Source organism: Haliotis cracherodii, unplaced genomic scaffold, assembly GCF_022045235.1.
Source record: "Haliotis cracherodii isolate W230 unplaced genomic scaffold, xgHalCrac1.p SCAF_10, whole genome shotgun sequence".
Taxonomy (NCBI): Eukaryota; Metazoa; Mollusca; class Gastropoda; order Lepetellida; family Haliotidae; genus Haliotis; species Haliotis cracherodii.
The window spans coordinates 7,354,179-7,498,357 of NW_027266265.1; the positions used below are offsets into that span (position 1 = coordinate 7,354,179).

The 144,179-nt window shown below is 40.3% G+C and overlaps 5 protein-coding genes across 13 annotated transcripts in view; 1 reads left to right on the plus strand and 4 right to left on the minus strand.

Annotated features, from left to right (window-relative positions):
• Window positions 1–20,975: 20,975 nt before the first annotated feature.
• On the minus strand, window positions 20,976–24,704 carry LOC139445952 (coactosin-like protein). Its single transcript, XM_071227202.1, has 4 exons — window positions 24,616–24,704; window positions 24,142–24,224; window positions 22,370–22,506; window positions 20,976–21,077 (listed from the first exon to the last, which is right to left on the minus strand). Exons 1-4 carry the CDS (start codon window positions 24,702–24,704, stop codon window positions 20,976–20,978), a joined length of 411 nt encoding a protein of 136 aa, XP_071083303.1.
• A 10,676-nt stretch (window positions 24,705–35,380) lies between these two features.
• Window positions 35,381–67,506, minus strand: LOC139454013 (deoxynucleoside triphosphate triphosphohydrolase SAMHD1-like). Its single transcript, XM_071235487.1, has 16 exons — window positions 67,196–67,506; window positions 66,563–66,629; window positions 64,112–64,202; window positions 62,257–62,417; window positions 60,524–60,639; window positions 58,599–58,666; window positions 55,690–55,839; window positions 54,791–54,838; window positions 52,941–53,105; window positions 52,126–52,217; window positions 51,074–51,130; window positions 50,647–50,845; window positions 47,861–47,959; window positions 46,284–46,388; window positions 40,903–41,043; window positions 35,381–40,197 (listed from the first exon to the last, which is right to left on the minus strand). The coding sequence occupies exons 1-16, from the start codon at window positions 67,389–67,391 to the stop codon at window positions 40,051–40,053; spliced, it is 1,902 nt and encodes a 633-aa protein (XP_071091588.1). The 5' UTR covers window positions 67,392–67,506; the 3' UTR covers window positions 35,381–40,050.
• A 10,936-nt stretch (window positions 67,507–78,442) lies between these two features.
• On the plus strand, window positions 78,443–84,099 carry LOC139445962 (uncharacterized). The gene is made up of 3 exons (XM_071227214.1): window positions 78,443–78,605; window positions 82,412–83,259; window positions 83,377–84,099. Exons 1-3 carry the CDS (start codon window positions 78,443–78,445, stop codon window positions 84,097–84,099), a joined length of 1,734 nt encoding a protein of 577 aa, XP_071083315.1.
• Window positions 84,100–90,302: 6,203 nt separating this feature from the next.
• Window positions 90,303–129,426, minus strand: LOC139454014 (b(0,+)-type amino acid transporter 1-like). 9 transcript variants are annotated; one of them, XM_071235492.1, is made up of 13 exons: window positions 129,206–129,426; window positions 109,801–109,949; window positions 109,596–109,697; window positions 107,327–107,590; window positions 106,776–106,901; window positions 106,113–106,212; window positions 105,563–105,607; window positions 95,285–95,408; window positions 94,747–94,850; window positions 93,878–93,974; window positions 92,811–92,960; window positions 91,219–91,387; window positions 90,303–90,504 (listed from the first exon to the last, which is right to left on the minus strand). In XM_071235492.1, exons 2-13 carry the CDS (start codon window positions 109,898–109,900, stop codon window positions 90,434–90,436), a joined length of 1,452 nt encoding a protein of 483 aa, XP_071091593.1. In that variant the 5' UTR covers window positions 109,901–109,949; window positions 129,206–129,426; the 3' UTR covers window positions 90,303–90,433. The 9 variants fall into 9 exon arrangements, with proteins under 9 accessions (XP_071091593.1, XP_071091589.1, XP_071091592.1 ...); XM_071235488.1 differs by lacking the exon at window positions 129,206–129,426 and adding an exon at window positions 128,978–129,174; XM_071235491.1 differs by lacking the exon at window positions 129,206–129,426 and adding an exon at window positions 119,678–119,747.
• Window positions 129,427–135,054: 5,628 nt separating this feature from the next.
• Window positions 135,055–144,179, minus strand: part of LOC139454016 (b(0,+)-type amino acid transporter 1-like) — a 38,930-nt gene continuing 29,805 nt past the window's right edge. Inside the window, exons 11-13 of the mRNA XM_071235498.1 lie at window positions 141,066–141,215; window positions 139,774–139,942; window positions 135,055–137,299 (exon numbers count right to left, since the gene is read on the minus strand). Coding sequence (XP_071091599.1) covers window positions 137,232–137,299; window positions 139,774–139,942; window positions 141,066–141,215 — 387 coding nt within the window. The 3' untranslated portion in view covers window positions 135,055–137,231. The remainder of the gene's footprint in view (window positions 137,300–139,773; window positions 139,943–141,065; window positions 141,216–144,179) is intronic.

The window sequence follows — 144,179 nt, forward strand, 5'->3', positions numbered from 1 at the left end:
TTTAACAAACTAGGGTTATAACGAACTAAATTTAGTGGTCCCTTTGAGTTCGTTATAACCGTAGTTTACTGTAGTTAGTAACCATAATACAATAACCCATGTAAATTACATATTCTTAAATACACCGCCTGGGAGGAAAGGAAACTCACATACCCAGTTTGTAGATCCCGATCACTCGACTTCTATCGCCAGTTGTAACACCAAAGTGAATACGTCAGGTGTGAATTACAAACAAACTGAAACTTGAAAAATTTCTTCATAGAATCAAACACAATTTAGAAATTACACTGTTCAATTCATTCTTACCTTGCCAGCAAAAGTTTCCCTTTTCAACATGACTGCCTTGCTAACTATGCGTTCGCTGAGGCCATTGTGATATTGCTATTGATCAACCTGAACCATGAACAACTTGAAAAAGATTTAAGCAAGTTTTGAAAGGATGTACATAATATTACACTGACACCTTTCGCATTTGCCGGATAGTTTCCAACAACTTTAGGAGACAAATGTCAAATCAAAACCCACTACACAGCTTGTGCATAATTATTACTAGCCGGTATACATATTCTATGTGTCATTCGAGCTGCATGTATCAGACGTCGCACGAAGGAACGGTATTTTCCAAAAGTATTAATGCTTGGTAATGAAGGTTTAATCTGAGTAACTTCTTTTTGTGACATTTACAAGTTGGAATGAAGAAGAGGGGAGATAGTTCCATGGATATGCAACTTCTTTTTTACAATGACTGCGACGTAGATACCAACACAGTTATCAAGCAAGTGATGTGATGTCTCAGTCACTGTTGTAAATAAGTTGTATATCTCTCTTGTGTAATCTGAGGTTCATATGACAAAGCTTGAAATATACGTATAATTTGACCGCCAAGGATACACACATTTAAACGGGTCTCAAATTAAACCACAATTCAAGAAGCAATGCACATAAATTACGAAAGGGATGCACGGGTGGCCCAGTCGTCTAAGGCGCCGCGATTCGCTGTGCAGAGTTGCGTCACTTGGCCACGCCAGAAACCTATGAATGTGGGTTCGAATTCCGGTTCGCCCCGATTGTTTCTAGGTTTGTCAGCACCATACCCGTGCTCGTTGGTTTCACCGAAGTGGTTAACGTCTGAGACCTGCATCACTTGGGGCTTTCCTTCCACATTAAGCTGACACGCCGCGATATAACTGGATTACTGTTAAAAGCGGCGTTATACCAAACTCACTCACTCACTCAAAAATTACGAAAGTGTGTAAATAAGATAATTCGCTTCATGTTTTTGTTATACAGTGTACAGTGTGCAGTAATTCTTTTGTCATAGTTGTTTTTTAAAGGGAATTCATAGCCATACATTATCTCCTGGGGCGACAAGGTTATCGTGAACGAAGCAATAGTGAGTGAGTGAGTATGGTTTTACGCCGCTTTTAGCAATATTCCAGCAATATCACGGCGGGGGACACCAGAAATGGGCTTCACACATTGTACCCATGTCGGGAATCGAACCCGGGTCATCGGCGTGACGAGCGAACGCTTTAACCACTAGGCTACCCGACCGCCCCGAAGCAAGAGTGAGTGAGTGAGTGAGTGAGTGAGCTGTGTTGTACGCAAGTTCGTATTTCAGTTATATCAGCTTCATGAGGGAGGAAAGCACAAGTGATACATGTCTCAGATGTTTACCACTTAGGTGAAACCAGCGAGCACGGGTATGGTGCTGACAAACCTAGAATCATAATCTGGGCGAACCGGGATTCGAAGCCACGGTCATAGGTTTCTGGTGAGCCCAAGGGACGCAGCTCTGCACAGCGAATCACGGCGCCTTAGATGACTGGGCTCGTGTCGCCCCTCCCCGAAAGTCGTCCGTTGACGTCTTAATGTAGATAAGTGTAATGCATTTCCTTTTTTTTTCAATTTGATTTACGTTAAAATTTAATTTCCTGTCGCATGTAGATATTATTATCTTATATTCTTGCTTCCCTCATCAGAGAAAAACAACCTTTTTCCAAATTCTTCAATATAACTGCGGAAGGTCCGTGGTGCCATCCCCTGTCGCGTTCTATCAAAATAAGTTAATATATGGTACTTGTTACACAGCCTGGCGTCCGGCTTTTAGGGGATAAAACAAGCAGTAGTCTGCTCAAAGTCAGTATAACCACAGGGACTCGAAGATAGCGTGTATAGCATAATGTATTCGTATAGAAAAAAAACACACCCCTCTATATACATATAGACAAGGAGTGGCACCCGCCACCTTGGTCCTTATTCAAGATTTCGCACTCGGTTCGAATCACAGCTCGATATCGCATGAAATATTAATGTCACTTATTTCAACCTATTGGCACTTGCTAAACAAACCATAGACTACACAATCGTGTTCATCTAATACCTACTATTTATTTTAAAACAACCATCAAGTGTCACCTGTCAGCTTCGCCGCTGAGTTAAACAAGAAGAAGGTGGCCGGAAATCACGGCGCCACACGGGCTTAAACTCAGCAAACGTTTCGTCCCGCATATCTCGTTCGCCTTCATCGAGGATTTTGTTCAAAGTAAATCCAAGAGCGCGGGTAGTTGAACAATGGATTCAAACGTCACAGAGAGGGGTTCATCAATAACCTTTAAAGTGCTTATATTGTGATTTTACTCCCACTAACAATGACCAGTTTGCCAGGTTACCTTGACATGTACCGTTATATGATGGGTCTCATCCCATTTTTATGGGCGTTATATGAATGAATTGGCTTCAGACAGAGGGACTAATATTCAGTGCTCCAAATGTGTAAGCCATATATTTAATTTCCTTTACTTTAGTGTTTTGGGGGATACTACGGTATTCTATGAGTAAATATGATTATACAATATACCATATAAATATAACGTATAATGAAACAATCATGAATACAAAAAGAATTTTGTATTGTTATTTTAATAAACCACGGCCATGCACAATCCATTAATAAACAAACATTCAGTTTCAAATGTTATGGTAAGTTTGCAATTAAAATTATGTAACTGTATATGCTTATGAATTATTTGAAAAACACGTCAGTCTGTTGCAGACTGGTGTATAATATATATCTATGTATAATTATTTGAAAAACACGTCAGTCTGTTGCAGACCTATGCTATTTGTCTATATGATAATTATTCTTTTTCCAGCATCGTGCGATCGTTTCCCACATGCATGTCGACTGATCCTATCAATGTGAATTGAATAAAATATAAATGAACAAGTCTAATTTTTTTTTTCTCTGAGATATCAGTTTCTATGTGTCTGAGTGGGGTTAGTTGATGGAAGTTGAGGGACGTCCAGACCGAGGGTCATCATCAGGGCATGTTCCCCGAGCCTTAAACATACATGTAGCTGCCTAACATTTAACAGTGGAACAGCTAGGGCACTTTCCCCATACACTTGTGAGTGAGCGAGTGAGAATTGCTTTTAGCAATATTTCAGCAATATCACGGTGGCGGACACCAGAAATGGGCTTCACACATTGTACCCATGTGAGGAATCGAACCCAGGTCTTCGGCGTGACGAGCGAATGCTTTTACCACTAGGCCACCTAACCACCCACACACACTTGTGACATGCGGTTAGGAATTTCTTGGTGAGTACTTTTCTCTGAAGTCAAAAACTTGACGACTGCTCTCTACTCGTTCTTTTCCATTTTTGTGTCCATTTGGACCCCTATCACGTTAAACTGGCAGTCACTTATATACAAACGGCCTCAACAGACCAAATACACTTGCAATGAACTACTCAATCAATGTACTTCATTGACTAGTTCACTTTGGTATGGCCGATAATTGAACGTTGGTGAGGCTTAGAAACTTTTGACCAGCACTCGTAGTTCACTTGGTTTGTATACAATTGTGACGGACACAAGTTGACGCACATGAGGATTAATAGCCATGCCCCCCCCCCCCCCCCACCACCACCCTTGATGAAAGCTAAGATTGGACTTAATCACGTGTGACAAAAAGTAATCTAGACATATGTACATCTTCTTTGTCGAATCGCATTATTTAATTCAATTCTTTTTTTTCTGTATTGGCGGCCAGTGGCCCATATACAAAAAATAATAAAATATAGTATAACAGCAATGAGATCAGGTAGGAACATGTTTAGGGTATTCATATATACTGTAATGAGAGATCAGGTTGCTGCACGTATAGGATAGTAATAATCCTTATATGCTGATTGCTTTCACGGAAGACAGCACTTTGTACTTAATGACCATTTTCAAATACCCTGTTTAGACAGGTATTGTTGCCTACATTTAGGGCTTTAACACTGATCAGGAAACATTTATCCCATTTATTGTAGTGAGTGAGCGAGTATGGTTTTACGGCGCTTTTAGAAATATTCCAGCAATATCACGGCGGGGGACACCAGAAGTTGACTTCACGCATTGTACCCATGTCGGGATTCGAACCCGGGTCTTCGGCTTTAACCACTAGGCTACCCGACCGCCCCTCATATATTGTAGACCTGTTTAAATGACATTTGCTTCTGCAGAGAATATGAAATTCTTATCTGGTAATCTTGAAGATATTGTTCTGGATCCAATGATAGTGGCACTTGCAGCTGCGCCACCATCATTGGATCCATCTGTAAACATAGATTAATAAGTGTCACAGATTGTATTCTCGTTGTTGAATTAGTTCGTTGGTATCTGATTTCTTCAGGTTTGTTAGTGGTAGCTCTATCCCAGGCATTACAATTTGCCAACGGGACGATGGAAAAAGTTGAGTGGGAGTTATATCTTGAAGTTTGATATTAGAAGCAGAAATGGACGATTTTATTCTGATTCCGAGTGGTGGAACAAGAAATGATTCCTTCTTGTAAATATCTTCGCAGAGAAGATAAAAAGCTAGATTTGACTTAGTAGAATATTATTTGGTGATGTCTGGTATGGATACTTTCAGACGGTGTTGTTTCAGGGATGGCTCATCCGCCTCCACGTACAGAATATGAATAGGAAAAGTCCCAAAGGTTCCAATGCAAAGCATCAGACCTTCATGATGAATAGGAGCCACGGGTGGCCCAGTGGTCTAAGGCGCCGCGATTCGCTGTGCAGAGTTGCGTCCATTGGGCACGCAAGAAACCTATGATTGTGGGTTCGAATCCCGGTTCGCCCCGATAATGTTTCTAGGTTTGTCAGCACCATACCCGTGCTCGTGGGTTTCACCGAAGTGGTAAACATCTCAGACCTGCATCACTTCGGGCTTTCCTTCCACATTAAGCTCACACGCCGCGATATACTGGAATACTGTTAAAAGCGGCGTTAAACCCAACTCACTCACTCATGATGAATAGTATCTAGTTTTTGTAAATAACTTTTACATGCTCCACCACAGACAATGGAGCGTAATCAAATTTACAGCAGATCAGTGACCTGTACAAGTGCAAGAGGATTGCCTGATCCCCTCCCTACTTTGAATAAGAAACGATCTTCAACTGATCAAGAGCCTTCAGGTATTTGGCTTTGAGGTATTCAAAATGCGGTAAGAAGGTAAAACGGCTATCACAGATAAGTCCAAAGAACTTGCGGCAGAAATGTGTACAACTGGTTTTTGATTCAGAAAGTCTAAACCTGTTTTGAACCTCTTGTGAACTTCATTCAGTCAGATTTGTAACTACCTCTCTGTTCCATGCATATTTTTACCACAACAAGTGGTATTACAATCATCCACGAAAAGTGATCCAATTACATAATCACTTAAAACCTTTGACAGACTATTGATGTTGATATTGAATAAGGTGAAAATACAATACTGCCCTATTGGACACCCTGATCCTGATTATAGTGGTCAGACAGGGTGGAACCCACCAGGCTTGAAATTGTTTGTCTGTTAAAAACTGTGATAGAAAAAGAGGTAAACGACCCCTAAAGCCAAAATCATGTGAATCCGTGAAAAAGCCATGCTTCCAGGTAGTATCTTAGGCTTTCTCAAAGTCGAATATTTTTTACACTAAGTGTTGTTTGATGACAAAAGCATTTTCACAAAGGATTCTTATCGTACTAAATGATCAATAGTACTTCTATTTTTACGGAAACAACATTGAATATATGTAATAAGATTAATGGTTTCCAAATAACAAACTTGTCTATTATTCACCATTCGTTCCATGGCGGTACTTTGTGGAATCTGGATGATCCTTGCCAGGTTTTGGTATGGGGACTACAATGGCATTTGCCACTAGGAGGAAAATTCCCTGATGTCCATATGTGGACAAATATATTTAAAGACTAAAGATAATGATTCAGGCAAATGCTTCAATACATCACCTGATGCAGTATTATGAGCTTTCTCAAGACCGGTATATATAGCTCATACAATGAAAATACTTCATTATAATCTTCATCGTTATTAGATGCAAACGTTACTTTTTTTCCCCTGTTGTTTCTGATATCTTTGAAACACAGGGACATTATGATGAAGAATTTTTGGCAAGAGTGTCACCAAGATTATTTGCGATGTCAGATTTAACTGTCTGTCACCATCTTTACGTTGTTGTATAGAAGAGTTTGAACCTTTGCCTTTAATATTGTTACCAAGTTCCACACATTATATATGGGAGTGCGTGAATTAATTGTGGAGACATACAATGTAGTTCCTCCATGACTGCCGCTTATTTTGCTGAGCACGTCGTGCCTTGGCACTAGTAATTTTAACATTATTCAGGTTATGAACTGTAGGTTTCCGCTTTCTTTTCTACACTTTCTTGATTGACTGCATTTATTGTCAAACCATGGTTTACGAATATGAGGATTTGTAGAGGACTTGGGAATTGTTTGATCAGCAATTTCATTTAGATGGGATCTGGTACATTTTTGAAATTGTCACGTCTTTTAAGCACAAAATATTTCATACAAGACCCATTGGCCTCGTAAAATTCAACCGTGAAGAAGGTGGATCATCGTCCGGTTTTACAGCTTCTAGGACAGTAGACCTGCAACAAAGGTCATTATGCACAGACCATTCAAATTATTTGTAAACATCTGAATCTGTGAGGGACAGATCAAGGACAGATTAAGTTCCAGTGGCAGGGTGTAAATACACATAAATTATCATCAGAAATAAAATCTTCAATGACTTTCCCCTTATTGTCGGTTCTTGTACTTCCCTATAGAGGGCTATGCCCATGTACATCAGCCATGATGTTGCAGAGCTTAGGAAGCTGATATATAGATTCTGAAGGTCAGACTGTCAAAGAGCAGATGGAGGTGGGATATACAGAGAGCACAAAGTAAACAGCTAACGGGGATAGGTTATTTTCGTGTTCCTTTTTAACACTATTTTGCAGAAGTTGAGACTTATTGGTTAAATAAAAAAAAAAATTAAAAACATCCTGCCAATTTCGCCTACGAGACACGTCCATTTTAAAAACATAATTGCATAAGTATAATATACAAGCAACTTTCAACAAAAGGATCCATTAAAAACTGCATAAATCATACATTCCCTACCCAAGCATACAGACAACATAAACCATACATGATATACACACAACAGATAAACAATAGGGCAACACATGTGTTATTTTTCAATGCTTCAGCTGGGATTTGATCAATACCAGGGGACTTACCAAGCTTAGTACGGTTAATAACGTTACCTACCTCCTCTCGTGTTACGGGAGCATTCAGACTGCTAACGTCATATTGCTGTGGCTGTGCTATTTACATCATATAAACTATTTTCATAAAATAATTCATCAAACGAGTCAGTAGGATCTGCATTAAACAATGAGCAATGATCAGTTTTCAATTTCTCCAGAACAACTTTTCTATCCGTAGCAACAAACTAATTTAGAGTTACCTCCCAGAGTATTGAGCCACGCCTATCGTTTGCAATACCGAGTTTACCAATATATTTCCAAAACTCGCGGGAATCCTTATGCTGGTACTTATCCATCAGCCGCTGTTGTTCCTGCAACTTAAATAACCGTTTTGATTTTCTCAACAGCTTATCAAAGGATTTCCTTTCATTATGATGCTTATGTTTCAACGATTTCTTTAGAACAGGAGATCTGCATTTTAACCACTTACGCTCACAGTCTTTAACAATATTCCACAATGACTGTAGTTCGTCATTCCAGTATGGTTTATAATGATTTACCTCTTGTGGTTGTTTTTTTTGTCTTTTAAGGTACCAACCTTATTATCTAGTTCAGTATATAAACATGTCAAAAATTCATTATAAGCAGCATTTATGTCATTTTGGGAAGAAAGATGAAACTCGATATTCGTAATAGTATTATTAATACTTGTCAGGGCATCTTCGCTTGTAAAAAAGTCATTGGAGAAATTCTTCCAATTATATCATTTAAAAGCAGGTGGTGAATTATGTGAATGAGTTTCGTTTGTATCATCACGGTTATAAAGAATCGAAAAATCACACAATAAGATAGAGTGGTCCGGAATAACATCAGGGGCATCATTTCCATTCACACAAGATGACATTTTCAAGACATCGAAATTAGAAAAACGATATAAATCTTCATGTGCCGTAACCATATAATCAACGACGGAACACCCATAACTGTGTCCAGTCTACCGCGGGGGTTGATGCAGTGTCAGTGTCGCATGGTTTTGTGATAGATGTGCAAATATTCGTTGTATATCGTATATTTTTGTTACTAACTATCCCTATTTGCCTTTTTACTATTTATTCATTCATTTTTAGATAACAATAACTGAATTCATAATCAAATAATTACTATTTATTCATTATGTGATATCAATAATTCATTTATGGATACTAAAGAATGAATTTATATCACAAATTAAGTAAATCGGTTTTTAGATATCAATAACTAAATTAATTATCACATAATTACTATTTATTCATTATGTGATATCAATAATTCATTTATGGATACCAAAGAAAGAATTTATATCACAAATTGGATTTGAGTTTTATCATGAAATGTTTATTAATATAGCAAATCAGTATTTAGATATCAATAACTGAATTTATTATCAAATAATTACTATTTATTCATTATGTGATATCAATAATTCATTTATGGATACCAAAGAAAGAATTTATATCACAAATTGGATTGGATTTTTATCATGAAATGTTTATATATATAGCAAATCAGTATTTAGACAAGCCCGTGAAAAAAACACTCAATGTTTACCTCTCCTGACGGCCATAATGCAACGGCCTTCTTATACACAACCCCGCGCTCACGTCTACAGGTCTCTTACTGTGGTATGCTAATTAGTAGAACCCTCTCCCCAAAGTGTATCCTCCATGATATAACCTACTCTCATTAATTAAATGCTGCCCTTTCCCAGCGTCACGGCTATGGAGCTGAGACAAAGAGACCCAATCATCATAAAGCAATTATAGTCCAATAAAAACAATGCTCCGCCAAACCTCATAAACATGATCACTGAAAGTCGAACTAATATCAAATCACAAAAAAACATTTGAATAGCAATAACATTTAACAGGATCATGTTTTCTCATAACACCATCGCAAAACATCATGTAGAAGCCACAATGGTACTCATATCACATCTAACAATGAGACATCAGCAAGTACATATAATAAAATGTGTATCAACATTTTTCGTCAGGAAATAAAAAAAATATCTCCTTGTTACCACCTCCAAGTTCAGCTAAACACGGGTCCTCCTTTGGTCAGAAGTTTGTTCCCCCTGTAATGAGTGCACACGAGTGTTACACGCGTGGCGGACGGGTTCCACACGAGTGACCAAAGGGGTGCACACGGGTTGCGTAACGCGTTGCCCATGCGTGTAAGGGGAATGAACTTCTAGGCAGTAGTGTAGGTGCAATAATCTTGGACGCGACGTTAAACCCCATTTCACCTCACCTCACCTCACCTCACCTCACCTCACCTCAACTCACCAGCTTTACCTTTTCCAAAAGAAATGGCGAATATGTAGCTAGAGTACGCTCACCCTTAGCTTCCATGACAAAGAACCGAGGCCAAGTATCCCTTTCGGAATGCAATAACCTTGTCACAGTTTCATCATCATATGAATCAAGTTCAGAATCCGATTCGGATAGTTGCCGTTGGTTTTTTTTGTTTGAATTTAAGAAAACATCATTTGGCCAAGACTAAATATATTACTTCAACATTTTGACAAATTTGTGTAAGACAAAGGGGTTTGGCATGGCCAGCCGATTGATCAGACCGGGCCTATCCTACCAACCAGCCAAGGCAAAGTAAGGGCCAAAGTGGTTTGTTGGTCTGAGGAACACTATTGCCGGTTCCGGTGTCCTCTCCCTCCAGACTCCCTTCCTCTGCCGACACAGGGACGAAACCCGTCGCAAATAGCTTGCCAAATTCGGTCGCCTTTTACGATCAGCATTGGAGTGCTGGGAACACACTCTACCCCGGGTTCCCTCGGGGCCATGAAGAAAGAACAACCAAAACTAACCCTGTGGAAATTGTCGTGATAATAAGTACATATGTTCAAGTTACACAACCATGTTGATAGCCATGTTACATTCATTGTTTCGTATCTGACAATCGTGTCAAATAGTATAAGCAATACTAAAATAGCAATTCTACCGTTAAGATATTGCACAATGAAATGGGGAAAAAAACGTCAGTACATTTGGTTTGTTCATACCTGTGTCTCTGTAACAGGTCCGTCCAGCAAAGTCGTGATCGCAAAGCTGTTACAGCTACTCTCACTTCTGCTAATACCAGTAAACTGTTCAGTATATAAATATACATAATGAGTTAATTAGGAGATAAACCAACTGTGTTTTCAATTTAGAGCTAGGTTACCTGTAGATTTAACCGCACTAAATTGAATTTGAAACCGAACACGCAGCCATTCTACCATGACCGGTTTAAGTTGGAACTCTTTGATGTGCAACGTTTTTGTTGAGTGAGCAGGACACTCCATATATGAGTAGATGGGTTCACTTTCCCATAGGGGTGGAAGGCTCCTTATAATAGCAACTTAAAACAATAACAGAAGACAAAAATATATAAGAATGCTTTAATTCATTCAAATTACCACATCTTATGTTTACATTTCAAATACTATCTCATTGAAAAAGATCACTGAGAACTTCTAACAAAATTTCAATACACCCATTCACTCTACAGTCATAATGCACTTGATCAAGCACTACTCCCGGAAGTAGTTATTTATAGTAACATGGCAGTTGGAGAGTTGGTACGGATTATTGTTCACGCTGATACCCTGGAGAATACCCGAGTATTGCCGCTTTTGGCTGGAGGAGGTCTGCGTTGTAAGACATCAACGACTGCTGATTTTTGTGACCTGTTAATTTTACAATTTCGCGCACGTCAACACCGGCATGCGAGAGGAGAGTGGCAGTTGTGGCTCTGACGCAGTGTTTCGTATACACCTTGCTCAATCTGGATAGTGTGGAAATTACTTTCATCATCTGAGTGATTGTGTTGTGACCAAGGGGTTTTGTTGTGTACCATGTACCATCGGTTTCATGTTTCTTGGATTTAGTTTGGAACTGTATTTTTTGAAAGCTGCTAACAGACATGATTTGGTCCCTGTTGCATAAATTCGTAGTTTTCCCCGCACTTTATCCTGCAACCCCCTGGGATGGGTTTTTTGTAGCCTGTGAATGGGACATGGTTATATATTCTACCCCTACATCATCTGTTTCAACTGCTAAGCGATGGGCAGACAACTTCCTCTGGTTTTCACAACCCCTTCGGCCGAAACCTAGGATGAGGTCAAACCATACTTCTTGCTGAAGACTCTCAGGATTGTCTACTGACTGAAAATCGCGAATCTTGGACAAATCCCCTGGGGATATGGCATCGTGGTGCGTAGCATTATCTAGGCCAAGTTTTTAAAGTTTACGCAATATGCCAAGAAACACGTTATTCGCAGTGAAATTCATTATCCCGCAATATGTTGATGTTCCGATCATGTGGAGGGGCGCGAATATGACGGTAAATTGCCTACGAAGGATGACTTGGAATAATATTTGCCATCCGCATTGCAAATCTCTCAAAAGTTGTCCCAAAGCAAGTTTATCTTGTGTTCCAAAAGAATATGAGCAGAAATGAATTTTACCGAAGACCAGAAATTGAAGGATTAGAAAACATTGACAAACTTTTTTTGTCATGTAACTGTCATGATATCAGCAGACCATATCAGGTGTCTCATAGACACCCCAGGGAGTGCAGAGTCTATTGCAAGACAGAAACGTCAGTAACGTGTGTATGATCCATGGACATTGACCACAGCTTCAACCCTACGCTATTTAGGATATTCTTTTATAAATTGGTAGTGCTTATTTCTAACTGAGATTTTTAGTGGCTGTACCCTTGAGGGGGGTTGAAGTAGCGTAAAATTATTGTCCCCCTAAGAGGGTATGTAAGTCCCTAATCATTCGAAGTATTTGTATGCATGCCAGAATTTTAAAGAGTAGTATTTTCGTCATTTTAACTTCAGGCTTAACTGGTTTACAATCACCAGTGACTGAAGGGATGATATAAATCCTGCCGGGGTCCATGCAGGAAGCAAAGGCACTGTAAGTCCCCATGGTCCCTGGTATGGTGATCTCCCTTTAGTTACTGACGATCTCAAGCCCATTTTTATATTGTGATGTCAACTCAATCTTTCTTCTTTTAAATGTGCCTCGACTAGTTTTAAATCTAATCTGTGATATGCTAGTTATCGTACTGTCCTTCGATGACAGGTTTTTATACAGTTTAAATATATGCATTATTTATGACCAACTTCTCGTCACGATATGGCTGCAATATTGCCGATGTGACGTTAAATGTTAACTCACTCACTCACTCACTCACTCACTCAACCCTACGCCTCATACTCATTACAAGTCGTTGAATGCTTCTCTGAGGCAAACGGATCCATTCTTCATGAAGTGCGGCTTCAAGTCCAGCGAGTTTTTGAACTGGGGGATCATGATGTCTGATTTTCCGGACAAGAATGTCCCACAGATGCTCAATCCGATTAAGATCCGGACTACAGGCCGGCCAATGAAGAGTTGCAATAGCTTCTTGACGCAAATAAGCCAAAACTGCCCGAGATCTGTGTGGTCTAGCATTGTCGTCCATGTAAACAGGTCTTGTCTGAAGAGGATGGTTGTAAAAATGAGGGACTACCACTAGACGAAGAACGGCATCTTGGTATTGTTGGCCATTCAGGTTTCCACGAATTGTCACCCGCGAAAGTTTGCAGCCGAAGGAAACACAACCCCATATCTACGTTGCCTCCAAACACGTATTCGGCCATCAACAGTTCGTAGCAGCATTCGGCACTCGTCAGACCAATGGATCCTTCTCCAGTTGGTCAAGTTCCATCGATTACGGGCACGACACCATATCAGACGATTCCGCATGTGCCTCTCAGTCAGTTGAGGACGTTTTACTGGTCTTCTGGCGTTATAACCAGCCGCTCTGGGGCGACGCCTTACGGTCATCGTCGAGAGTTTATGATTGGTAATCCACTGCAGTCTTAAATCTGTTGAAGTGGTAAATGGATTTCGTCTGACTGTCCTGAAAAGACGTCTATCCTCTCTGTTAGAGGTCTTTCTTGGCCTACCATACCTATGCCTGACATTGACATCATTGGTTTGACCATGTTTGACAATCAAACGAGTGATAACACAGTGATGACGACCCATTTGTCTTGCAATGGCCCTGCATGACATGCCAGCATTTTTCATGCCTATCACTTGCCATCTTTCAGCGTTCGTTAACTTTCTCCTCACCATGGCTGATTATCAACCTCTATTGGAAGGGGAATCTCACACAGGAGCAAAATGCAACCACGGGTCTGAAACTTGATTTTCACTATTTATAGGGTAGGGGAACTGCAGCAACACGTAAAGTACGCTTTCCTTGTGGTATCTGGACAAGTTTGGGTTCATGAAACTATGGAAGCCTAATTCAGTCATACATCATCATATTTCGCATTTCTGATTCCCACACGTGAAATCAAGAGACTATGAATATGGTGGCGCTTAACTTTTGTGCATGTGTATATATTACGATGTTGTTGGTACTTTAAGAGGTGTGTCTGGTATGTTCAGGGTTTTTTTTAAACCCTTTCATCAGTTTTGATGTAAATTTGTTATTGAAAATATTTATTACCCAGTTTGTGGCCCTTAGAGTGCTTTTTTGCTCTTACGTCTAGGAATATGTTGTCAAGATCAGACTGCAACATGTGCGAAATGTTTCGTCGCTGTCTTGTCAACACCACTAGGCCTCGCGACCTGAGCATCTGTTGTAAATAATTCACATAAAAAATGTGTATGTCTAGCATACCGATTTTATTTCACAGCATCTTCCCCAAACTGTACTTAAATGTCTTTTTATTTTGACAAATTAAATATTACCCAGATCCAGACTGATTTTGTCCGAGGTACTTCGGTTCAGGTACTTCTTCATTAGGGGGCGCCCGGCGGCAAGTTTTTGCCTTTCAGGCGGCGTGTCCTTCACGTTTGTCAATACAGACAATGCTATCTTTCACAATTTCATCTTAAATCCTTTTTGGAGGGGAATGTGTTTACATAATAATATGATAGCTTGAGCAGCAGACGACAAATGTAGTTTACGTGTTTGTTCAACTGATATTTTCAAAACATATTTCTGAAGATGTTTGTGTAATTATAGTTACCAGAATTGTCCAGATTGGAGAGTATAATGTCAAAATCATCGTCACTCCATTAATTTGCAGGGTCGCGATAGACTTTAGCAAAACTTCCTATATCAAAAGATCCCACTGATACAGAATTCGTGAGCTTCGCCATCTTTATGGGCAAGCACAAAGTGCACATGCAAATCCTTACGCGGTAAAGAGGCCGTTAAACCATCTCTTTCAATCAGAGGTTTTTGTGTGATTAAATAGCCTCTAATTGACCAATCAGAATCAAGTATTTTCCAAATTCATGGTAGAATTATTCATATCAGAATACTTTGCGGATTGACACAGCGTGCGTTTATACCGTCAAACTTAAAAATATATCGAATTAAATTATTATCAATGCATACACCATAACTAAAAACTAATCACAAAAAACTATAGACAACGTTATGTAAACAGTGACAACGTTCAACATAATACAGCAACTCGGGTTCCAACCACACTATTATCAATCAAACAGGAATGGGTAGTCCGTGGATAGTGGGCGTATCCTATTGTTACATGTCAAAGAAGGTAATGAGATTATCATGCATAGAAGTGGCGTAGCTACACAATTCTTTCATATCAAGAGTTAATATATGTATTGTTTATTCCTATCACTTTTTTTCTGGACATATAATTCATTTATTTCTTATTGGTTTTCTGTACTCTGCTGTCTTGTCATTTGTATGTAGTTTAAGATAGCGACATTAATTTTAGGAATGTTAGATGGACAAATCCAACATAGTACCAAACACTTCAGAATAAATGTTTGTGTGTGCGTGCGTGCGTGCGTGCGTGCGTGCGTGCGTGCGTGTGTGTGCGTGTGTGTGCGTGTGTATGTGTAAAGAAACGGAACTGCAGCCGTACACACTCAATGGTAACGAAGACAATGATGAAGTATTTCATCAATGAATGTATTTACAGTAACGGTATCCGGTGTTAGTGAAACTGGACATAATTAAGAACTGACTGTGTATTCTTTTCGGTTCATTGAGGTATGAATCGAAAAACCGATGTGCAAACGGTGTGAATTCGACAGTCAATCCTTATAATTAATTTCGACAACATGTTTTATCTACAATAGATTGATTAAAAACAATTCTATAAATCAAAGCAGACAAAAATGACGAGACCGATAAACATTCTTGGCGTGTGTAGGAATACATACTGTGTGTGTGACATGAATAAGGTGATTGTTTAATTTAAGCGTTCCGGTCGTAATGCCCCACAAGGCTTCTGAACAGTAGCGGAATGATACATCTGCTGGTCATCTGTAAGTAAATGGGCGTCTAGGTACCACAGGACATCGAAAATTGCGGAAACAATCCTAACTCCAACACAAGGAACCTGCAAATATGTACAATCGAGCGTAGCAATTTGAACACCTTATTCACAATCCATTTTTCCCGGTTGGCGGTCGTCTGAAAGTTTTAAAGATAAATCAATGATCTATAAAACAAAACAAGATCACGTGAATACACTTACGAAATTAAAAAAGTCACATTAAAACTACGACATTGAACATTAGCACACCACTGTCTGACTCTCCGAATCCAGACCTATGAAGATTTTCTCATGAATCAAGCACACACGATAAGAAGACTTATGTTATACATCACTTGTGTTTGATGGGGTAAACGAGTGAGGGCTGATATATGAAAGAAAGATAAGGAAGACAGAGGATTTGATAATCAATGACGAGACAGGCATCACCAGAAAACATTTACACTGGGCATAGGAGAAAAGTCAATCTGACCAATCTACTTTTAATAGAAAGAAAACTAAAGCTCCTAGATTACTCAAATGTGAGGAAGCAATGTTTGAGTAAAAGTACTAAAGTAGATGCAGTTTCAGTAAAACGTATGTAAGTTACAAAGAAAGGTTGATTAATTACATTATATGATTGGGAAATTTCTCTTGGCATTCCCATGTCTGTCAAAACACCGTTTCCACATTCTCGGATAGAATTTCAGAAACCTTTACACTACTGACAATGCTGTTTTCTTTGAATCCTGCTAATGACATCTCCAACAGTTCCATCATTCGATACCCCGTGAAATTACCTCGAATCTTTTGTTCTATCGACGAAAAACAACCACATCTTGGCCGCCGTCATGGTTTGCAGTCATGGCTCGCTAGAACAGGAAATGACACAAGGGAGGTTACTCGAATGTCTTGACGCGAAGTATTTTGACGGGAAATCCTGAGATTTAACAACGGAGATAAAGGGATCTTGCCGGGTATTTTGATGTACAGTGGAATCTATAAAAGGTTCAGCGGGAAAAGACTTTAATTAATTCAATAATGCTGTAAATGCAGAAAAAGGGATTTGTTTTCCTTAGACCACAAGTCTGCCTAGAAGTGACAGGATGAATATGTCCTTCTTCAAAAACTGCAGACGAGGCAGTAAGACAAGCCCGGTGGAGCTCTGGTCGGCCAACGTATGTGTGAAGCATTTGGGACATTAACACTATGGGAGGTACTCTGTGTCACGAGCTGTCGTGGGCTGTGAAAAGAAAAGAATAAAACCAGCAACAATAAGCTCAATACTCTACAAGACCCTACTTTACTGCTGCAATAATCATTAGAAATAAACTTTGATTTAATACATTAATTAATGCCACATAATAGTTGATGTATTCTGATATATATATCACTTGATTCTGATATTATAGTTAGAATGACATGTAGATGTTGGATCAATTCTTTTAACGCAGATATATATAGATTGTACCCTGAATAGATCCTAATAATTTGTAAAAGGCTAATTTACTTTTAAGACTGAGAGTCTACTTATTATTTTCGTTTCCCATTTACGAAGCGTCTGAAGACAATATTTGCCAGAGATAGATGAGTGTTCAAATGCACCATTCATCAATACATTACGCAAGACTGTTTCATGGAGCAAAGAAGTTATCTTTCTTTGAACAATTAATCAGTTGTTTCAGTGTGCATATTTTGCTTCGATAGTTATTCAATATTTATTGCACGTTAGTGATTATAGGTCGAATTACTCTGTGTTCATACAAAGGACGAACAGAACACGACACATCCAGGTGATCCATCAAGACCATTTCGCGTAATCCGTTCATGTGAGTTTTCCGTGAAAACCTTTACATTCTACCTGTTCACAAACCCGGTATCATCACTAACTGATAGTGGTCTATAAACACACGCTTAAGATATGGTCGGAATCTTACAAAAATGTCTTAAGATTTTGGAAATGGTCATGTGGATAGTTTTTTTGTCACTGAACAGGAGGCTTACCAAATGAGTTGTATTTCCTTTACACAAACGAATAATGTGTTGCATACATTATTTGTAATCGTTGATGTCATATTTCAGATCATTTAAGACATGGTGATACTTTGAAATATTGTCTTTGAAATCTGTAGCACCTGAAAGATACAATTGAGGTATGTACAATGTGAGTGTATCCATATTTTAAGGTGAACTCGGGTGTTAAAATGACAGTTCATTGCACCAAAACACTGTGGCATCAACACACTCTGTCGTTGTTTAGCCAAATGTTAAAACTCATTAAGGGCGGAATCAGCTCAGATATTTGAATGTTATTTGAGTTGTGTCCTTTCACCATGCCAGTGTCCGCCAAACGCTTGCAGGTTCGTCCAGGCTGTCGGAGGCTTGTCAACAACAGAACCAGGCTCATTATGACGGGTACCACCAGTGGGGCAGGATATGCGAACACCTGGTGTCATCACTATTTGATAGTGATTCATAAACACATGGTCCTGATAAAATTGTGAATACAGTACTGCTCAAAACAACCTTACATACACAAGTCACTCTCAGATAGAAACAACCCCGCACCAGCTATATGACGAAATCTCTAAATAACCGGGCCTGGACGAGACAATCCAGTTGTTGATATCATGAGTATATGTCAACAAGGACAGCGAACCCTACCACCGGATTCTGTTAGTCGCCTCTTACCAGACGGAAGGGTTTCTGTAGACCACAAACCCGGATCTTCACGGAGGCGGAAAATAAGAACAATGTGGGCTAAGAATGAATTAATGAAAAAGCGAATGTATTTATTTAATCCAAATACATCAGAAGATACATCAACAAATGTTACATTGAAATAGAAGTAAACAGTGAATGGTTATATACAGAGGCTATTCTGCTTGGGTGAATAATAATATTTTTTAATAATAATTTCTAAGCGGTGCTATATTTTACACGTATACAGTGAGAGTAATAATTCTAATATGTCAGTGTATTTTCATTACAGTGAACATAATACTGTGACGGTACTATTGCCCTACAAGCTTTTAAGAGTTACCCGACCAACCCCACACCTGCAAATTATCTCCCCTTTATCGTTAGTTTCTTGCCCGTCTACATGCTGTTTACTTCCTTTTGACGTTATCCACATTGACAAGACAACATAATGACAGATGGTCATTTATGGAGTTGATATCGCTTCTTGTCGTTTGTTATTCTCTTGAAAACGTTTCATTATAAACTGCGAAAATGTCTCATATAACTTGTAAATCGAGACTGTTCGTTTCTCAAAGCGCCACGTTTGGTATGTGACCAGTGTGTATCGATACCAGAGAACTACTTTTTAAGTCGCAATTACAGGGGAGGTGAACCGTCCCTGCGTGTTAAGTAGGGAGAATTTACCTTTCAAAGATTGTAATTTTCCGGTACACAACTACATAATTAAAATAAAAAAATAAATAGGATATTGCACGTGTCTCTTGAAATATCATGTGTGTCTCATCTCGTGACAGGGAAAACGAATTTTTAAGAACGCCTTTCATTAAACAATCCTAGAGAATGTAAATAGTTGCGTAAAGAGTGGAAGATCAAACGTTATTGTTTGTAATCTTAACACCTTTGTTCTGGTCTGAGATTGTGAATCTTTGTGATTAACTCCACTTATATATTCTCGGTATTTAATTAGTACTTTTTCTTGATTGATGTCAGAATAGGCGTGAGTAGAAAAGTATTTGTGGTATTTCCTTTGGCCCCTGGAGTGTATCGCCCCTTATATCTATTCGTTTGAAGTTTAGAAATCCCAAATAAAGATGAATGGGTCTATTTTGCTGATTTCATAGATAGTCAACGAACGATAGTCTGTGAATAAAGGTTCAGAGTTACAAATAAAATTTATCCACAACACGGTATTGCAATAAGGATGACTTCCACTCTCCCTATATGACAATCAATGGGCGTGCAGATCCACATCTTGATGTCACAACTTTTGAGGTACAATTAAGCATGTTCTTTCTACGAGGATTTCAAAGAGCGTCATACAACTTTTGCTCAGTTCCTCTCGGCGCTTCAAGGGAGTATCTCCCGGAAGGGTGGCTGTGCCTATATAAATACGAAATGAGGTCGATTCGAGGCCTTGAACGACCTAGTTTTCATCCGTGCATGAAGCAGGTTTCAAACGTTACACAACCATGGAAAGCGAGTATGGCGTTGAAAGACACCGATGACAAATAGCCAGAAAACTATGACCCCAAATGACGACGAGGTGAATCTGACGGGAAAATCGTCAAACCTTCCTAGATCTGTATTTAACCATGTTCTTCCATTACCTGTGAATACACTTGGCCGCTGTGTGGTGTAACATTATGTTTGATTGATTGTTTTGTTTGTTGTTTAACGCCGAATCCAGCTATATGACGGCGGTCTGTAAATAATCACCAGAAATGGGCTTCACACATTGTACCCATGTCGGGAATCGAACCCGGGTCTTCGGCGTGACGCGCGAACGCTTTAACCACTAGGCTACCCGACCGCCTCTGGATGGACAACAAAATCGAGACATCAGTTCGCATATTGTCACAGAACAAGGTGAGGTGAGGTGAAATGGGGTTTAACGTCGCGTCCAAGATTATTGCACTTATATAGCGACGTGCATGCACGTGTATGTGTGTGTGTGGCTGCTTGTACTAGTCCGGACTGATGCTAGCTCACTGAGATACCATGTCGCAGTTTAACATGAATACCCCACTCAGACACAGTATACTGACTCCGAGCCGACCAGTCCTTGTTTTAGCCCCTTAATGCCGAGCGCCAGACAGGGTAACAACAAGTACAATCTTTTAACGTCTTTTTGTATGACGCGGCCCGGGATCGAACCCTGGACCTTCCGCTCTCCGGGCGGACGCTCTACCACAAGACCACGGAGGCGGTCTGTCACAGAACAAACACACATGACATCAAATATTGAAAACACACATGAAGTATCCATGATTTATTTCTAAATGCTACGTACATGCTTTTGGCTTGTTTTATTAGATATAGTAGGAATCAAGAGAACCCTTTTCTCAGAAACCCACGTGTATTGGATTTAATGGACTCCTGCAACTCCCTTGGCTTTGTCCACGAGTTTAGTGATGCGGTCTAGATCGACGTCAGCTAATTTGCTGGTGACAAACTGGTACACAAACGTCTGAAAACAAATAAGCAAACATATGGGACAGTGAGTCATCGAGGTTGTCTGGTTTGGTATTCAGCGACTTGCCATGCTTTTTCTTCCTTATAACTAGGAAGCCATGTCAGATAAGGAACAATTCCTAAAGTATTGAGGCACGCGCCCACGCACGCACGCACACTCACAAACACACACTAAAATTACATTCTGAAAGAGCTGACATTCTCAAAGATATTTTCATTGAAATACAAATACAGTACGATGCACAATTGTAATCAGAATATAGGTGAGATGAGGTGAAATGGGGTTTTACGTCGCGTCCATGATTATTTCACTTACATAGCGGTCTGCATGTGTGTATGTAGCTGTTTGTACTAGTACTGCTAGCTAGCCCACTGAGATACCACGCCGCAGTTTCACATGAATACCCCACTCAGACACAGTATACTTAATCCGAGCCGACCAGTCCTTATTTTAGCCCCTTAATGCCGAGCGCCAGACAGGGTAACAACAAGTACCATCATTTAACGGCCGGGGATCGAACCCCGGACCCGTCGCTCTCCGGGCGGACGCTCTACCAATAGACCACGGAGGCGGTCTAATCAGAATATACCAAATTGTTGAGTAACACCGACATCTTGTAAGGAAGGGTTTTGAACTGAAATGTTTAATGGATTTAATCTTGTAATATCTAGAATGTTTAAAAATGCATAATCTATTCCAAACTGCAAATAGTACGATTTGAAGTAGTTCTTGTGTATTCGCCCGGACCAAATATTTACTTCGTCTTAAAATTCGCGTTACTAGTGTGAGGTAACATTGGGCTTAACGTCACATTTAAAAATGATAATAAAAAGGTCATTCATGTTGCGACGCGAATGCACGTGACTGTGCACATCACCTCAGTGAGTTAGTATGCAGTAAAACATGGATACCCCACTCAGACACAATATTCTGAATCCGAACCGACCAGTGCTTGTTTTATCCCCTAAGGGACCGACCATTATGTTTCAGATTGTTGAAAAAAAAGAAATTGTCTGCCACAACAACAAAAGTTAGGCTCATAGTTTAATTAACAAAATATCTGCTTTCTAGTCTTCATACAAAATCCCAGAATATCAAATGGTCGGCCCCTAAAGCAAAATGCCAGATAACAACTACTATCAACAACAAGTACAATCTTTTAACGTCTTTTGGAATGACGCGGCCCGTTCATGAATCCATCCACCTTCCGTCCTCCGGGCATAACCGCGTTAATAAAGTACGAGCTAACGAGGGTTCACTGGGACTAATTTCTGTAGAACACATGCCTTTAATATGGCCAGAACAAACGGTGTTGCTGTAGTCACGGCTAACTTGTCTGTTGCAGATGACTTTTCCCCAAGCCACACCATGAGGATGTACACGCCGAATTCAAGGCGATAGTAAGCAAATGCTACCTCGTCATCTGCAAAGGAAACAAATGCCTTCATTGATGATGTCTGCATTCCGAAATCGCATACTAAACATGACTTGAAATCGATGTTTGTTTGTTTGTTTGTTTGTTGTTTAACGCCGCAATATACCAGCTATATGATGGCGGCCTGTAAATAATCGAATCTTAGCATTAATCCAAGAATTTGAGATACCAAGTCAAAGAGCCTGACCACCCGATCCCGTTAGTCGCCTCTTACGACAAGCATAATTGCCTTTTACGGCAAGCATGAAGGCTGAAGACCTATTCTACCTTCAGGGGAATCCTGATCAGCTAAAGCCATGGTTTTCAATGGAGTGTCCAGCACCATCACAAGGCTATGGGATCGGTTTCAATAGCATGGATCAACACGTGATCGGCCAAGGTCGGGACGACCAAGGGTAACCACCCCCGCCCAAGATCGTTACATCCGACTGCGCCACCTACGGAAAGCACGGCCACAGCCACCTTATCCGCCATCCAAATACCCGGACTGCGCAAAATCTCCGACCAGACCGTACGAAACCGTTTAAGGGCAGCTGGTCTACGAGCAAGATGCCCTGTTCGATGCGTCATATTGAGTCGACACCATCGTCAACAACTTCTGCATTGGTGTCATCAACACAGGGTATGGCCTCAACTGCGATGGAGAGATGTCTGGATCAGCGACGAATCAAGATTTCTCCTCCGTCGAGGGGATGGAAGAGCACGGGTCTACAGACGTCGGAGAGAACGTTACGTCGGAAACTGCGTACAGGAAGTGGACAGGTATGGTGGGGGTAGCAATATGATGTGGGCGGTTATCTCTTATCATGGCAGGACAGGTTTGGTCCATATATGGGCAATCTTACGGCTCAACGATACATCAACGAAATTCTCCTACCACACGTCCTCCCAGTTGCAGCCAACGGCAACGGTGTATTCCTGCAGGACAACGCCCGACAGCATACAGCCTGTCTACACACCAACACAATCTTGATTCCCCCCCCCCGGCCCTCAAGATCCCCGAATTTGAACCCGATTTGGATGAATTGGATAGTCGGCTACGCCGACGTCAACGTCAACAACAACTCCAGACGTTGCAGCAGTTGACTTTTGCGTTGCAGGCCGAGTGGGCTACCATTCCCCAGGATGTGATTCGCATACTCGTCTCTTCCATCCGCAGGAGATGTCAGGCCGCTTTTGATTCCAACGGGGGACTTACGCGTTATTGATGGTAGCTGAACTTCACCTTTGACTTTTCCTATGCACCGATAACTGTGATGATGACAATCACCAAGTGATCTCTCCACAACAATTTTGCTCAATACCTTGTTCGATTCCTCGTATAAATGAACTTTCCTACCTCACACAAATCTGGCTTTGCGTTTCCTTTATTTGGAAGAGTATGGACGTAACATTCTACATCAGGCAAATATAATGATGTGATCAACTCCGTTTCACTACAGTGTCAATATTAACAAATAAACATACACTCAACATATATAACGTGGATCGTCAAGGAGTTAAAGCGTTCGAACCCGGTTAGAACCCCCAAATTATGCAATGTATGAAGCCGTTCTTTGGTGCCAGTGTAGTAAACGCAACGATATACTCTCTCATTCAACTAAAATAAAAAATAGATCTTACCTGAAAATTGAGCTACAAATGTTTTAAAATCTTTCCCCGTTGAACTGGTTTTGACTTTACCCTTGTCGAACTTGAACACAGCCCTGTAAGTCAACCAGAAACATATGTGGTCTGATTTAATATATATTTTTAAATAATTTTTTTCTTGTTTATGAGCCGTGATATTGATATTAACTTATAATATTTACAATATTAACATTCCGTTCTATTACACCAAATATACTTGTCATTTTAATCAAATAATTGCTTTATTCTGGCCGATCACACGTACAGATACTGCACACTTGAAAAGGGTGACATCAAATTGTTTCGAATTGTGTTAAGAAAAGGTTGAGTCAGTTTTCATAACATGTTTTATATATATGCAACACCAACGCCAGACAATAACCAGTCTCGATTATCTAACGAGATGGATCACTGAAAATCAGTGATGGCACCAAGTGTTTGCGAAAAGGGTAAGTATGACGTCCATACCAATTCACATCACTCTCCAAGGCTGTTATTCTGTCATGCGTCGCCTTGACATCCTCGGTATCCACGGAACTAGGAACCACGTTGCCCATTATTGAGAAATTCGCCTTATTTGCCCTTTATATGAACAAAAACAGAAATAACAGCTGTGTAGGTAATTCTAGCATATGTGAGCATAATACATCATATCACCTATTTGGCATCATTTACGTCACATTTGTAAAAAGCAATACTATTGTTCTTTGTCCATGTGCACGTGGTGATCCTTGTTTTCGAGCACATAGCACAAGTGTATAGAAATATTCTATAGTCGCTATCACAAAAAGAATATTACAACATCTATAATATATTTATTGGGAACAAGCTAAAAGAAATGACATGTTTTATCAATTAATTAAAGCATTTAGCACGGATATTATGAAACAAAATCATGTATGTCATATCCAAAAGTAACATAAGTATGAAAACTTAATGACCGAAATTTCCTTTTTTCACGCGCAATGCCAATGACAAACCTCCAGCTACTTCAAACCATTAATGTATCCTGTAGTATCAACACTTACGGTGGCCCATAAGGGACACGGAGTCTGTTTTTCAATATTTTGATATTTCACTTGCTGAAAAACGAAACGAAAATGTCAAAAACTAAAATGAAAATGTCAAAGACCCAAAACGAAAATGTCAAAAAACTAAAATGAAAATACAGAAAACTATTTCCACCGCGGTGATAATATTTACACCGCGCTGATAATATTTCCACCGAGGTGATAATATTTACACCGCGGTGGAAATAGTTTTCTGTGTATTCATTTTAGTTTTTGACATTTTCGTTTTGTGTTTTTGACATTTTCATTTTAGTTTTTGACCTTTTCGTTTTGCTTTTTGACATTTCCATTTTAGTTTTTGACATTTTCAATTCACATTTCAGCGACTCAAAAGCTACTTAAAAGTACATTTTCTATGTTTTCGGATGTTTTTATACATGATTTATCAGATGTTTGTATGGCAGATTGTGTTAATTTGGAAAAGGTTAAGACAAAAGTAAGTTAAACATCAAAATATTGAAAAACAGACTCCATGTCCCTTATGGGCCACCGTAAACACTAGATTCTACGTTTGCTGGTAATATAACAAACCGAATTATTCCAGTTAAGTTTGTTAAACTGCCTCAAAGCAGCATATGCTCTCTGCTAAAAGTGTTCCAATCAAAAGACGCGTGATTACCTTGCTGAATGATTTATTTCCCATTAGAGGTTTAACGGGATGTTTGCTTCATGGGGCTGGGAATGAATGTATCTCTATGTACAATGTAATTATGATGTATAAATGATAAACAACAACCAGAATCGTGTTGGGTTATTTGATGTGAGACTTTTACCATCTATTCATTAATCCGTATTTGCCTCGTCGATTAAATGTGGTTCAGTTGATATTTATATATTAAAAAAACATGGTGATGAACCTTCTGTGTATCAGCGTCATCAGTTCACTACTATCGTTGGCAGAAAACGTGCTGGAATAATTAAACTACAAGAAATATACACGGCAAGCAGATAATCGTTCATGGCAAGCAGGTAATAGTTCATAGCCAGTGGGTAATAGTTTATGACAAAGTGGGTAATAGTTCATAGCCAGTGGGTAATAGTTCATAGCCAGTGGGTAATAGGTTATGACAAAGTGGGTAATAGTTCATAGCCAGTGGGTAATATTTCATAGCAAGTGGGTAATAGTTCATAGCAAGTGGGTAATAGTTCATAGCCAGTGGATAATAGTTCATAGCTAGTGGGTAATAGTTTATGACAAAGTGGGTAATAGTTCATAGCAAGTGGGTAATAGTTCATAGCCAGTGGGTAATAGTTTATGACTAAATGGGTAATCGTTCATAGCAAGTGGGTAATAGTTTATGACAAAGTGGGTAATATTTCATAGCCAGTGGGTAATAGTTTATGACAAAGTGGGTAATAGTTCATAGCCAGTGGGTAATAGTTTATGACAAAGTGGGTAATAGTTCATAGCCAGTGGGTAATAGTTCATAGCAAGTGGGTAATAGTTCATAGCCAGTGGATAATAGTTCATAGCTAGTGGGTAATAGTTTATGACAAAGTGGGTAATAGTTCAAAGCAAGTGGGTAATAGTTCATAGCCAGTGGGTAATAGTTTATGACTAAATGGGTAATCGTTCATAGCCAGTGGGTAATAGTTTATGACAAAGTGGGTAATAGTTCATAGCCAGTGGGTAATAGTTTATGACAAAGTGGGTAATAGTTCATAGCCAGTGGGTAATAGTTTATGGCGACGTCGGTGATAGTTCATAGCCAGTGGGTAATAGTTTATGACAAAGTGGGTAATAGTTCATAGCCAGTGGGTAATAGTTTATGACAAAGTGGGTAATAGTTCATAGCCAGTGGGTAATAGATCATGGCAAGTTGGTAATAGTTTATGACTAAATGGGTAATAGTTCATAGCCAGTGGGTAAAAGTTTATGACAAAGTGGGTAATAGTTCATAGCCAGTGGGTAATAGTTCATGGCAAGTGGGTAATAGTTCATAGCCAGTGGGTAATAGTTCATAGCCAGTGGGTAATAGTTTATGGCAAATGAGTAATAGTTCAAAGCAAGTGGGTAACAGTTCATAGCACGTGGGTAATAGTTTATGGCAAGTGAGAAATTGTTTATGGCAAGTGGATAATAGTTCATAGCAAGTGGGTAATAGTTCATAACAAGTGGGTAATAGTTCATAGCAAGTGGGTAATAGTTTATGGCAAGTGAGCAATAGTTTATGGCAAGTGGGTAATAGTTCATGGCAAGTGGGTAACAGTTTATGGCAAGTGGGTACCCCCACTCAGACACAGTCTACTGACTCAGAGCCGACCAGTCCTTGCTTTAGCCCCTTAATGCCGAGGGCCAGACAGGGTAACAACAAGTACCATATTTTAACCTCTTTTGGTAAGACGCGGCCGGGGATCAACCCCGGACATTTCGCCTTCCGGGCGGACGCTCTACCACTAGACCACGGAGGCAGTCAAACAGGTTATAGTTCATGACAAGCAGTTATTAGTTCATGGCAAGCAGGTATTAGTTCATGACAAGCAGGTAATAGTTCGTAGTCAATTTCAAACTGTATCATGAAGACAAGAAAGTTAGACAATAACTTCATTATATTTTTTACTGATGTTTCGTTGGAATTTCACCTTTACCCGGTGAACGAAGTATAAAGACGTAGCCATGAAACGCCTTTACAAACAATAAATAAGTTATTATCCACAAAACGTGACATGTTTTTGTGTTCTTCCAACGTCTGAATGCCTATTAAAGACTTGGTCAACATATAACAACGATACTTAGGCCAAAACCTCGAGGTGAGGAACATTCTATGTTAACAGATTAGAAAACAGTTAAGTAAAACAGTAATATCAAAACTTTAGAAGATAATACATGTACGCTCATACAAACTTTGAATACCGTCCCAGTCAGGTTGAACCAGATACGTTATATGGTTACTCTGCCAAAGCGTCTGTTGGGCAACTGAAGTGAACAGAGTTGGGAGGCAGTCAAGCTTTATAACATTTCATACAAGTTCCTGGCTCCTGAATTTACCACAAAGGCGTGTCCCGTTATGTCAACGTATGTTTTAGTGTGCATAAATATCATTTAAACGTCAAAGTCGTAGTCAGGTATAGCATTGTCTGTACTAAAATATAAAATTAGAATACCAAACACATTTTGTATGTATAAATCATGTTCTGCCTGTCTGTTGTAAACAAGGTAGGAACCAATGATGACTGAACAAGCTATATTTCTGACTGTTGTCCATTGTGTTTGCTCTAGGAGTACTCGTATGTTTGGCGAGTGTTTGATTCAAGTAACTAACTACAATGGGGTCTTGTTGCAGTGTTAAACATTCGACGGTAAGATAAAATATACTTCTCAAGAAAGTTAAGGGTCAAGGGATTTGTAGTTGTCCTACGTCTACCAGAACGGGGTCGATTTTTAACAGAATTGGTCATTTGGTAACGTTGCCATAACATGCCAATGACACACTAACATTTAGTCTCAAAGCCACATTTCTGTACGTAAGGTCATATTGAAGACGCAATGTAGCCCTACCCCGATTCCGAATGACAATCTTGCAAAGGTCCGAGGTCAGTCTTTAAGTAACGAGCACATATTGGCCGATTCATCACATAATGCAAGTGAAAATATGCCTAACTTAGCACATCATGTGCTTCGTCCCTTGCAATTAACTTATTGACATCTGATTTTGAGTTTGTGTTGTTTCGTCACTAGTTGTGGTACCAGTCGACCAGTTGAGTTTTTTTATACATAGATATTTCCCCCACTTGAGTTTTATCACAATTATATTTGTTCCTGGGTAGGATACATTTTCTGACGAAACTCATCCTTTGATCTTAAATGTGTTTCGAGTAGTATAAGGTTCCACATAATGTATTTTAGAAATCTGGGTTAAATTTGTGGCTTGGATTTGGCAACAATTCGACATACTCTATATCTGGTGATATATATTTTCTGAAACAATTAAAATGTAGCAGTTGTATAGATTTAAATTGTGACAATTCATATAAAAGGACGATTTTGAGTCAACTTGTTTTTTAAATATAAGAGTTAATGATATTTAAGGCTAATGTATATATAACTTCTTTCGTTTGAGGGACGAATTAGAGCGAAATTATTTTTCCCTAACGTCGGAAAGCACAACAAAGGGAGGTAATCTGTTTCGTAATGGGTATATAAGTAAAGGCGGGAAACTTCATTCTCAGGTGCGGTGCAGTCGGGCTGGCTATATTAAACATGTTTAGTTATGTATGATGCCGATTGGAGTACACGTCGGTTGAATCTATATTTTTTATTATTTATGTGTGTAGTACCTGCGGCTGTCGATGTGATGATCAGGATGTTATGCGTTGCTTGCAAGTTGTGCTGGCGAGCCATGATAATACGTCGTGAGATGGATCGGTATCAATAGTTGAAATCTCGAACACTCCAGTTGTGCGAGTATGGATTTGGGATATACTCTGATGAGTATACGCTGACGAGCCATTAGAATACGTGATAAGGCGTCGATGCCTGTGTATAGGTATACGTTGGAAATATGAAGCATCGAATCTATATTCATGTAAATTACGGTTGGTTGATGGTCATGATGCTGGTGATGTTCCTAATGCGGACGATGTTGATGATAATGTGAATACTTGTTAAAGAATAAACTGCGGTCAGTCAGTGCACCAAACAAGATCCCAATATGTTGTAGTTGTGTATTTTGTTGTGTTAAGGGGAAGAAGGAGGGGAAACAACGTTATGCATTAAGGCATATTTAAAGTGAGAAAGTATCAGGTTAAAATGAGGTGCAGGTAATTCTAGAGCCACCAGGCACCGCGATGTACGAGCTCTGCAGGGGTTAATTGGGCGTTTTGTGCCAACAATTATGCTTACAGGGCCCATTTTAGGGATTTCTACATTACCCTTAATAACCTCTGCACCTCCACAACAGACTCAAAGCAAAATATTTAGGATATACGACTGGTGGATGAAACATTCTGAGTCTAATCTTTGATGGACTGCGTTCAAGGAGTTGGTTGCAAATAATCTTTCAACACCATTCCCTCCGAGGTACACACGGTTCTGGCAATGATTCTGGAGAACCTGAATCCCACTGGTGTTGAAGATTTCCACCTGATAGTGTAAAAAGAACTGTAACTCTGACGGTACCAAATCTGTTAAATATGGAGAATGATCAGTTCGTTCAAATCTCCAGTCATGCATTGCGACCATGGTGAGAACAAACTTGTGCACAGGTGTATTGTCCTGGTCGATCAACACACCTTTAGTGAGTGTTCCACGACATTTAGCCTTGATATTCTCACGCAGTTGCCTAATCAGATTAGCATGATATTGGTCATTAATGGTCTGACCTTTCGGTAGGTGATCCACCAGTCGGATTCCTTTGGAATTCCGGAAACCCACATTACACGGAGGCAGTGCACAGGTGTTGGGGCCTTCAAGCTAGACTACTGAACAACACTTATGAAACAACACAAGCAAACACTAAAATAGTTTATTGCTTAAAATGTGATGCAAAACACCAAATGATTCAAATAAAAACTTCAAAATGGAAACAAGATATGTAAAGATTTTTATAAGAAGAATCAGTAAGCCCGGCGTATCTGAAGTCTTACAAGAGGTATAAATACTAAGCAACGATTTGCCATGCCAAACATTAAATTTATAGACTACATAGACTGATCATATTATCCTCTCATAAACTCAAGTGGAGACAAGAAATGTCAATATTGTTTGTTTGTTGTTGGGCTTTTCACCAACAGTAAGCTGACTAATCAACTCCCGTGATGACATCCTTTAAACACGTTGGAGGCTGGGCGTAAATGTGTGTTTGTGTTTAATGCTGCACACAGCAATATTCTAGCTTTATGACGGCCGTCTGGACCAAACATTCCAGTAATTAATATTGTCGAACAACGATCCACAGGGTAATGTGACAGGCAATCAACCAAGTCACTGAATCAAACCACAAGATCCATAAGTCGCCTAACCCCTTACAATTCACTTCAATTATCAGGTGGCCTTCATCAACAGCTGTGTGTAATCATAACACACATCGGCAATGATATTAGCTCAGCTATAAACATATACATGTACACATACACACACACACACACACGGACACACGCGCACACACACACGGACACACACGGACACACGCGCACACACACACGAACTGTTACCCACTTGCTATGAACTATTACCCACTTGCTATGAACTATTACCCACTTGTCATAAACTATTACTCACTTGCTATGAACTATTACCCACTTGTTATGAACTATTACCCACTTGCTATGAACTATTACCCACTTGCCATGAACTATTACCCACTTGCCATTAACTATTACCCACTTTTATCAACGAGTGTTGATATATTTGATATCAAAAGACACGATGCTGAGAATCTATATATCAACAACATATATGCTTTCAATATCTTCAACAGATTTCACATAAGATTGGATTTCGGAGAACCACATCAGCTAAAACTAAGATCAACAAAATTGGCACATTGACATTAAAATCTGGGAGTCAAGTAAATTACTAAATCAGTTATCACAAAAAGAAATATCAAAACAATTTGATTAACATTTTAAAAATAGGCAATATTTTAAAGATATTTTAATCATCACCTTGGTATCAGAATATTGATATAAATGTAACTGAAATTAAATTGCCTGAGCAGAATTGATAGGGCCATTTAATACAACTGGAACTTATTGTTTCAATTAAGGATTGACTGTGTATTTTTTTCGGTTCATTGAGGTATGAATCGAAAAACCGATGTGCAAACTGTATGAATCCGCGTAGCGGATTCTTACAAAAGTTTTCACATCGGTTTTTCGATTCATACCTCAATAAACCGAAAAAAATATAGTCAATGCTTATAATTAAATTCGACAACGTTAAACATGTTTTATCTACAATAGTTTAACCCAAAACAGTTGCATATATCAAAACAGACAAAAATGACGACATTGATAAACAATCCAGGTGTAGGAATATATACAGTGGCGTGACATGAATCAGGTGATCGTTTAATTTATGCACATAACTTGACACGCCTACACAGGCAGTAGCCAATCAACGGAGAGTGGAATTAAAACAATGTTCAGTAGAAATATGTGGACCGACAGAAGGCGGCTGTTTCAAATAACATGGTCATTTACTGCCTGATTCAAACATTACTTCCCTGATTACGGTAAAACACAGTTGGAGAAATGCTAGTTAGAAATGAAACCCGAAGACATGAAAGTTGAACCGAGACGAGCGGGAAAAAAACAGGCGAGAGAGCCTGCACGTTTGCTGTTCTATTTTCGGCCTTCGGTTTCAAAGGGTTGTTTGGAAAATGAATATGCATGGAGTCGCTAAATGTTCTGTGCACGACGATACACGTGAGCAGAAAGGGAATTCCCTCGACTGTAATATTGGGATTCCGCGACATTCTGCAGTAATAAAAGTAGTGCGCCGCAGTAGGCGTGGCTTAATTTTTTACATTCATTGGGAAATGAATGCAATAACACGTGACCAATTCAGCTAATCAGAATGCAGGAATTTCCATGAACACAACGAAAATTTAATTATAAAACAGATGAAACAGATAGAATGCAACTTCACACTGAATGTAAAGTTTGAACATTTCAGTGCCTAAAGACAGCTCCTCAATCCCCAACTGAAATTGAATCGTTCAGTGCTTTTACATACAAAGATTATGCCTACTTACAACAGTACTTTTCAATTTCAGTCTTAGAATAGTGTATAATTTACTCAGAAAATTAATCTAAATAAAAACCATTGATGTATTTCAAAACAAAGAAATTGAGAAATAAAGTTTTTAAAATATAAATAAGGAATAAAAATTACATAAACCCAACTGAAACAGGATAGATGTGTAAAAAAACATTTAAAAAACATGGACAAGAAAATTATTTTTAAAAAACGCTAAAAATATGAAGTGGATGTCAAGCCATCACACTTACATAATACTCTAACTTCCATAACGCCATGACATGTAAACATTATTTTTATTTTGTGTAAAACCTAAAAGAACATCACTACAAAATAATCAAACAAAACAGGTACAAGAAAATGCATCAGATTTGATTGTTGGTTATGCATGAGTGTAATGTGTTTTGTTAAATCAGCAAGCTTACAGAAAACTGTCAGCTGTGGTACATGGTTATATTAGTATTCAACCTGTGCACAAACTACCGAGTACAGTTCAGACTATACATAGGCCCTGTCATCCCTGCTGATCTACACACCTAACACATAATTGTATAGTGAATAATTGGTGACAATGGTCCTGAACATATACTGCTCAACTTTTGATAGGGAGAATCAGGCATGTCATTCTATTTAAATATACACTTGACATATTATGAGAATCAGTTTTGTGCATCACGGAAAGACAGAATTTTCCCTATCAAAAGTGAAGTAGTCAATTGTTTCTAGATAAATGCAAATTTTTTGTGCGCTGCCCGGTTACACCTCCTGGTTACACCTCCTGGCGGGAATCAATACATCACTTATAAGGATATGACGTAAACGGTGACGTCATCCACGTTAGCTTTCTGATTAACACGCATCTCCGCTTGGATAGCCGCCCGCTCCAGACGTGTTTTGCCCTGTCTCATTTTAGCAACTAAAAACCACATCCTCCCAAGCCTCCTCCTCTCTATCTCTCTAGTTATGTTCCTTTTTTTTTTTTTCTTAGTCATTTGCGTGTATGTGTCGATTCCCCCACCTTTGTGGCTTATTCATACAATTTCGGATTGGCGAATTGTAACAGTTAGGCATTTATATATACCTTGTAATAAATTTGTCTGCCTTTTGTGCGGGCCTAAACAACAATTTTCATTGTCTGTAATTTTTGCCACAAATGAACTGGACGTTCTCAGGTCTAAGGGACATAGGACAGACACTGGATACAAGAGTAGAACATACCTAGAAGGCACTGCTGCAGAGATCAGACACATTGAACATAACACAAACAAGGTCAAGAAAAAACTATGCTTCCTATTCCGAAATAGGTCAGGTAGCACTGGTTAAGGTTTTCTTTGTGTGCTTTTTGTCCCTTGTAAAATCAGTAACTTGTAATATGTCAGAAATGTGTTTTTTGTTCGTCATTAAACACTGTACCACAGTGATTGATATTGTGAGCAACAATCCATGCCCTCATGGAGCAATGACATGCAATTTTAAGCAAGTCACTGAACCATAACCAGGTTACTGGGGACCAATTCTAACTCGGAATCCCCAGCGGTTGCTTTCAAATGAAGATAATGCATGGTTAATAGTGAAGTTCAACAAATTTACACTTGTAGCATAAACCATGGACAATACTGGGATGGTGGTAAAAGCTATTGAGCAACTCAAGAAAAATGGTTTAGGGTCATGGACTCTAGATTGTCAGTGGTGAAACACACATATATTCTTTGGGCTTAAGTGCTGGTCAATAAAAGAGACTGATGCGGTATACTACTCAAAGAAGTTAAAGAACCCCCGATTCTTTCATTGTACTATAGTTGATCTGTCATGGCATGTTAAGACATGCATTAGGCACAATGTCATGGCATGACAGATTAACTATCATAATATGAAAGAATCAGGGTTCTTTAACTTTTTTTGAGTAGTATATAAAATATGATCACACAATGCCATTTAGAAAGTGGTCAAATGCAACACGTTATATTTGGGATAACAGTTTCTCTGTAAAGTACAGATTCTCATATTTTTTGGGTGGGTTGAGTCCCATCCGGGATTCAAACCCACACTGCCAGAGTGAGGCACCTAATCGCCAGCACACAAAGTCAGCGATCTAACCCACTCAGCCACTGAGGCCTCCACACAAATGCAAGTCCGACAACTGGTAGTCTAGATCACATACTTTGTGTACCCTTCCGACAAGTGTAAATTGGCACAGCTCCCATGTCCGAAAGCTGACTCAGCCCAAAAAAGTACGAGAATCTGTACTCTAATATAATACTGGTCAGATCGGAACTACTGTCAGATTTTACATAGCAATAATTGTCACATCATTGGTACATCATGAATGACTGGGATAACCTCTGCAGCTTAATTTCCACATGTCCTGAGAAAAAGCATTTAATGATTATATATATATATATATATATATATATATATATATATATATATATATATATATATATATATATGTATATATGCAGGAGACACCTTTAATATGTTCATAATATTGCTGAAACATATTTCTAAAAAATTGCATGTCTCAATAAGGTTACAAGAATGGAATACAACAGTAGCATAAACAAAATAAGCAACACAAAATATGTACCAGGTAAAATCAGTAAAAATTCAAACATCTGCTCCAGGTCTATCAACCAAACTAATATGATCAAAGTTATACTGCCGGGCAAAAGAAAGTACACACATGAAAATTGGATTTGACAAACAAAAGTACAAACTTTATCAATATGTTCCTCGGCTGAAATCAGTCGCCCTAACACTGCAAACTTTAGGTCTAAAACACTATGATACCCATATCAAATACATCACCATTGAATAATCATTTCTTGTTTGTTTTGTTTTAGCCACCATCAAACATGGATGTGTACTTAAACCGTTTAGCCTCTTTCACTTAGAATGAAGTCCATTATAAGTATATATGTTATCAAACTGAAGCTGATGTGTATGGCAATATACTGCAATAACACCTAGCTTCATCCAAAGTCAATACTCCACGGGTATTAGTACACTATATTCCTCATTCACCCCCATTATGTATGGCAGCTATGCATAATAATAGTAACACATATATATTTGTATACAGGTAATAAAATAGTACACACACAAATCAAATGAGCCCTTCTCCACTCATGAACTTTATGCCTGCCATTGATGCAATGAGTAGATGTCTACAAGCCGAGTGAGTGAGTGAGTGAGTGAGTGAGTGAGTGAGTTGGGTTTAACGCCGCTTTTAACAGTATTCCAGTTATATCACAGCGTGTCAGCTTAATGTGTGAGGAAAGCCTGAAGTCATGCAGGTCTCAGATGTTTACCACTTCGGTGAAACCCATGAGCACAGGTATGGTGCTGATAAACCTAGAAACATAATAAGGGAACAAGCCAATTGCACATGCTGCATGAGAAATATTTCCGATGAATCTTATCGCCCACTGATCTGTTCACTCACTTGTCTCCCTCTTGCTGGAATCGGTCTGTGAAGCTACACTGCAAAGCTGCCATTTGTGTTCTCGCATGATGGAGGAACGTACAAACCTTACTGACGATGAGCTTCAACACATGATGACACATTCAGTGGTCGGAGAGGATACAACCAGCCATTTGCACCATGTATATTCCATAGTCATGGAAGCCTATCAATGACCCTGTACGACAATGAGCATGACAAAGACACTGAAATACTCTTGATATGTGCGAGTAGTGGTTTACACTGTCTACACATCATTACAGTCAAGCTGGAAACACACTGCTGATCTTATCAGTTACAAAATTAAAAGAACCAGGGTCACTCATAATTAAACTAAATTTGTGTAGAAAAATGAAATCCCATATTTCGTTACTTTTTTCTTATATGGTGTGACTGACACTGGTTAACCAACATCTATTATGACAAAAAAACATGTACATGAAAATGATACTCAATAACTAGACCCTTACAATGTTCACAAAATCACATTGGAGACACAAACAAAATGTAATGTAACAATATTCGATTTACACATTTCATCAAGTGACAGGAAGCCAAGGCCCCTGTATTGAGGGTACACAATCCATCAATTAGCACAGTCTACTGCCAGGTAAATACGACAAAAAGAAACTTGAAGTCCAAGATGTGTCTGGTACTGGAATTCTCAGTGACAACAGCAGTAGAAGCCAGCTAATAAGAAGCAGTTGTCAGGGATTGTGATAATACAAATATCAGATACAGTTACTGTTTTTTGGTTTGTTTTTTGTAGTTTAATGCAGCACTCAGCAATATTCCAGTCATATGACGGCTGTCTGTAAATAATCAATGCTGGACCAGACAATCCACTGATTGACATCATTCGATCCACGTAATTGGGATCAAAGACATGCATCAACCAAGTCAGCGAGCCTGACTACACAATCCCATTAATTGCCTCTTTCGAAAAGCATAGTCGCCTTATACGGCAAGCATGGGTTGCTGAAGAGCTATTCTACCCTGGATCTTCACAGGTCTACTATTATGTGGGCACAGAGGGTGATGGTACAAGTTCATTCAGATTTTGACGCCACTCATAGTAGTGTGGTATATGTGGAAACAACTGCCAGATCTAGCTCAATACGGTGTTGAGAGCCTTTTCAATTTGGGTAATAGTTTAACCTCTTTAGTGAAAGCCATTAACATGGGTATGGTGCTGACAAACCTAGAAACATAATCAAGGCAACTCCCCAATCAGCAGTTCCTGGTATGACTATGGGGTGCAACTCTCCACAGTAATCTGCAGTGCCTTAGGTTACTGGGCCACCCGTGCCCTCACCTCAATCAGAGCCAGGGTGGAATACAGTCACAAGAACAACAAACACAATGAGACAGTATCACATATAACTGTCTCCAAACCAAGATTAACCAACACAAAGGTGTGTCCACTAATAACTTAACCCTTGCAACAACAGAAGTAATAAATAGCAACAGTAACAGGATGGCTTAAAAGAGTGGATGAAACCACTGTATACAATAACAAGCACATGTAAAACACATGGGTGTGGAGAACAGTCCAACCTACAGGAGACAGTGGAAGGCAGTAAGCTGGGACTACATGGCCATGAGCTTATATTCAATGCTGTAAACATTCGCAAATACAGGAAAGTACATCGTCAAGCACTCTGAAAGCCCTGTGCGTGCAAACATGTGGAGTATTTCTAATAAAATATATCTTTAGAATATGTTCTTGTCCAAGAGGTAAAAGAATATATAAGATGGACACATATTCTTTATCATTGTCTAAGCACCACAACACTTCAAATAAGCACCACACAAGGGATAAGTAAAAAAAATCAATATTTTTTAAATGACCGTGCCTTAATGATGTCTGCTGGTATGAATTTTACTGCAGAACTCAAACTGTGAAGAATGGGACTGCTTTAGAGACAAAATTATTTCATACTACATGTATCATCTACATGAAGCAGTTCTGCTAGGAATCTAAAGTCAGATCTTGGCTTTATATATTAAACAAAAAGTGAATTAAACCCATATTGCGAAAGTTAATGGAAGCAACGCTGCAATGTTCATTAAACAATGACGTCACTGTATTGTTATTCTGTTGCATGATGTTAAAGGACTGTATCATTGCTGTATAGTGCTATCTGTGGATGTCTCTGCACATTAGAAACTGAGGGACAATCTAATTGTGCATCTACATTTGTGCACCAACAAGTAGACATTATAATGGGCTCTAAGAGAAAAACGTTTCATCTTTATGTGGTTAAAACAGTTAAATCCATTATAAATGATAGGTTTATACAAGCCTTATAAAGGTGAGGAAATAATATGCTCCTGAAGTAAAGTTTGAATTTGGCGAAGCAGTTAACAAACTGTGCGTGGTGCAATGGAATGCAGTGGCCAAACCTTTTCATTTTAGATTTAAAAATACCAACTCATAAAATATTATAAGCAGTTGTGTACAATCAACCTGGGAAAGGGCCTCCCTACATGAATGTATTCCTTGATGAGTAAAATACTGGAATACAATATTTGACAACCGTTGGACTACCAGTAAGGGCATATACACGCCATAATGAACTTTGACTCTATTTCACATTTATTTACGTACGTTACTCCTACTATTACACTACCTGGCCATACAGGCATTCATTGTGTGTCTATATATTCAAATATATTATTTTTCTCCAAGATTTCATTCAATTTCTTTGCATTAATTTCTGATCGGCAAATCACATCAACTCACTGTGAACTCGCCTTGAAACGAACATTAGACGTTAGAGATTCAAAGTCATTCTATCAATTTTCTTTTCAGTTATGATATTGGCCATGACATGAAGTGTTTTTTAAAATAAATCACCAATAGATCGGGGAGAAAATGTGTAAACAGCTGGTCGCCATTTCCAGCTTATTTTATGACACTAATTCACATGCAGTGGCCAAACCTTTTCATTTTAGATTTAAAAATACCAACTCATAAAATATTATATACTCTTCAAACAGACCATCAGACATGCTTAATCCATATTAAACTTCGCAACAATGTAACCCCACCCTGCAATGTGACGGACCACTACATTAATAGTCAGGTCACATGCATTTTGTTATCATCGTAGTCACTAATCCAGATTTAACAGCCATTGAGACCATCTGATCATCTTTCAGATAACCTGGTCCACCGATCATAGACTGAGGAGTAAAATAGGAAAGGATTATCCTACAATTGTTGAAATGTCTTTAGAGATCAATAGTTTTCTTCATCCCTAGGGAGGGTCAGGTGTGGAAAATTGACTGAGAAAATTAAGATGAAAAAAAATATTGTATATTTTTAATCATAAATATTATGCTGTGGTTTAGATGCCAATGAAATATTGGACTATTACTCAAGATATGTCCTCTTTGATCAGGCTTCTTTTTCAAGACTTGGATCATTCGCTAAGCACACTAGGCCTTTGACTATTCACTGCTTGTGGTTAAAGTTTAAAGTGCAAATTCCATAATTTGACAGTATTTGTGTTCTTAGGTAAAATTTAGTGAAGGACCTATGGCCATGATTTTATTTTTAAAAATAATCTATTCCATGCCTGGTATTATGAACAATGCTATACTAAAGTAGAACATAACACTTATGTTGAGAACTATTTCTGAAACTTAGGACACTGAGCACCCTAGAATGACAATTTCTGCTTGAATTTGCCAGCACTATGAGGTGTTTCCTGTCTCCCTCCATCTGGGTGGCGACTGTCTGGAGGGGTGGAGACAGCCTCCTGGGAGGCACCACGCTTCACAACTGGAGTCAACTCCCATCCAAAATGCTGCAACAAACAAGAGAGAGCTGGCTGTGGACTGCACAGTGGACAGTATTTCATTTATATCACTATGACTTTTAGGTCTTATCATTAATATTAATTAATTAGATGTGTTGTAGGCATTTTCCACTTTGCACCAAAATCAAGGTGCTGACAGAAGAAAGATAATAATTGTGGTGAACCTGCAATCAAAACCTACATCCTGGCTAAGTAAGGGGAGGCAACTCCACACAGCAGCAGCTGCAGTGCCTTAGTTTTTCTGTCCAACTGTGTACCCCGAGAGGAAATAGCGTCCAATAGATATGAACCAGTGTGGCTTAATTGGAATCAAAAGCTGCTGGAAAATCATTATTCAGAAAGTATTAGGCACCAACAGTGCAATTGCTCTAATATATTTTTGACTGTTTGTCACCACAATTGGCAATATTCCAGCTATATACTGCAGGCACTCTGTCAAACATTGAGTCTGGGCCAGGCAAGCCATCATGAATATTATGAGCAATGATCAATGATGCTGGGGCACAATGACATGCAATCAACTAAGTCACTAAGCCTGACCACCTGATCCATTGTCGCATTTTACAACAAGCATAAGTTGCTGGAGACCTATTCTAACTCGGAATTCCAAAGGGATGAGTAGATTGGAAACTGACCAATCAATGAAGTCAACAAGGAAGGCAGCTCCAGCACCTTGAAACAGTATGGGTATACCTTAGGGGTCTCCATGTTGTGTTTAGAGCACCAGTTTTCAAAGCACCGAGCAGCAATCCCAAGTTTGGCCTTCTGCTGTGGATCCTTACAATAAACCAATATCATCTGCTCAGCAAATTTCTCCGGAAGCATGTGTGAGACCTACAACAGAAAATTACAACAATTCAGCACTTACTTAGGCTTAAAAAAATAAAAGAATTGGTTCTCTGACAATGGCTTTTGAAAATATAGTGTGGCAGGCGCCCCTTTTGTTCATTTAGGTTGTTTGAAACTAGTATGTAACCAAATAAGCAGTTGTGTACAATCAACCTGGGAAAGGGCCTCCCTACATGAATGTATTCCTTGATGAGTAAAATACTGGAATACAATATCTGACTACCCTTGGACTACCAGTAAGGGCATATACATGCCATAATGAGCTTTGACTCTATTTCACAATGCGAAAACGTTATCATGAGCATACAACATCAGAAGAAGCATGTCAACAAATCTGTACTGAAGTACGTACGTTACTCCTACTATTACACAATCTGGCCATACAGGCGTTCATTGTGTATCTTTATATTCCAATATATTACTTTTCTCCAAGATTTCATTCAATTTCGTTTGCATTAATTTCTGATCGGCAAATCACATCAACTCACTGTGTACTCGCCTTGAAACGAACATGAGACGTAAGAGATTCAAAGTCATCCTATCAATTTTCTTTTCATTTATGATATTGGCCATGACATGAAGTGTTTTTTAAAATAAATCACCAATAGATCGGGGAGAAAATGTGTAAACAGCTGGTCTCCATTTCCAGCTTATTTTATGACACTAATTCACATGTAATCTTATTTCCTGTGTATGAAACATTGTCCGCCATACAGTACACAAATACCATTGAATTTGTAAATCATCATATCCAGTGATATTTTATGAAAAAGTTCAAAAGGCAAAACAAGCACACAACTATTGCCACCATGACCATAACATATAACACGAGATGCGCAGTACATCAGTGCGCCAAGCTCCTCACAGCTATATCCCGTTCGCAGAGCTCTCTAATACTATCACTGCCACCAGTCAAAACTCCCCACAATGATAGATGACCACAACCCTGCTTGGAGTTGAACTCGCCGTTTTGACAGTTATGTTTACAAACAAGTGACGACTGTCATGACGCCAAATACACTTACCCCTGCTTAATTACTTTCTTTGTTTGTCTATTTGAATTTCTTTCTATTTCATTAAAACTATCATGTAATTGATATAGTAAGAATGTAAGGGAGAAGTTGGGGGATTTTCCGTTAGTCTGCGATCTTGAACCAATCTGATTATACAAACAACAAAGTAAATTTATCTGGAAAACATGGTCAGTCGTAAACCTATTCAAAATGAACTATGATGGCATTCCCAAAGACATAAACAAACATATGAACGCTACTACATTAGGGGTTAGAGGGCAAATTTCAAGATTCTTGTAATGGCCGCACCCACACTGGTGGCAGCAATGTTACCGAGAGTGTAACGAAGGTGGGAAGGAGCTTAACCAGTCCGCATGTAAAGGGAAGTAACTGCACGCTATATTGGATCGTTTTGTTTTTAAGTATTGTAGCATTTCACTGCCAGTGATGTGTGTGTTCAAGATGCAGAATATTTAAGGATTTTTATTTTTTTTAAATGGAAATAAAAATGAAACGTGTGGCAGACTTTGTGATGATGCGGCAGTGCCTGAGAACAAAGAATTTTTTTTTTTTTAGCCTCAAAAATTTTAGAGAATGATTCATATACACTTGAAACCTGTTAATATTAATTTCAATGGTCCAGAAAAAAGCTCTTTCTCATCCGGATTAACATATTATCCCTATTACTAACACAGTACTCCCTGTGGTATTAAAGATGCCCATCTACAGTATCACAGACGCCTACCTACAGTATCACAGACGCCTACCTACAGTATCACAGATGCCCATCTACAGTATCACAGATGCCTACCTACAGTATCACAGACGCCTACCTACAGTATCACAGATGCCCATCTACAGTATCACAGACGCCTACCTACAGTATCACAGATGCCTACCTACAGTAACACAGACGCCTATCTACAGTATCACAGATGCCTACCTACAGTATCACAGACGCCTACCTACAGTATCACAGATGCCCATCTACAGTATCACAGACGCCTACCTACAGTATCACAGACGCCTACCTACAGTATCACAGACGCCTATCTACAGTATCACAGATGCCCATCTACAGTATCACAGATGCCCATCTACAGTATCACAGACGCCTACCTACAGTATCACAGATGCCCATCTACAGTATCACAGACGCCTACCTACAGTATCACAGACGCCCATCTACAGTATCACAGATGCCCATCTACAGTATCACAGATGCCCATCTACAGTATCACAGACGCCTACCTACAGTATCACAGACGCCCATCTACAGTATCACAGATGCCCATCTACAGTATCACAGATGCCCATCTACAGTATCACAGACGCCTACCTACAGTATCACAGACGCCCATCTACAGTATCACAGATGCCCATCTACAGTATCACAGACGCCCATCTACAGTATCACAGATGCCCATCTACAGTATCACAGACGCCTACCTACAGTATCACAGACGCCCATCTACAGTATCACAGATGCCCATCTACAGTATCACAGACGCCTACCTACAGTATCATAGATGCCCATCTACAGTATCACAGACGCCCACCTACAGTATCACAGACGCCTACCTACAGTATCACAGACGCCTACCTACAGTATCACAGATGCCTACCTACAGTATCACAGATGCCTACCTACAGTAACACAGACGCCTACCTACAGTATCACAGATGCCCATCTACAGTATCATAGATGCCCATCTACAGTATCACAGACGCCCACCTACAGTATCACAGACGCCTATCTACAGTATCACAGACGCCTACCTACAGTATCACAGATGCCTACCTACAGTATCACAGATGCCTACCTACAGTAACACAGACGCCTACCTACAGTATCACAGATGCCTACCTACAGTATCACAGATGCCTACCTACAGTAACACAGACGCCTACCTACAGTATCACAGATGCCTACCTACAGTATCACAGATGCCTACCTACAGTAACACAGACGCCTACCTACAGTATCATAGATGCCCATCTACAGTATCACAGACGCCCACCTACAGTATCACAGACGCCTACCTACAGTATCACAGACGCCTACCTACAGTATCACAGATGCCTACCTACAGTATCACAGATGCCTACCTACAGTAACACAGACGTCTACCTACAGTATCACAGACGCCCATCTACAGTATCACAGATGCCTACCTACAGTATCACAGACGCCTACCTACAGTATCACAGACGCCTACCTACAGTATCACAGATGCCTACCTACAGTATCAAAGATGCCTACCTACAGTAACACAGATGCCTACCTACAGTATCACAGACGCCCATCTACAGTATCACAGATGCCTACCTACAGTAACACAGATGCCTACCTACAGTATCACAGATGCCTACCTACAGTATCACAGACGCCTACCTACAGTATCACAGATGCCTACCTACAGTATCACAGATGCCTACCTACAGTAACACAGATGCCTACCTACAGTATCACAGATGCCCACCTACAGTATCACAGACGCCTACCTACAGTATCACAGACGCCTACCTACAGTATCACAGATGCCTACCTACAGTATCACAGATGCCTACCTACAGTAACACAGACGCCTACCTACAGTATCACAGATGCCTACCTACAGTATCACAGATGCCTACCTACAGTAACACAGACGCCTACCTACAGTATCACAGACGCCCATCTACAGTATCACAGATGCCTACCTACAGTATCACAGATGCCCATCTACAGTATCACAGACGCCTACCTACAGTATCACAGACGCCCATCTACAGTATCACAGATGCCCATCTACAGTATCACAGACGCCTACCTACAGTATCACAGATGCCCATCTACAGTATCACAGATGCCCATCTACAGTATCACAGACGCCTACCTACAGTATCACAGACGCCTACCTACAGTATCACAGATGCCCATCTACAGTATCACAGATGCCTACCTACAGTATCAAAGATGCCAACATACAGTACTAGAGGTCAGTGTTCGAAATAGACATCGGTCCGTAGGCCCGAGATTGACAGATTTGTTCTCGGGCTGATAGTTTTAAATTTCAGCAGGCCCCTACAGCCTGCAGTTTATTTTAAGCTGTAAACATGGTAAATGAATCATAACACTGAGATTGCTTGGTGAAACAGAGTCCAGCTTCAGAGTACTCCGCTCGTTAACTCTTTCAACACCGCAGGCCGGTGTACCAGTAGTACCAATAGTATATAATTTCATAAGCCTACCTGTCATATCATTCATTTATTATCACTTTTCACAGTCAGACAATACCTATTTCATTTTAATTTATCATATTTTATCAACAGATATGTACTATTTCCCACAATGTTATTGAAAAAACAATAATCTGGGACACATGCTTCGACAACGGGTCCATATTGAATTAAATAAAAGTAAAGTAGGATTAGACCTGACAAATGGTGTATGACATGTAGCAGCAAAGATGTTTTACAAGCTGATAACTTCCTGATAAATGTAGGCTTCATCTATCACCACAGAGTCTCTGAGAACTCAGTGTGATAGCAGTAAAAGCTTCTGGTTGACCGGTTGCGTTTTGTAATTTATATTGCAATAGTATGTTTCCTTGCTTCAGCTAAAATATTTGGGCCTACAGTTTTTCCACTGGGCCTACAGTAATTCTACTGGGCCTACAGTAATTCCACTGGGCCTACAGTTTTTCCACGGGGCCTACAGTGTTTCCACTGGGCCTACAGTTTTTCCACTGGGCCTACAGTAATTCTACTGGGCCTACAGTTTTTCCACTGGATCTACAGTAATTCTACTGGGTCTACACTACAGTAATTCCACTGGGCCTACAGTTTTTCCACTGGGCCTACAGTGTTTCCACTGGGCCTACAGTTTTTCCACTGGGCCTACAGTAATTCCACTGGGCCTACAGTTTTTCCACTGGGCCTACAGTGTTTCCACTAGGCCTACAGTTTTTCTACTGGGTCTACAGTATTTCCACTGGGCCTACAGTAATTCCACTGGGCCTACAGTTTTTCTACTGGGCCTACAGTTTTTCCATTGGGTCTACAGTTTTTCCACTGGGCCTACAGTTTTTCTACTGGGACTCTGCTGAGTTTCAGACACTGCTACAGGTGCCTACCTACCTATAGTGTTACACATGCCCACCTCCAGTACAGTACATGTAGAGTATCACCAGTGAGTGTGTGTGTCAAATATCAGCCCAGTCATCCTACCTGAGTCTTCCTGACCTCCACAGCCGTGTTTGGGTCATACTTGTTATAGAAGCGGACATTTTCTATTGGATTCTTGTCCTTCATGCCATAATCCAGATACACCAGCTGAAATATATGTAGCAACAATGTACAGCACCCAAGTCATGCATCATAATGGTAAACAGGCATCTACCGGCACCTATCTATTTCCCAAGGATCCTAAGGAATAAGTTTGCAAGTTCTGTTTGTTTGTTTGTGTGTTTGTTTGTTTGTTGTAAACACCACACTCAGTAATATTCCAGCCATATGACAGCGGTCTGTAAGGGGTGGTAGTTGTAGTTGTGGTAGTAGAGGGTGGTAGTTGTAGTTGTGGTAGTAGGAGGTGGTAGTTGTAGTTGTGGTAGTAGAGGGTGGTAGTTGTAGTTGTGGTAGTAGAGGGTGGTAGTTGTAGTTGTGGTAGTAGAGGGTGGTAGTTGTAGTTGTGGTAGTAGAGGGTGGTAGTTGTAGTTGTGGTAGTAGAGGGTGGTAGTTGTAGTTGTGGTAGTAGAGGGTGGTAGTTGTAGTTGTGGTAGTAGGAGGTGGTAGTTGTAGTTGTGGTAGTAGCAGGTGGTAGTTGTAGTTTGTGTGTTTGTTGTTCAACGCCACACTCAACAATATTCCAACTATGTGACAGCGGTCTGTCTGGGGAGTGGTAGTTCAGGTAGTAGGGGGTGGTTGTAGTTGTGGTAGTAGGAGGTGGCATTTGTAGTTGTGGTAGTTGAGGGTCGAAGTTGTAGATGTAGTTTGTCTGTTGTTTAACGCCGCACTCAGCAATATTTCAGCTATATGACGACAGTCTGTAAATAATGATCCACGGAATTGAGATCAATGACATGCATCAACCAAGTCAGCAAGTCTGACAACCTGATCCTGTTAGTCGCCTATTACAACAAGCATAGTCGCCTTATACGGCAAGCACTGGTTGCTATTCTACAATGGGTCTTCACAGGTCTTTTCACTGTGAACATATTATCTACAGGCTGACAACCTGTGGCACATGCACATAACACTGCTCATGATCAGGAGGCCTTCGTTAATACACTTTCTGAGTTGAAACAAGACTTTGATCAAGTAATCATCTTAAATTTGGTCCAAACTATGATTGCATTTTTTCTTATCAGAATGGAAATGTCAATGATTCAAATAACCACATGTTTTGCATACAATAGGACACACATTGCACATATTGTTTGTGTCCATTATCAATTCTAATATGTGTACACATGGTATAATATCCAATTTTCAGGGGCAGTTGGGTAGCCTAGAGGTTAAAGCGTTCGCTTGTCACGCCGATGACCCATGTTTGATTCCCATTGGGTACAATGTGTGAAGCCCATTTCTGGTGTCCCCAGCCGTGATATTGCTCGAATATTGCTAAAAGCGGCGTAAAACCATACTCACTCACTCAGTCCAATTTTCAGTGTCTGGTAAAACCCTGGACCACCATCTGTAGTATGTATTATCAAGGAGGTTTTTGGGGACATTTTTACAGTTGTAATAGTATTGTTATATCTCAGTCAGGTGAACTAATACATTGAAAAAAAATGATGACTACATACATGCACGACGATGTCCTCAAATTCAAGGGCGACCTCAGACTCCTTGTCGTCCTCTGTCATACTCTCAATCAGCTGACTCTTAATTAATGGGATGTCTTCCTGGAAATCAGAAAAAGTCATCCTATACAGCCTCCAAGTAACAGAGGTCAAGTGATAGTACATACCGCATTCGACGTAAAAAGCACCCAGGGCGCTCTCAAAATTAGAAATAGGGGGCTCTTATTAGAATATTATTTTGGTGAAAGAAACAGAGTTGAAAGATAAATTTTGTGGTTTATGCTGACAGCCTGAAGTGTTTATGTACGACAGATATAGTTTTCCAGAATTTAATTGCCCATAATTAAGGGTGCATATAAGACACGAGTGTGTATTATTCGTGAATAAATAAGTCTTGTGTACATTGATCAATCGGAAGGGTTGCTAATTGGGATTGTTCACTAGCCAATATATTGGCAAATATCGCCGTGGTTGCTTATTAGAGCGGGGCGCTTATTTCGTCGAATTCGGTAATAGCCACAAAAAGTACTCCAAAAACAAAGAGAAGATCCACTCTTACACAAGCATAACAGGAGGTGTCCAGGGAACCCCCTCCGGACCTGTACAGATGTCCTTAGTCTCATTTCACAAAGCAGAGGAACATGATCCTGAGTGGGTGAACTGGACTCAGCTTTAAAGAGTACTTCAGTTATATCACAGCATCCAGGTTTTACCTTGACGTACAAAACTAGGGGGCCAGGGGACCCCCAATTACTAGTTTCAAGGGTCCTTACAGAAAATATGAAGGTCCTGTATAAATAAAATGGTGTTCTGTACAGTACTGTAAAAATTTATAACAAATATAATTACAGGACCTTTATTTATCTTATCAAGGATTTGGTACCATGTATATTATTGTTGCGCAGGGATCGATTTATGGAACTTGATTTAACTTGCACCAGCTGCATGTTGACGTTGAAACTTAGCTGAACCAGACAAACCTAGGTTGCACCTTGGTCCCATAAATGTATTATAGTTGCGATATCGATGCATGAACTAGTCCAAATAACTAAGATCTCAGCTCTCTGATGACTGTGTCATGAGATATAAAAAATTAATGACAATATTGCTGTAAAATGTAATGACTGGGGAACATGTGCACATAACCTTGAAGTAGTCACAGTTTGATTAAGTCAATCCCGAGAAAGCAAGACAAATAACAAGTAACACAGGGATTAGTGATGTAGTGTGGCATTGAGTGTGTTCAAAGATCGTTGTTGTGTGGAAGGTATGTGAGGGGTAGTCCAACACAAATTTCATTATTATTCACATGTAACTGGTGCATGTAGACATAAATATTAGGTTGTACATAACAATAATATTCAACACTGGTGCATGTTTTATATAGTTAAATTGAGCCCTGTACACGAAAAGGACGCCAAATATTTTTTTTCTGCATCAATTATTCACATTTGTGCGTACTGGACACATTTCTGCATCGCGTAAAACCCTGTAGGATGGTCAGCAAGATATGAGAGGAAAGCCCAAAGTCATAGACGTTTACAACTTCAGTGAAACCCATGAGCATGAGTGAACAGACAAAGAATTGTCTTCAAAAACTCTGGTGCAAATCAGACACAACATAGGTAAGTCACCCATTTGGATACTGCATCAAGCTCTTAAATAAATCTAGACTACAACGGTCTCCATAGCTCTTTGCGTTCCACCATCAATACGTCATGGGTATGTATACACATGTTCCTCCATCACCTGTGAATCACATATTTGTCTGTTTGTTTGTTTGTTTGTTTGTTTGTTTGCCAGCTATATGACGGCAGTCTGTAAATAATCAAGTCTGGACCAAACAATCCTGTGATTGACATCATGAGCACTGATCCATCCATTTGGGATACGATGATATGCATCAACCAGTGAGCCTGACCATCAGATCCCGTTAGTTGCCTCTTACGACAACCATCGTCGACTTTTGCGGCAAGCATGGGTTGCTGAAGACCTATTCTACTCCGGGTCTTCAGGGGTGTGAATCACATGTATGACCTCTATGCAGCGTAATGGCGTATTTTGAGTGAAATAATGAAGTGGAACCATGTACAACTCACGGAATTGAAACTTGTACTTCTCTGAACTGTGCAAACCAAACCCTTGCCTGATATTGCAGCAGGGTAGCATAGATGGCTATGGTTCATGTTGCATGAGAAATATTGGCGATGTAATTCGAGCGATCATCAATCTGAGGACTATTTATCTCTCTGTTACTTGGCTCTGGCTTGAGGTGAGGTGAGGTGAAATGGGGTTTAACGTCGCGTCCAAGACTATTGCACTTATATAGCGACGTGCATGTACGTGTGTGTGTGTTTGTGAGGCTGCTTGTACTAGTCTGGACTGATGCCGATTTATAGTGCTCGCTCACTGAGATACCATGCCGCAGTTTAACATGAATACTCCACTCAGACAAAGTATACTGACACCGAGCCGACCAGTCCTTGTTTTAGCCCCTTAATACCGAGCGCCAGACAGGGTAACAACAAGTACCATCTTTTAACGTCTTTAGGGGATCGAACCCCAAACCTTCCACTCTCTGGGCGGATGCTCTACCACTAGACCACGGAGGCGGACTTGGCTCTGGCTTGAATCATTGGTCAAAGATAGCACCATCACAAAGCGGCCGTATGTATTCAAGGGTGATGGAGGAACGTAGTGCATCCAAACCTGTGAAGTCTTGACAATGTTCTATTCAACACAAAGGAGATGTAAAGATACTACCATTAGAATCCACAAGTATGCCTAACCTCGCTGATGATTCGGCCTGGTCTTGGCTGACTCTGCCCAACACACTTATACAGCTTGCGGCACATGATGTTGTTGACGATGTTACGAGACTCCTCCAGTTCCGGCTCGGTGGAGAGCATGATCTGATTTAGGATATGGTCAGTGAGGCGTGTGTAGGCCACCATGTCCTCAATACACTTAGACATCTTCACCATTGAACTGCAACATAACCAGACTTCAATTATTAGTGGTGTAATGATACGGCGATACAGTATTGTATCCCACGGCCCACGATGCCGTTCACTAACCGGACACCGCCTTCCTTATTTTATACATCAACTTCTGTTTCTCATAAAACATGCCACTGACTTAGTGAAACTGAAAAGAATGTATTACTTCTGTTGAATGTACTGTCACTTATTCAAAACTGGATTATGAAAACCTTACCCATTGGCTCCCGGTATCTTGATATGATCGTCAGCCTTGATCATCGCTTCCAACAACCTGCAATGAGAAATCAGTGCTAGAAACTGAGGGGATAATCCTAACTATTCATGTAAACCGTAGATGTCAAGCTGTAAAAGAACGACCATGTAGTAAAAAGCCACATAAATCAGTTAAATTGGCAAATGAGTGCAATGAGTGTGTGAGTTGTGTTTAACAACGCTTTAAACAGTATTCCAGCTATATCACGGTGTGTCAGCTTAATGTGGATGGGAAGCCCGAAGTGATGCAGGTGTCAGACATTTACCACTATGGTGAAACCCATGAGCACAGGTATGGTGCTGACAAACCTAGAAACATAATCGGGGCAAACTGGGATTTTAACCCACAATTCTTGGTTTATGGCATGCCCAAGGGATGCAACTCTGCACAGCGAATCGTGGCACCTTAGATGACTGGGCCACACATATCTCCAAGTTACCTCTTATGATTAACACATCATATGGTTTGTTGATTGTTTTAACCCCACCTTCTAAAACACACACACAGAAACATACCTACACCCCAACACCCACAACAATATTCCAGTTAAGGCTAAAAAAAATAATAGCCCATCCGCACTATATTTTCAAAAGCCATTGCCTGAGAACCAATTTTTATATTTTTTTAAGCCTAATTGATGTCGTCTGGTAAAAAATCTGGGCCAGACAACCAAGTGATTAATATTGTGAGCAATGATTCCTGCTGTAACGGCATGACACACAATCAACCAAGTCATCACCCGATCTATTTGGTTACATTTTACGACACCAGCATAGATTGCTGCTGACAAATTCTAACCCAGAATTCTTTTGGGGGTGGAGGGTCATCATGATGTTATCACTGACTATACACACGATATGATCAATGATGACATTGGGGAAGGGTTCTCTGATCAAACAAGGGTAAAACTTTGTCGTTTCATGAAACCTGAATTAATGTTCTGTTAACAAAATGGCAAGTCTATGCTTAAGCAGTTGAATATTTTGGGAGACGCGTTTAGATGCAATACTCACATGGCCTCCACGATCTTGTTGCCGCGGTGTTGGTAGGCCCGGCGATGCAGTGAACTCCGAGTATGGAACATATCGTACAGCGAACTCGCTTCCTGGAGGTCACAACAAGTACAGTTAATAAATCTGTCAGAATATTGAGATTTGGTCAGGAAGTACAGGGTGAAAAAACATTGAATTTACACAAAAATTCATAAACTGACTAACTGTACTGAAATTGAAGGGCAAACTTAAATCTGAGGCAGGCAAATTAATGGATGACAGCATGAGCAACAACATACGCCACATGGGGTGAGGAAGATCTATTCTGTACCAGAATCCTCATGGAGAGACAAGAATGGGGTACTAAAGACAAATTCTGTACCGGAATCTTCAAGGGGAGACAAGCATTGGGTAATGAAGACCAATTCAACTAAGTAATACTATTGTGAAGACAAGAATGGGGTACTCAATACCAATTTTGCCCTGTAACCCTCTTCGTAAGACAAGTATGGGGCACTGAAAACCTATTCTGCCCTTGAAACCTCTTCGTAAGACAAGCATGTGGTACTGAAAACCTATTCTGCCCTTGAAACCTCTTGGGGAGACAAGCATGTGGTACTGAAAACCTATTCTGCCCTTGAAACCTCTTGGGGAGACAAGCATGTGGTACTGAAAACCTATTCTGCCCTTGAAACCTCTTGGGGAGAAAAGCATGTGGTACTGCAAACCTATTCTGCCTTAAACACCACAGGACTGATATGAAAATTGTGTGAGTCCTACATTCACTACAAACTCCCCCAGGACTGTATGCGTACATTGATGTCAGTATTACAAACCTTGTCCCGAGCACAGATTTGCATCACGCCCTCAACACAGATGACCCGAGAAAACTTCATGAAGCGGTTGTGATCAAAATTGTTCTTAATGCCTAGCATGTAGCAATCTCGTGCAAAGTAGTCCCACTTGTCAACATCTATGCCGTTTCTCTTGTTGGCCACAATCTGGAAAATGAAACATACAATCAACACAGTTCAATCACGTCACTGCAGAAAACTATAAGTCAAGACTGCTCTACAATCCCAGGCAGTGAACCTAGGCCTGTTCCTTAAAACTATTTTAATGTCTATGTTAGAGAATGGGAATTACTGTGGCCTAAGGGCTAAAATCGCTTTGTGGAATGATGCCCAGGACTTGATACTCACTATAGAAAAATGAAAAGCTTAATCATTTGGCAATAGGTTAGGCAGAGTCATGGTTGTCAGGCTAAAAGATCTTACCCCAGTTGTCAGACACCCCAGTCGTCAGACACCCCAGTTGTCAGACACCCCTGTTGGTAGACACCCCAGTTATTAGACATCCCAGCAAGAACAAGATAAGGACATTATGTGTTCACTGGAGATGCACAATTAAGACATGTACAGTGACATGCACAACAGTCGGTGACATTGGGAGGAGTCACAGTGAACACAACCATCTGCCAGCTGACACAACAGGTGCCAAGTTCATCAACACAATGAGGAGAACCTGCGAAGAACCCACACTGCCCATGCCTGCCCTCCATAGGACCCACCTTCACTTCCATCATATTCATCCCTTGACAGCGCCCTCTACAGACATAGAAGCCACACCAGTCCAAGACTGCCAAAGAGCCATGCTAATTGTAACGGGTTGGGGGTGGGGTAACGTGGTTGTCAGGATGTTTTCCGTCCCATCTCAACCGTCAGTTTCAAAGAGATATTGTTAAAACGGATGTAAAAGAAAACTATAACAAATAATAAGAGTCAATTGAAATCTTTACTTCTTGTTGTTGTTGTTATTAGTAATGACAGTTACAATTTTAATATATACATGAACTAACTGCAAGTCGTACTCTACTTTTAAAGACTGTCAGTTTTGACAGTTAGATTCTAGATAATTAATTTCTACAAATTCTATTTAATCTACTTAAAAAAGAATAATTACTAAGCGCAAAGGCAGAGCCAATAATGCTGCACGGTAATTGTTATAAAAAACTGTAAACTAGTCCATCGAATCATAAAATTTCTAAAAATTCGCTGGGCCAAAAACTACAACTTACGAGTTATTTCTGCAACTGATTTGGAACGAGATTATATTCATGGTGACGTCACTTCCGGAAATACATGTAGCAGCAGACGTCAAAAGTTAGAGCGAGAAGAATGCGATTAAACACTAAATATACGACATGACAGTAATTAGGATGGATGTAATCTAATCAATAACATGTCCAGGAAGGTGTTAACGTAAGTATTTTGGAATAATAATATTTACTTTAGTGGATTTAGAGCATGAAACAATTTCGGAATGAACTACCCAACTTTTGATGACGTAAGTGCCAGTAGATCGCGGGACTATTTGAGCCGATCACTGGAGCTAACTATAAGTGTTAAATATTACGAGGAAACTTTTAACTGATCTTATACGTACAATATACATAGTTTTTACACACAAGACGTGTATGTAATAATAAATAATCATATATTTAATAACTATAAAAACATCAAACGATCGGGAATGTGGGCGAAAACCGAAGGTCTTGATCACTTTCGACCGAGCCTGACTATTACACTAATGTTGATGTTCGGCATGACAAGTGAATGCTTTAACCAGTAGGCTACTCCATCGCCCCAATCAAGCTATGGATATGATGGACAAAAGATTTACTTACTTCATACAAGAACTCTTTTTCTTTGCTTCTTCCTTGATAAGGATAATCCTGAAATATTGCAAAATGATACAAGTTACTTTCTCAGTTAGTTTACAATACAGACAGCATTACTGTAATAAAAATAAAGTGTCATGTCTTTAATCAAGTGAGTGAGTTGGGTTTATGGCTGCTTTGAAAAGTATATTCCAGTGATATCACTCACATAATGTGGGAGGAAAGCACAAAGTGATGCATGTCTCACACGATTACCACTTCGGTGAAACTCATGAGCACAGGTATGGTGCTTACAAACCTAGAAACATAATCAGGGCAAACCAGGATTCAAACCTACAGTCACAGGTTTCTCGCATGCTCAAGAGACACAACTCTGCACAGTGGATTGTGGCACCTTAGACGACTGGGCCACCCAGGACACCCCCCTATACTGGAGGAACAATGACAAGATGCACATGCCTGTATAGGTTAAGAATTGTTTTCAATAGAAATAAATGTCTAATTTGCTGTTCACAGCAGCATTTACTTGGTTAGAGTATCACCATGACAACAAATATTTGGTCATACAGGCTACAGAATAACAACATATTCTTCCTCCTGTTAGTATAATATTGTATTTACATTTTACACTGCTTTGAATAGTTCCAGTTACACTGAGCAGTCAACTTCATGCAAGAGGAAAGCCCAAAGTGATGCAAGGTGTAGATATTACCACTATGGTGAAACGTGTGCATGGTATGAAACAAACCAAGGATCATAATCAGATCCCACCTAGGAGTCAAACCCATTACTAAACCAAGGTACAATCTGCACAGTGAGTTGCAGCACCCATGAGATAATATGTTTCCATTTTCTAAGTGAATTTTGTTTGTTCAAATACTGTATTCTATTCTTTCAAACTCAACTGTTTGCGTGAGCCTCTCTCTCGGGGGACCCTTGATCTGTTCCTTGATAAAGATGCGGTCAGTGTCAGTCAAACCAAATTTCGAAAATACAGCTCCCAGGTTGTTCTCATGAACCAGATGATCAAACATTTTCACAGATGCGTCTTCATGCTACAGCAGAAACAACATTCTCATTCAGATTACAATAACTTAACAATTTCAAAAGACACTGTTTGCGTGGCATTCATGAGTACATGTTTTTTTAGACACCAGGTAACATCTCACGCAGTAACATCTCACCCGGTAACATCTCACGCAGAAACATCTCACCCAGCAACATCTCACCCAGCAACATCTCACCCGGTAACATCGCACCCAGCAACATCTCACTCAGTAACAAAACACCCGGCAACATCTCAACCAGTAATATCTCACTCTGTAACATCTCACTCAGTAACATCTTACTCAGTAACATCTCACTCTGTAACATCTCACTCTGTAACATCTCACCTGGAAACATCTCACTCAGCAACATCTCACCCAGCAACATCACATCCGGCAACATCTCACCCAGTAACATCTCACTCTGTAACATCTCACTCTGTAGGTGAGGTGAGGTGAAATGGGGTTAAACGTCGCGTCCAAGATTATTGCACTTATATAGCGACGTGCACGTACGTGTGTGTGTTTGTGTGGCTGCTTGGACTGATGCCGATTTATAGTGCTAGCTCAGTTTAACATGAATACCCCACTCAGACACAGTATACTGACTCCAAGCCGACCATCCTTGTTTTAGCCCCTTAATGCCGAGCGCCAGACAGGGTAACAACAAGTACCATCTTTTAACGTCTTTTGGTATGACATGGCCGGGGATCCAACCCCAGACCTTCCACTCTCTGGGCAGACGCTCTACCACTAGACCACGGAGGCGGTCACCTCACTCTGTAACATCTCACTCTGTAATATCTCACGCAGTAACATCTCACTCTGTAACATCTCACTCTGTAACATCTCACCCAGTAACATCTCACTCTGTAACATCTCACTCAGTAACAGCTCACTGTAACATCTCACTCTGTAACAGCTCACTGTAACATCTCACTCTGTAACATCTCACTCTGTAACATCTCACTCAGTAACATCTCACTCTGTAACATCTCACTCAGTAACAGCTCACTGTAACATCTCACCCAGTAACATCTCACTCAGTAACATGTCACCCAGTAACATCTCATGCAGTTACAGTAACATCTCATCCGGTAACATATCATGCCATAACAACAGATGCAATGAAATCTCACCAAGTCATAACCTCATTTCATAGGTTAACATGTCATATAGTAACATGTTTGTTTGCTTGTTTGTTTGTTTGTTGACTAACGCCACACCCAGAAATATTCAAGCCATATGGAAATAATCAGTCTGTAAATAATCGAGTCTGAACCAGACAATCCAGTGACTGACATCGTAAGCATTGATCCACGGGATACGATGACATGCATCAACCAAGTCAGCGATCCCATTAGTCGCCTCTTTCGACAAGCATAGTTTGCTGAAGACCTAATCTCACCCGGATCTTCACAGGTATAGTCGCATGTAAAGCAGCAACATTTCACCAAGAGATCTCATGCAGATATGAACATGTTCATACCCTGAAGATAAAGATAGAATGTCTGCCATCCTTAACATGTCATTTCCCCTCCATCTAATACAAGTATCAACTGATTATATGTGACATGTGATTTGTCCCTCAATGTAACCTGGCAACAAGGACCGTTGTTCATATTATCAACCACTAGTTTGTCTTGCACAAATATTGTCTCGACTGCAGCATAAAACAACAGTCACACTTTCAGTAATGAGACTGATTACACCACCTGGGGATTACAGGCAAGAGCACAAGTCACAAGAAACCTGTCGTAAGAAGCGACTAAATGGATCAGGTGGTCAGGCTCGGAAACTTGGTTGTCTATATGTGATCATTACTCAATAGCATGGATCAATGCTCATGATGTCAATCACTGGATTGTCAGGCATCCACTTGATTTTTACAGAGCAATGTAATGAAGCTGAAATACTGTTGAGTGTGGTGTTGAAACAAGAAAAAGTGTAGTTGAGAGAAAATGAGTTTGGTTAAATGTCACAGTATGTCAGTTATATAAGAGTATGTCAACTTAATGTGTGTGAAAAGCCCAAAGTGAGTAGATGCTTACTACTTTGGTGACACCTACCAATAATGTGTTCTGACACAGGATCATAACTGGGGTTGTTCAAACACACAACAAGAGTTTGCCACTAACGTGGCTATATCCCCCACCCCTGTTGCAGAATTTATGACATAATTAAATCTAAACAAACCTTAAACATTTTTAACCGAGGTGGAACTTGTCATGCAAACTGTAAAAAAAAGAAGAGTTTGGAACCTAAGTCCATCTTGTTGCCATGGAAACGTAAAAAAAATTTTTTTCTAAAATTTCTAAATAGCAAAAGGCACCAGTTCAGCATGTACCTGACAAACCTGCAAAGTTTCATGAAAAAATATTGAACGGTTTATGAGTTATGCTCCGGAAAAGAACCCTACATTCACAGAACCTAAGTCCATCTTGTTGCCATGGAAATGTAGAAAATAAAAATTTCTAAAATTTCTAAATAGCAAAAGGCATCAGTTCAGCATATACTTGACAGACCTGCAAAGTTTCATGAAAAAATAGTGAACGGTTTCTGGGTTATGCTCCGGACACAAAATGTGACGGACGGACGGAGCCCGTTTCTATATCCCCCTCCAACTTTGTTGGGCGGGGGATAATAAGCGAGCTTACCATAGCAAAGGGACACAACTCTGCACTTCTGACAACAGTATGCCATCAGTACAGGAGTGCAGGGTGTTTAAGGTTGGGAGTGAGTCACACAGTGACTTATACATTACTTACCTTCCACTTTGCCCCAGAAGTGAGTGGAATAAACTCCCCATCAAACAGGTGTGAGAAGGGACCATGTCCTGTAAGAAATAGCAAAACGAATCTCTTTCATTAGTGAAATTAAATAACATCATTAATATATCTGAAAAACATGATGTACCCATACACATAATATAGCTGACCCACATGTGAAGCCACTCTCAAATAATCATGAATACTCATGCAGGTCTGTCTACTGACACAGAGCCTTGCTTTATCCTGAAACCATTTGTTACAGAGTAAAGAATAGATTCCTGTGACTGCACCTTGAAGAACATTCAGTCCTCAAAACAAACGACAATAACTGTCAAACCTGGCATTCTGAAACTATCTCAGAAATTACACCAGATATAGGAGAAGTGATTGATAAGTTCTGAAGCTCACATGAAATGACTTGACCTAAAGAAAGTCAAATAATTTATTTTTCAACATAATCCCCTTCCACAATGATACACTTTTGTTGGAGAGATTTTAACCCAGTTTCGTTGAAGTTCTTCTGTTGTCTGTCAAAAACGTTCTCCACATCAGCTATGATGTCATCGTTTGAGTCAAAACGTGTTCCAGGTAGAGCTTTCTTCATGTTAAGGACAGATGGAAGTCTGATGGAGCCAAATCAGGAGAATAAGGTGGGTGCTAAAGGATTTCAAAGCCACACTGGTGGATTGTAACCATGGCAGTGACTGATTTGTTCTGATGCAAGAGCACACCTTTTCTCAATTTCACACATCTTTTAATCTTAATTTCATGACAATTGCCTTAAAAGTGCCACATAACAGGCTCTGTTAATTATCTGGCCTATTAGAAGATCGTTCACCATGATGGCACTGTTATGCCACATTTGAATATCAGATAATCCCAGGAAAAATGAAATCATAATTCGCCTCTTATCATATTATGATGTTTTAATATTGTTTTCAGCTGAGTCGGAACTACTTCACTTGGACTCAATATTGATATCAATATGTACATTTCAATATGTTTAACATGTTAACATAGCATGCATTAATTAAATATCAACTATGGTAATGAAATTGAAGAGTGGTACTCCTTTGTTTTAGTTTTATTTGCCTGGTACTGGGAGCGCCAATTTCTGTGACAATGACTTGTGTCTGAACCCTTACTGATCCCGGGGGAGCCATAATGAGTTTCCCCCCTAAAATCCCAATATTGCTCTTCTGGGCCAACACCAATGACACCCTCAGAATCCCAGAACACAGAGAAAATACCCATGATAACCTTTCCAGCAATGGAGAGTCTTTGGCTTCTTTGGTGGTGGTGACAGCAAATGCTGCCCCTATTTTGATTGTTGTTTAAAACTCTGGCTAGAAATGGTGCACCCAGGATTAATCCATAGTCATAAATCGCTGCAAGAACCTTTCTGGATCAGTTTCAAGCAGAGCTAAACTATCACAAGACATATTGTGCCTGGTGCATACTTTCTTCATTGCCAAAGTTTCTGTGATGAAAAACTCTCTACTGGGAAATGTTCAGTCATTCGCCTGTCAGATTCTCTACATCACTTCTGGTGATGCTGACGTCAAAGGCCTTCCAGGATGGGGTTCACCTTCAAGGCTCTCCCTGCCATACTTAAACTCTGCTGCCCACCTCTTGACAGTAGCATAGGAAGGGTCATCCTTTCCTAGTTTTACACTCATATCTTGGATGGCTTTTGGTGTTTTTCTGCAAATGCTAAATCACTGCAAGTTCCTCAAGTGTGTCCATTTTCCCAAGGTTACAGACCCTGCTTTCTTAATGACTTGTCACGGCAAACAATTTGATTTTGTGGATATACCTCTAGGACACCATGTGAAGTCCACAACAAAAGATTTCACTATTCCCCAATACTTTCCATGTCAGGCTCAGAAGTTATCAATCAGCCCTTGCATCACATAGCATACCAAGATCATGACACAGCCCTGCGATCTCCACACACAAAATATCTTCATCGTTGATCATCAGTTCAGGCTGTCGTCGCTGCAGTGTCCGTGTCAGCTGCCCAGCCAGGTGGCAAACACTGAAACATGTTACACAGGTGCAGAGATGCCAACCCTTGATAAAGCTTCGGAGTAAGCAGGGGGTAAAAAAGTGTAATTTCATGTGAAAAAGATGGATGGCAACCGTTTCATGATGCAAGTTTTTCTTTTTACATATATGTTAGGCCTCAGTGAAACATGTGGTCCACACATCATAAAATATATCATATGACACTAATTAATATTTTTCAGGAAGACAATGTGGTGTTTGGAGCTCTGAAGTAATATGTACATGCAATTAGATCCCTGTCTGAACCTGCAATGGTCGATAGATAAAATGACTTGAGTGTGTTTTAACATAACAACCAATCTGAGACCTTGTATCACTGAGTAATGGATTTTTTCACACGAAATGAATTGAAAGTAGGGCTCTCATTGGTCAGTTCGGTCTCGCTGTAGAATGCTTAATGTCACCGGTGCATTTAGAATTTGCTCTTCGTGATATTTTATGCGTGTGAATAATACGTGAAAAAAAATGACCAAAATCATTAATTTGGGGATAGGACAAACATAACAGCATAATTTTAGGCTCAAAATCATAATTATTATCTTAAAATTGTAATCTTTGGCATCTTCGGAGGTGGAATACAGTGAAACATGTGACAAAGGAGGAAATACTGAAACATGTCACCTTGGAAGAAATACTGAAACATCTCACCCAGGAAGAAATACTGAAACATGTTACCCAGGAAGAAATACTGAAACATGTTACCAAGGAGGAAATACTGAAACATGTTACCAAGGAGGAAATACTGAAACATGTTACCAAGGAGGAAATACTGAAAATTGTAACCCAGGAGGAAATACGGAAACATGTTACCCAGGAGGAAATACAGAAACATTTTACCAAGAAGGAAATACTGAAAGATCTTACCCAGGAGGAAATACTGAAACATGTTACATGGGAAGAAATACTGAAACATCTCACCCAGGAAGAAATACTGAAACATGTTACCCAGGAAGAAATATTGAAACATGTTTCCAAGGAGGAAATACTGAAACATGTTACCAAGGAGGAAATACTGAAACATGTTACCAAGGAGGAAATACGGAAACATGTTACCCAGGAGGAAATACAGAAACATGTTACCCAGCTGAAAAACATTGAAACATGTTGACAGGGGATACATGTTAAAATACTTAAATAGTGATGAAATTAATACAAATCAAGCCTATCATCATTATCATCCTGACCCTACCTTACGCTATGTTCAAATCAAACATTACCCTATGCAATGTTCAAATCAAACGTAACTCCATAATACTGTATTCGACGTAATAAGTGCCCAGGGCGCTCTCAAAATTAGAAATAGGGGGCTCTTATTAGAATATTATTTCGGTGAAAAAAAAGAGTTGAAAGATGAATTTCGTGGTTTATGGTGACAGCCTGAAATGTTTATGTACCCATAATTAAGGGTGCATTTAACACACGAGTGTGTATTATACGCGAATAAATAAGTCTTGTGTACATTGATCAATCGGAAGGGGTGCTAATTGGGATTGTTCACCAGCCAATATATCAGCAAATATCGCCGTGGGCGCTTATTAGAGCGGGGCGCTTATTACGTCGAATACGGTATGTTCAAATCAAACCTTACCCAATACTGTGTTCAAATCTGTTGTGTGCTGCTCCGGGGAAGACAAAATAACAAGCTCCGAGTTGTTTGATGAATCGGAGTCTCTGGAACTGCGGTGTGTCAATGATCTTCACACACAGCGGGTGCAACTCCACATGGCCATGGATTGGGTCATTGAATATCTGGAATGACATTCATTCCAGAGATCAGTTAAGGAAAGTATTCAACTGATCTATAGAAATACATCATATTTGTCCATCTTCAAATATAATGCTCCACCTTTGAAAGAGAGATTGAGATGTCTCATCTTGTTCTCACTTAAAGTTGTGTACATGTGCACAGCATAAATAATAGAAGAGCAATAAAGCAGAATATACACCTAAGAGTAACTATGACATGTATAACAAGGGTGGTCAATTAAGGGTTGCAAAAAGTCCATTGCACAATGTTCAAATCAAACCTTGCGATGTTCAAATCAAATTTTACTCTGTTCAAGTCAAACCTTACCCTATGCTATATTCAAATCAAACCTTACCCTATGCTATGTTCAAATCAAATCTTACCCTATGCTATGTTCAAATCAAACCTTACCCTACGCTATGTTCAAATCAAACCTTTCCCTACACTATGCTCAAATCAAACCTTACCTAAAATTATATGTAAAACAATTACGTAGTATGTGACTTTTAGCAACTGTGTAGTAACATTTCATTTGGTCTTGTAAGCTTAGCTTTATCATGCATTTACCATGCTAACACTAAGATCTACTGAAAACGATGTCAAGAGACAGGGTCAGGCTAGTAGTAGTAGACACAAAAGGTTTAGGCACAGACTGCTATGTACAAAGGGTGTGCAGTATTACTGGTATATTGGTAAATTGAGGTTCTTTCTTTCAATGATAACATAATATCATGTTTTAATGCTCTGTATATCGGGTAATTTCAAATAGCAATTTTTATCATGTTTTATTGCTATACACTTGCCAAATACATGTACATTATAAATGTTTCCGTAATTCCAAAATGCAAGTTCGCATTCTGGAGTTCTTTTGTGGCAGTGGTGTAGCACCAAGTTATCCCTTTCCCGGTTCATGTATCCACGCGTATGCATTGAATGAGTGAACATTATCATGTTCCAGCATCTTGTTTTGTTCCATTTATGAACTTCAAACCCTGCGATTGATGTTGCAAATTGCTTCAGAATTCAAAATTTTGAATTATACAATATATTGTGATATGTATCGCAATACAGCCTTTGCATTGTACAATGTTGTGATACACTTTAAACCTCCAATACCCATGCCTACTTTGTACAACAATCACAACCATGTGCTTGGGCAGCATATCCTAGTCATAGTGTTGGTGCCCAGGAGAACCCGAGAACAGATCTCTCACTGGCTGTCTCTCTATCAGTCCAGGGGCAGTCGGGTGGCCTAGTGGGTAAAGCGTTCGCTCATCACCCTGAAGACCCGGGTTCAATTCCCGACATGGGTACAATGTGTGAAGCCCATTTCTGGTGTCCCCCGACGCGATATTGCTGGAATATTGGTAAAAGCGGCGTAAAACCATATTAAGTCAGTCAGTCAGTCTATCAGTCCAACTAACTCTATGACCATGACTAAACCATTAACATAAATATATCTACAAATGAATATTAACATGGATATATAACATGTTTAGGATGGCTGACAGCAAACAATGTTAAATGCAGAAAAATGATTAACAGGATCTCATATCGGGATCAACTTTGCTGTAATGCAGCACTTTGAGAAACATTCAAGCTATATGATGGCAGCCAGGTTAATAATGGGGGTATGGACCAGACAAACCAGTGAATATTATGAGCAACAATCAACATTAATCTGTCCTGCACTTACCTTTGTATTGGGATGATAGGTACTCCCTTTATTGGCCTTACATCCAACATCATCTAAGAACTTCTCAAAATCAAGGATTTTACCCATTTTCCTAAAAACATAAACCAAGACAGTTGACAGTTTCACTTCAATTTCCACACCACCGCACTAGACATCAAATGGTGTCAGAATGTCAAGGAACAATTTGAAGTTGTGTGTCAAAAACAAGATAATGTAGCAACCATACAACATCAATACACAAAAAACACATAACTCCCGAACTAGTTATCAACATGCAATAAATCAAAGATATATCAATCATTCATCTATAAAAACAATTATGTCAAGAGATCTACATACTCACGATGACTCAAAATGCCTTTATATAACTGAAATACTCACTCACAGTAACTATTCCTTACATACTTTTTGTTATGTTAGATAGAGTGTGAAGGCCAAGTGTGAAAGGCATGCCGGGTACTTAAGTTTGAATGCAAGAATGGAAGGTGAGAGCAAGCAGATACATTGCACACTGGCTTAACCCGTGTTGCTTGTGCGATTGTGAGGCAGATAGTCCGAGCGCGTGCAAGGGTACTGTAAATAGTGAAATTAATGCGTCTCCAAATGACTGCGACCACTGGCCCCCAGACAAAAATGCAACTCAATATGAATGCGACACCTCCCTCCTCTCAAGCATCAGTGGATTTATTTACAGGATGTAATTAGTGTTTGAATGACATCGTTTATATACTTGTTACAAGTGCTGCTCAATAAACAGTGGTGTGGAATACATAGTTGTTTGTTTTCAGCGTATGTCTAAGTTGGTATTTCTGCTATCCAAAATGTCTTATTGTTGATAAAAATGAGATGTTTAATAATACAAGACCACTCGCATTTTTCGCATTTAATTCACACTTGTGTTAATTTCAAGATTTACAGTATACAAGGAGTACACACCTCAGATCAGTGTGGGTCGAGCAGTTTGGCATGAGAACGTCTGACCACCATCACATGTTGGGACAAGATCATGCGTAAGTACTTCAAATTTTATTATATTCAAGTATTGTAAAATTATGTAGTTTATTAATATATTGAATACATATTGAATAATGAAATTGTGCTGTTTAGTATAACGAGCATTGTAAAGGCAACTGTGGAGTACAATTGTAACAAACTGTTTTTATATTTATCAGTTTTATTTATGCATCTATACAAATACACAGCTGTATATATCACCCATTTAGACATGCTCTATGTATAGTGGAGTAGTAGTTGGATTAGATGTGACGCCCTGACCTTACAGTAAGTCATCGAACATTGACTGTTTGACTCACACTGGGTATATAAGGGTAACCACCCAGATGTACTGCGGGTTGGTTTGGTTTGTTGTTTAATGCCACACTCAGCAACATTCCAGCTCTATGATGGCAGTCTGTAAATAATCGAGTCTGGCCCAGACAATCCAGTGATTAATATGATGCACATCGATCCACACAATTGGGATCCATGACATGCATCAACCAAGTCAGCGAGCCTGACCACCCGATACCTTTAGTCGCCTCTTCAACAAGCATAGTTGCCTTTTACGGCAAGCATGGGTTGCTGAAGACCAAATCTACCCCGGATCTTCACAGGTCGTACTGCAGGGAGGGGAGGCAAATATGAAATCCCCAAATGTTGATGCGACCAGCGAAGATGTTGCCGTCGACGTGGACTTGTTGGACTTGAAACATGCGGGAAACTTTATGATGAGAACCAAGACTATGATCTTTTTTAGCCTTATGTAGGACAATTGTACTATCTATGACTATAAACACCAATTCCTGAAAGACTGCATATTGTCATGAACCTGCCTATGTTGACATTATGGAGCAACAAAACATTTTGTTTTTAGACAAAATACCTTGTACCGGTATATGTATATGTAAAATATCATCAGTTGAATTGTGATCTGAAATAACAGATTATTGTGTGATACCTGAACTTGTATATGTATTGTACTAGAATTTATATGTGTAGATATGTAATATGTAATTTGTAGTATTACTCTTTGAGCGGAGGTTAGTGTGTAGTTTAGTAGATAGTCTTAGTATTAGTTAGTAGTGGACTGTAAGTAGAAGTATTAAGTGTTTAGTATTTTAGTGGTAGTGTAATAGTAGCATTAGTATTCATATAGTATTAGTTTAGTATAAGTTTAGTATTGTTTAGTATTAGTTTAGTATTAATAGTAGCATAAAAGGATTAGGTACTTGGGAGTTGGTGGTATTTATGTAATATGCTTGACAACGGTTGTGGATCTATACAGAAGTGTCATCTTTACCATGTTACAGTAAAAAAAGAAGCTGTTATCAATAAATTGAGTCTACTTTGTCATCCATCAACTTCTAAGTAATGCCTATCAAACAATTATTCCATAAGCTATGCGATATACATAATATCTCCTGCAACTGCGTCATATCCTAGTTGGCTTACCTGATACCCATTTGTTTTAACTTGTCATCCGTGACAAAGTGCAGATGTTTCCCTGCAATTTCTTCCCCTGTAAGTTACAAATTGAAATGGTCACCCAACGAAAGATATGTACCACTGTGTTCCTGCTATAGTAAACAATATTAAACCCTGATATTTTTGTCACAATTCTTATTATCTTTAAGACGTTAAATTCTGAGGTATTTTGACAAACTGATCATTTATCCTCTATGTTTGTGATGCTGTAAATGAAATATGTGTCAACTCTAAGCTACTTACTCACTCGAAGCAGGTTATTGTATCACTTGCTATGTTTGAAAGCATACGACAACTACATGCATAAGATTTCACTGTGACCTTAAGCTCATATGTAGGTCACTCACGACTTTTTCTGATTGTGGTCTCACCTTAATGAAACATGTACAAGTTTCATTGACAGGCTATGACCTTGAGGATGACCTAGACCCTTTACATGACAGATAAAGGTCTCAACATAATTACCCAGAGCTAAAAAGGAGATGTGTATTTGATACGATATCCCGCCCGATATCCCAATAACCCTGAGTAGTTTAAGCACAAGACAATTGGGAAAAAATTAAGACTGACAATACACATAAATGCAGCTGTTTCAAATACCTTGGAACTTTTCAGCCAACTCCTGTAAACCTCTAAGGGCGAGTTGTTCTGCAAGTTCCTCCACGGACCAGAACTGCCAGGAGTGAGCATCCTCCTGGCACATGGAGTCCTGGGAGAAAGTCAGCTCACCCTCCCCTAAAGTCTTTCTATGTTTCTTGGCTGGAGGCGTGGAGCCAGCATCAGGAAGTCTATTCATTATGGTTGTAGTGGTTGTTGTGGTATGGTGGTAGGAAGACAGGACCTGATTCTGTGTTATTACTCTAACAGTGTTGAGGTATCAGGACAACGGGTTAGCTGACATCGGAGCACTGAAAATATTTGAACAGTATTTCAGTTATGTCACAGCATGTCAGCTTGATGTGGGAGCGAATAACACAATGAAGCAGGCAAACAATACTTGTGTATGTGTCAAGTAGAGTCATTACCATAGTGCTGACTTTGCAACCCAGTATCTATTACAAATACTTACCTTAGAGTCACCACCACTAATCCAAATAGTCTTGTAAATGTTTGTTTATCATTTTGCTCAACTCAAATAGTTCACATATTACACTAAAATTTAATGAAAATTATTTGTTTTCACTGGTACAAGTTATGCAAGTAAAATTTTCAGAAAAAGCTAAACACAACAAATACAGCATTAGAAATTGGCACGAGTCCTGTAGTCCTTACCAAACTGCCCAATAGTTAAGGTATCAAAAAGGACTAGTAGAAATGTGTCCTTTTCAAGGGTTTTAATATATGTTATCATTATAAGGACTAGTGGACAAAAACTGTTTCTATCACTGAAATACATTGACAAACAACAGGAATGTGATTGATCTGAATCAATAGGGAAGCTGTGGGTCCCCCTGTACCTCAGACAGATCTGTTCATGGTTGTGGTGTAGTAGTGACACATGCCTAGTGAGATAAAGCAGCTAATGGTAACTTCCACACATGCCCAGAGCTCCAGATAAGCTGCGTATCTGCGTGAAATACGCATCAGAATGAAGAAAAACGCAGTAAAATAAAATCCAAGCGTATCAAATACGCAACGAACATTACAAATACGCTACAAAAATTAAACTTGAGCGTATCATCAAAATATTGTGAAGTAACCCTGCGTATTCGATTAGCAAATCAGCAACTTATTTTGAAATTATAAACGCGCATTCCGTCAACCTTGCCAAACTCCACAATGACAGTTACATCATGATCATTTGCCATCACACTTTCTTGTGGAAGTATTGTGGTACTTTTGAGTCTTATAAAGCTCTCGAACCCACACGACACAAGTTTGCAGGGCCTAGATGTATAGTGTTTTTAAATATTTAACTTAAATACGCACATGTGCAAAAACTAGTGGGTAACAGAAATTTAAATACCCAGAGAGAATTACTGATACCCAATGATTTTAAAATGCATGGATAAAATACCCACAACACCAAAAGCTTATCTGGAGCTCTGCATGCCACAATTAGGATATTCCTGCCAAGTTCAACTTACCCTCAGATCAAACTATGTGCGATAAGCAACCACAGGGAATTCACTAACTACATCTCTCTTGCCAGATGCTGCAGTGAATACCTAATTAGTCAAATTAAATCCATTTCACAACAGGAGTAATGCCCATCAAACAATTTAGGAATGGAAGAGTACATTAATACCCCAGCTGGCATTAAACATTGGTTAAATGCCATAAGTCAGTTCAACTAGCAGCTAATTAGAAGGGATAAGTCTGCATTAACTCATCAACCAATCAATGTCCTTTCTACTACAGCAATTGTTAATGACTAAACCATTAGGCTGATGTCATACTATTGTTGATGCAGTTGCCTAAATGCTTTGCAAATGAAATGTGTTCAATGAGAATTTAAGAGTGGACAAAATAGAACTGTAGAGTAAGTGTACAGCATATGACAGTAGATGATCTCAAAAGTTAAGCTGAGGTATTAATTTGATCCTTGAAAACATGTCTGGTGATGTTTTATCGCAAATTTCACATCTTCATTGACAAAATTGTACACGTTGTTCATTCACCTGAAGCAAAACAATGTAGTTTTTAACCAGCACAATAATATAGTTTGATGACTGTGTCACTTTAACATAGACCAACTCCTTTCTACAGTCGTTTATCTGGTCCTCAAAATCTGGCTTATATACAATATTTAATTGTGAGATGTAAACTTTAATGTTGGCTTACTCAATACTTACTTACCTGTATATGCATTTCAAGTAACCCCTTCTTTGAACATATTGAATAGAATAACAATAAATTGGTCAACAAATGATACCAGTCTGATTAGAAAGTGGTGGTTTGTTTGTTATCCAAATTTGCTTAAGGAATATGTTACTTACATAATTATTGATATGTTGCACTAAACTAACATTAACTGCAAAAGGGTATGTGAGGGTTTCCAGGAACATACCATGAAGGAAGGTACAATTTGTGGCAGGGTTTTTAGAATTAGAAGCTCGTGCCATACATGGGTCATTAACAAATATATAATTATTTGTGTACAGCTATACTTTTTGTGATTGGAACACTAGTAAAAACAAAAACATGGGGGTCAAATATACTAAATTAACACTCAGTAAGTGCTCATTGGGTAATACTTCTCTTCATTTTGTATGTCTGATTGCCTGAGGTGAGTTATTTGCATGGGCTAGGCCACGAGTATCCAGTGTCTCATGCATGGATCAAGAGGGGTGGTTTTCCATAGTACATAATGGTGTATCATTATAGTCTGTTATTCTCAATACTGAAAGCCCACAGTGCCATAGTATCACATTGTACATTGTATATGTGGAGGGTATTGAGACATGTTTGTAACATTTATGGTACTGAACTCTAAAGGGAGGCCAAAGCTTATACTCATTTTGTATGTATGATTGTCTGAGGGTGAGTTATAAGCATAGGTAAGCCCACGAGTATCCAGTGCGTCATATATGGATCAAGAGGGGTGGTTTTCCATAGTATACATAATAGGGTATTATTATAGTCTGTTATTCTCAGTACTGAAAGGCCAGTCCCATAGTTATTTCTACATGTAGACTGTATAAAAGTGGGGGATACTGGGAAGTGTTTGTAGGTAAGGTGAAATGGGGTTTTACATCACGTCCAAGATATTCCGGGGTAGAATAGGTCTTCAGCAACACATGCTTGCCGTAAAAGGCGATTTTACTTGTCGTAAAAGGCGACTAAAGGGATCGGGTGGTCAGGCTCGCTGACCTGGTTGATGCATGTCATCGATGCCAATTGCGTGAATCGATGTTCATGATGTAAATCGGATTGTCTGATCCATACTCGATTGTTTACTGACCGCCGTCATATAGCTGGAATATTGCTGGGTGCGGCGTAAAACGACAAACCAAACCAAATTATAGAGTAGTGTTGAGTGTTGGACAGGAGCCTCCGGTAAGTGGCGCGACCCTGTTTTGAACTTTTACTCGTGACTTAGCCATCAGCTGGTTGTAACGGAAGTTAGCCTATCACCCTATCGCTGTATCACAGATGGTAAAATGAACTACTATACGTGTAAGAGTGAGGTCAGCTTCCTACAAGTTGTACCATTGGTTAATGTCAATGTTTACCTTTGCTTAAGTTAACTTTCCCGCCTCCCACCACCACCACAACTGACTTCCGGTGGAATGCGACGAGTGTTTTCATTGAAACGCGCCCCATAACCGGTCATACTAGGGGCCGTTTTCGCGGGCTTGACCAGAAAAATGGTCATGACCAGAAACGTAGTTTAGCGTTTTGGCGTTGCGGTCATGTGACCGCCCGGTCGTTCGGTCATGAAAACACACAACCGCGTAGTAACGTTTATAATATTGTTTATGTCTTTGGGAATGCCAGCATATTTCATTTTGAAAAAGTTAACGACTCACCATGTTTTCCAGATGAATTTACTGTTGTTTGTATAATCAGATTGGTTCGAGATTGCAGACTAACGGAAAATCAACCAACGTCTCCCTTACATTCCTACTATATCAGCAAGCAAAGAACAGTAATTTAGCAGCGATACGTGTATTCGGCGTCACGACAATCGTCACTTGTTTGTGACGGTCATTCGGCTGCGAGTTCAACTCCAAGAATGGTTGGGGCCACCTATCACAGTGGGGAGTTTTGACTGGTTGCAGCAATATAGGCTCCTCATAAGTTGAAGTTGAGAGAGTTAGTGACGTTATTTTTCTAACGCCCTTTTGCACAGTACATCGTATTTTCGTGATACCATGTCGTGTCAGCTTGATATTGGAGGAGAGCCCAAACTGATGTAAATGAGATATTTACCACTCTGGAGAAATCAAATGTGGTGCAGACAAACCTAGAAATATTATCTTGACGAACAGATTCGAACTCACTGTCATAGGTACAAAGCTACAGCTGCAAAAACAGATATATATTTTTTTTTCATTATGAAACTATGAACCAAAATATGTTTAAAAAAACCACATTGCAACAATGCAATTTCTGTGGAAGTTTCTTTTTAACAATGTAAAGAATAATAAAAAAAATTCAAGGATTTTCTGGCACAATTCTTTTTTTCTATAAAATCCCATCGAGGGGTCATCGACTAAGCTCTTCTCTGTGGTCTATCATTTCTACGTGCAATATCGTATATGAATAATAGGACTTTGCATGGGGTATCGTTCAGAGGAAGCTACCTGGGATATCGTATACTAGTATATGACATTGCATGGAGTATCGTTCAGAGGAAGCTACCTGGGATATTGTACACTAGTATATGACGTTGCATGGAGTATCGTTCAGAGGAAGGTACCTTGGATATCTTACAGAGATCGATGACTAGAGATCCTCAGAAGACGTTGTCTTGCTATAGGATTTCGCATAGAGCTTAATACTACTTGATCTATGGCTTGTTTTATGTTCACGTTAAATGTCAGACGTAGATATGATTTTATTATTTTACGATTACAAGGTAGTTGCTCATGAACAATACAATACACAGTTTGTTGACATAACTTTGACATACAATTCTCCTTGTCAACCTACGATATTGGTTCTAGCATTTGTACCGAATGCCGTTCATCAATCTGTTACAATTATGTTATTGGCACGCACACGAGCAAGAATGTTTGACAACAATAGCATCGGAAACAGGAGGGATTCCGGGCCATCACACACCGTGGCCCGTGTTTTGACAGGAACCATTACAGATGTATAACCCAACTCTGTTATGTTCGACTCACGATAGCAGTATCAGCGCTGACGGCTGTGTTACCTTTGTGGATTGCATAGAAATGTTGTGTTATAAGATGCCATAGAATTACCACATATGGGGTTTGAAGTTATTAACATTCAAACAATACGATTATTGCCTTATTAACATAAATATAATAAAGTAATTATTGTTAAATAATATAGGTATTTTACTCACTGGCACTGTATTCTTACAATTAATTAGCAATAACGTAAGCAACATGGGCACACAAAAAATCCGACATGACACTATGGAACTAGCTGTACAGTCAAATACCACTAACTCCGGGTCGCCGGGATCATCGAAATGACATCATTGTGGCACCTGTACAGCGCACACAAAAGGCGAGATTAAGCGACGTTGACTGCGGAGAGTAGTGGAATGGGTGACCATGTTCGGCAAATCTGAGTGTTGCACAATGGAATCTGTTTCGGCAGATAATCGAGACTGATTATTCTCTGGCGTTGACGTTTTGAATTTACCCGCCCATACTGAAACACGTGGTGTCTCCTTAGGCAAGTGATTTTGCTTGAAGAATACCTCTGTTCACCTAGAAGTGAATGGGTACCCAGTAGGGAGAGATGGTGACTGTGGACCTTCTAGCGCATCAGGGAGATGAGAATTAATTTTATTAAATATGCAGTCTGTGACATTATCATTGTTGACGTATTTGTATATGTATTAAAATTAACTTCAATATGTTTTATTGCGTTCATGTTTTCACGTTTAAAACTGCATCAGTCTGATGACATACGCTGACATACTGCATAGTGTCTACGTGATTTAACGACTCTTGAAGATCCGGGGTAGAATAGGTCTTCAGCAACCCATGCTTTCCGAAAAAGGCGACTATGCTTGTCGGAAGAGGCGACTAACGGGATCGAGTGGTCAGGCTCGCTGACATGGCTGATGCATGTCATCGTATCAAAATTGCGTCGATCAATGTTCATGATGTCAATCAGTGGATTGTCTGGTCCAGACTCGATTATTTACAGACCGCCGTCATATTGCTGGAATATTGCAGAGTGTGGGGTTCAACAAACAAACAAACAAACAAACAAACAAACAAAACGTGATTCAACCGATCAGAAGTAATCAGTTTGGTGAATTGTGGAATAACACCCATGCAGTTCGTGTATGTTCTAATGTGTCACGTTGTAAAGTTCAGTTAAAGCAATATCTTAGAAATATTTTTTCACAGATGAATTAAAGTGTACTTGTATGTACGTCGGCTAAACATAGATGCCATGTGTTCTAAAAACTTATTACTTTATATATTTATTTATAATTCTCCGTACCAAATGCGTTAGATACAAAATGAACATATACAGATAAATCCGGTTTACAAGCCAGAATGATGGGGTCGGGGGCTATGTGTCTGAACCACCCCTCCACGTTCCAACCTAATAGGGTTCTTCAGATTGTCATAGCGACTGATTTACAACACCCACATTGTCTGAAGAACATTTAATAGCAAAGGCTTATTACCCTGGAGCCATGACATCTTAATTGCTGTTATTTATAAGATGCTAATCCTATTTGTTAATCCCCATTTTTGTGTTCATCGACCGTCTGCCATCCTGAACGAGATGTGCAAGTATGTCACTGATGATTTACTGTTTACATGTATATTTATTACTTGTCAGGTGACCTTGGCTACACAATCCTTGGTCCAGAGAGATTGAAAAAGAGAAAGAAAGGTCTTACCCTTAGCCTAGCTAGGGTAAGGCTGGGTGCTCCGGGGCACCTAGACAACAACCATTACCACTATGTGCTGAGCTGGCACATAGTGTGTTTTGTATGTATATATCTACATGAATAAAGTAAAACTGTAAATACCGCAAGCCATCGTCTCCAAGTTGTCACTTCCTACAGGAACCACACCCCTTGCATATACGAGTATGCAAATTATTCATTAATCAACGTCAGACCACACGCGTTGTTAATTTCTTCAGATGAATTTAATCTGATGCAGAGAGGCGTTCAACACAGCCACTTGGATTATCGGATCAAGCAAGCCAATGAAAAAAGCAAGTCAGTAAACCCATTGCATTTGTCAAGGATGACTACCAATGCTTAGATGTCTCAATACAAACACAGGTTTACAAACACAGCTGCTGTGTAGATTAGTCTTTGGCCATAATGGCCACTAATGAGGTGACGAGGCATGCCGCTACCTGTATTATAGTCGCTGCATTGATTGATCTACTCGGGCCAATTCCACGAAGCGATCCTAGCCGTAGTCTATCGTAACTCCCATACTAGACTAACATCGAGTCTCTGAAAGTCTGTTCGACAGACTTCTCCAATACTTTAACATAGACTTACGACATTCGTAGCACTGAGTTATTTAACCAGGATGCACTGGTCGTGGTTCGAATGGTAATGAGTCGAGATTTCGACTCTTGGTTTGTCAATACCATATACGTCTCCCTGGGTTTCCAGCGAAGTGGTGAACATCCCCACCCAAACCCCAGGGCCGCTATGTAACTAAAACAGTGTATAACCCCCTGGATGCCACAGGGACATATATGTCTCTCCTGTACAACCCTCACGTTTCCGATCTTAGGAAAATGTGCGTCAGAAAAACAAATCGGCATCCAGAGGGTAAAGTGTTACAAACTACACCTGACTCGCCATATCCACACTCTACATAAAGAACACTACATAACTTAAATACAGTTGAGCTTACTAATACTGGCATTCTTCCGATTGACTTGTCGGTCACATTCTGTGACTAATTTGACACGTACCTATTGTCATAAGCCGATGAACCTGACCTAATGACCTATCAGAATATATACACAGTTGCGCAGCATTCCAGGCATTTCAAAATAACAATGTCCTATACTAATGCTGAATTTATACACATTTTATAATTGAAATCTAAGATACCCGGGATGATGTATTGTTCAATATGACATGCAGTGCTGCATCATTCTCACTTGTCTAAATCGTTTCCAGTTCATCATTATCGTTACATCGCGACTTGACTGATATGCTACAGTTCTGTAGATCAGTTAACCCCACGAACAATGTTCCTGCAGAAACATGATCATTTCTACAGAGCGCCTGAAGTAGAACCTGTGACAACTCGCATAGACCAATCTCAGCACAACAAATATCGTAACACCTGCCCTCACTTTCATATAGGGGTCCTAGCACAGCACCTGTCGTAACACCTGCCCTCACTTTCTTATAGGGGTCTTAGCACAACACCTGCCCTCACTTTTATATAGGGGTCTTAGTACAACACCTGCCCTCACTTTCTTATAGGGGTCTTAGTACAACACCTGCCCTCACTTTTATATAGGGGTCTTAGCACAACGCCCGTCGTAACACCTGCCCTCACTTTCATATAGGGGTCTTAGCACAACACCTGCCCTCACTTTTATATAGGGGTCTTAGCACAACGCCCGTCGTAACACCTGCCCTCACTTTCATATAGGGGTCTTAGCACAACACCTGCCCTCACTTTTATATAGGGGTCTTAGCACAACGCCTGTCGTAACACCTGCCCTCACTTTCATATAGGGGTCTTAGCACAACACCCGTCGTAACACCTGCCCTCACTTTCATATAGGGGTCTTAGTACAACGCCTGTCGTAACACCTGCCCTCACTTTCATATAGGGGTCTTAGCACAACACCTGCCCTCACTTTCATATAGGGGTCTTAGAACAACACCTGCCCTCACTTTCATTTAGGGGTCTTAGCACAACACCTGGCCTCACTTTCATATAGGGGTATTAGCACAACGCCTGTCCTAACACCTGCCCTCACTTTCATATAGGGGTATTAGCACAACGCCTGTCGTAACACCTGCTTTCACTTTCATATAGGGGTCCTAGCACAGCACCCGTCGTAACACCTGCCCTCACTTTCATATAGGGGTCCTAGCACAGCACCTGTCGTAACACCTTCCCTCACTTTCATATAGGGATCTTAGCACAGCACCTGTCGTAACACCTGCCCTCGCTTTCATATAGGGGTCTTAGCACAACGCCTGTCCTAACACCTGCCCTCACTTTCATATAGGGGTCTTAGCACAGCACCTGTCCTAACACCTGCCCTCACTTTCATTTATGGGGTCTTAGCACAACGCCTGTCCTAATACCTGCCCTCACTTTCATTTAGGGGTCTTAGCACAACGCCTGTCGTAACACCTGCTTTCACTTTCACATAGGGGTCCTAGCACAGCACCCGTCGTAACACCTGCCCTCACTTTCATATAGGGGTCTTAGCACAACGCCTGTCGTAACACCTTCCCTCACTTTCATATAGGGGTCTAAGCACAACGCCTGTCAGAACACCCGCTCTCACTTTCATATAGGGATCTTAGCACAACCTCTGTCGTACTACCTGCCCTCACTTTCACATAGGGATCTTAGCACAACGCCTGTCGTAACACCCGCTCTCACTTTCACATAGGGATGCTAGCATAACGCCTTTTGTAACACCTGCTCTCACTTTCACAATGGGATCTTAGCAAAATCGCATAATCCGTAGTTCGACAAGAACGGAGTTAACGTGGTTCACTCTATTTGGAAACTCGCCTACCTGTATACCACATCGCAAATGCAAGACTGTTCAAGATATCAGGAAAAACATTGAACATGTTTAATCTTTGTAGAATTAAAGAATAATTAACAACTCATCTGTTAGAGCCCTGATAACAAGCAGTACATTGGCGCTGACTGCCTTCTCCGGTGTCGCGTCATTTCAAAAATGCTATACAGGCACATCGTATGGGCATTTGAACAAGCGACAAGTAATGCTTGAGCGGCTGATAAATCGAAATTTCAATACTACAAGCCGAACCATTAAGATACCAGATCGTGGGCGTAATATACACATGGTCAAAGTCAAAGCTGAATGCAGAAATGTTTAGGACCCTTGCCTGGACGTTGTTTCGTGTGCGTATATAAACCACATTTTAGTCTTTCTTCATTGACACCATTTTACATCAATCAGTGGTACCTGCTTTAAACATTGGCCATAAAGCCCAGGAAAATGCAGGAACCATTTTCATTCGCTCACTCTTTTAGAACCGAAAACGTAAAATACAGCTGCCAAATATCTGACTGTCCCTTGACGGCGTGGGGCGTTGTTTATAATATCAGTCGATGGTTGCTCTGGTCCAGGCTCTATGATTCACAAGCCTTCGTGATATAGCTTGGAAAATTCTTATTCCGGTGTAGGGGTAGCCGTTCGTAAAGCGTTTGCTCATCACGCCGAAGACCCGGGTGCCCAACATGGGTACAATGTGTGAATCATATTTCTGGTTTCTAATAGCGGCGTAGAACCCAACTCTCTCACTGTCCAATATATCAGATTTAGATGTCTGTTGGTAAGACCATAGCAGTGTCTTCATACGTATGTATCCAAATCAAGCCACACACAGAGCTTCTAAAGTGAAATGGTTTACAGTAAATTGGATACGGTTTGCATGTTAATGAATGATAAACTTCATGGCCAGTAGAACCAGAGTAACAAAATACGTATATAGGACGTGAGATCTAACACAGATTAAGACTAATCGGTCAGTCTTCTTAATCAGAGCAGGCTAATCCGTCATGGCGTATTAAGTTCTATGGAGCTTATCAGATTGTGCCCGCTTGCAGCTACACATTCAGGGAGAACGAGGCTGTCACATTAAGTTTTGGTCACCCACTGGCGTACCTCTCCAGGAATATGTGCTCCCTCCAGCCATTAATTAATAACACCCTCAAGCTTTACGCTGGAAAATTATTTCCAGTTAGCAAAAGCACTAAGTAAGCGAAAACGTTTTTGGTGGCAATATTGAAGAAACGTGAAGTCCTATTGATTGAAACATGATCATAGGTTTCGACAGCTGGATGACAGAAGATGTAAACACATGATATAAAAGGAAAAAGAGGTTTTGGTTGACTGCAACGACAGGAACAACATAGCGGTGAAAGACAGCATGAGTTAAATCTCTCTGGACCACGGCTCATATCGGCCTGGTGTATGTAACGCACCTTGATTCTGAGAGAAACGACAAGTGACTGTGTCAAACACATGTGGAGGTCATTTGGGGATCTCAGAGAAAGATCGTGTCTAATTTGTGAGCTTTCCCGGTTTTACGCCATGGATATTTGGGACGAGGGCATCTACTGGAGCAGCTGCAGCGACTACCTGGACGATGATCTCTACCTGGACGATTACTCCCGCAGACACACAGGTAACGTAGCCCGGTACCAACCATGTTTTAGTCCACTAGGACAGACCTGCCTACAGTGTTTTAGTTAACTATGGTAGACCTGCCTACAGTGTTTTAGTTAACTATAGTAGACCTGCCTACATTGTTTTAAGTAACTATGGCAGTTCTGCCTACATTGTGTTAGTCCACTATGGCAGACCTACCTACAGTGTTTTAGTTAACTAAGGCAGACCTACCTACCGTGTTTTAGTTAACTAAGGCAGACCTACCTACAGTGTTTTAATTAACTAACGCAGACCTACCTACAGTGTTTTAGTTAACTAAGGCAGACCTACCTACAGTGTTTTAGTTAACTAAGGCAGACCTACCTACCGTGTTTTAGTTAACTAGGGCAGACCTACCTACAGTGTTTTAGTTAACTAGGACAGGCCTGCCTACAGTGTTTTAGTTAACTAAGGCAGACCTACCTACAGTGTTTTAATTAACTAACGCAGACCTACCTACAGTGTTTTAGTTAACTAAGGCAGACCTACCTTCAGTGTTTTAGTTAACTAACGCAGACCTGCCTTCAGTGTTTTAGTTAACTAAGGCAGACCTACCTACAGTGTTTTAGTTAACTATGGCAGACCTGCCTTCAGTGTTTTAATTAACTAAGGCAGACCTACCTACAGTGTTTTAATTAACTAACGCAGACCTACCTACAGTGTTTTAGTTAACTAAGGCAGACCTGCCTTCAGTGTTTTAGTTAACTAACGCAGACCTGCCTTCAGTGTTTTAGTTAACTAAGGCAGACCTACCTACGGTGTTTTAGTTAACTAAGGCAGACCTACCTACAGTGTTTTAGTTAACTAAGGCAGACCTACCTTCAGTGTTTTAGTTAACTAGGAGAGACCTGCCTACAGTGTTTTAGTTAACTAACGCAGACCTACCTACAGTGTTTTAGTTAACTAAGGCAGACCTGCCTTCAGTGTTTTAGTTAACTAGGACAGGCCTGCCTACAGTGTTTTAGTTAACTAAGGCATATCTGCCTCGTGTTTTAGTTAACTAGGGCAGACCTACCTACAGTGTTTTAGTTAACTAAGGCAGACCTGCCTTCGGTGTTTTAGTTAACTATGGCACACCTGCCTTCAGTGTTTTAGTTAACTATGACAGACCTTCCTACAGTGTTTTAGTTAACTATGGCAGACATGCCTTCAGTGTTTTAGTTAACTAGGGCAGACCTGCCTTCAGTGTTTTAGTTAACTATAGTAGACATGCCTACATTGTTTTACTTAACTAGGGCAGACCTGCCTACAGTGTTTTAGTTAACTAGGGCAGACCTGCCTACAGTGTTTTACTTAACTAGGACAGACCTGCCTACATTGTTTTACTTAACTAGGACAGACCTGCCTTCAGTGTTTTAGTTAACTAGGGCAGACCTGCCTACATTGTTTTAGTTAACTAAGGCAGACCTGCCTACAGTGTTTAAGTTAACTGGGGCAGTTCTGCCTACATTGTTTTAGTCCACTATGGCAGACCTACCTACAGTGTTTTAGTTAACTAGGGCATATCTGCCTCCAGTGTTTTAGTTAACTAGGGCAGATCTGCCTTCAGTGTTTTAGTTAACTAGGGCAGACCTGCCTACAGTGTTTTAGTTAACTAGGGCATATCTGCCTACAGTGTTTTAGTTAACTAGGGCAGATCTGCCTACAGTGTTTTAGTTAACTAAGACAGACCTGCCTTCAGTGTTTAAGTTAACTATGGTAGTCAAGGGTCATAATCAAGATTAATCTGTGGCACGTCAAAGAGGTGCAACTCTACACAGCGAATTGCGGCGTCTTTGCGGATAATCCTTATGGGCGCTATGATCTAATATGACAACTCCGTTTGTCTCGAACTAAGGATCACTCGACATAAATTCGAGGAATTTACAGTAATGATAACTTTCATTTTAAGAAAATAACCACCGGATCAGGGAATGAATGAACAAACAAATGAATGGACAAGTGGTGTATATATACCGGTATATTTATCACTCTGAATTTAATTTGGTTAACATGTAGATAAGAACGGGCCTGGAGCAAGCCAACACGCTGCCCAAGGCTTAATCCCCGTTATAACGCAACGGCGTGCGACGTGTAGGAGAGTTTGGCACATATCTGAGTACAAGCAATCTAAGGAATAGTTTCTCTTTTATATACCTCAGAGTATATATTTAATATAACCTTCACCCAACTTTCAAAGCTCACCCCTTCTCAGATCCATTAGCCTGAACGTATCCCTTGTTCAACTGTAAGCGGTTTCAATTCTAACATATTGTACTGTACAGCATTTCTTGTGGTGGATACCCACGGTTATATTGTGGATGTGTATACCGACGCCATTCTCAGGTAGACATGTAGACACATTGCCCTTATTAGTACTATTTGTCACTTCATGAAAGAACAGAACGCATCACGCCTCATGACCGATCGTATCCTCATTGCCAACCTTCCGTACCTTCATTGCCGACTCACCGCATGTACGTTCATTACCAACTACCGTACTTTCATTGCCGTACCATTCGTACCTTCATTGCCTTACCATCCGTACCTTCATTGCCGAACCACCCGTACCTTCATTGCCGAACCACCCGTACCTTCATTGCCAACTCACCGTACCTTCATTGCCGAACCACCCGTACCTTCATTGCCGACCCTCCTTAGCTTCATTGCCGACCCTCCGTACCTTCATTGCCAAATCACCGTACCTTAATTGTCAACCCTCCGTACCTTCATTGCCGACACTCCGTACCTTCATTGCCGACCCTCCGTACCTTCATTGCCGATCCACCGTACCTTCATTGTCGACCCTCCGTACCTTCATTGCCAACTCACCGTACCTTCATTGTCGACCCACCGTACCTTTATTGCCAACTCACCGTACCTTCATTGCCGACCCTCCGTACCTTCATTGTCGACCCCCCGTACCTTCATTGTCGACCCTCCGTACCTTCATTGTCGACCCTCCGTACCTTCGTTGCCGACCCTCCGTACCTTCGTTGCCAACTCACCGTACCTTCATTGCCGACCCTCCGTACCTTCATTGCCGTACCATCCGTACCTTCATTGCCGACCCTTCGTACCTTCATTGCCGACCCTCCGTACCTTCATTGCCGTACCATCCGTACCTTCATTGCCAACTCACCGTACCTTCATTGCCGTACCATCCGTACCTTCATTGCCAACTCACCGTACCTTCATTGGCAACCCTCCGTACCTTCATTGCCGACCCTCCGTACCTTCATTGCCGACCCACCGTACCTTCATTGCCGATCCTCCTTACCTTCATTGCCGACCCACCGTACCTTCATTGCATACCCACCGTACCTTCATTGCCAACTCACCGTACCTTCATTGCCGACCCTCCGTACCTTCATTGCCGACCCACCGTACCTTCATTGCCGACCCTCCGTACCTTCATGGCCAACTCACCGTACCTTCATTGCCGACCCTCCGTACCTTCATTGCCGACCCACCGTACCTTCATTGCCGACCCTCCGTACCTTCATGGCCAACTCACCGTACCGTAATTGTCGACCCCCCGTACCTTCATTGTCGACCCTCCGTACCTTCATTGTCGACCCTCCGTACCTTCATTGTCGACCCTCCGTACCTTCATTGTCGACCCTCCGTACCTTCATTGTCAACTCACCGTACCTTCATTGCCGACTTACCCTACATTCTTTGTCGATTCACCCTACCTTCATTGTCAATTATTCATTGGCGATCTTCCTTACCTTCATTGCCGATCCTACGTAAATTCATTGTTGACCCACCACACATGTGACCGTCTTATACTTGTTTCAGGCATGTTTCTCTTGGACGTGGCTGCAGTGTGTAACGAACACTCCCGGCTGACAAACCGGTGTGAGCGGATCCGTCGTCTTGAGGAAGAGATGCTAGACCACTACAGATTGTATGAAGATCAGTACGAACACAGGTACAGGCTAGGCTCCAGATTTGCTCAGTTGGAAGATCGTATACGACGCATGAAGGCAGAAACTAGATATCTGCTGCACAGAACCAAGTCCGCGTTGCCGCAGCTCGCCTGGACCCAGAATGGACGATATCAACTGTACGACAAACCGTGGTTTCAGAGCGAGCATGCCAGAAACTCGGAGTTTCAGTATAATAAGGATTACCATATACCTACAGAAACACATTTAAGTCAGCTTGGGGGCAATGGTGAATATTACTACCGAACTGGCGGGCAAGATGATACTATAAGGGCAAGATCTGCGTCTAATACTCCCCGAACAACACCTCAGGATGGACTATCTGTTGTACACAGTGAAATGGGGGACGCTTGGATACAAGATGATAATAGAAGTCCTAGCTCTACAGCAAATACTCCTAGATTAGCAGCTCGGACTGGCAAATCTGCAGTACTAAGTGAGAAAATTGTCGGGACAAACGGCAGTGATATGTTCCAGCAAAGGCTGAGAGAAATGCTTGGAGAATCAGAAACATGTGGTGAGATAGGATTGACCGGAAGTGAGGATGTCCATGCGTATTCAGTAGCTGCAGAAAAGACAGAAAGGCTTAGTGTCGTATCCGATGACATTAAAGACTCAAGCCGCCTTTTCGAAAAGAAGCTTACGGAAACGATTGACACGTTTCGACAGAATGTGGTAGAGGGAAAAGACCGGAACACTGTGATAGAGGGAAAAGACCGGAACACTGTGGTAGAGGGAAAAGACCGGAACACTGTGGTAGAGGGAAAAGACCGGAACACAGTGGTAGGGGGAAAAGACCGGAACACTGTGGTAGAGGGAAAAGACCGGAACACTGTGATAGAGGGAAAAGACCGGAATACTGAAGTAGATGTAAAGGAAGATCAACAAGAGCCATGTGCTTCAGATCCGACTGCCGAACAGACCTCCCCAAGGCGAACTGAGACGCCAACGAAACATAAGAAGAAGACCCAACTACCAAGGAAACAAGCAGTAACAGGCGGTTTGGGAAACGACAAACTGAATCAGCAGATCATTGAAGGACTTACAAGGAATGTGAATGAGAGGTTTTATCAGACTTGTACGGGAAGTGAAAGAGAGCAAGTAAATTTTAAAAACAATGAGTGTGATAGAAAGAACGGGAACGATCCTGGATATACTGACCAACAACAAACTGTTAGAGAGCAGATGCAGGAAAGGGCCCGTGGTCTTGAAACTCTTTTGAAGAATCGAAATAAATATGCAGATTCCAAGCTTCCGAGGAGGAAGGTTACAAAACAGCAGGGGGTGGCGGAGAAAGATCTAGACAGAGGGTTTGGAACAGGGAAAGAGAGGAAGATGGTGACTGATTTACCACATGACTCTCTTCAAGCTCAAACTGGAAGAAAACTCAGATCTCCAAGACAACCCATGAAGACCCTGAACTACACTGAAGACAAACGAGAAACAGTTATTAATAATGTGAGGAAGTGTATGATAAAAGACCGATCTTTTAGTATAGTGAGTGACCATCAGAAGACACGACGCCACTATGTGAGATAAACAACAGTCTATCGCATCTGCTATCAAAAACAATTCTACGTCAGTGAGAAATCCCTTGTATGGGCGACGTTTGGAGTATTTAGGTTCTATTGACGGTTTGCCTTTGCTTATTTTTACCACTGGCAACATTTGGATTAAACTGGTTTTTTGGGGGGTTTCAACTGGTCCGAATTCGAACAAACATAGCTTCGTGCCTGATTGTCAAACCATTTGCAAAAGTATTATTTATTTACTTCCGGTCGACATTCCGACCTAATTTAACGCGACCAGTACATTAACCACATAAAAAGACACACTTTATCTGTCTACAATTTAATCATATAGGAGGCACGAGATCATATGTCAGAAAGGTAAATATATTTTATATGGGTCTTCATAAGTCAATGCGTTAGTAACATGCTAACGCCGACTCGTCATTAGTTCAGTCGTATAGGAACAAGTGTAATTGCGTGAGATAGAACAAAATCCTACATGGTACAAATATTTGCAAAACAAAACTTCTATATTTTGTATGGTACATGTATCTACATATATGATAAGTAACTATAGTCTGTAGATGGGACAAACATGCGCATATGCCTACCTACGGAATCCTTCTGTATTTTGATTTTTAAAGCAGTTGCCCATCGTATGAGGCAGTTATGTGATCTTTTCATATTTCTTAAATCACGATATTGTCACATAGTGTATTTTGTAGGTGATTCTGAACGCGTCAATAGGCACCCAGTACATCATGCGAGCCGACTGAAGTGGGAATCGATTGGTTATTAAATGTGACATTGCCTACCAATAGTGTGTGTCGAAAGTGTTGTTGCAAACTACATGTTATCTGGTTGAAGCTCGATAAGTTACTTTCACGATACACATTCATTCACTCACTCGAGCTCACTCACTTATGAATACATGTAGGTGATTTGAAAACGTGTGGTATCAGTGTGTCGATGCACTTTGGAAATCATTTGGAAATGCTTTCATTTCCTCAAGAATATGTACTGTGTATTTCATAAATAAATTGTGATTTTGGATTGAATGTCTCCTGTATTGTCCAATTTCATGTAACAACTATATTTTGTCATTATTTATTTTCACACATTACTGCAAGAGTTATGTGAATATTAACGACAATATTTTTTTCCATATTCATAAGAAATTCACTGTACGATCACGGCTATGTCATAAGCATGCGTTTATGAATCAGTATCAAATCGTGATGATACCAAGTGTTCGCGAAAAATTGAGTGTATCCTGCCCCACAATTGGCACTCATCACAAACACTTCCAAAGGCAAGTCAATTGTTCACCTAAAAAAAACATGGAAACATATGGAACGTTATGTTTGGATTCCTGAAAGATAACAACGCTTTAGACATCTGCACGAAGCATTTTCTCTTGTATGTCAAAAGTTCTTCATTAGATGTTTCAAAAGAAGAACTTGAAATTTCGGATTTCACCAAAACAAATACATAACCGTTGACTTTACAAGCCGGATATCCTGAAAAATGTGTTTTCCACTGAAACAGTGTAGATAACTTCTCACTTTTACATAACACTTTCATCTTGGTATGAGAATAGATATCCACAGTCCAGGTATTATTCGGGGTGGTCGGGTGGCCTAGTGGTTAAAGCGTTCGCTCATCACGCCGAAAACACGGGTTCGATTCCCAAAATGGGTACAATGTGTGAAGCCAATTTCTGGTGTCCCCCGCTGTGATATTGTTGGAATATTGCTAAAAGCGGCGTAAAATCAAACTCACTCACTCACTCCAGGTATTATTTACCAGGTGGTTATCTTACCGGGGAGGACATCACTGTCTATTATTCTATTTCTAATAACAAAGTGGATTTTTTACCAATTCAGGTTCACTCAGCTATGGAGATGTGTCAGAAATAATTTCGACAAAAGCCATCGCCTTAATCCTAAGAAATCTCTGGTTAAAGCAGAGACAACTGTAAGATTCCGACTATATCATGAGCGTGTTTCTATACCATGAATCACAACCAAATAGTGATGATACCAGGTGATCGAAAAAAGGTGAGCGTATCCTGTCCCACCGGTCGCACCCATCACAAACACATGCATATGTAAGTCAATTGTCAGGTAATGTGACAGACCTAGTGAAACAGGTGAATACAATTTGATTAAATTCTCCTAATCCTGACAGTGATTAACATAGAGATTGAGGTGAAACATTAACACCGACGTCTCTAGTGGTGCAGACAACTCTTGAGGTCGACGGCACGTCAGGGAGAGGGTCCATTTCACTGATGTGTCACGTTTCCTTCTTCACCGATATGATGGAAGGACATAGGCGTGTCTTCAGACGTGTTAGCGACGTCTTTACAACGTCTTCCACAATCTCCAACAACGTTGCAGGAATTCTTCTTCAGGTGTAGAATGCCATTCTCCAAGCCTTTGATCAACCTTTAGTGGCCTCCATGGGGCGAACATGCCAGGCCCGCATTAATACTCAGGATGGACACAGAGCGTGCCTCTGAACTCCATCGCGTGACATAACTCATTTGCATGGACTGTTGCTAGTTACCGTACCTTTGGACAAAGTTCTTTCCACTTGATATAATCTCACCCACGGCATTGTTTTGACGATTCTCGTTGGTAATTTTGTATGTCACATTCACATTTGCCTTTGTGTGTTATGATCCATGATTCTGTATGTCGAGTGAATTGAATCCACGCGTGAAAGCTCACCTGTTTTGCAAATCCATGATCCTGTATGTCGAGTGAATTGAATCCACGCGTGAAAGCTCACCTGTTTTGCAGAATATATCTCACTAAGCGAATAGTTCTGAACAAGGAATACAACATCAGTATAGAGCCGGTATTTAATTATGTTAAATTACAAATTCACATAAGGTTGTTTTTAATTACCTTGTTTACAAATACGTTGTCCGAAATCATACTTATAACATTGGATTAAAATATAAATAAGACACTGAAGAGTCAGTTTTGTTTCACGCTGAACCTATTCACTTGTCATTCAAACAAATCCTTGGTTGTTTTATATTCATCATGTCGACAATTCTTTTTAAAGAAGCAGTTAGATGACAAGAACTATTTATTTTAACCTACAGCATTGAAAAAATTCTTTCAACAAAGTGATTATAAAGAGATGCCTTGAACTGTTGTTGGTGCCAATGTCTTGTCACAAGGGCTTCACTTCTTAATTAGGCGCCATGCTTAGAACACAAAGAAAAATCAAACGATACAGAACCTGATACAATCTGAATTGGGCGTACGTCGTCAATAACTGCCACTGAATATGCAATATACCGACTCCGAGGTCGACCCCGATTATGCTCCTTGGTTTGTTATCACCATACACGTGTCCGTGGGCTTCACCGGAACAGTAAATAAGAGCTACACTGGTGAATCACGGTGTTGGTTCCTAACTCACTCTTGGTTGCAAATGGCCCGTGAAGATCCGGGGTAGAATTGGTCTTCAGCAAACATTGAACTGCCATATTAGGCGTGAAGGTTCCTGGCATAGGTCTAACCTTCATGACCTCTCTGGGGATTGTTGAGACATCATCTTATGTCATCGCTGTACTTGGTCCCTGACCCGTGAAGACCCGGGGTAGAAAAGGTCTTCAACAACCCATGCTTGCCGTAAAAGGAGTCTACGCTTGTCGTAAGAGGTGACTAACGGAATCGAGGGTCAGGCTCGCTGACTTGATTGATGCATGTCATCGTATCCCCAAAGCGTAGATCGATGCTCATGATGTCAATCACTAAAATGTCTCATCCAGACTCGATATTTACTGACCGCTGTCATAGAGCTGGAATATTGCCAAGTGCCGCGTTAAACATTACACAAGCACAGAAAGTAGGTTGCAACTAAGGCATAAGCCCCTATACGTGTCTGTAGACTTTCCCTTTTATGACGCCATGCTATAACTAATATAACAGTGTTTAACATCAAACCATTCACTCTTTTCTGGAGGTATTACTGTGAACTTCTGCCATAAATCCAGTGGGTTTTTTCTGCTTCCATCCTGTACCACGGGCGGTGGGGAAGCTCAGAGGTTAAAACGTTAACTCGTCAAGCCAAAGACCCGGGTTCGATTCCCTACATGGGTACAATGTGTGAAGTCCATTTCTGGTGTGTCCCACCGTGATATTGCTGGAATATTGCTAAAAGCGGTTTAAAACCATATTCATGAGTACAGTTTCTGAAGCCTCTCTTGGGTGTTCCGGTTTTGACATTTGACGTATTCGAAGTAATAAGCGCCCAGGGCGCCCTCAAAATTAGAAATAAGGGGCTCTTATTAGAATATTATTTTGGTGGAAAAAAACAGAGTTAAAGGGCAAGTTCACACGAAAATAAACCTATTTTTCTTGTACTTTTTCATCATGAAAAGTATTTACCTAGTAGTTTCGGAGGCAAAACAATTAAAATGTTAAATTGGCACCAATTACGTCATAATCTAAGGGGGATAACTCAGGCCTGTTTAGCTCGGAAAACGAAGGCCTCATAACGGCATGACATTTTCACACTTATTGTGAGCTCGTTACATTGACTGTGAGAAAAATGAGTGTATATTTTCAAACACTGATACTAACTAAGTCTAAAATTCCGTTTTGTTTAAAATAAGAAAGAAAGTGATTTTTGCGTGTACACTTCCCCTTTAAGGGATAAATTTCGGGGTTTATGCTGACAGCCTGAAATGTTTATATACTTTCTTTTTTTTAAATCTTTATTCACATTTCAAATAAAATACAACGTGTAACATTTCATCAATTATACATTATTAAAAAAAACAATCCCTTTCGATCAAACTTTCAAAACATATTGCAAATATAGACAATCATAAAATATGATATCGTACTAGTATTCTTTGCTATGATTGAAGAGTCTGTTGAAGGAAGACCGGAACTGATAGAAATCTGTATAATTGCAATTTGAGAATGCAATTAACTTGGTCATATTGTAGTATCTAATAACTTCATGTTGAATATGTTTCAACTTTAGCTGAAAACCCTTTCGTGATTGTTTAAACACAATAAATTTGATAAGTAATGTGACTACATTGAGAGAGTTGTTATTCTTCCTCTTAGATCCAAATAAAATATTCTCTTTACAGAAGTCAAGTCTTCCTTCCACAGATGTCGTTAACCAGTTGAGAACAAGCTCCCACATGTGAGCCACATATTCACAATCATAAAATGCATGTCCAATAGTTTCACATTATGTACCACAGAAGTTGCAACTTTGTGAATCTTTATAACCAATACTATGTAAGTAATTATTTAAAGGTGATATGTAGTGGATAATCCTAAACTGAAACCATCTCAGTTCTACACTCTGGGTACACCTTGTTGTCATCAAATTAAATCCCACCCACTGTTCATGGTAAATACTTTCTGTAAAGTTTGTTCCCACTTAAGAATTCCCTGACATTTTATGAAAGCTGGTTGTAAGAGTGTGTTATAGAGGAGTTTACTGCCTTTATTACACCTTGTAAGTAGTGAAACATTGTATGGCAAAATAGGTTGAAAAGAGACTCTAGGCATACTCTTAAAGTTAAATTGTTTTATCTGGCAAGTTGCATTATTGATTGAACTATGCCCTGATATGTTAGGAAATATGTTATTATTCCATATCTATCCATAAAAGATTCATAAGAATATATTTCACCCGTTCCATTAAAAAGATCACCAACAAATGTAACTCCCTTACAATACCAAGTCGGATAAAAGATGGACTTTCCTCCTATCTGAGTGTTGTTATTAAACCATAAAGCCCGGTTTACAATGTCAATACTACCACTAATATTACTCTTTGATAAATAATTGCTCCAGGCTTGTAACTCATCTTTTATAAAAGTAGTTGTCTGCAGCAGGAAAAATTTCATCAGTGACATATTTAGCATTTGCCACCCATAATCTGTTAATGTTTGGGATAGAATTCAATGAAAGTAATACCCATTTTGAGTTACTACCAAGTTTTTTTTTATATACGACAGGTATATTTTTCCAGAATTTAAATGCCCGTTATTAAGGGTGCATATAACACACGAGTGCGTATTACACGCCAGTCTTGTGTACATTAATCAATCGGAAGGGGTGCTAATTGGGATTGTTCACTAGCCAATATATTAGCAAATATAGCCGTGGGCGCTTATTAGAACGGGGCGCTTATTACGTCGAATACGGTAATTTCCTAAAATCATTGTAATTCCACAACCTCTCGCTTATCCATCCTGTACCGATCTCTGCCGATCTCAATCATACAACAAATACATGGTACAAGGTAATTTTATTAGTTGAATTCAAAATCACATACACGATGATACGACTACTAATTCTACACATGCGTCATTTCGTGGCCTGTTCCTGTGTGGTTGGTAGTAACAACAGCACCTTCTGGCACAGTTCTGTCAACCGATCTGGAAAAATACAAATCGTTTCACTTCAGCTTGACGCAGGGAAAACAGACCAACAAACAGATTGCTAACAGACCCTTTTATTTAGTTCACTCACATTGAATATATGGTAGAAGGTCTTAATAAAACTAAAATATAACAATTACATGTTTTTTAAGCGTTCCCTGGGGAACAGCCTTGTGTTGAGGGGAGACATGATAGGCCCCAATTGATCAGTAATATAGTTATACAGTTCGAATTTGTTTTTATCATCACAGAAATTAACAGATTCGAAGGGAAGAGAAATGCTTTTATTTTGTTAACTATATCCCAAATATGTGAAATTTTAAGTCAATAGATCCTTGAACCAAGTAATAAAAAAGTCTGTAATGTGATGACATATTGCTTTTATGTTTCATGTATCGCTATGGTGTTGTCATGTCTAGCGAAAGTAACGCACACGCACGCACGCACACACACACACACACACACACCTTAGAGGTATGACTCAACAAACTAGTAGATTTGTTCCGAATTCCGATTTCATCCTATTAGTACCTAACGATTTATGTTCAAAATCACAAAATGAAAATAAATAGCATTTGAAGTCCCGGGTTCGAATCCCCATGTGGGATACCAAGCCAATGCTTGTGCCCCGCGTCGAATATTACCGAAGCAGCGTTATCCTCATCCCCTCACAATACAAGACAATACAATGCACACATCAATAATACTCACCCATAAAACGGAAATGTATCCTCATGTACACAAAGGGGACGAAGATGAACACACCACTGCCTATAAAGATGATAGCGTAGAGGAATTGCATGCCAGGGTTCTGTAGAATGGGGGCCAGCACCAAGTAGCATGAAGCTAGGAACACTATCACGGGTACAATTATGGGTACCTGAAATACAAGGCGAAAAAAACAAGTTTTTATCAATACTAGTATATGATTGATGTTCCTTTATGTAGTATATGAGCCTATCGTGCGATATGACTAAGATAAGATCGGAGGTGAGTCCCATCCATATGACACGATCACCAGCAATATGAGTGGATGAAGACCCATATTATCACACCCATTAATCCCCGCCCACGTGACCACCACCGATATCACCCAACCAATATCACCCCACGCATGTGACCCCAGCCCATATGATCACCACCGATATCACCCAACCCATATCACCCCCTCGCATGTGACCCCAGCCCATATGAGCACCACCGATATCACCCCACCCATATCACCCCCACGCATGTGACCCCAGCCCATATGAAAACCACCCATATCACCCCCTCGCATGTGACACCAGCCTATATGATCACCTACGTTATCACCCAACCCATATCACCCCCACGCATGTGACCCCAGCCCATATGATCACCACCGATATCACCCCACCAGTATCACCCCTCGCATGTGACCCCAGCCCATATGAAAACCACCGATATCACCCCACCCATATCACCCCCTCGCATGTGACACCAGCCTATATGATCACCTACGTTATCACCCAACCCATATCACCCCAACGCATGTGACCCCAGCCCATATGATCACCACCGTTATGATCACCGCCAATGTGACCCCAGGCAATATTCCCACCCATGTGGGCCCCACCAATACGAAGTCCACCAAAATTATCGCATCCCATGAGAAGTCAGAGTCAAGAGAATCGTCGGGATTTAAACGAACAGTTGGAAACTTTGTGTCCTGGGTGTGTTATTAAGAATATTTGATTGGCGTTACTTCAGACATCTTGGAAAAGTTACATCACCTCAAAAAGAAAAGGATGTGTTTCCATCCGGAGTACCCTACATATTGACCAATTCACCACAAGTTTCGTTCGTGAAAGTATGGGAGTGACTGTCTTAATTATTCTACCCTCAATGTTCAATAGTACATGCAGTCCAAGGCGAATTCTGCGGTAAAATTATCAAAATTGATCAATAGTTACTAAAATTACTAAATTCACCAGTAAAAAACAATAATTTCCCCCTCGGAACTTAATACAAACTCATGCATATTAGTGTCACTGATATGTATTTATGGTTACATGTTAGACATTGTTTATGTAGTCATAATACCACAAGAACGTTTCCAAGTGAGAATTATTTATTTCAAATTTTGTTTTGGTGAAGGATTCATATTTTGTGTGTTTGAAGGAAGAAAAGCTTTGAATATTGAAATTAGTGCATTGATTGGCAAAAAAAAAGGGCAAATTCCGCGTTTTTCTGAAATTCTGCGATAAGTTACATTTTCTACGAATATTTCGGCGATCGCGGAATCGCAGAATTCTGGGACTGGATAGGCTGTGGTTGCCTACCTTGTAGGGCCTATGTAGATCCTTCTCCGTGAAGCGGAGGACGATGAGGGACAATGAAGTGACGCCGTACACCAACCAGGAGGCGAAGCTGAAGCAGTCGATGAGGGTGGAGATGTCTCCGGGGATGAGGAGGAGAATAGATATCGTCAGCTGGAATAAACACACAGTTCAATAGTCGTGCATGATGTCACCTGACAAACAGGAATCCAGAACTAGAATAGGTCCACAGCACTCTTGGGCTTGTAACAAGCGACTAGGTCTGATGGGTTGGCCTGACTGGGTGTCTTTGTTGGTTGAATGTCACCGACCCCGACGACATGATTGGTTGCTCATGATATCAATCACTGGTTTGGGTGGACAGACTCGATTATTTACAGGTTGCTGTGACAAGGTTACAGTATTGCTGACTGTGGTGTATAGCATTACTTATTTATATGTTTGCTATATAGAGAGTCAACGCCAATAAATAGTTGACATGTCGATGTGCATATCAGCAAATTAATATCAGATGATCAATTTGTACAATAAATTTAGGTTGCTAAGCTCCAAACAGGATCAGCATACCAATATGTATACCATCGGTAACTACGATCGCCTCCAATAGTGGATTGACGTATTGTTTTCACGTTTGCTTCATATAGTGAGTGAGTTTTGTTTAACGTCGCTTTGAACAGTATTTCAGTTATGTTACGGCGTGTCAGTTTGGTTAGGGAGGAAAATCTGATGAGATGCAGGTCTCAGACGTTTACCACTTCCGTGAAACCCAACGGTAGGATGTGGTGCTGAGAAACATAGAAACACTATAAAACACGTCTAAGGGACGCAACTCTTGGACGCCTGGGCCACTTGTGGTCTCTACCTTCTTGAGGCATCTTCAGTTCTAAGACAGGATTGTGGTAGATACAAATACATATCCGTTTTCATCATTCGTCCATAAATCGACTACTGCTGCTTTCATGGAGAGCATAAATCAAGGGGTATTTCAGATCTACCAATGTACACCGTCTCGTGACGCGCTAAGGTTTGTGACCAGATGTGGTCATATGTGTGTATTCTCTTGTACTCACCGTAAACAACATGGCGGGGATAGGCGTTAGTCGTTTATGATGAATGAATGACAGCATCTTGGGGAAATGGCTGTCTCTACCTGCTACATAACACAATCTGGAAATAGAGTGAATACAATCTGGAAATAGGTGAACACAATCTGGAAATAGGGTGAACACAATCTGGAAATAGGGTGAACACAATCTGGAAATAAAGTGAACACAATCTGGAAACAAAAGTGAACTCAATCTGGAAACAAAGGTGAACACAATAGAATAGAATAAATTATCTTGGGTTCTGCAGTAATGCACCACATCACACCAACATTGGTAACAGCAGACACAGTGATAACCCGATACCCATTTCCATAGTGTTTACGAGAAGCCAGGCTTGGAACTGCCATATTAGACGTGAAGGTTCCTGGCATAAGCCTAACCTTCATGACCTCTCTGGAGATTTTTCAGACATCATCTTATGTCATCGTTGTACTTGGTCCCTGACCCGTGAAGATCCGGCGTAGAATAGGTCTTCAGCAACCCATGCTTGCCGTAAAAGGAATCTACGCTTGTCGTAAGAGGTGGCTACCGGGATCGGGTGGTCAGGCTCGCTGACTTGGTTGATGCATGTCATTGTAACCCAATTGCGTGGATCGGTGCTCACGATGTCAATCACTGGATTGTCTTGTCCAGACTCAATTATTTACAGACCGCCGTCTTACAGCTAGAATATTGCTGAGTGCAACGTTAGACAACAAACAAACTTGGTTCCTTTGTGACATTTGCATCAAGTGTAGAGGTGTGTACCTTCGTCTTAAAATGGAATTGCCGTGGAACAGTTTAGTGTTGAAATTAACATATGTATATATGTACGTGTTGAACAAAGACTTTACCTTCCTGACGAAAACAGGCTCCCGTTGACGGAGCCAAATGTTGACATGGCCACGAACATCGGAATGCACCAGGACATGACGCCCAAGACTCGGTCTCCCCATGTCTACCAACAACAAGATGAGACCATGAAGGAAACTCATGAATGAAAGTCACTGCCAGCTATGAGTGACATCAAAAGAACAATACTGTGTCTCAATGTAAAGATCAGCCGCCTTACATCTGATAATGAATGTGAAATAGAATGTAGGGGCTGTGAAATTTCCTATTCGGCGATATGGCCGTCTAATGGAATATTTTTAGTAATTTATTACAGGCATATCATTGTGATTTTTTCCAAGTATTTTCCATGTGTGCACGTGTGTGGGGGTGGGGTGGGATGGTAAACAAATGGTTTTGAATACGATCGGGAATGAATTTCTTATAATAAAAAGAAACATGTTCCAGATTACTATTTGTAACTTTATAGTAAACAGCACGCACAGATAGGACGGAATTGGTGAGACACATTTTAACAGTTCTGTATTTCACTCTACTCACCACAGCCACGGCGTGTGACAGGATTATCTCCTCCTTTGACATGACGCTGAAGTAGCCGATGTTGGCGAGGACGTAGCAGAGTGTCGTCACTGGTATGCCTACCATGATAGCAATAGGGAGATTCCTGCAGAGATACATACATATTTCTTCAGGAATACAAACGCTGAAGACAACCTAGCGCTGGCCTTGGAATCCCGGAACCCAGCCAGCCCACACACACGAGGACAAGTCTGGATGCAGGAATACATTGGCGAGCACCTTTTCCACTTTTGAAAGGTGGGTGAGAAGGTGAATGAGTATGGTTTGCCCCACTTTCAGCAATATTTCAGGACTATAACGACGGATCTCAACAACTCATGGACGGCGTGATCAGCCAAAGGTTTACCCTCTTGGCGAACACAATCGACCAAGCTTCAACTGACTCACTTTTGAATAATATTAATTACGAAAATAATTTAAAAGTGTATTTCACAACGTGATGTCGACGAGGGGAAAGACTCTAGTTAAACCGCACCTTTTCAAGTGATGTTCATCTACCATATAGTGGATGAACTGTTTGTGTTCTTATTCTAGTGTTACGACTGTCGTAAGTCTGTATAAAGTATAGGAGTTACGATCAACTTATCGCCATGGTCGCCTTGTGGAACGGGACCCTTCTCCCGGTTATGGGCCGGGAACGCCAAATTTGAAGATCAGAAAAAGCCGAAAAAAGTCCCGGAAAAGCCGAACTCATCGATAGGACACTAAGTTAAAATGCATGCTATGTAAGTCTCGTTTTCCACAATAATACCACGTAAATGGCAAATGCGCAAGTGAGAATGACTTAAATAGAGAGTGTAAAAGGCGGAACTCTATGGAGATGAAATATCCACACTAAGATGTCACCATGAAGTTGCTGAGAGAGATTCCAACCTTCAATTCCATGAAGACTATACTTTACAAACAGCGCCACCAGACCATCCCACGTCATATGACTATTTACATTTTTAGCATTTTAAACATGTTCAACATTTTAACTTAAATGCATTTATTTAACATTAGCTTCTCTGAACTTAACCTGGACTGAACATTGATATGAATATGTACATTTTAAACAGTCATTAACTTTAATGCATAAATAAGGTAATGAAATTGATGAGCGGTACTCCTTTATAATCGTTTCATTTGCCTGGTACCGGGAGCGCCAAATCCCGTGTCAATGAACCGTGTCTGAGCCCTTACTGGTCCCGGGAACGCCAAGAGGAATTTTCCTCCTGAATATCAAATTTGGCGCTTCCGGGACGACACCATTGGTCTATTGTGTAACTGTGTTGTCATAATACTACTATTCCACACAGACCACGAATCCCACGAATTGACAAATTTTAGGATTCGTAGTTGAATCGTAATTAGTTCGTGAAATTATTAACTGATGCGCATATAGTCGTAGTTAGTCGTAGGCATTCGTAGGTATTCTTAACTCTTTCGGGGATTCGTGATTTCGTGGCTTTACGACGAATCGGCTACGAATCTGTCACGAATCCCACGAATACACGCCGAAGCTTTCTTGAGGGAAAACCCCAAAAATTGTCAAGAATAGTCACGAATTAATTTTTATTCGTACCTGATTCGTACATGCATTCGGCGTATTCTTAACTGATTCGTAACTGATGCCTAACTTTCGTGCAGTATTCGTAATAGCTGCTTGTAAACTGTAGTGAATTCTTGACAATATTCATGCGATTCCAGCCGAATCCCACGAATATTCGTAACTCTATCGTTCTTGTATCGTAACTAGATCGTAGAGCGTCACGAACTGAACCAGAATATTTGCTAAATTCAACGAATCCTCACGAATCCTAAAATTTACAAATCGTGGCGATTCGTGGGATTTGTGTTCTGTGTGGAATAGTAGCATAACACTGAAGTTCACAACTCCGTTTCAATCATTATTTTGGTATTTCGGTTTGTGGAGGGAAATGCCGTACACATACTGCACATTTTGAAACCCAAAAGAACGATACACATGTCGACTAAGCAAGCATCAACATCGGGCTGAATCTTGGATTCGAACTTAAAAGTAGCGGATCCTGGAGCTTCGTGACGCAACCCGCGCTACCAGCAGAGGAACTTTGAAAGATGGAGTCACATGTGTCCCAAATAAGAAACCTGCTTGTATTGAACTCTACGTCATAACTCACCTACTTGTATTGAACACTACCTCATAGCTCACCTACTTGTATTGAACACTACCTCATAACTCACCTACTTGTATTGAACTCTACGTCCTAACTCACCTACTTGTATTGAACACTACCTCATAATTCACCTGCTTGTATTGAACACTACGTCGTTACTCACCTGCTTCTATTGAACACTACCTCATAACTCACCTACTTGTATTGAATACTACCTCATAACTCACCTACTTGTATTGAACACTACGTCATAGCTCACCTACTTGTATTGAACACTACCTCATGACTCACCTACTTGTATTGAACACTACGTCATAACTGACCTGCTTGTATTGTACACTACGTCATAACTCACCTACTTGTATTGAACACTACCTCATAACTCACCTGCTTGTATTCAACTGTACGTCATAGCTCACCTACTTGTATTGAACACTACGCCATAACTCACCTGCTTGTATTGAACACTACGTCATAACTCACCTGCTTGTATTGTACACTACGTCATAACTCACCTACTTGTATTGAACACTACCTCATAACTCACCTGCTTGTATTCAACTATACGTCATAGCTCACCTGCTTGTATTGAACACTACCTCATAACTCACCTGCTTGTATTCAACTCTATGTCATAGCTCACCTACTTGTATTGAACACTACGCCATAACTCACCTGCTTGTTTTGAACACTACGTCATAACTCACCTGCTTGTATTCAACTCTACGTCATAACTCACCTACTTGTATTGAACACTACGTCATAACTCACCTGCTTGGGTTCTCCAACTCCTCCGTGACAAAATTTAAACTTTGGTTGCTTAAATCCTATCCCAGTTGTTCGTATATGGGGAAGGGTAATTTTACCATGTGGACTATTTGCTTGTAGTGTATGGGGTAAACTGTCACCGAAGGTATACGAAATGCTTGAAATTATTCAACGTTATTTTTGTAAAAAGATTCAAGGACTGTCTAGACGCACTCCTTCCGTCGTCACCAGAGATTGTCTGGGTTTAATTTCTCTCCAGGCGTACATTGATCAACGAGCTCTCTTATTTCTGGGAGGACTATGTAATAGTGACATTAACTTTGCATTTAAAAGACTATTTCAGCACAGACTTGTTCAGTATGAACTCGATACAATTAAAGAAAAAGATGATAAATGTAAAATGTCACCCGTATACCACATGCTTTCACTTGTAAACAAGTATGAACTCAATAATGACATAAACACATATACCATTTATTCTCATTTCCCCTCAAAACATGCATGGGCGAGTCGAGTTAAAGAACAAATAAGCGTATGTGACAATAACATAATTCATGTAGAGATTCATTCAAGAGAAAACCTAAAACGATACTCTCTTATACGATCACCTAAGGTACACAGACTTTGGTTACTAGCAATTGAAAGGCCGGAACACTTCTATGATTTAGCATATTTATTATGCCTTAGCACCTACAGTATACAATCTGATGAATGTTTATGCGGCACATTTGCTTTTGATATTATCAAACATGTGTTTATGTATTGTCATAGTTGTAAAATTGGTCATGTTTTCCTCAATATTTATGTAATAGTTAAATGTGGTAATAGTCTTTATTGTGTTATATTAAGTTAAATGTAAGGTGCTGTTTTCAATCAGTCTCACATGTGAAGGTCGCAGCTATCTAGAAAATTACATAACATCCTTGGAGCATGGTCAGTATTATCTATCTGTACGTGTCTCAGCCTCTATCGCAATGAGCGCTTGTCACACGTTTGCTGATACGTCCGACTCATATCAATATTTTCGGACTATTTCATCAATTATTATTCAACTTATGTGGACATCACTTGGTCAAACTTCTTAGGCAAGCCTTAATCCCTATTCTCGGCGCACGAACTCAAATTTTCTTATCAAGCTGATAATTGAACATGCAGTAAATTCGTGACCATTCAAGGTGTCTAGAGTATATATACTGGCTAGCCCCGGGGGTACCTCACTGTCGAGAAATCCCCAATAAAGGAGCTGGCCATAGACACTTTGTTTGGTTTCTTTGAAGGTAAGTCATGTTCACCTTACTATTTCTCTAAAGTTATAAGTTAAATTGTTTTATAATTTGTATCGTATATGGAGCAATATTACCAGCTGTAAAGGTGTTTAATCTTAGGTTATTGACCGTGTATAAGTGCAAATATATTAAGTGAGTTGTATCTATTTAACGGACTTATCTGTCAAATATACGTGCGTTAGGTTTAGACAAAACTATCGTTTAAGTATTAACTCCACAGTATGGCATATATTGAATATCAAACATGTTCCGAGTCGGAAATAAGATGTTAACATTCGGGTGTCGTGGTAGCAAGCTGTGTATTTTATCTGCTTATTGATATTTTAGTGTGATTCAGTTATTTTGTATACGTGAAAATGTCGCGTAAATGCAGACGAACTATTTCACTTTGATCAGACCTTTTATATCACACGAGGTATGTACATATCTTTTAATGTAAGGATTCTATGATGAACCATACATTGCATGTATTACTTGTTCATAAACAGAATCCAGACTGTTTTAAATAATTTTTATATGAGTTATTTGATGGATCTAGCCTGGCAGAAAACGTTAATTTCTGTAGCTAATATATGATGTATTCACATCACACATATTTATGCTAATAGCACAACTAAGCCAGAGCTAAAATCAGTAATAATATCCATGTAATCATTTAGCTAATCTGTTAGCGATGTACAAATAAGATAGGTAACTCTCTTGTATTTACATAGGTCTGAGCATAATACATTTGTAACACAGCTTCAGCAAACATGTCTACGTTACGAGCAATGCCTAAAATGTACATATATCCATAGATTCTACCATTCAGTAATGTGAATGGACATTTGTTAATGGGCCCGTTAACTCAGTGTATGTGGATGCTATCAGATATAGTTTGTTTGTTCCGGTAGTTTAGATGAATTATAGATATGGCCTTCAAGTATAACATATACCAGCATAAAACAATGAATGATATTTGCTCAGAAGTACAGCCAACGCATGTTGTTATTTATATTTAAATCTGCCTACATTCGATACCGATATTGGGTTTAACTAGGTTTATACGTAAATAAGACATACCTTATGGCAGTCCCATTTAGCAAGGCGTAATCATAATTCGGAGTGGCTGAAAATAAGTATCACATAAGATCATGTAAGCTTTGTTCACAGGTATCTTTGTAGACTGACTTTAATATTGTTATTTGTAATTGGTTATTTTATCACTAAGCCCATGATACATTTGTATATCATGACATTTACACTCTTATGTATAATCATTGTTTAATATCACGCACTATTGTGATAACTGCTTCTTTTATGGAAACTGTAAATGTTCTATATGACTTTGTACTTTAGATGTAAAAATATTTCTTATTTTAAATGTGAAATGACTGTCGAGAAATCCCCAATAAAGGAGCTGGCCATAGACACTTTGTTTGGTTTCTTTGAAGGTGGTGCCCGATCCCGAGCTAATTCCCCAAGGCTAATTCTAGATATTGTGACGGTTTGCATACGAAAGTGTCAAACCATCATAAATGGTGGACCTAAATTCTAGATGACCGGATACACCCCTTCAAATTACCGAGAGAAGCTGCGCAGGCCTGAGCCAAGGTCCCTCCTGACCAGTTTGCTTCATCAAGCTCCAATCTCGCAGTCACCATCTACGCCGATCCTTGTGTCACCCGCTACAACTACATCAATCTCTTCAACAACAGCAGCCTCCCCATCTATATCAACATCTTCATCTATACCCTCCATCAGCCAGATGTCAACACCCATGCCGCACATCAAACTGCCACAGTTTTCAGGAACTGAGAATGCCCAAACGTGGTGGGATGACTTTGTTAATTTTTCAAATTTCTTCTCTTATAATGATGTGAAGAAATGTCAACTCATACCATTTTATCTAGAGGGTGCAGCCAAGCTGTGGTATCAAAATCTCCCTGAGGATGACAGACTAGATATAACTAAGGTGAAAGAAGCCCACCCGGGAACATTGGCCACTAGGTCCCGGTGTGCGTTCTGTCACGTTCTTATTAACATGTACCCTTTCGACTTATTCCAAACCATCAACAATAAACATGGCTGCTGTCGTCTTAAACTTCACCCCTGAGTTTTGTCTTCCGTCATCACCCTGAGCTACCATCCGAGGGCCGAAACGAACGCCCTTGGACAGATGATGGAGAATAATCCGGGTAGCGTGAGTTTGCTGTGACTCACGCACGATCCCCCTACCCTAACTCGCAGCAAAGCAAATGGTGGTTCAGAGGTGATGGGAGACAAAAGCAGCGTCAGGCCAGCCGCCATCTTGACGGGAAAACGAAGAAAACGACAGACAGCAGTTTAGCCATCCCGATCGTCAGTAACAGACAGCAGCCCAGCCAACCCGATTATCAGCAACGAACAGCAGCCTAGGCTACCCGAACGTCAGCAACAACGACATCCAGACAATATTCATGTAACCATGCTACAAACACTCAAGATCAAGTCGACCAACGTCAAGATTCCTTTGCAAGTACCAACCGATATATGTGCGTGTGACAATATATTTGAACTTTCGTTCCAAATCTCAACGTGTACTGTGCCTATACGTATTCCTACGGACATTCTTGTTCATATAAGGTATGTTATGTAATCGGGTATTATTGTTTCGTTGTCTTAAAATTTTTGTCATGTTTTTCTATAATGAGTATGTATTGTTATCAGAGGTACACCCTTATCAGATTAAGTTTTTGAAATCGGCTAGGCTCCTACTCTATTCATGTCCTACACCCTACGCTTATACGCATTTAGTGCAGATCCACGATATCTGCGGGTTCCGAGTCGTCCCATACAAATCAGACTCCCGGTTTCAAGGATTTTTCTTTTAATTTGTGGCCCTATAACCATTACTATAGACAATAGCTTTCAAAAAGTTATCCAATACCCTACAATTTCCTGCTTATATATCTTCATTTATTCCTTTTTGAGTATGTAAGCACTGAAATTATTTGTACTCTTTGTTAAAACTGATAAAATCGATGTAGTAGCAGCGTTTGTAGAAGTATAATAAGTTAGGGAGCCTCGTTGCTTACCAAGCTTATTCAGTGGAGACTGTGTACACAGTCTATATCCTACTTCTTCGTTTTGCCAACGTGATTTTGTGCTTAATTATGATACCGGCGAAAATTATGTATATTCGTGCGATCAACCGTTAATGGTCTCTGGCACACAAAATACGATTCGTTCAAATATCTTCAAGACAATTTCACATGATTGAATTTTTCATTACATTCCAGTTTAGACTTTTGAAGTTGGTTAGGTTTTGCATACACATTCAACTTTTTAGCGCAGATCATACTTCACATCTGCTAGCCTTGTCGAGTCTAGGCTCACAATATAAGACTCCCAATTTCAAAGATCTTACTGTTATCATGAAAATATTACTTTCATATGCAAACGACAACGCTTTACGCACATTATGTTTTTGTCCCTACGTCATCACCCTGAGCTACCATCCGAGGGCCAAAACGAACGCCCTTGGACAGATTGTCATAGTTGTAAAATTGGTCATGTTTTCCTCAATATTTATGTAATAGTTAAATGTGGTAATAGTCTTTATTGTGTTATATTAAGTTAAATGTAAGGTGCTGTTTTCAATCAGTCTCACATGTGAAGGTCGCAGCTATCTAGAAAATTACATAACATCCTTGGAGCATGGTCAGTATTATCTATCTGTACGTGTCTCAGCCTCTATCGCAATGAGCGCTTGTCACACGTTTGCTGATACGTCCGACTCATATCAATATTTTCGGACTATTTCATCAATTATTATTCAACTTATGTGGACATCACTTGGTCAAACTTCTTAGGCAAGCCTTAATCCCTATTCTCGGCGCACGAACTCAAATTTTCTTATCAAGCTGATAATTGAACATGCAGTAAATTCGTGACCATTCAAGGTGTCTAGAGTATATATACTGGCTAGCCCCGGGGGTACCTCACTGTCGAGAAATCCCCAATAAAGGAGCTGGCCATAGACACTTTGTTTGGTTTCTTTGAAGGTAAGTCATGTTCACCTTACTATTTCTCTAAAGTTATAAGTTAAATTGTTTTATAATTTGTATCGTATATGGAGCAATATTACCAGCTGTAAAGGTGTTTAATCTTAGGTTATTGACCGTGTATAAGTGCAAATATATTAAGTGAGTTGTATCTATTTAACGGACTTATCTGTCAAATATACGTGCGTTAGGTTTAGACAAAACTATCGTTTAAGTATTAACTCCACAGTATGGCATATATTGAATATCAAACATGTTCCGAGTCGGAAATAAGATGTTAACATTCGGGTGTCGTGGTAGCAAGCTGTGTATTTTATCTGCTTATTGATATTTTAGTGTGATTCAGTTATTTTGTATACGTGAAAATGTCGCGTAAATGCAGACGAACTATTTCACTTTGATCAGACCTTTTATATCACACGAGGTATGTACATATCTTTTAATGTAAGGATTCTATGATGAACCATACATTGCATGTATTACTTGTTCATAAACAGAATCCAGACTGTTTTAAATAATTTTTATATGAGTTATTTGATGGATCTAGCCTGGCAGAAAACGTTAATTTCTGTAGCTAATATATGATGTATTCACATCACACATATTTATGCTAATAGCACAACTAAGCCAGAGCTAAAATCAGTAATAATATCCATGTAATCATTTAGCTAATCTGTTAGCGATGTACAAATAAGATAGGTAACTCTCTTGTATTTACATAGGTCTGAGCATAATACATTTGTAACACAGCTTCAGCAAACATGTCTACGTTACGAGCAATGCCTAAAATGTACATATATCCATAGATTCTACCATTCAGTAATGTGAATGGACATTTGTTAATGGGCCCGTTAACTCAGTGTATGTGGATGCTATCAGATATAGTTTGTTTGTTCCGGTAGTTTAGATGAATTATAGATATGGCCTTCAAGTATAACATATACCAGCATAAAACAATGAATGATATTTGCTCAGAAGTACAGCCAACGCATGTTGTTATTTATATTTAAATCTGCCTACATTCGATACCGATATTGGGTTTAACTAGGTTTATACGTAAATAAGACATACCTTATGGCAGTCCCATTTAGCAAGGCGTAATCATAATTCGGAGTGGCTGAAAATAAGTATCACATAAGATCATGTAAGCTTTGTTCACAGGTATCTTTGTAGACTGACTTTAATATTGTTATTTGTAATTGGTTATTTTATCACTAAGCCCATGATACATTTGTATATCATGACATTTACACTCTTATGTATAATCATTGTTTAATATCACGCACTATTGTGATAACTGCTTCTTTTATGGAAACTGTAAATGTTCTATATGACTTTGTACTTTAGATGTAAAAATATTTCTTATTTTAAATGTGAAATGACTGTCGAGAAATCCCCAATAAAGGAGCTGGCCATAGACACTTTGTTTGGTTTCTTTGAAGGTGGTGCCCGATCCCGAGCTAATTCCCCAAGGCTAATTCTAGATATTGTGACGGTTTGCATACGAAAGTGTCAAACCATCATAGTATTGTAAAAAGACTCAACAACAAAGAAATATTCTTGTTGAGTCTATTATTGATTTACTAGATGTGACAACTTTTTCTAGTATCTGGAACGATGATGACGATACCTTTCTGTCCTTTTTACTTGGCGGTTTGCCAACAGAAAGTACTATGGCAATTGAATACAATCTATGGGCAAATATAATGCTTCGTGTATGTAAAACTGTTAAAATGTGGAAAACCCTACTAAGAAACATTATTTGATAACGATGTGAAACTGTCTGTACATACAATATATCAGCTGTTATATATATACATTTATATCTCATATCAATGTATCTTCATCAACTGGAGGAAATAAAGATTATCTATCTATCTACGTCATAACTCACCTGCTTGTATTGAACACTACGTCATAACTCACCTGCTTGTATTGAACACTACGTCATAACTCATCTACTTGTATTGAACACTACGTCATAACTCACCTACTTGTATTGAACACTACGTCATAACTCACCTGCTTGGGTTCTCCAACTCCTCCGTGACAAAATTTAAACTATTCCTGAAAAAGTGTAAGTCTTTTTTAAGCCAGATAATCAAAATATTAAAATATATAGACTTTTACTGGTTTAGACAAAAACGTAACTATAACATTTTATAATAAAATGATAATCGCAAAATCTTAGAGAATAAAACAAAATTATTCCTCAATTTTTCTGTAATTGCATGCAAATTTGTAAACTGTTGATTTAGTATCTGGTTTGTCCCGTGAAGATCCGGGGTAGAATAGGTCTTCAGCAACCCATGCTTGCCTTAAAAGGCGACTATGATTGTCGTAGGAGGCGACTAACGGGATCGGGTGGTCAGGCTCGCTGACTTGGTTGATGCATGTCATCGATCCCAATTATATGGATCGATGCTCATGACATCAATCAATCGATTACTTACAGACCGCCGTCATATAGCTGGAATATTGCTAGGTGCGGCGTTAAACAACAAACAAACAAACACATAAACTAGTATTTGGTTTCCTTAAAGAGATGCACATGATGAAACTGTATCCTTACCAACCATCGAATGCCCACAAGCCGTTATAGAATGCAAATATAACAGTTGATGGGTTCTGCGAAGTTCCTTCAAATCCCTCTGATATATACTCTGTGTTACCTGTTATAAACAACGACACGAAGATACATATCCTGTTTTACTTGTTCTAAACCACACGAAAATATATGCTATATGTTACCTGTTATTAACAAATACATGAAGCTGTACACTATATGTTAATGTCCGGCAAAGAGAGTGTATCGACGTCACAGAGGCCAGTGTAAAGAGCGAGTGTCGACGTCACAGAAGCCGGAGTAAAGTGCGAGTGTCGACGTCACAGAGGCCAGTGTAAAGAGCGATAGTCGACGTCACAGAGGCCAGTGTAAAGTTCGAGTGTCGACGTCACAGAGGCCAGCGTAGATATTGGATGTTGACGTCACAGAAGCCGGTATAAATAGTGGATTTTGACATCACAGAGGCCGGTGTAAGTAGAGTGTGTTGACATCACAGAGACCGGTGTAAAGAGTGGGAGCTGACGTCACAGAGACCGATGTAAATTGTGGTAACCGACGTCACAGGGACTGGTGTAAAGACAGATAGCCAAAGTCTCAAAGCAAAGACTTTGGCAGGAGTAAATCTGAAAGTTTACATATGTCTCCATTACTACAACTAGAAATACTCACCTGCTGCTAATTTGTATAGGCCTCCTACAGTGATGATGGCTATAGCGATCAGTTTGAGGACAGTCATGGTGTTCTGTATTATTGTGGCGAGTCGGACACTGTAGCAGTTGCAAAACGTGATCAGCACTGGAACAAGACACCCGGCATTAGTAACAGGATCTGGGTCGTTACCGAATACAGCTGGAATGTATCTGGAATATAACTTGAATGTATCTGGAATCTTCATAGAATGAAACCGAAAATCTTTTTGGAAAGCATCCTGTACGACAGAATATAACACACAAAAAACAAGATTTAAAATGTGGATACTGCGTATTTTAAACACACATTTACACTTATGTTTCTAAGGGTTTTTTAAGTATTATGCAAAATTATACTCTAAAAGATGTATTACAAGCGACTCAACCCTTTCCATAATCATAACAGTCCGATATATACGATGCCGACTATATCATAAGCATGTGTTTATGAATCACTATAAAATAGTTAGGATACCGGGTGTTCGCGAAAAGGTGAGCGTATAAAAAACTCAAAATACGTTTTGTTCTTACGCATTCCGAGAGCAGTCACCAACTTGATGACGGAAGTCGGGGGATCACATCCGGTGTAGAAAGGCTTGACAATGTACGTTCCCATAGCGAGGCTGATGACGGCCACCATTGTTGGGCGAATAATGAACAGACCAGTCCAGTCAAACAAAAAGGCTGGAAGTTTCCCGATTCTGCTTTTCTCTCCCTTGTACGTATACATCAAGTACGCATGCTCCCCACCAGATCGAGGTACGGCCGTTCCGAGCTCGGCGTAGACTAAGGCACCTGAAAGAAGATTCCATTGTTTTGCTGTCTGACTTCTAATTCCGTGTTTGTATTTAACTGATATGATTGTGGGGGTTTCTGGCATGCAGGGTTAGATGAGGATCCCTGCACTCTTTGTTTGTCGAAAGGTGCGACTGAATCGGGTGATCAGGCTTGGTGCTTTTATTATTTTATCAGTTTGTTATGGTTTGTTTTGGGTTTTGGGGGTGTTTTTTTTGCTTTTCTGTTTCTGTCCGCACTCAACAATATTCATGACAATCTCGTAAATAATTGAGTCTGGGACAATGAACTACGTACCCGAGCTGATCTAATGTCATTCCTTCACGCGACAAGTATGTAAATGCACGTCGCTAGAAGACTGCATAGGATACCTACGCTACGTTAAACCCCCTTTCGCTCCACCTTCCAATGAACCCGTGAAGATCCGGGGTAGAATAAGGCTTCAGAAACCCATTTTTGCGGTAAAAGGGCGACTATGCTTGTCGTAAGAGGCGACTAACGGTAACGGGTGGTCAGGCTCGCTGACTTGGTTGATGGGTGTCGTCGTATCCAAATTGCGTTGAACGATGTTCATTATGTCAATCACTGGATTGTCTGGCCCAGAATCGATTATTTACAGACTGCCGTCATATAGCTGGAATATTGCTGAGTGCGGCTTTGAACAACACAACCAACCAACCACCTCCCAATGTTAATGAGCAGGTTTCCGGGATATTGCTAAATGCCGCGTAGACTCACTCACTCACTAACGCTGATCTTTGATTACTTGGAGGCACGGGTAGCCCAGTCGTCTAAGGCGCCGTGATTCGCTGTGCAGAGTTGCGTCCCTTGGGCACGCCAGAAATCTATGATTGTGAGTTCGAATCCCGGTTCGGCCCGATTATGTTTCTAGGTTTGTCAGCACCATACCCGTGCTCGTGGGTTTCACCGAAGTGGTAAACGTCTGAGACCTGCATCACTTCAGGCTTTCCTCCCACATTAAGCTGACACGCCGTGATGTAACTGGAATACTGTTAAAAGTGGCGTAAAACCCAACTCACTCACTCACTCATATTGTTACTGGGTTGAGTGCTTACACGTCACCACGTGGACCGCAATAGCTGAATTGAGCTGTTTACCCTGTTAAAAAATTAACACGCAGCATAGCTTATCTTAATCTTTTCAAAATTGAACTTTCTATCATTCAAATGTTTGAAGTAAATAAAAAATCCCCCCCCCCCCCCCCCCCCCCCCCCCCGTCGTGTCAATAGCAGTTCATCGACTAGTGTCGGAATACTTTATCACAGGTCAAGATTTGATTTCTATAACAGGCACAGAAAATACGCACACGTGAAGTCGCCATAAAGGGGCAATAATCTATAACGTGGCGTTAAACCCCATTTCACCTAACCTAACCACACCCAGTCTCCCTGTATCTGAAACAGACAAAGCCGTACTGACCTAAAAGGGAGGACGACACACACTGGAACACTATAACTGTTCATTGTTAAGCCATGCGTCGCTATTTCTAACAAATCGGAAAAGCAAATATTGAAAATGTACTTGGAATAGAAAGAATATAAAAAAAAGGTGGTTTCGTTAGGATTATTTCTGAATCTACCGCAAACATCGACAACGCTCTACGACCAGACAGTATCCGACGTCGAATATCCTTTCATTCATTTGCCGACATTATCAAATAACATACCTACTTGTAGCAAGCCATTCACAAACGCGATTACCAACGTTAAAGGTCTGAGGCGCCGAAATAGACTAGCACAATTGTGTCCCTTAGCTGAAAGTCGCACAAGGATCCGATTAGGGTTGGTTCAAACCCCATATTCAACCTGATTATGATCCTTGGTTTGTAGGCATAATACGTATGCTCGTGGCTTTCACCCTAGTGGTCAACGTCTGAGACGTGTCACCTCAAGCTTTTCTCCCTCAGTTAGCTGACAGGCCGTGAGATAACTGAAATATTGTTAATAGCGGCGTAAAACACACCTCGCTCACTCTCTCCCCATACCCATAGTAGCCAGTACTCCACACATGGTCCAGATGATGAGGCTGAGCCCCACCGACCCACACCCCTCCAGGACTCCTTTAGGGCTGATGAAGATGCCGGACCCTGTGGAGATTGAACGTCGGTATTAGACATGGTTTCATCGAGTTGTTTGTCTCCATGTAAATTCAGATTGTGATACGACAGTGGTGCCTATCGAGTGTTTTACCTATCATGGTACCAACGATGAGTCCAATCCCCGACAAGAGTCCAATGTTTCTCTTCATCTCCATTTTCGGGGCATCATCTGGCCCCTTGCCGTTCGCCATCACTAGCTGAGTTGGTTTTAGGTTTCAAACTTCAAACTGATGTTCAAATCTGAAACGAAATATAAACATATATAAATACATACTAAATTAATAGAATTATCGGTGTGTTTAGCACAGTGTGATTGAACCTGAATCGGCGATACGATACACGTGCGATTTATTCTGTATGGATAGATCCGGGTGGAATAGGTCTTCAGCAACCCATGCTTGTGGTAAGAGGCAGCTATGCTTGTGGTAAGAGGCGACCAACGGGATTGGGTGGTCAGGTTCGCTGACTTGGTTTATGCATATTTGCATGGATCCATTTGCATGGATCGATGTTCATGATGTCTATCACTGGATTGTCTGGTCAGACTCGATTATTTACAGACCGCCGTTATATAGTTTGAACAATGCTGAGTGCGGCGTTAAACAACAAACAAACAAACAAATATGTTCGTGTGTGTATGGATTCTGTTCTGCTTGAATCTGATGAACACATTCGGGTCATTACTTTCTACAAACCAGATTGGCATTTTGGATGTGTGGTACACGGACGGTGGTAAAAGAGTTATTGATCAAAAGAAAATATACACATGAAGATACGGTTTGACCAAAACATTACAAACGTTATGAAATCGTTACGGGGTTGAAAACAGTCGCCGAAACACTGCAAAAGGTCCAAAACACAACTACGATACACATATCAAATACATCACCATCGAATAACCATTTATTGTTTGTTTCATTATCAGCCACACATACGTATATACTTTCTTTTCCCGCGCATTTTATAATACAATTTAATACAATACATAAACATTACAGGTTATTCCATTAAACATTAGTGTATATATAGTATATATTTGAGACACATTTTGCTAGAGTATTAAGCTCTAACAAATTTGAAACACGTCATCAGCGTTTCAATTTATAGATAGATACTAAATCATATGGCCCGACATTAAGGAATGTGTATATTGGTTAAAACCTTAAAAGGGACCGACCATTTGATATTTAGGGGAGGGGAAACTAGGATTTTATAAAAAAAATAAAGTGATGCAGAGAATTCTTGAAAAAAAATAATTGTGCTTCAGTCTGTTGAAAAAAGGAAATTGTCTACCATAAAAATTATTGCTGTGAGGTGTTTTTCTTTTAGAAGTTATTCAGGCTCATAGTTAAGCTTGTTAGCAATGAGAAACGGGTCGCACAATGCCTGTTTTTTGTATGGATTCCAGTATTTGATGCAGCATGATCACGTGCAATATAAGATCAGCTTGTGGTGTATACTGGGAATGCTAATTGACATTGACAAAGGTTAGGTCCATCCCTTCTTTTTAGAAAAAGGCGCAACAATCAGTACGTCCAGAACATACATGTCTGTTTTAGAAATATCAACATAGACATTTTGATAAATGTGTAAAACATTATCGATACCTGCCGTAAACAGCTGTGCAAGAGAAATGTATGTTTCTCCCAGATGGTCGTCAGAACTAATCGGAAACTTACAATAATGACATTAGATAATCGATTTCTGATTCAGGGTTTCAACATGAAAATGTAACTTGGTGAACCAAGAAACGTGTGTCGTCAGAAAATAACTACAGCATGGATTTTATTGGCTTTCCTGTTAGCAAATCAGTTGGGTGTAACCAAGTGTTAAATAGACTGACTGACACTGTCTCCTCAGTGGGCGTGTGCAGTCAATCATAGATTGAATGTTAAGTAAATATAGGTTATCCGCATTGGTATACATTATAGTGTTATTAGCCAGATACGATGAAACAAAGATGTTATGGTTTTAAGCTTCATCGGGTACAATCATTTGTATTTTCGATACAATCCCGGCCCCATCCCCAGAATATCAAATGGTCGGTCCCTACGTATGATTGACAGGACCTACTAGTCATAGTGTGTCATATTCGCTGTGTGAATTCGTATTCATATCCTAGACAACGCACTATGGACATGTACACAGCAGATCTAGATCTTCATGTAACCGTATGTTACACGGTTCTCATTCATGGGGGTAGCCCATATTTCTCTTAACATTTTCATTTCAAAAGATTATCAGTGATCATTTATGATATCAAAACCATGTAAGTCCTGACTGAACATGCAGGTGGTCGTTAAGCAGCGAGTGAATTCTCTGAATGTTCCAACTGCAGGTATTCACACTACTGTAAGGCTGATAAGACTTTGTTTGTTTGTTTGTTTGTTTGGTTAACACCACACTTAGCAATATTCCAGCTATATGACGGCGGCCTGTAAAATAATCGAGTCTGGACCAGACAATCCGTCGATGGACATCATGAGCATCGATCCACAATTGGGATACGATGGCATACATCAACCAAGTCAGCGAGCCTGACCACCCGATCCCCTAAGTCACCCCTTAAAACAAGCTGAAGACCTACCCTACCCCGGAACTTCAAGGGTCCTGACTACACTGAGTAGTTATTGTCTCCTGTGTCGTTCACCGTGACGTTTTCATTAGAGCCATGGCCACGTCCCTTACGTGTCTTGTCACCGTACTTACCCGGGTCGAAGTCGTTATCTAAACATCTCTCCTGTTGGAATCGTGTTTTCTATTTCTTCCTATTTCTGTAATGTCATTGTCTTTCCCTGCATGTATCTTGTCCTCGATAACCAACTTGTCCTAAGATAAGTACGCCGTCTTACCCTCCTTCCTCGCCTTGACCGTGGGTGGTATAAGCACACTTCTTGTGTTACGCACGCTCTGTGTATTGTCAAGACTAACACACAGTGTTACCTACAGGCGTTTCAAACACCATTACGATACGGAAGATTACATTAAGAAACCACTGAGTCGTGGCCACAGAAGTGCGCTCGCTAAATTTAGATGCGGGGTAGCCCCATTAAAGTTAGAAACTGGCCGCTATTCTAATATTCCAGCAGAAGAGCGATTTTGTTTTAACTGTAGAGACTGTGTGGAGGACGAGATATACGTCTTACTTTTATGCCCACTATATAATGATGTGAGAACAGATTTTTGAAACGATGTACTTTTACTGATCCGTATTTCAAAGGCTATTCCTACTGTGAGCAATTTACACTACTTCTATCCAGCTCCGATCTCACCATTTACGTGGCCAAAACCTGCTATGATATTTTATTGAAGCGCCGATCTATTTTATATTCATGATGTATATATTGTATATATATTCATTTTAGTATATAAGTTGGTTTTATGATCATATCGTCTCTCATAAGTCGTTTTACGACCGGCCGTAAGTTTTAAGCATGTTTTGATTTATATGTTTATTGTACAATGTACCTTATGGGTGAGACGCAAATAAATTATTGTCTGTTTGTGTGTTTGTCTGTCTGTCACAGTCCCTCTTAACCTGTCAGTGTCTCTTTTGCAGCTTCCAGCAGTGATTTTGTCCTGAACTTGAGGATTATAGGTTTTGTAAACTCCATTTCTCGATTTAAGGCACGTTCGATTTAAATTAGGATTCAGGACGAGTGGGTGAACTCGTGTTTTTCGTGTTTTATCTTCGACAAACAGGAGAACTATTCGGATGGGATTTAAATACATTCTGACCGGAAATTCCCCGTTATACAACATCGATGAAAATAACGGTATTGAGGAACTTGACACTTATATAGCTACAAACAAAAGTGAACGTGGAATTGAAATGACACTTATATAGCTACAAACAAAAGTGAACGTGGAATTGAAATGATGTTTTAGGTGATTTTATTTCATGCACTGGAGTCAACGAGGATTTTATTGTTGATGATGAGTCGGATGTTGACCTACTTCAGCTCGGTGACATTAATGAAGCCGACACGTTTCGTAAACCTCGTGCAACACAGGCCCGTGAAACAATCGATTTGGCGTGTGTCTGTTGGCCTTGAGTTGAGTATGGGGAATTCACACTGTCAATGGTAGTAAATCTGGAGATTCAGCTGAAGCTTTCACATGTATTACTTGTAACGGAACAAGTTTAATAGATTATGTCATAGTATCTACCAGTTTGTTTGAATCCGTATTGGATTTAGTTGTAGACCCCAGAAGTGTTCCCAAGATGTAAAACGGACACTAATTCAAAACACTATCTTCGTAATGTTTGTTTGTTTGTTGTTTAACGCCGCACTCAGCAATATTCCAGCTATATGACAACGGTCTGTAAAATAATCGAGTCGAGACCAGACAATCCAGTGATTGACATCATGAGCATCGATCCATGCAATTGGGATACGATGACATGCATCAACCAAGTCATGGAGCCTGACCACCTATTCCTGTTAGTCGCCTCTTACGACAAGCATGGGTTGCTGAAGACCTATTCTACCCTTGATCTCAGTCGCTGTGTACTGAATGCAGTACACTGGTTCTAACTAAATAGTTCTTTCAACAGTGTCTTTCGACAATGTCATGTTTACCGTCAGCAATAGACATTTAGGGGCAATTATTTTCAGTCTTCGTCGGTATTACACTCTGACAATTGACAGCAAAGCGAAGCGCGTATGAATAAAACATCATCTCTACAACAACAGGTCCTGCATACAAGCCCGTGAAATAGATAGAGACCACTGAATTATTTCTCGTGAATGACACATGTTACATCGAAAACAGTGTGTACTGATTTGTCCTGCGAAACCTCCCATATCGAGCAGATGGTTCGGCAGGCTGCAGATCTATTTCACTGCAGGATTGAACTCTTGACACAGAGATACCCATCTGTCAGCATTACAGCTGAATTCAAGCACATGTAATTGGGACTAGTGACATGGCGGATTTCATCACTGCTCAGTGATTTAGTCTGTTTTGTAGTGAGTGAGTGAGTATGGTTTTACGCCGCTTTTAGCAATATTCCAGCAATATCACGGCGAGGGACACCAGAATTGGGTTTCACACATGGTACCCATGTCGGGAATCGAACCCTGGTCTTCGGTGTGACGAGCGAACGCTTTAACCACTAGGCTACCCGACCGCCCCTTTTTTTGTATAATCAGTGGATATTAATATAGGTCCGTCCATCCTTGTAAGAGGATTCCCTTATCCATCTTATCCATAGCATGTAAATAACTCAGTCAACATCACACCCTCGTCAGCAGTAGTGATCCTTAACTTCACATCTTGCATATTTACATTTTGCACAATTTTCGAGAGCGATTATTATGTCATTCGTGGCCCCCACTCGGGTAAACTCGGCTCTTTCCGCTTCCTACATAATACCTTAGGCAGCGTTGTCGTAGGGATATTATTGAATCCACCGCTGCATACAGTTTGTACAACATGGCAGATATTCTGTGCCTAATTTAGAAATTAGAAATTCAGACTTCACTTAGATTTGAGGACAAAGCAAAACGGAAACGAAAACTCCGAGGATTGTCAAGGAATTTTCAATCATTATCGATGAGTGTTGATATATTTCATTTCATGGGTGTTGGTGACGTATGTGGGATGTGGGATTCTAAACGGTGGCTACTCATTCAATTAGTTTTCGCCAAGCTGCTGCACATATTTCCTCGCGACCATATTTTGTTAAAATGATAAAATTGTTATGATAGACGTGCACGTGTCCGTATCCCGGCAGGTGTCACTCGTTTACATATCTGATCAATACTGAAATGTCTGATATGAAAAATAAATATTGACATCAAGACTTGCCTATTACATACATTATTTAGAGCACGTCAATATTCAAGAGAGGTAATGGTGATATTGCCTGGTTCTATTTATTTAAGGCGGCACGGCTGACACAGTGGCCCGTATGCAGAATAGAAGATTCCTCCTGATTTTGATCATTTTGATCCTTTGGATGCCAAAATAAAACGTTATCGTCTAGCAGAGTTGGCGCACTAAAGGTAACAGATGATTAAGCGTCACAGCTTGGCCTGTTCGTCCTGTGTAACGTTGTCCGTCATTTGTACATCTAATATGTTTTAAAATAGCATACGGTGAACTAGGAAGTGTACCTCTTAGTATACAAATAGCCAAGACAGTTTTAGGTTACTGGCATAAAACTGTAACGAATACTGAACAAGTTAAATCAACAAAAATAGTTATTGATTTTATTAAAATGGAAGCCAATGTTAGCACGAATCAGTGTAACTGGTTTAACTCTGTAGAAAGTTTACTTAACTCATTGGCTAGTCTCAACAGTAGATAGAGTACTGACAGATCAATTCTTTCAGACACGGAGGGGCTCTTTAACTAGAAGCTCTAAAGGATTCTACTATAAGTGAATGAGTATGGTTTTACGCCGCTTTTAGTAATATTCCAGCAATATCATCGCGGCGGACACCAAAAATAGGCTTCACACATTGTACCCATGTCGGGAATCGAACCCGGGTCGTCGGCGTGACGAGCGAACGCCTTAAGCACTAGGCTACCCGATTCTACTATAAATATCTCAAAGAAATACCATCTTCTATAACCTCAATCAATAGCATATCCGCCTTTAACATTTCGAACAACAAATCACAACCTACCCTTTGAGACTGGCCGATGGGATAATATCCCTAAAGATCAACGTTTATGTACACTTTGTAATTCTACAACAGCTGCTGACGAGTTCCCTTATATAATCCGTTGTGAGGTTTTCGTTGATAAAACATTGTCAGTTACACCTGAGAAATACCTCGTATGGTTAAATGTACACTCATTTAAATGTCTGATAACAACCACAAAGTTAAACGAATTGAAATACCCGTCTGAATTTATATGGACTGTATTAATGCCTTGAAATCCAAACACAAATATACACATCCATTCTTGATGTACCTATATCATTTATCTGCGCTTTGTTTGGCTCTTGTACCACCCTTAGTGGTTTATGGAGACTTAAATTGAATCATTCGTCACCACTCGCCCCTTTCCGTTACATGCAAGAAGACTCGTCCCCCTATCGATGAATGTTATGTGCGAAAATACGACAAACCAATCAGAATGCACATATGATTTAAATAATTTTTGATTTTACATATGTTTTGCATCTAAAAATACACCCAAGACACAGTTAAATGTGTTCAATCATAATGTATAATTCCGCATGTCCCGATGTGCTTTAAATTGCATCTGAAATATATTTAATATATGGGGAAATGTGTGAACCATTACGCAACGAGTTGACAATTGTTTCAGGTATGCCTGTTTGCGTTAAGACGGAACCCGGTCGCTAAAATGGTCACGAGATGGGCACGAGTCGCTATTCGGCTTGTCTCGGTAAAAACACGAGTTGGTCACGAATGAAATTGAATCTGAATCTGAATATGTAATTAAAGGTTGTTGACTGACCCCAAGCGAAATACCTCTTGTCATGCATCTTAAGATAACAACCACGGCAGTCTAATTGGCTTGACCTCATATTTTCGAGCTTCACTATGCCCGAGCTGTCTAACCATGCATGAGTGGTTTCTCCATGTACGCTAACACTCTTGGTCCACGCCGACCACTCTCGTGTAATAAAAGACACTACTTACAATTAAGCCTTTTGTGCGATCCCCTATCGCCAGCAAGGAGTGACTGTTACTCACTTAATACTTATGTATGATTGGTTCGTTGTTTAACGCCGCACTCATCAAATTTCCAGCTATGTGACGGCGGTATTTATATAATCGAGTCTGGACCAGACAACCCAGTGATTAATATCATGAGCATCGACCCACGCAATTGGGATACGATGACATGCATCAACCAAGTCAGCGAGCCTTACCACCCGATCCCGTCAGTCGCCTCTTACCACAAGCATAGTCACCTTTTACGGCAAGCATGGGTTGCTGAAGACCTATTCTGACCCCCGTAAAAATTATACCCCAGTGACGCTCCAAACCGTAACAATTATACCCTAGCGACGCTCCAAAAAGTAACAATTATACCCCAGTGACGCTCCAAACCGTAACAATTATACCCCAGTGACGCTCCAAACCGTAACAATTATACCCCAGTGACGCACCAATCCGGAACAATTAAACCCCGTGACGCTCCAAACCGCAACAATTATACCCCAGTGACGATCCAAAAAGTAACATTACGTTCTACTGGAGCGCTGATACATAGCTCCGATTCGCTCAATAGCAACGGTCTAATAGAATTTGATGTTGATTCTTAGGACCAGCCTTCACAACGAATGTCAAAGAATATTTGAAAGGACATGGTTAAACCGTTAAAACCCCTGGTTTCCAAACCTTAATCTTTAAATATTTTCTTTTAGTATTGCCCCGAATATTGTGACTGGATTAGACACAGAAGCCGAGACAGTAAAATCAGCATCGCACTCTATATCAGAGCTTCACTGTTGAGTGAATGGCGGCGGTGTATTATCGACCAGGAGATGGTGGTGGTAACAGCGGAGAAATGCACAGCCACGATTCCGCACCTACCTTCAGACAAACATGACCCATTTCATCCACCAAACCGTGTATCTTTATAGCAGGGATGCTGTATAGGGTTTATAGAAACATGTGCAATTTCGTCATCTTCTGCTTTAAATGGGCTACCCACAACGCATACCGTGACCGTCATATCAGTTATACGCATGTGTTATTTAATGGCATGTCGATATTCAAAATGTGTCTACCTACTTGCGCTCCCGGTCTAGAATTCCCAATAGTCTCAAGGCAAGGAGCGAATCGTTGGGAATTCGGCATCTACATCTAGAACACGCGGGCATTCGGCTTAAATATACCCGCTCGTAGTAAGCATGAAATTTGCCAAATCATTCCCATTCTCGGGCATTCTCTCTTGTAAAAAGTCCGCTTGAACGCACGGGTTACTGCGTACGCGCTCACTGAAGTGCAGAGTCATTAGATAAACATCCCGTGTGCCAGTGTAACTGCAATGGGAAGAGCCTGCTTCGGGTAATTATATCCGCAATGAACGTTGCCGTTGACACTATTTACAAAGCTTGGGTGATAACATATTTAAAGATAATGACATCAATGCCTCTAAAATGAGTTTCAATTCCTACCATAAAAAAAACAACGTTTCAGCAAGATTGCTACTCGGGGCACGGGTGACCCAGTTATCTAAAGCGCCGCGCTTTGATGTGCACAGTTGTGTGTTAAGAGTGCAAGAAACATATGATCTCGTGGGTTCGAATCTCAACCCGATTGTGTTGCCAATGTGTTAGCACGATATCCGTGCTCGTTAGATTCTCCAAAGTAGTAACGTCTCAGACCCGCATCACTTTGGGCATTTTTCTGACATCAAGCTGACACGTCCCGATATAACTGAAATACAAAACGGTCATACGGTATGACGCGCTGTTTTAACTGACCACTAATAAAAGGTCCCCACTATATGCCAACTGTGTGGGAATACAATATCCCACATTTCACACCAACACCCCACGTCCGACATCACACATTCCACACCCCACACGGTCAGACCCCACACCCCACACCCCACATCCCACATCCAATATCCCACACATCCCGCCCCACACCCCACACCCCATACCCACACCCCATACCCCACACATCAAATCACGCGTACGACACACCATATCTAACATCCCCTCTCCAATATCCCATAAATGGATTTTTTTCGCGAGCATTTCAGACAGCTTAAATGTATGCGCGTGGACTCGAATTATTGTTTTTACACTTTTTGTCCCAATTCCTCTCTATTATTGTCGGAATTACGTTTGAACCCGGTTTGGACGAGCGTATGATATATAATACCCTACAGAGGTTCATGGGTAAAGCTGCACAGACTTGTTGCTCCCAGTTAGTTTGAAAACAAATCATTGAAATTTGTTAATTAGATTAAACGCCATTTGCGGTCACCACAAGATAAACAAACACGGTAAACAAACCTACCTTGTCAACTGAGAAATACCAACACAACTTGGATGAAGCTGTAACTGACAGGTGTAACATCCGATGTTACAGGTGAGAGGCAGATGTTCACGACGATTGATCGTACATGTCACATGTACCATTTTAATATGACGTAGCACCTATTCCGCTCAATTTCCCTCCCATCAAAAGCTCTGTTCAACCGTTTACAATGTCATCAGAATTTCGATATCAAATCAAATATTATTTTATTGTCACCGGATGTGTACTGTACATTTAATCAAATAATATTATATTAAGTTACTTCATTAAATCTACAATATATAATATTGCAACTTTCGTTGTACGAACGTGCAACGTACTACGTAGTGTTTCAAGTAATATTACACTATGTGGAATATCAATTCAGTATATTTATACACGGTGATCAAATTCACCTGGTATGACAATGCAGACAAGAATATGCATGATATATTCAGGGTAAAAAATAAATAAATATATATATTGTATCGTACCAAGCATTGATAAACAAACATAGTCCCGCACCCTGTGTGTGTGTGTGTGTGTGTGTGTGTGTGTGTGTGTGTGTGTGTGTGTGTGTGTGTGTGTGTGTGTGTGGTGGTGGGGGGTGGGGGGGGGGCATCAAAATGCTGCATCATGTTAAAATCGTGCTATTTGATACATGTTAATACACAAGGTTAACCTTCCTTGTTTTGCGTCAGTATTAAAGAGCCCTAGATGAACCATGGTCCCAGAATGTATGCCACCAGGTGTGCAGGTTTGAGTTTTTATACCTTGGGAAGCTGTGTGAACAGATGGTTCATCTCACATTCTGTGTTTGGACATAAACATAGGATGGCAGTTAGCCTGACTGTTCGCAAACAACCGGGACACATTGCCAGCAGCCACACAGCATTCGGACCGTGGCTAATGATTCATCTACAACAACACCCATCTAACATGTACCGTCTACTTACTATATTGTACCACTCGCGTACCATCCACACATCTTATATTTACCATCTACTTACTATTCATGTACCACCGATTTAACATGCATGTACCATCTACTCACTATTCATGTATCACCCATTTAACATGAATGTACCATCTACATACTTTTCATGTACCACCTATTTAACATGAATGTACTGTCTACTTACTATTCATGTACCACCCATTTAACATATATGTACCATCTACTTACTATTCATGTACCACCCATTTAACATGAATGTACCATCTACTTACTTTTCATGTACCACCCATTTAACATGAATGTACCGTCTACTTACTATTCATGTACAACCCATTTAACATATATGTACCATCTACACACTATTTATGTACCATCCATTTTACATTTATATGCCATCTACTTACTGTTCACGTACCATCCATTTAACATGTATGAACCATCTACTCACTATTCATGTATCTATTTAACATTTATGTTCCATCTACTCAATATTCATGTATCTATTTAACATGTATGTACCATCTACTTACGATTCATGTGTCACCCATTTAACATGCATGTACCATCTACTCACTATTCAAGTACCATCCATTTAACATATATGTACCATCTACTCACTATTCATGTACCATTCATTTAACATATATGTACCATCTACTTACTATTCACGTACCACCCATTTAACATGTACGTGCCATCTACTCACTATTCATGTACTATCCATTTAACATGCATGTACCATCTACTTACTATTCAGGTACCACCCATTTAACATGTACGTGCCATCTACTCACTATTCATGTACTATCCATTTAACATGCATGTACCATCTACGTACTATCAATGTACTATCCATTCAACATATATGTACCATCTACTTACTATTCATGTACCATCCATTCAACATATATGTACCATCTACATACTATTCATGTCTCTATTTCACATGTATGTACCATCTACTTACTATTCATGTACCACACATTCAACATATATGTACATTCTACATACTATTCATGTACCACCTCCCTCCCGGGGGTTCCGTATTAGACTACAGGTCCCCAGCAACCCACGCCTGCCGAAGTGGATCGGGTGGTCAGGCTTGGTGACTTGGTTGATTGCCTGTTTTCGTATCCCCATTGCGTAGACCAATGCTCACGAATATAAATTTAGGAATCATTTTTTAGAAAATGTTATTAAAGTAATCAGATGTGTATACATCAGTGGATTATAGATTTGGAATCCAGATAAACATGAAATGGCTGGATTATGTCACGGCGGTGCTTATGGCGATGAAGCAATCCCAGGTGTAAACATTCATATGTAGAAGTTGACCTGCGGAAGGAAAAACAGTCCTCATTCCGGGTATATTGATCCACGGGTATATCGACTCCTCCATAACAAAAGTTCAGGGGAACATATTTACACTCACACTTACCTTGGATGTGTTAACCAAAGATACCACAAGCCTCCTTGGATCTTCACCTTCAGAAGAACAGGAATATGATATACTTTTTGTGTACGCTCTGATAACCTACAGATCCATTGTCATTGAGATTTTTGATACGGGTGTTTGGTTTGAGTGGGACACTTTGCATTTTCATCCATTAGGAGACACAATTTGTTGATTAACACTGAACTTGCCAAAACACACACAACTTCAAAACACAACAACACACTGTTACAGTAGGAAGTCTACAAAGTGGAATGAGAGCGGTGCATTAAGGCCGCAAAAGTACACAAATATGTCAAATTAAACTGGTCCTATATCTCCTCTACCCTGAAATATGTGATACGGTATCCTGTGACAGCGCCCCCAACGTATTTATAGTACAGAAAAAAGCTGAAACATTATACTAACACTGCCCCTTTAAGAGAATAAGAATGCACGCTCGAATACTCCCATTGTTGCCGGTCCAGGCGAAGGAAGCTGACATACATATCTGATGACACAACCCTGTCTATCATCTTGGTTGACTACAGTTACGTAGTATCAGCTGTCATCCTCTAACAAATAACAAAGTAAACCAACGTACAGACCGCACGTACCATATACAGTGTAACCTCCCTTGTCCGGACCCCGTTACTTCTGAAACACTACTTACCCCGACAGCTGACGCGGTGTTTACCGACACTGAATAGTCTATTCCCAGTTTAATGTTTAGTTCATTTACAACTATGAATTCATTGCCATTGTTATTCAAAATGTAATATATTATTACATATTCAAGTCACGAGTTCGGAAAAACATGTTTGTCAACCAAATGAAACTGCAAATATTCTCTATTCATAATAACGTATGTGACGCGTGCGTGTACTGATTTGCTTGTTTGTAGTTTAAAACCGCACATAAAGCTACTGATCTTTCCTTATGGGTACATCTACTTACACAAAAGAATATAACATCCAAATTGCTGGATGACGGCGGTCTGTAAATAATCGAGTCTGTGCTGGACAATCCGGTGATTGACATCATGAGCATCGATCCACGCAATTGGGATACGATGACATGCATGAACCATGTCAGCGGTCCTGACCACCCGATCCCTTTATTAGATCTCTGTGCGTTGATCATGGGTGAGGGCATCAAGGGTCGCGGTTTAAAAAACATATATGTATGTCGTGAATTCGTCGCAGAATTCGTCGGCCTTTTCAAGAACATTAGTGTTTCTAGGTTTGTCAGCACCATACCAGTGCTCGTGGGTTTCACCGAAGTGGTGACCTGCATCACTTCGGGCTTTCCTCCCACATTAAGCTGACACGCTGTGATATAACTGGAATACTGTTAAAAGAGGCGTTAAACCCAACTCACTCACTCACTCACTCACTCACTCACTCAAGAACATTAGTATTCTGTGTATCATATTCCCGCACACGCACACGCACATTTACACGCGCACAAGAGAACTGTTTATTATTACTGTAATACACACAAGAAACGTGTAATGTATTAGGGTAACTGATCCCTCATGGTCAGCTGACAGGTCCAGCAGAGGTCAACACCTCACACCACTCCCTCCCACCACTGTCATCCCCACCTCTACTCCTCACCACAATCAAACCTCTAACCCACCGCTAGACTAACATCTAGTCTCTGATATAAACATATCGTACAGAAAAAAACAGTTGTTCAGTTATCTTAATAAAAATATAATAAAAAGGAGCCCAGTGACTCTCTTCATTTTCAGATACTGATACTGCAGTGATCTAGACTTTCCAAACATTATAGACTTGCATGGGCTGTATTTGATATATACATGTACAAGGGTCTGTAAGACAGACTAACCCACCGCTTGCTCGTATGTTACTGCTTTCCTCTCGCCTGTGTTCAGTTTTGTTCTCGCTATCTCCCCCTCTCTTTCAACAAATATAATTACTTACTATATATACTAATAAGTTTGCAAGGGATCACTACCTTAAAGGTAATGCATCAAATTGTGTGCGTCTGTTGAACTAGTCAAAGACAATATTGCGAGAAGACATGTTTAATGAACAAAAGTTCAAATATGATATGACCAATAATCAGTCAGATCACTGGTCAAAATGAGAGCATCTGATCAAAGCTGAAGCGTAAAAAAATCACTGTCCAAAAACACAACCCTCAGACACCGTCGTCTCATGCTCCCAATCAGTGTCTGGGTGGTTGCCAAGGTAATATTGTCCCACTCTTTAGTAATTGCATTGCTGTTCTCGGTGATGTTCTGTCAGGGAGATGTCAGGGTGCTGTTCTGAGTGATTTTCTAGTAGGGAGGAGTCAGGTAAATGTTCTGGAAGGGAGGTCTTAAGGTTATATTCCAGTAGGGAGATGTCAGGGTTATGTTCAGGTAGGTTGTTGTCAGGGTTATGTTCTGGTAGGGAGTTGTCAGGGTTATGTTCTGGTAGGGAGGAGTCAAAGTTATGTTCTAGTATGGAGGTGTCAGGGTTATGTTCTGGTAGGGAGGTGTCAGGTTAATATTCTGGAAGGGAGGTGTCAAGGTTATGTTCTAGTAGGGAGGTGTCAGGGTTTTGTTCTGGTAGGGAGGTGTCAGGGTTGTGTTCTGGTAGGGAGGTGTCAGGGTTATGTTCTAGTAGGGGGTTGTAAGGGTCATGGTTTGGTAGGGAAGTGTCAGGGTTATGTTCTGGTAGGGGAGTGTCAGGGTTATGTTCTGGTAGGGGAGTGTCAGGGTTATGCTCTAGTAGGGTGTTGTCAGGGTTATGTTCTGGTAGGGAGTTGTCAGGAATATGTTCTGGTAGGGAGTTGTCAGGGTTATGTTTTAGTAGGAGGTGTCAGGGTTATGCTCTGGTAGGGATTTGTCGGGGTTATGTTCTGGTAGGGAAGTGTCAGGGTATGTTCTGGTAGGGAGGTGTCAGGGTTACGTTCTGGTAGGGAGGTGTCAGGGTTATGTTCTGGTAGGGTATTGTCAGGGTTATGTTCTAGCAGGGAGGTGTCAGGGTTATGTTCTGGTAGGGTGTTGTCAGGGTTATGTTCTGGTAGGGAGGTGTCAGGGTTATGTTCTGGTAGGGAGGTGTCAGGGTTATGTTCTAGTAGGGAGGTGTCAGGGTTATGTTCTGTAGGGAGGTGTCAGGGTTATGTTCTGGTAGGGAGGTGTCAGGGTTATGTTCTAGTAGGGGGTTGTCAGGGTTATGTTCGGGTTGTCAGGGTTATGTTCTGATAGGGAGGTGTCAGGGTTATGTTCTGGTAGGGAGGTGTCAGGGTTATGTTCTGGTAGGGAGGTGTCAGGGTTATGTTCTGTAGGGAGGTGTCAGGGTAAAGTTCTAGCAGGGAGCAGTCACTCAAACTGAGCACACACCCCACCCCAACCCCAACTCGACCCCCCTCAAAATCCTAGAAATGCCCCTCCTTCTTCTCTTCCTCTTTTAATGACCACGAATTGTCACTTGAACACCATCAAGCCGACTTTCACGTTTTCTTTCAACGAGTGACGATTGTCCCCTCCCCCGCCAGAAAGCTCTCACCTACCAGTCGGTACTGAGGTACTGATAGTACCCTTACGACAAGCATGGGTTGTTTGAAGGCCAATTCCAACGGGATCTTCACGGCTGATGTCGCAAGTGAAACTAATTTGTTAGAACAAGATTTCAGCTTAATGGGAGAATATAAGTCTGTCGATTGATAATTAAGACGAATATTTCATATCAACAAGGAGGATTTTGGTAAAGGACAGCGCCCCTAGCGGGAGGACTGATGGATTGCTGCGAAAGTTGATCACTGACAAAGTTAAAAATATATCTATAGGTAATCTTTATGCCATGATGGTATTTTACGCCACTGTCCGAAAGACAAGTTTCTGTTGGAACTATATTGACAGTTGTCAGTGTCTGACTCCATTCCTACTCAGAATTCCCTGCGGTCAGCCTAGTACCTCTGCCAGTGTGGCGAGATGTACGCTCGTCACATCTTACACAGTCCATCCAACAAATGACATATGTTTTGAATCTAGTTCATTTAAATTTATACATTGAGATAAACATGTGTCGAGAAAAGGTGAACTTTCGTGAAGAAAATATCCTGAAACGTGAAAAACCTTTTCCATTTGCGTATTCTTTCCTATTGTTGGCTTTGTGTGTACGGCTCCACGTACAGCAACGAAGCCCTGTTGAGCCCGAGCTTCCCGTAGCTTTCATGTGTAAAATATATTGCGTCATGCTCCTCGCTGTCGCGGTTATCGTAACATATTTTTTTAACTATGCAAAACTATATGTAAAGCCCATCGAAATGTTTCCATTAGACCGGTCTGCTCTGCTTTCAGAAAAGATGCGTTTGTTCACAAACACCCATAAGGTCTCTTTTATCCTGGCGTGTCACGTATAATAAACATATAAAGGACCTATTATGGACATATGATGAATATAATGAAGATATGAAAGGAAAATATATTGAGTACATGAAGAAGATATGATGAACATCTTATGAACACATGATGGATATATAATGAATATATGATAAATATATGTGTATAAAGATATATGAACAAGATATAATCAACAGATACTGGTTATATAATGCACAATGAACACTATGACAGCATGATGAATATATAATGAGAATATAATGATTGCATGATGAATATATAATGAGAATATAATGATTGCATGATGAATATATGATGAACACAATGATTGCATGATGAATATATAATGAACACAATGATTGCATGATGAATATATAATGAGAATATAATGATTGCATGATGAATATATAATGAGAATATAATGATTGCATGATGAATATATGATGAACACAATGATTGCATGATGAATATATAATGAACACAATGATTGCATGATGAATATATAATGAACACAATGATTGCATGATGAATATATAATGAACACAATGATTGCATGATGAATATATAATGAACACAATGATTGCATGATGAATATATAATGAACACAATGATTGCATGATGAATATATATTGAGCAGATAATGATTTCCCGATGAATACATAATGCAAACATTTTCATAATGAATATAATATAAGTGAGTGAGTGAGTTGGGTTTAATTCCGCTTTTAACAGTATTCCAGTTATATCGCGGCGTGTCAGCTTAATGTGGGAGGAAAGCCCGAAGTGATGCAGGTCTCAGACGTTGACCACTTTGGTGAAACCCACGAGCACGGGTATGGTGCTGACAAACCTAGAAACATAACCGGAGCGAACCGGGATTCGAACCCACAATCATAGGTTTCTGGCGTGCCAAAGGGACGCAACTCTGCACAGCGAATCGCGGGGCCTTAGACGACTGGGCCACCCGTGCCCCTCACAAACAAGAGAGAAGTCTGGTCACGTGATAAGCATATCAGCCTGTTATGTTTTTATTGTTTGCGGCCTAATGCTTAGTCATCACTGTGACGGAGTATGTGTCCGACTGACTAATCACTGTTTCTCTGACGTAATATATCAATGCCCACGTTTCTATAAAAAAAAACATGTTTAGATGCCACGTAGAAGAGATGACAGTGTGTGTTTTGAGATGGTAAATATCCTGTATTACGAAAAAACACTATGTATGTAGCTCTCTAATTGTTTATTCCTTGTACAGGATATTAATCACCCAAAACACACTTTTACCTCTGTGTACATCGTAAAATTGTGTCAAGAATGTAAACACATGATACACAACATGTTTGTTTGTTGTTTAACGCCGCACTCAGCACTGTTCTACCTACATGACGGCGGTCAGGACCAGACAATCCATTGACTGACATCATGAGCATCGATCCACGCGTTTGGGATACGATGCATGCATCAACCAAGTCAGCGAGTCTGACCACCCGAGCCCATTAGTCGCCTCTAACGACAAGCATAGTCGCCTTTTACGGCAGGCATGGATTGCTGAAGACCTATTCTACCCCGGGTAGATACAAAACAGGTTGAAATCTATACATGTTGCGGATTGTGTTTAAATCCAAAACGGAATAAAAAATTTTTTTGCTATATAAACGTGTTTAAAGACTAAACAAATGAAATGAGCTATCATCTCCCAGCCTAAACATCACCTTAGCGCAACCGTTAAACAATAAAGTGCATATCATTGGGGAATAAGTCAAATATGGATAAGATGTAATATGTACTCATAATGTGAAATCAGATTCACAGGCACTTGCACAACACAAATACCACCAGGACGTACAGCGAACTTGATACAATATTAACCTAAAAATGTACAACTTAACCAAATTGACATTTGTGACGACAACAGCCTCTGTAGCAAGGTGATAGCGTAAAAGGATTACAAATCTAGAGGATGCAGGTTTGTATGTCTGAAGACCCTTAAATTAACTTTTTTTCAGTTAAACACTCACACCAACCCCGCCACCCGTACCACCCCCAGTCAAAAGCTGTGTATCCCCATTAAACATTAAAAGTCCATTGAAAGCGCCTCTTTTTCAAAGTACCTACAAAGAAGGTGTTTGTATCAAGGTATCAAAGGGGGGTGAATGGGAGTATACGGACCTTGAACACGTTTAGCCGATAAACACAGCCCTAAACATGTTTGGACTTACACGTGTTTAGGTTTTTGTGAAGGATCTAAACACTAAAATAACTAAACATGTTTTTTACATTGAATGATAAAATACCGTCTGACAGTATGATTGTGAGTATATATTTGCAATGTGTTTGTTGAGTCAAGATTCAATCATAAATAAGAATGATCTCTACATGAATCTGCAACCAGCATAAACAATAATAATATACACAAGTATACGCGTCCTGTGAAGACGACAAAGCATGCGACACTTGACACCCACAAGTCTGCCGAGATTGAACTCGGTCATTGTACCACTTGTACATATCTCTACTCCACACATAACATATTGCTATAGAAACACTTACCTACAAACGCGATTCCTTTCAATGAAACCTGTGGTCAGGGTAGAACAGCGGTCAGCGAAACATGGCCGGGTACGTCCAGAGAAGCTCATAGCCTGGTTGGTGTAACAATGTCTGCATCAATATCACCATCTGCTGTGGAGCATGCCGGTCACTACAGTCACGGTTGGGTTCAGCTAGCGCTGTGAATGATTGTTTGGGCGCGTGTATGGGGCAGTAACAATGACTCACCTTGGAATGTTCTCAGGTGGGAATCCTAACACACCTGCAACCTATGTCCCAAAGCACCTGGTGATTGGATGACGAAATAGCGCGAAAACAGCACTATATTTCAGCCCTGCCACAAGGCAGTGCAATCCCGCCCATACGTTGGATTGTTATGATTTGAAAGCTCCAACAATACACTATGAACTATCGTGTCTAGCGGCTATACCGTCCCGACAATGCACGAACACAATACGTTAACATTGATTAGACTCACACAAGCAAATATCCGTTATATATGCCTATTTATTCCACAATACGGAACACTTTATTACAAGAACTGAATACATGTATTTTCATAACACATCATTCATCAACATATTCATACCAGTGATGCAATGCATATAGTTCACGCCCATTATCCGTCAGCGTATTATGCCCGTGTTTTTCAGGGTATCACTATAAGTCTCCGAGTCTTTGATCAGGAATTAATGTGACATGCCATGCACAATTGTAACTGGATTTACTACGTCATACTACATTATACACAGGCATTTTGTAAAGAATCTCTATGGCTCTATTATGCAATATGCACTTGACTACCATGGGTAGTTTGTTTACTCGAACCACGGTCTATATATATTTCTACCTCCTTGTACAAATGATGACATCAGACATTTCAAGACTAGGCGTACAAGTGACAATGTTGACGGAGTTGCGCCCCTTGGGACTGCCGTGATCCTATGATCGTGGGTTCGAGTACAAGATTCGCGCTGATTAAGATCCCGGGTTTGTCAACACCACAAACGTGCTTGTTGGTCTCACAGGTTGTAAACATCAAGGTAGCGTTAAACACAACGTTCTTACTTGTGCTATATGCGTGTACTCCGTGCTTCCAGTGTCGGTATGTGTGTCGGTGATAAATGGCGTATGCAAGAAAATCTCGTTGACTCGAAATTTTCCGGACTATCGAAGAAATGTCGAATTATCCGTAGTTCGAGACAAACGGAGTGTCGATAAGGGTTTTGCAGGGAAATTACATTATCTCAAACGAGATGATACATATACAAACACTTGTTCATTCTTCGGTCGGGCACCGGGTTTTAATTGTTCACCGCAAAAGGCGACAATGGATCGAATCATCAGGCTCGGTGACTTGGGTGATTGCCTGTTTTTTTACCCCGATCTTTGCTCACAGTATTGAAAGTATCATTTACAGACCGCCAGCATATAGTTGGAAGATTGCTGAGTTCGGCAACAAGGTGAGGTGAGTTGAGGTGAAATGGGGTTTAACGTCACGTCCAAGATTATTGCACTTATATATCAACGTTCATGCACGTGTATATGTGTGTGGCTGCTTGTACTGGTCCGGACTGATGCCGATTTATAGTGCTAGCACACTGAGATACCATGCCGCAGTTTAACATGAATACCCCACTCAGACACAGTATACTGACTCAGAGCCGACCAGTCCTTGTTTTAGCCCCTTAATGCCGAGCGCCAGACAGGGTAACAACAAGTACCATCTTTTAACGTCTTTTGGTATGACGCGGCTGGGGATCGAACCCCAGACCTTCTGCTCTCCGGGCGGACGCTCTACCATTAGACCACGGCGGCGGTCGATAAGCAACAAACACACAAACTCTTTTCCATATCATGTTACATGTATACATAATGTAAATCAAAATCCTTTCCATGATGAAAAGTACTATTGTACTATTGCGACTATATCAATTCTTTTAAGCTTTATTTTGATTTTGAGCAATTCTTTACTGAGTAGCAAAGTGTGGAACCTAAATAACAGTATTCGATAATATTAATAATTATTATAACAACAAATAAACATATTCTCAATGTCAGTGCAGGACGGTACAGAAATGAGAATCAACCAAGCGAAGTGCCATATAAAATCGGCCAAGACTCAGTTTTTCAGGGAGAGGCTATCTGAACGACACATGCATCGAGTTTATGTGTAGTGCGTTGAGAAGATCAGCAACCCTGCAGAGTCCTTCGCTTGGGTGAAGCCGACTGGCCTGAAAAGTGGAACAGAAGGCTTTCTGTTTGTTGATCAGGACCAGTCACTTCCCATTCGAAACCGTCAATGTGTGATTTTGCATCTAAATGGAAATATGGAATATTGATTATGCAATGAATTTAAGGAAACTGTCCGACACATTGTCAGGGGATGCCCGGCTTTGGCACAAACACAGCATCTTAAGCGACATGGTGGAGTGGCTCGACCGTTTTATTACCGTCTCCGCCATGCTTGTGGTTTGACACAGAGGTCCATCCATAGTACGACCCAAAATATGTAGAGGGGGTCATAGAAAATGATAAATACAAAATTCTTTGGATAGGCCCGTATACAGTCTCAGGTCTATTCAGACCAACAAAGCTGATATTGTCCTTTTTGATAAATCCACTGAAATCATTTATATTATTGAATTTTCAGTCTCTTGACACTAATTTGGCAAATATGCGGACCTCGCTTTCGAAAAAGTCCCCATTGTTCTCGGTGCCTTAGGTTTGGTACCTCCCAATCTGTTGACTGACATTGGGAGAGTACCCGGGTTTGTTACCAGGAATACAGCCCTTCTGACAATGTGGGTAATGCAGAAGGATGCAGTGTTGGGGAGTCTGCACATTCTCCGAAGAGTTCTGGCTGGGTTTGACTAGGCAGCGCTTCCTGGGAGAAGAGCCTATCCAGCCTGACTGTGTCAGTATTACCCAAACCCTCTTTGCTGCATTTTTTTTTAATCTGTAAATAATAATGATGATGATGATGATCATCATCATCATCATCATCATCATCACCCTCTCGTATAGTATCCTGCCTTTTAGCGGCAATGACACATGACTATCCTTTTTCACTTTTTACAATCCCTGGACATAATGTTTCTTTCATTTACCATCAAATCTGTTAATCTTATCCTAAATGATTTCGATTATTTCTTGATGACTGTAATTATTTCAAACGGTTTCAATTTACCCATAGTAACTATATTCTTTTGGGAGAATAGGGGAGGGGAGTTCTCCTTGAGAGAAAGGTGATATGATATGATATGATAAAAGGAGACGATATGGTCGTCTATAGTGTATCGAGTAACATGGCTCACACTGCCTTCAAAACACATCGGGATCTCGGTTCCTATTGGCTCAGCTTGTCGTGTGCTAACGGAAACACTGCGTGACATAAGTAGCCCTGTCGTCTGAGGCGCCGCAATTCGCTGCTTAGAGTTACGTCCCTTAGGTATATCAGAAGTCTATGAAATTGGGTTCGAATCCCAGTTCGCCCTGATTATGTTTCATGGTTTGTCAACACAATATCGTGCCCATGGGTTAACGAAAGTGTCACACGTCTAAGGCCTGCATCAGTCCGAGTTTACCTCACACATGAAACTGCAAGGCCGTGACACTGAATACTGTTCATACCGGCGTTATACTAATATCACTCAGTCACCAGCAAACCTGACTTCAGATGATGTTGCATGTTCATTAGAAACAGTTTCAGTTTTATACTTGTCTATAAATAGTCACCCATTCCCACAACGAAGGGAACGCCTCCGTGGTCTAGTGGTAGAGCATCCGCCCGGAGAGCGTCAAACCGGAAGACGTTTAAAGGCGGTACTTGTTGTTACCCTGTCTGGCGCTCGGCATTAAGGGGATAAAACAAGGACTGGTCGGCTGAGTGGGGGGTCCATGTTAAACTGCAGCACTATAAATCCGCTTCAGTCCGGACTAGTACACACACACACACACACACACACACACACACACTCACTCTCACACACACACACACACACACACACACACACACACACACACACATACGTTAAACCATTAAGCTCTGAATATATGAATATATGAATGGATATGAATGAATACGTTAATAAGAAAGAGTCTCGCTGGTTATTATGAGGTTAGTTGCATACTTTATTTCATGTTAGTTCGTCCTATCCCATTAAATACGCTATATCACCAAAATGTACTCTTGCTCGGAATATTCTATGGTAAATGTAAAACGTCAACGCATGAGAATAATCAGTTTCTCAAACAGATTCCACACTGGAAAAAATGCGTTTAGATCCTTAACACAAACGTTCCTTGTCCCATAATTTTGACATGTGTCAAATGTCTTAATATATTTAGGATTATTTAATGTTTAACAAATAAACGAGTTTAGGGTCTAAAGGTTAACATCACCCTTTAATGCCAATTTTCCTAGTCACCATCAACCGTGTTTGGTTAAATTGTACATTTTTATGTTAATGTTCTATCAAGTGCTAGCAGTCTTGTTTGTATATGTGTTATGCGAGTGCTCGTGAATCTATTTTGCACATCAAATTACACTACATATTATACATCTTATCCATATTTGTCTTATTGCCTAATGATATGCAGTTTACTGAAACAGGCTTGCTGTTTGAGGAGGCGGCTGATGATGTGGGTTTTTTTCAGTGAACGGGAGGGCCCTGATGCAGGTTCGGAGGTCGTAGATCTGGGTGTGGGCTGGAATACAGTGGAGATGACTTTGTGGTGGATAATTGATGAGATGAGTGAAGACTTGGCGGAGGTGTTGTTGTTGTTGTTGTTGTTGTTGTTTCTGCCTGTTTCAGGTTTGCTGTTACTGCTTATCCCCCACCTACCATAGATTCTGTACACAGTTCATGTTCAGCCTTGCTTGACATCGGTATAAGGACATTACAGTAAAGAAAAGAGATTTTTATCTATAAATTGTGTCTACTTGATCTGATTACTACTTAACCTTTTAAGTTAGTTTCTATATGCCACCTAGTTAAAACAATTAGTAAAGTAAAGTCTACTAACATATTAGTGTCTGAGCGGACAGTGAAATTAGTTAGTTAGTAAACTTTACAAACAATTTCGGTCAGTGTAACGTCTTTTAAATGTGACGAGGTTGGGGATCGAACCACTGATCTTCCGCTCACCAGACAGACGTTCTGTCCACCAGTCCGTTGAGGCGTTGAGGCGCCAAACAAAGTTGGCGGGGGATATTGAAAACTCCGTCCGTCACGTTTCGTTTCCGGAGCATAACTCAGAAACCGTTCAATATTTTTTCATCAAACTTTGCAGGTATGAACTGGTGCCTTTTGCTATTAAATTATTTTAGAAATTTTTATTTTTTACGTTTCCATGGCAACAAGATGGACTTAGGTTCCAAACTCTTCTTTTATTACAATTTCCATGACAAGTTCCACCTCGGTTAAAAAGGGTTAGGGTTTTTTTAGATTTAATTATGTCATAAATTCTGCAACAGGGGCGGGGGATATAGCCACGTTAGTGGCAAACTCTTGTTGTAACTGTCACGCGACCACTGCACATTAGCGTTACTTCTATTTCTTCAGTTGCTTTCTAGCTTGGGTCTGCTGTTTGTCAAATGTCCTGGTGATTTTCCAAACAAAACTATATCTAATGTTAAAATTTGAAGACGTCATATGACTTAAATACCGTTCAAAATGGCGTTAAACCAAAATCACTCACTCACTCACTCACCCACCAACACACAACCACTTACTAACTCACCCACCAACACACATTAACACACTTACACACACATCCACCGGCAAAGACATAATGATATATTTTCATCATTATAATAGGAATCGTTCAGTCATTAAGCTGGGTTTTGTTTTTAAATATTTTGTTCCCAGAAAAAATATACTGACTCAAGCGAACAAAAGAATTGTTAGCTGAAAAAATATGTTTTGAATAAAAACATGAACTTTTCAGCTTCTCCTTTCAAAGAACAGATTCATGTAATGAATTTGTGACTGAAAAGATATTACCTCTGAAGTAACATACGAATATAAAGAATACCGCCACTGTATGTTGTACAAAAATGACAAAAGCAGATAGTGTGTGGTAATCATTTATTAAACCTTACATACACTGCCGTGCAAAAGAAAGTATGCACCCATGTTTGATGGCGGCTATTAATGAGACAAATAATGAATGGTTATTCTTCGATGTGGATGTATTTGGAGTGTTTCGGCGACTGTTTTCAGCCCAGAGACGCTTTGGTAACGTTTGAAATGTTTTGGTAAAATCAGGGGCACGGGTGGCCCAGTCGTCTAAGGCGCCGCGATTCGCTGTGCAGAGTTGTGTCCCTTGGGCACGCCAGAAACCTATGATTGTGTTTTCTGTTTTTGTTTCTAGGTTTGTCAGCACCATACCCGTAGCTCGTGGGTTTCACCAAAGTTGTAAACGTCGGAGACCTGCATCACTTCGGGCTTTCCTCCCACATTAAACTAACACGCCGCGATATAACTGGAATACTGTTAAAAGCGGCGTCAAACCCAACTCACTCACTCACTCACTTTGGTAAAATCATGTTTTTAAGTGTATACTTCCTTTTTCTGTTACAGCTACATGACGACAGTTTGTAACTGATCAAATCCAGACCAGCGGATATTGACAGGAGAACGGTAAACAAAAACCAGAAAGATTACAGCCTAAATCCATTGAAGTCGGTTGTTACAAGTATGAGGCACTGAGGACCTACTCTGCCTGGGGTCCCCACTGAAAGAGATGCAACAATATGCACATATACAAGATGAGAATAAAACACAAACAAATGTTTACTACTAATACATGTCAACGATAATCAGAGAATTTCTAATATAACAAACGAGTTATAAATCATCCTCGATTATCCAGTGGATTATCTCCATTCTATTTTTATAAAAGCCCTTGATCCCAACGTCACCATAGCTTCGCTTTGGTACAGAGCCTGATTCGAATGGCATGACGCTGAAATAGCCTTACAATCAACATATTTTTGTGAACGAGAGGAATTCTTCCGAAAACAAACTACAGTAAACTACGGTTATAACGAACACGCTTATAACGAACTGACGGATAAAACGAACTTACTTTTTTGGTCCGGACTATTTGCTGTAGTTATGCTATATATATGCTTATAACGAACTACGGTTATAACGAAATAAAATTAGTAGTCCCTTTGAATTCGTTATAACCGTACTTTACTGTATAGTAGAGAATCGGCCTGGGGTGTTTATCAAACTAAAATGGAGATATAATACCCTGGATTATCGAGGATGGTAATACTGTTGGGCTACCGTAACCATTCATTAAAACAGACATCGCACCTACTAGTTTTATGTGTTCTGTGTGTTTATTTTATTCTTTGTTGTATATTCTTCATTCTGAATGAAGGGGTATCTTTTCAACACGTTTCGTTGACAGCAGGTAAGTAAACTTGAAGGCACATAGCAATATCGACGTACACACACTACGTCAGAAGAATTTAGATGGAGGTGGATGGGGGGTGGGGGAGTGTGAACGTCCGAAACTTGCATCACTTCGAGCTTTCCTCTAACATTAAGCTGACACGCCGTAATATAATATCTGGAATACTGACAGTGTTCAACCAAACTCACTCACTGCCCAACCGTCTTGAAACACTTGTCATGCGTTTTTCTTGAAAAGTGAAACATTGATAGTCCGACCTTCCGGTTGAATACGGATGAACATCAGCATAAATTCCAATTGACATTGCCCAATATACAATATTTGTTCATCCCAAAATGACAAAACATACAACTTTATGGATAACAACTTCTGGTTTATTGCATTTAGCGACGTTTCGAAATAAATCCCACACCGTCATAAAGTTGTATTCGTAGAAGGTCAATGTTACATCAGCCCCGTGTTCAATTTCACTGATATCGGTGACAGACTGATTAACATCGATTCGCTGAATAATAAGTCCGATAATCAGTCATAAATTTGACACGAGTAATGACACGTGACTCGAACTGTGAGGACAAACATATGGCATATTAACAGGTGATACTGTCATGAACGACTGTCATGGAAACTGAATAACGAGACAGGTGACCCAGGCGGACGTGCTGTCTGTGTCTCTATGATAATGTGTGGACATGTTTTGAAAAAGTCATCCACGCCCTTGGTGCTTTAAGAGCTTAGAACGTAATTTGCTTCTGTAAACATCCAGCGTTGACCTTCACCCAGTTATACTCCCGTGTTCTGCACTTAATACTAATGGCCGTCAGTGGTCGTGTATTGAGTGTGAAGGTGCCACTTGAAAAACCATTTGAACAAATCTCGTGAATGCATCTGAAAGGATAAAATAATTAATAATTATTCATAAACATATTGCGTTTTCAATGCAGAGGTTACCTATAGATTTAATCACGTTAAATTAAATTTAGGACCGAACGCGCTGCAAATACAGATGCCCTGAGGTAAAATATCAACCCGTTCGTTCGTTGAGTTGATAGTGGTACACTTTTTGTGTCAATTGTCCTTGTGGGAGAAAACCCATGGATGTTCCTCCATGGTGCGACGACTCTCATTCAATATAAACAAAACGACACAAATCAGGTTCTTTCTAAACAGTCTAGCAGATTCAATAAGTTATTTATGGTCAGTGGGGCTGTTAGTTTTGAATGCTCGTCCTAACCTTTCACAAAGGTATCACCATACATATCTATTGACGCCTACGTGGTGTCATGACCGCGGTCACGGACCATGAGCGTGACCGCGTGCAGCGTTATAAAGAGATAAACACTATTATCTCTTTATACACACGTCCTGTTTCTCTACCACAGAAGCTGCACTATTGACCTGCTGATTAATTATCATCCCTACGCATAAAGTAAAAACGCCACTGTTCCCACCAAGGGGGGAATTATACATGGTCAATATGTTGGACTGCCGCCAGGACGTAACTGGGTGATGTAGAGGAAGTAGAGGAAGATTATTTATTGAATGAAAGGCATCTTCCCGAGGCAAGAGAGTTAACTGACTATAAAAGTCCAGTCTTTTGCCGAACGAGGCTGGTATTATGGGGTTACATTTTGGCTGGACTAACGAGTCTATGCATAGTCCAATCAAAATCGCAAACCGAAATCGAAATCAGGTTCGTAAGCTGTCACAAAAACATTGAAGCTCCCAGCCCATCAACCAAAACCTGGTCTGGTCCAGACTCTGTTATTTACACGTCGACGTTGTATAGCTGGAATATTGCTGAGTGCGGCGTTAATGGCAATGGCACATAAGACTATTGAACTTGTAACAGCAATTTGGATGATATATTCTATTGTGTAAGTAGATTTACCCATAAGGAACGATCAGTAGCTTTATGCTCAGTAGAAAGACGCTTAAGTATTTCCAAATGTTTCCAATGAAACAGGAAATTTAAAAACTTAAAAATTGAAAAATAAGAAAAGTCAATAGTCTAGCATGTGGTCATTACACATGCAAAAAAGGTTTCATGCAAAAATATTTATTAGTTTGGGAGTTTGGCACGGAAACGAAGCCTAGAGTCGAAATTGTTTCCATGGAAACGTAACAAATAGAACTTTTAAAATAGCAAAAGGCACCAGTTAAGCTGAGGGGCAATGCATATGCCACGTTTCGTCGAAAGAATTCGAGTGATTTTCGATTGTTTTGGCCCGGAAACAACCCCTAATTGTTTCCACGGAAAAAATATAACACACACATTCATTTGCAGTGTGATTGATAAGAGACAGACACAAGTCATTCCGATGACCTGTAGCTACACCTCATCACGGGGAACAATATATTTTACGTGCGCTGCGTTATGTAACACTTGATCACTAGTATAAAGCCACAAAACAAGCACATTAAAGTTTCCACTTTCCACAACGAGGGATTCACAGATTCCTCTTTTAACGCGATAACTTCATATAAATGAAAAGATGTAGAGCGAGCGGAAATAAAATTAGAACATAACAACTTCTTGAATGATTCGGGAACCTGCCATCTTCCCGAAGCAAGAGAGTTAACTGAATTTAAATGTACAGTTGTCACCCTTGCCGAACTAGGCTGGAAATACTGGGCGCGATCGTAGCGCCACCAATGGCTATTACCATTTATGTCCCCTCTAAGCCTCTCCTATGGACCAATGAAGCGTTTGCTTCACCCAAAATGGTGGCGCCAAGTCAAGAGGATCTGATCGATAATAAAGATCTATATTGTGATTAAACGGGTCTTACATCGCGAAATGCATCAAATCATGTGAGCACCTTGATTAAAAACATGAAATGATTTGGAAAATAACTGTTGACATCGAGTTGGCGGTGCACATGCTTTGCAAATCCTGTAATCGACCGAAATCTGCACGACAGTTTACGAACCGTATTTCGATTTCGGTTTGCGATTTTGATTGGACTATGCATTGACTCGTTAGGCCAGCCAAAATGTAACTCCATAATATGAGCCTAGTTCGGCAAGGGTGGAAACTGGACTTTTATGGTCAGTTAACTCTCCTGCCTCGGGAAGATGGGTACCTGCATACCACCTCGAGCAGCAGTGCAGTAGTGATGTAGCATGATTTTACATGAACCGCATACTGACCGACTCCTCCGCAAATATCTCGTACAAGCCTATTTTGAGAAAACAAATGTTTACGGTTCATATTAATTATGAATACAATTTGACATCGCGATATACTCACATCCAACTCCCTTTTCCAATATGGATGCTCCTCAATGCAGGCCGAGATAGTTATGTGATTGAGGTGAACGCTGAGTGTATGCGTATGTCAGAGCGAGGCTTGTACGTACCTACACCGGGTAGAGACCACTTATGGTAGACGAAGGGGAAATAGAAGAGCAATCCACTGGCGATGAACAGGAGAGCGTAGAAGAACTCCATCCGGGGATCCTGGATGATGGGAGCGATGACGAGGTATATTGATGCCAACACCACCAGGATAGGAACGACGATGGGAACCTGTAACATTAGTTGGTTAGTTTGTTGTTTAACGCCGCACTCAGTAATATTCCAGCTATATGACGGCGGTCTGTAAATTTATCGAGCCTGGACCAGACAATCCAATGATTGATATCATGAGCATCGATCCAGGCAATTGGGATCGATGATATGCATCAACCAAGTCAGCGAACCTGACCCCCCGATCCCGTTAGTCGCCTTTTACGACAAGCATAGTCGCCTTTTACGGCAAGCATGGGTTGCTGATCATGAAGACCTATTCTACCCCGGATCTTCACGGGTCCTGTAACATTAGGCGAGGTCATGTTGACAGCGATCCCTAATATATTTTCAGCCATTGAGTATTGACTTACACGTAATCATTCTCATTTGTTATTTCTGGTCTTTCAATGTTTCCCCTTTTATTTGGTATTTTAAAACCAACAATAATGAAAAGACATTGTTTTTAAAATACCTCTGTAATATTAACTGCGTTTTGAGATAAACTGCCGGGCAAAAGAAATTATGCATCTTTGTTTGATAGTGGCTGAAATAAAACAAGTCAATGTTTGTTTGTTTGATTGTTTGTTGTTTTACGCCGCATTCAGCAATATGCCAGCTATATGACGGCGGTCTGTAAATAATCGAGTCTGGACCAGACAATCCAGTCATTAATATCAAGAACATCAATGAATGGTTATTCGATGGTGATGTATTATAAATAAAAAATTCTTGACCTAACGTGCGAAGTGCAGAGAGTTGAATACAAAACTGTGACAGGATCCGCTGAGAGTGGGTTCGAATCCTATATAATGATCCCTGCTTTGTCGGCACCAAGCCTTGCTTATGGGTTTGAAAACCACGGTCGTTTGTCCCACATTTAGCTGACTGGCCGTCAAATAACTTAAATACTGTTCACAGTAACGTTAACTTGCAATTACTCATTACGCGTGTGGGGCGGTCGGGTAGCCTAGTGGTTAAAGCGTTCGCTCGTCACGCCGAAGACCCGGGTTCGATTCCCGACATGGGTACAATGTGTGAAGCCCATTTGTTGTGATATTGATGGAATATTGCTAAAGGCGGCGTAAAACCTCATTCACTCTCTCACTAAGCGTGGCTGTATGTAGTGTAGACGAACACCAACCTTGTAGGGCCGCGGCAGGTCTGGCTGGGTGAAGCGTAGAACTATACATGAAGCACAGGTGAGACCATAGAACAGCCAAGCAGCAAACCCGAAGAAGTCGATGAGGCTACTGAGATCACTGGGCAGAATCATCAGCATGCCCATAGCTGTCTGCAATAGAATGTAGTCAATGTATCAAGAATCACTTTACCAGTATCCACACGCATTACATTGACACATATATTTTTTTCTTGAGGGGTTATTCATTATTTATACAGCCGACCTGAGTAGAAATATTTACGCCCATGGCCAAACTCTGGGTTGCCATACTAACACACAAAAAAGTAACCGTGATTCATATAAAATTCTATAAAAATTAAATTATGAAAAAAGTAATGCATCTTTCAATTCATATTAATGAAGTACCTATCTTGGGTTTTAAGGTCGTGATTCATAATTTGCACATGTATGTTACTGCATGACGCACAATTTGCATGTTTGTGTGTTTGTTAGGAGTATGGTACTTACACACATGGTTATTTAATGTAACAACAATTATTGTTTAGCTAACAGGTGCTCATGTTCTACCATTTGTGCAAATGCAGGGATGTACGTCACGTAATGCCCGTCCACGTGTTGCACATGCTTTTTGAGGCAACATAACATTGCTGTACTGCCATGGCCAGCTGTTTCTCCAGACCTCTCCAGAACATGCCTGGGATGAGATGGAGTGACGTCAACGACAGGACCAGAACCTGCCTATAACACTAGCTTATTTGGGCCAATCTTTGGTCGCCATTTGGAACAACATCTGCCTCGCCTGTATCAACGCAAATGGTGCTCCCACCAGATACTGACATTGTTAATCCACAAGGCATCGCACCGCTACCACTGTGGCGTGTCTGTGATGGAGCAGGGGGGTTACGACAGTCGTGGCGCTAATACTCTTAATCTTAATGCCATTTCATTGCACACACATGTTGTACAATGTACGATACAACAGCCAACATGAATGAAATGTATCTGTATTTTTTTACCTACCCGAGAACTCCGAGTCCCTCCCTGTGACCGCCACCCACCTCTGCCATTTTCCTCTCTACCAAACATCCCACAAACACAAGCCTCATCCAACCCAGCGCACTGTAAAAGCGGTGTCTTGATCCTACACACAGACCTGAACACGTCCCTTGCCCCATAATTTGACGCGTTTAGGTCTAAACATGTAAAGGAGCTGAACGTGTTTAGGGTCTCAATGTGGGAAAGATCCTGGAAAAATTCACGCAACCACCTTTGCTACGGAGTCATGTCGTCACATATGTCAATTTTCCTTGTCAGCATTAAGTCTTTGTGGTAAATGTTTTATGCAATATCCCGTGAAATTGATTTGCACTTCAAAATCTATTTATTTAAACATGTTTAATTTAAATGCTGAACATGATTATTGGGAAAATACTCAATGATCTGCATTATGTCGTAAACATGTATAAATGACTTTAAATTTTGAATACGTTTAGCTGGAACTGCCCACATATGTATTCTGTTTAAGATTTTAACACATTCCTACACATTTTTAGACCTAAATGTTTCTTTATGTGTTTACATTCTAAACACATACTTACAGTGTGTGGCTTCTCGGCTGAAATTATATACACATGCACAAAAGTTAAGCGCCACCATATCCATGGTCTCTTGATTTCACGTGTGGGAATCAGAAATACGAAATATGATGATGTATGACTGAATAAGGCTTCCATAGTTTCATGAACCCAAATTTGTCCAGATACCACAAGGAAAGCGTGCTTTACGTGTTGCTGCAGTTCCCCTAGCCTACCCTATAAATAGTGAAATTCAAGTTTCAGACACGTGGTTGCATTTTGCCCCTGTGTGAAATTCCCCTTCCAATAGAGGTTGAAAATCAGCCATGGTGAGGAGAAAGATAACGAACGCTGAAAGATGGCAAGTGATAGGCATGACAAATGCTGGCATGTCATGCAGGGCCATTGCAAGACAAATGGGTCGTCATCACAGTGTTATCACTCGTTTGATTGTCAAACATGGTCAAACCAATGATGTCAATGACAGGCATAGGTCTGGTAGGCCAAGAAAGACCTCTAACAGAGAGGAAAGACGTCTTTTCAGGATAGTCAGAGAAATCCATTTGCCACTTCAACAGATTTAAGACTGCAGTGGATTACTCATCAGAGACTCTCGGCGTCGCCTCAGAGCGGCTGGTTATAACGCCAGAAGACCAGTAAAACGTCCTCAACTGACTGAGAGGCACATGCGGAATCGTCTGATATGGTGTCGTGCCCGTAGTCGATGCTGCAAAGAACTCTTGATGGTCGAATACGTGTTTGGAGGCAACGTAACACTCGTTTTGCACCAAGGAACATCCAGAAGACCTTAGCATGTGGCGGGGGGTCTGTCATGATATGGGGTTGTGTTTCCTTCGGCTGCAACTTCCGCTGGTGACAATTCGTGGAAACCTGAATGGCCAACAATACCAAGATGCCGTTCTTCGTCCAGTGGTAGTCCCTCATTTTGACAACCATCCTCTTCAGACAAGACCTGTTTACATGGACGACAATGCTAGACCACACAGATCTCGGGCAGTTTTGGCTTATTTGCGTCAAGAAGCTATTGCAACTCTTCCTTGGCCTGCCTGTAGTCCGGATCTTAATACGATGGAGCATCTCTGGGACATTCTTGGCCGGAAAATCAGACATCGCAATCCCCCAGTTCAAAATCTCGCTGGAGTTGAAGCCGCACTTCATGAAGAACGGATCCGTTTGCCTCAGAGAAGCATTCAACGACTTGTAATGAGTATGAGGCGTAGGGTTGAAGCTGTGGTCAATGTCCGTGGATCATACACACGTTACTGACGTTTCTGTCTTGCAATAGACTCTGCACTCCCTAGGGTGTCTATGTGACACCTGCTATGGTCTGCTGATATCATGACAGTTACATGACAAAAAAAGTTTTTAATGTTTTCTAATCCTTCAATTTCTGGTCTTCGGTAAAATTCCATTCTGCTCATATTCTTTTGGAACACAAGATAAACTTGCTTTGGGACAACTTTTGCATCACATGAGGTTTACATATACGGCTTATAACAATCGTACATCTCGTTATAAT

What these genes read in the sequence shown, in the direction of transcription:
- LOC139445952 (XM_071227202.1), bottom strand. Translation starts at nt 24,704, where the DNA reads ATGGGCAACGTGGTTCCTAGTTCCGTGGATACCGAGGATGTCAAGGCG. An exon ending in TTGGAGAGTGATGTGAATTG is followed by an intron (nt 24,225 to 24,615) that starts GTATGGACGTCA and finishes GTTGACTTACAG; the next exon opens with GGCTGTGTTCAAGTTCGACA. An exon ending in TTGTTCTGGCCATATTAAAG is followed by an intron (nt 21,078 to 22,369) that starts GCATGTGTTCTA and finishes ATTTGTTTTCAG; the next exon opens with ACGTTTGTGTACCAGTTTGT.
- LOC139454013 (XM_071235487.1), bottom strand. Translation starts at nt 67,391, where the DNA reads ATGAATAGACTTCCTGATGCTGGCTCCACGCCTCCAGCCAAGAAACAT. An exon ending in AGGGCTGTGTCATGATCTTG is followed by an intron (nt 58,667 to 60,523) that starts GTATGCTATGTG and finishes TATTTCTTACAG; the next exon opens with GACATGGTCCCTTCTCACAC. An exon ending in GAGAGAGGCTCACGCAAACA is followed by an intron (nt 54,839 to 55,689) that starts GTTGAGTTTGAA and finishes GCAATATTTCAG; the next exon opens with GATTATCCTTATCAAGGAAG.
- LOC139445962 (XM_071227214.1), top strand. Translation starts at nt 78,443, where the DNA reads ATGTGGAGGTCATTTGGGGATCTCAGAGAAAGATCGTGTCTAATTTGT. An exon ending in TTACTCCCGCAGACACACAG is followed by an intron (nt 78,606 to 82,411) that starts GTAACGTAGCCC and finishes TACTTGTTTCAG; the next exon opens with GCATGTTTCTCTTGGACGTG. An exon ending in AGGGAAAAGACCGGAACACT is followed by an intron (nt 83,260 to 83,376) that starts GTGATAGAGGGA and finishes ACTGTGGTAGAG; the next exon opens with GGAAAAGACCGGAACACTGT.
- LOC139454014 (XM_071235492.1), bottom strand. Translation starts at nt 109,900, where the DNA reads ATGGCGAACGGCAAGGGGCCAGATGATGCCCCGAAAATGGAGATGAAG. An exon ending in GGTGACTGCTCTCGGAATGC is followed by an intron (nt 106,902 to 107,326) that starts GTAAGAACAAAA and finishes GTCTTGTTCCAG; the next exon opens with TGCTGATCACGTTTTGCAAC. An exon ending in TGTCACACGCCGTGGCTGTG is followed by an intron (nt 94,851 to 95,284) that starts GTGAGTAGAGTG and finishes TGTTGTTGGTAG; the next exon opens with ACATGGGGAGACCGAGTCTT.